This window comes from Thalassophryne amazonica, chromosome 5 (genome assembly GCF_902500255.1).
Source record: "Thalassophryne amazonica chromosome 5, fThaAma1.1, whole genome shotgun sequence".
Taxonomy (NCBI): Eukaryota; Metazoa; Chordata; class Actinopteri; order Batrachoidiformes; family Batrachoididae; genus Thalassophryne; species Thalassophryne amazonica.
In genome coordinates, this window is record NC_047107.1 from 125,360,163 (window position 1) to 125,462,215 (window position 102,053).

General features: G+C 40.0%; 2 protein-coding genes and 1 long non-coding RNA gene across 3 annotated transcripts in view; all 3 read left to right on the forward strand.

The window, feature by feature from the left end:
* The first annotated feature begins 29,949 nt into the window (after positions 1-29,949).
* Positions 29,950-88,608, forward strand: LOC117511279 (mothers against decapentaplegic homolog 2). The gene is made up of 11 exons (XM_034171290.1): positions 29,950-30,107; positions 32,920-33,327; positions 35,229-35,318; positions 35,554-35,747; positions 69,227-69,361; positions 72,038-72,112; positions 72,683-72,736; positions 76,397-76,609; positions 77,972-78,109; positions 85,033-85,177; positions 88,215-88,608. Exons 2-11 carry the CDS (start codon positions 33,092-33,094, stop codon positions 88,336-88,338), a joined length of 1,404 nt encoding a protein of 467 aa, XP_034027181.1. The 5' UTR covers positions 29,950-30,107; positions 32,920-33,091; the 3' UTR covers positions 88,339-88,608.
* A 7,289-nt stretch (positions 88,609-95,897) lies between these two features.
* Positions 95,898-102,053, forward strand: part of LOC117509897 — a 6,669-nt gene continuing 513 nt past the window's right edge. The window contains exons 1-2 of the long non-coding RNA XR_004560588.1: positions 95,898-95,907; positions 101,944-101,954. This is a non-coding gene — a long non-coding RNA (uncharacterized LOC117509897). The remainder of the gene's footprint in view (positions 95,908-101,943; positions 101,955-102,053) is intronic.
* Positions 97,997-101,918, forward strand: LOC117509896 (immediate early response 3-interacting protein 1). Its single transcript, XM_034169518.1, has 3 exons — positions 97,997-98,158; positions 101,511-101,612; positions 101,689-101,918. Exons 1-3 carry the CDS (start codon positions 98,068-98,070, stop codon positions 101,742-101,744), a joined length of 249 nt encoding a protein of 82 aa, XP_034025409.1. The 5' UTR covers positions 97,997-98,067; the 3' UTR covers positions 101,745-101,918.

Sequence of the window (102,053 nt, forward strand, 5' to 3'; positions counted from 1 at the left end):
GTGTCCACCTCAGTAGCAGGGTGTAGTGGCTGGGTTGAGGCATGCTGGGATATGTTTAACCTAATGTCTTCTATTTTCTTCTCAAAGTAATCCAGGAAATCTTGTGCTGTAAAAGGAGAGTGAACTACAGGTGGTTGTCCATGAATAAGTGTTGCCACCGTGTTGAACAAGAACTTTGAGTTGTGCTTGTTTTTGTTGATCAAATCAGAGTAGTAGGTCCGCTTTGTAGCCAATAATGCATGCTTATAGTCTAAGACAGCACCACGCCACGCAAGGTGGAATACTTCTAGTTTTGAACTACACCATTTCTGTTCTAAACCTCTAGCCTTATGCTTGAGGTCACATAAGTAATCATTGAACCAAGGTGACTGTGTTTTGGGGGAGCGCGGTTTTAACACAGGTGGTGCAATCATGTCGCGTGCAGTTTTGAGCACTGAATTTAAACTATCCACAAGACTGTCTACTGATTGGGTATTTGCCAGTTGTGAAGCTTAGACATCAGGCAGTCTAGCTTCGAGTTCAGTCTTAGTTGAGGAGTTGACGCATTGCCGTAGTGATATATAAGGTTGTTGTTCCACTAAACATGGCAGTGAAACTGTAAACTTAATAAGTGAGTGATCAGAGACCACTGATGTAAGAGGCATGATGTCAATATTCGTGACAACAATACCATGTGCGAGAACCAAATCCAGGGTATTTCCACTAATGTGCGTCGAGTCCCGACTGCATTGCCAAAATCCTAATGCATCCACAACTTCCAGAAATGATTTGCAGAGGGGATCAGAAGGCTTATTTATACGAACGTTAAAGTCACCAATGATCAGAATGTTATCTGCACTAGTTGACAAGTTAGAGATGAACGCACCAAATTCATCTAAGAATTCAGAATATGGGCCAGGAGGCCTATATACAGTGACAAGGTAATACGGCTGATTTATATCCCTCTGATCAGAACATTCCAATCAGAGGTTGCTGAAAACTGAAGGCATTCTTTCCCACTTCAATGCGGACACAAGGTACACGAAAACATAACATGTCATTCAAGCGCAGAGCATAACGGCTTTCAGATCTCTGAAGTAAACTGGATCAATAGGTCGGAACCAGACCAATAAGAGTTTTGTAAACCAGAGTTGTGTTCCATGTGTATAACGCCAAAAAGACAAAGAGGGCATGCCCGCTTTGGCGAGCAACTCACAGTGGTTGTTGCAGGTAATTATACACAAACGAACAGATGGTAATGAACGGCATATTCAATTTCTGCAGACATCTGATTTAGTCACATTTGCTTAAATAAAAGTTAGTTTTTAAAGTTTTTACTTGTTTTCCCTTAAAGATGGAGCAATAATGTCACTGTCAGTTACTGACAAGGTCGGGTAGGATTACTTTGAAATGTAATTCAAAAGTAATCAGATTACAAGTAATCCAAATATATGTACATACATACATGTAATCCACATGTATTCTTTCAAAGTAATCCTACCCAACCTTGGTTACTCACATCACAAAAACTCAGCAGAAAGCTACACAATGTTTCAACCCACATGCACAAAACTTAGAACAATGAACCATGATTGGAAGAAGTAATTTATTCAATAAATAAAGCCAAAGACAAAAAGTGAGAACATAGAAATAATAATACAAATAATCATAATAATGAATAGAAATTCTCTGGAAAACCTAATGAAAATACAGAGAACAATCAGAGCCCATGAAATTTTCAGGAAAACAAGCAAACAGTCACGAAACAATACAACAAACCAGGAAGACACTGAAGGAAAAAGAGAGTTTGTAAAGCTGCTGTGAGGTGAGGCAGATGTGACTGCTGCATAATAAGGATGACTTCAAGGGAGCTGGGAGAAATGAAGACTGGTGCAAAAACTGAGAAGTACAACCTTGAGCAACATCTATGCCCTCCCTTATTCACAGAGGTTAAAATAACAACTACATTAAAAGTTTTTTTGTTTTTTTTTAAGGAAAAGTGGCAACACACAGGGGAGGTGATGGTCTAGTGGTTAAGCTGTTGGGTTTGGGACCAGAGGATCCTCTGTTCAAATCCCAGCCTGACCGGAAAATCACTAAGGGCCCTTGGGCAAGGTCCTGAATCCCCTAGTTGCTCCTGGTGCGTAGTGAGTGCCTTGTGTGGCAGCACCCTGACATCGGGGTGAATGTGAGGCATTATTGTAAAGCACTTTGCAGATGGAGGAGCGCTATATAAATGCAGTCCATTTACCATTATTTATTTAAGATGGTTTCTTCTTTTTCTTTCAGCTGCTCCCGTTAGGGGTCGCCACAGCACTGTGAAAATGCTGAAGGTGGTTCTCCTTAAAAACTTAAAGTGTTGGTTTAAAAACATGAGCAAACTCATCTTCAAAATGAGTTTTAAATTTTGTGTCTCACACCGTTAAGTAAGACTAACACTAAAATTTTCATTTCTCCAAACCAATTCACAAATCCTGAGTTTGAAGGAAATAAGCTGCTAGGATTTAAATAATGCAGCTGTATTTTATTTAATCCACAAAAGCAGTGGTCCAGTCTGGTGTATTTGGACTAATGCTGCAGGGTTTCTGGTGGGTGTCAGTTGGTTTACAGTGGGAGGGGGAGATAAGTGTGGCGAGCTGATATCGCTCCACACAGCAGAGTCCTCACTGGGGTCTCTCTGTCAATCAAACTAATAAATGTGCTTCAGACCGGAGCTACTGGACTGGACTGATTAACACTGCACAATCAATTAGACAGCACAAGTCAAATCTTTGTCATTAATTTCCCAGTTATTCATCAATGAATAAATTCTGGAAATGATATTATTCTCCATGTATCATTGTCACTAGCAGAGACACCTGTTTGTGTGAAGAATAGTTACAAAACTGTCAGCGTTTTTCTTAAAAAAAAAAAAGAAAAGATAAGCACGCTGTTGAAATCAATGCAACAACACTGTGGTTTTAGGCTCTAAATAAAAGTTTAATTCTAAAGTTTAAGTATAATTAAAAGTGCTGTATGACTGTGCCAAAATGATCCAACTTCTGCTGTTTCCAAAGCGTTAACACACAATTTATTTTCATTTATATAGTGCCAAATCACAAGGTTGCCTCAAGGCGCTTCATACTGGTAAAGATCTAACCTTACTAAACCCCAGAGCAACAGTGGTAAGGAAAAACTTTGAGGAAGAAACCTCAAGCAGACCAGACTCAAAGGGGTGACCCTCTGCTTGGGCCATGATACAGACACAAATTACAAAAGAATTCACAAACAAACATACAGGAAATGTTGCCGGTGCACAGGACGGTTTCTGGAACAGATACCACACCCATCTCTGGATGGAGCCGCACCTCAAACAGAGAGAAAAGAAAAAAAGCAGAATCAAGCATCAGAAAAACAACAAATACGGTGTAATTTGTCAGCATTAAGCAACAAGAACAACAGAAGAAATACTAAGGTGATCACCAGCCACTAGCCCTAAGCTTCACTAAAAGACCCAGAATTTAGATAAAGTTGATGTTTAGATAAACATACTTATTGTTTTATTTTTCATTTTACTGTTTCACATTCTATATTGTGTACTTAGAATAATTCATGATGTTTTTAAAAAACACTCCAATATAGGTGGCGGTATTGAAGTGTGTGGAGTGGTGGCATTAATTATTCTCAGTCAATACAATACAAAAGGTGAAACAATAAAATAAAAAATTAAATAATCAAAACGTGCAATAAATATCTTAATACTATTATGAAACAAAACAAGTTTGATAGTTGTAACACAATCATTTTTTTTTTTCCATTTTTTAAACTGATTTTACAAAAAACACAGCTTGGTAACTACTCTTCACTTAGGTGAACACAGGTACATATTAAAGGATTCATTGTCAAAAAGTAATACATTGCAGTACCTTCCTCAATGTGCTGCTGTATTATTTGTGCGGTATTGATTGAAATCATGACATTAACGTTGCATTTCAGATCAAGTTTTTTCTTCTTCTTCATTTGTGGGAGTCCTCATACTTCCTTAACCAGCTCAGTTTCAATTTCAATATATTTTCATTTATATAGCACCAAATAATAACAGAGCTGCCTCAAGGAGCTTCACAGAGGTAAGATCTAACCTTACTAACCCTCAGAGCAACAGTGGTAAGGAAAAACTCCCTTTGAGGAAGAAACCTTCTGTTTTTTCTCTGTTTAAGGTGCAGCTCCATCCAGAGATGGGAGTTGTGTTTGTGTTGGCAACCCTCCTGTCCTGTGCACCAACAGTAATTCTTGTATATTCGTCCGTGACTTGTTTCTGTAATTTATGTTTGTATCATGGCCCAAGCAGAGGGTCACCCCTTTGAGTCTGGTCTGCTTGAGGTTTCTTCCTCAGAGGGAGGTTTTCCTTACCACTGTTGCTCTGGGGGTTGGTAAGGTTAGACCTTACCTGTGTGAAGCGCTTTTAGGCAACTCTGTTGTGATTTGGTGCGATATAAATGAGAATAAATTGAAATTGAATTGAAATTGAAATTGAAGCAGACCAGACTCAAAGGGGTGACCCTCTGCTTGGGCCATGCTACAGACATAAATTACAAAACAATACACAAAACAAATATATAGGAAATACTGTTGGTGCACAGGACAGGAGGGTCTCCAGCACAAATACCACACCCATCTCTGGATGGAGCTGCAACTTAAACAGAGAGGAAAAACAGAATCAGGCATCAGAAAGACAAGAAATACAGTATAATTTGTCAGCATTAAATGACAAGAAAAACAGGAAATACTAAGGTGATCGCCGGCCACTAGCCCTAAACTTCACTAAAAGAACCAGAATTTAGGTAAAGTTGAGGCTGCGGCTCGCTCCAATTACTAATAAAATTAATTTAAAAGGGTAAAAAGCATAGTAACATACTATACCAGTATGCTAACCATACAAAAGGGAAAATAAGTGCATCTTAAGTCTGGCTTGAAAGTCTCCACAGAATCTGACTGTTTTATTGACGCAGGGAGATCATTCCACAGAACAGGGGCACGATAAGAGAAAGCTGTATGACTCGCAGACTTCTTATTCACCCTAGGGACACAAAGTAGTCCTGCATCCTGAGAACACAAAGTCCGGGCCGGTACGTAGGTAGGGAGGTGCCAGTCCGTGAACAATTTTATAGACTAGTAGCAGAACCTTAAAATCTGATCTCACTGGGACAGGAAGCAGTGAAGAGATTCCAAAATGGGTGTAATGTGGTCAAACTTTCTGCTTCATGTCAAAAGTCTGGCTGCAGCATTTTGAACCAATTGGAGAGCCCTAATGCTGGACTGTGGTAAACCAGAAAATAGTAGAACATTGCAGTAGTCCAATCTTGAAGAGATAAAGGCACAGATCAGGGTCTCAGCATCAGCTATAGACAGGATGTGATGAATCTTCGCTATATTTCACAGGTGGAAGAAAGCAGTCCTCTTAATTTCTCTAATGTGGAGGTCAAAGGACAATGTAGGATCAAAAATTAGCCCAAGGTTCCTCACTTTGTCAATGTGATGTATGACACAAGCCGAAGCTAAGTGTTAACTGGTCAAATTGATGCCAAAGTCCCACTAGACCAAGAACCATCATTTCAGTCTTATCAGAGTTTAAATGTAGGAAGTTTCTAGACATTCAGCTTCTCACTGCTGCAAGGCAATCTTCTAAGGATTTTATGTGGATGAGATTACCAGCAGTTATCAGCATGTATAACTGAGTATCATCAGCATAGCAGTGAAAGGTAACCCCAAAATGCCACAATATGTGCCCAAGGGGTGCTATATAAAGGGAGAAAAGTGGGAGGCCTAATACAGACACCTGTGGAACCCCAAATTTCATGTCTCTAAGGTTAGAGGTAGTGTTACTGTACAAAACACAGTGAGAACAACTGGTCAGGAATGATGTCAACCATGCAAGGGCACTCCCAGTAATCCCAAAATGATTCTCCAGCCTATCAAGTAGAATATAATGAGCCACGGTATCAAATGCAGCACTGAGATCTAACAGCACCACAACCGTGGTGGTGTCTGAATCCATTGCAAGCAGAAGATCATTCACCACTTTAGTGAGAGCCATCTTTGTGGAATGATATTTTCTAAAAGTAGACTGCAGTGGCTCAAAGAGATTATTCTCAGTAAGATAGTCCACGAGCTGCCGTGACACCACTTTTTCCAGAATTTCAGAGCAAAATGATAGATTTGATATCGGCCGATAGTTTTTCAATACACTAGGGTCAAGATTAGGTTTCTTAAGTAATGGTTTAATCACTGCAGATTTGAAACATTTAGGAACAGATCCAGAAGTTAAAGAAAGATTAATAATTTCCAGCACAGTCGGCCCAAGAGTGGGCCACAGGTCCTTAAACAGTTTTCTGTATTTTTCTTTGCCATTTGTGGAAATAAAATTGTGCCATAAAGTGGGAACCAAGTCAGCGAATTGATCTTTTACCGGTTCAGTTCTAAGCTTGAAAGGTTCTGACTGAACAGGAGCATTTTGTAAAAGCTGCAGTTTATTTAGAGGCTTAAACCACAATGTTGATGATTCCAACATTGTACTGACATTATTTATTCAAAAAACTAACTACTCTTCATGTGGGCAAAAAAACAAAAAAAAAAACAAAACATGAGACTGTGCTGATTTTCAAATGTTTAAGTTCTTTGTGTTTTGGCTTCATTTGTTAAAGTCATGTTGACATGTCGCCACCTTGGACTTGGACTGCTTGTGCTCTCTGAGTGCACATGCAGCTGCTGAAGGGTCAAGAACTGTTTAAGACTGACGCACACACACACACACATATATACATATATATATATAGTAAGTCCCTTCAGCTGCTCCCTTGTTTGCACTTGAGGTCGCCACAGCAAATCCAAGGTGGATCTGCATGTTGAATTGGCACAGGTTTTATGCCGGATGCCCTTCCTAACGCAACTCCACATTACATGGAGAAATGTGGCAGGGGTGGGGTGGGATTTGAACCCAGAACCTTCTGCACTGAAACCAAGCGCCTTAACCACTTGGCCACCACCCCTGATATATATATATATATATATATATATATATATATATACACTCAACAAAAATATAAACGCAACACTCTTGGTTTTGCTCCCATTTTGTATGAGATGAACTCAAAGATCTAAAACTTTTTCCACATACACAATATCACCATTTCCCTCAAATATTGTTCACAAACCAGTCTAAATCTGTGATAGTGAGCACTTCTTTGCTGAGATAATCCATCCCACCTCACAGGTGTGCCATACCAAGATGCTGATTAGACACCATGATTAGTGCACAGGTGTGCCTTAGACTGCCCACAATAAAAGGCCACTCTGAAAGGTGCAGTTTTGTTTCATGGGTGGGGGGGGGGGGGGGGGGGGGGGGGGATACCAGTCAGTATGTGAGCATTTGCCCACTCAAGTCGGTTACGACGACGAACTGGAATCAGGTCGAGACCCCGATGAGGACGACGAGCATGCAGATGAGCTTCCCTGAGATGGTTTCTGACAGTTTGTGCAGAAATTCTTTGGTTATGCAAACCGATTGTTTCAGCAGCTGTCCGAGTGGCTGGTCTCAGACGATCTTGGAGGTGAACATGCTGGATGTGGAGGTCCTGGGCTGGTGTGGTTACACGTGGTCTGCGGTTGTGAGGCTGCTTGGATGTACTGCCAAATTCTCTGAAACGCCTTTAGAGACGGCTTATGGTAGAGACATGAACATTCAATACACGAGCAACAGCTCTGGTTGACATTCCTGCTGTCAGCATGTCAATTGCACACTCCCTCAAATCTTGCAACATCTGTGGCATTGTGCTGTGTGATAAAACTGCACCTTTCAGAGTGGCCTTTTATTGTGGGCAGTCTAAGGCACACCTGCGCACTAATCATGGTGTCTAATCAGCATCTTGATATGGCACACCTGTGAGGTGGGATGGATTATCTCAGCAAAGGAGAAGTGCTCACTATCACAGATTTAGACTGATTTGTGAACAATATTTGAGGGAAATGGTGATATTGTGTATGTGGAAAAAGTTTTAGATCTTTGAGTTCATCTCATACAAAATGGGAGCAAAACCAAAAGTGTTGCGTTAAAATTTTTGTTGAGTGTATATATATATATATATATATATATATATATATATATATATATATACACTCAACAAAAATATGTGTGTGTGTGTGTGTGTGTAGTGCATCCAGAAGTATTCACAGAGCTTCACTTTTTCCACATTTTGTTATGTTACAGCCTTATTCCAAAATGGATAAAATTCATTTTTCCCTCGAAAAATACTACTCAACACTTTGTTGATGCACCTTTGGCAGCAATTACAGCCTCAAGTCTTCTTGAATATGATGCCACAAGCTTGGCGCACCTATCTTTGGGCAGTTTGGTCCATTCCTCTTTGCAGCACCTCTCAAGCTCCATCAGGTTGGATGGGAGTGTTGGTGCTCAGCCATTTTCAGATCTCTCCAGAGATGATCAGTCAGATTCAGGTCTGGACTCTGGCTGGACCACTCAAGGACATTCACAGAGTTGTCCTGAAGCCACTCCTTTGATATCTTGGCTGTGTGTTTAGGGTCATTGTCCTGCTGAAAGATGAACCATTGCCCCAGTCTGAGGTCCAGAACGCTCTGGAGCAGGTTTTCATCCAGGATGTATCTGTACATTACTGCATTCATCTTTCCCTCAATCCTGACTAGTCTCCCAGTTCCTGCTGCTGAGAAACATCCCCACAGTATTGTTGGGGAAAGTGTAGTGACATGGACCCACAACAGGGGGTGCAAATGAACGGTCAATAGATGAGCCAAAAGGTAACAATTTAATGTTGTGAATGTGCACAACGACTATACAATCTCAGAATATGATAGCAGCCAATACACAAAGGTGACGTGTGGGCAGGCTCGAGGATAGAAGACGTCTGTCCTGAGAAGAGCCGGAACCACACGATTTCCGCTGCCACCGAACCTGGTGAATACTGGAGCCGCCAAGTCCCGAATTCCCAGGTGATCACCGTCCCCGACTGTCGGATCTGGTACTGCTGGTGAGGAGCACAAACAGTGAGATGTGGGTGTGTGCACACCCAGTAACAAAAACAGTCAGAAGGTGGAAAGTCACCTCCACCTCTAATCACACACACGTGCAGCTCCTGTCTAACCACTTATCTGGTTGGAGTGTGAAGCGAAGCCGTCGCTGATCACACCAAACGCCAATCCCACAGATAAGGAAACACTTACAGCAAAACAGCTGCAAAGAAGTTCAGACTATAAGTCAGTGTTTTCAGTTTAGCAGAGAATTACCTTCACAGGTAGATGATATCTCGGCAATGAGGTGGAGATGACGTCCGGGTTTTATGGAGTAGTATGATGAAGCGTAGATGGGTGACAGCTGTCATGAGATAATGAGTGACAGCTGTCACCCCCGGCTGTGTCCGTGGCGGCAGCGCCCTCTCGTGCCTGAAGCCCGCACTTCAGGCAGGGCGCCCTCTGGTGGTGGGCCAGCAGTACCTCCTCTTCTGGCGGCCCACACAACAAGTATGATGCTGCCACCACCATGCTTCACTGTAGGGATGGTGCCTGTTTCCTCCAAACATGACGCCTGGCATTCACGCCAAAGAGTTCAATCTTTGTCTCATCAGACCAGAGAATTTTGTTTCTCATGGTCTGAGAATCTTTCAGGTGCCTTTTGTCAAACTCCAGGTGGGCTGCCATGTGCCTTTTAATCAGGAGTGGCTTCTGTCTGGACACTTTACCATACAGGCATGATTGGTGGATTGCTGCAGAGATGGTTGTCCTTCTGGAAAGTTCTCCTCTCTCCACAGAGGAATGCTGGAGCTCTGACAGAGTGGCCATCGGGTTCTTGGTCACCTCCCTGACTAAAGCCCTTCTCCCCCGATCGTTCAGTTTAGACAGGTGGCCAGCTCTAAGAAGAGTCCTGGTGGATCAGAACATCTTCCATCTACAGATGATGGAGTCCACTGTGCTCATTGGGACCTTCAAAGCAGCAGAAATGATTCTGTTCCCTTCCCCAGAGTTGTGGGGTCTGAGGTCTACAGACAATTCCTTTGACTTCATGCTTGGTTTGTGCTCTGACTGTCAACTGTGAGACCTTATATGTAGACAGGTGTGTGTCTTTCCAAATCATCTCCACTCAACTGAATTTACCCCAGCTGGACTCCAATTAAGCTGTAGAAACATCTCAGGGACTATCAGTGGAAACAGGATGCACCTGAGCTCAATTTAGAGCTTCATGGCAAAGGCTGTGAATACTTATGTACATGTGATTCTTAGTTTTTAATTTTTAATAAATTTGCAAAAAAAAAAAAAAAAAAAAATCACAGTCATTATGGGGTTTTGTGTGTAGAAGTTTAAAGTTTAATGGAAAAAAACTAATTTCATCCAACATAACAAAATGTGGAAAAGGTGAAGCGCTGTGAATTCTTATATTATATTTTACAACATGTTTCTGTTGTTTCTGAGTTATGATCATGTAATGTAATTGAAACTTTTACAGTTTTCCCTGTACTGAAGACATGTCAAAATCCTTGTTTAATCATAAAAGTAATCACCAGAATCATGTTTAATGAATACGCTGCTAGTTGCTCCTCTTGAATACATAATGAAATGTAGTGCACGTGAGAGCTGACCTTCTTACACTTGACTGACTTGTGTTCATGACAGAACTGGGACTCTATAAATGAATAATCACAGTTTAAATGTGCTCCACTGCAGCCTTAGCAACAACAGAATAAAAATGCATTTGAATTAGACACAGCCACAGCAGTAATGAACTTAATTAATGTGTTTTAATCTCAGAAATAGCTAAGAAAAAAGGAGATTATATTAAGAAGAGCAAATCAATCAGATGATTATTTCTATATGTTCAGCTGTTCTTTCTTTTGATTTAGCTGTTCTTCCTGTATGTTTAGGTGTTGTTTGTATATGTTCTGCTGTTCTTTCTGTTTGTTCAGATGTTGTTTTTGTTTAGCTGTTCTGTCTTTCAGTTTAACTGTTTTTTTCTGTATGTTTAGATGTTGTTTCTATATGTTCAGCTGTTCTTTCTTCTGGTTTAGCTGTTCTTTCTGTTTGTTCAGATGTTGTTTGTATATGTTCAGCTGTTCTTTCTTTCAGTTCAGCTGTTCTTTCTGTATGTTTAGATGTTGTTTCTATATGTTCAGCTGTTCTTTCTGTTTGTTCAGATGTTGTTTCTATATGTTCAGCTGTTCTTTCTTTCAGTTCAGCTGTTCTTTCTTCTGGTTTAGCTGTTCTGTTTGTTCAGATGTTGTTTGTATATGTTCGGCTGTTCTTTCTTTCAGTTCAGCTGTTCTTTCTGTATGTTTAGATGTTGTTTCTATATGTTCAGCTGCTCTTTCTGTATGTTTATATGTTGTTTCTATATGTTCAGCTGCTCTTTCTTTCAGTTTAACTGTTCTTTCTGTATGTTTAGATGTTGTTTCTATATGTTCAGCTGTTCTTTCTTCCAGTTTAACTGTTCTTTCTGTTTGTTCAGATGTTGTTTCTGTTGTGAAAGTGTTGTGACACGGACCCACAACAGGGGGCGCAAATGAACGGCCAATAGATGAGCCAAAAAATAACAATTTAATGTTGTGAAATGTGCACAACGAATATACAGACAATCTCAGAATATAATTACAGTCAATCCACAAAGGTGACGTGTGGGCAGGCTCGAGGATAGAAGACGTCCGTCCTGAGAAGAGCCGGAACCACACGATTTCCGCCACCACAGAACCTGGTGAATACTGGAGCCGCCAAGTCCCGAATTCCCAGGTGATCACCATCCCCGACTGTCGGATCTGGTACTGCTGGCGAGAACAAAGACAGTCAAGTGTGGGTGTGTGTACACCCAGTAACAACAGCGGTGGGAATGCCACCTCCACCTCTCACTCAATAACTTGCAGAGTACTGAAGATTCCTCAGGGAAAAAGAGCGCCTTCTAGCGCTCTCTCAGCTTCTACTGACAGCGGTACCGGTACTCCTGCAAACACTCACAATATACAAACAATATTGTAAAACGGCTGAGAATATTACCTCCAATGAAGTATGATATCTCGGCAACGAGGTGGAGATGACGTCTGGTCGTTATGGAGTGAGATGATGTTGAGTAGATGGGTGACAGCTGTCAAGAGATAATGAGTGACAGCTGTCACCCCCGGCTGTGTTCGTGGCGGCAGCGCCCTCTCGTGCCTGAAGCCCGCACTTCAGGCAGGGCGCCCACTGGTGGTGGGCCAGCAGTACCTCCTCTTCTGGCGGCCACACACAACAGTTTCTATATGTTCAGCTGTTCTTTCTTTCGGTTCAGCTGTTCTTTCTGCATGTTTAGACGTTGTTTCTATATGTTCAGCTGTTCTTTCTTTCAGTTTGACTGTTCTTTCTGTTTGTTTAGATGTTTCTATATGTTAAGCTGTTCTTTCTGTATGTTTATATGTTGTTTCTATATGTTCAGCTGATCTTTCTTTCAGCTTAACTGTTCTTTCTCTTTGTTCAGATGTTGTTTCTTTATGTTCAGTTGTTCTTTCTTCCGGTTTACCTGTTCTTTCTGTATGTTCATGTGTTGTTTCTGTATGTTCAGCTGTTATTTCTGTATCTTCAGCTGCTCTTTCTTTCAGTTTAACTGTTCTTTCTGTATGTTCAGATGTTGTTTCTGTATGTTCAGCTGTTCTTTCTGGTTTGAATCATATTTGTCTAATAGATTACAATTTGTTCATGTAAATGGGGAATCTTCTTCACAGACTAAAGTTAATTATGGAGTTCCACAAGGTTCTGTGCTAGGACCAATTTTATTCACTTTATACATGCTTCCCTTAGGCAGTATTATTAGACGGTATTGCTTAAATTTTCATTGTTACGCAGATGATACCCAGCTTTATCTATCCATGAAGCCAGAGGACACACACCAATTAGCTAAACTGCAGGATTGTCTTACAGACATAAAGACATGGATGACCTCTAATTTCCTACTTTTAAACTCAGATAAAACTGAAGTTATTGTACTTGGCCCCACAAATCTTAGAAACATGGTGTCTAAACAGATCCTTACTCTGGATGGCATTACCCTGACCTCTAGTAATACTGTGAGAAATCTTGGAGTCATTTTTGATCAGGATATGTCATTCAAAGCGTATATTAAACAAATATGTAGGACTGCTTTTTTGCATTTACGCAATATCTCTAAAATCAGAAAGGTCTTGTCTCAGAGTGATGCTGAAAAACTAATTCATGCATTTATTTCCTCTAGGCTGGACTATTGTAATTCATTATTATCAGGTTGTCCTAAAAGTTCCCTAAAAAGCCTTCAGTTAATTCAAAATGCTGCAGCTAGAGTACTGACGGGGACTAGAAGGAGAGAGCATATCTCACCCATATTGGCCTCTCTTCATTGGCTTCCTGTTAATTCTAGAATAGAATTTAAAATTCTTCTTCTTACTTATAAGGTTTTGAATAATCAGGTCCCATCTTATCTTAGGGACCTCGTAGTACCATATCACCCCAATAGAGCGCTTCGCTCTCAGACTGCAGGCTTACTTGTAGTTCCTAGGGTTTGTAAGAGTAGAATGGGAGGCAGAGCCTTCAGCTTTCAGGCTCCTCTCCTGTGGAACCAGCTCCCAATTCAGATCAGGGAGACAGACACCCTCTCTACTTTTAAGATTAGGCTTAAAACTTTCCTTTTTGCTAAAGCTTATAGTTAGGGCTGGATCAGGTGACCCTGAACCATCCCTTAGTTATGCTGCTATAGACGTAGACTGCTGGGGGGTTCCCATGATGCACTGTTTCTTTCTCTTTTTGCTCTGTATGCACCACTCTGCATTTAATCATTAGTGATCGATCTCTGCTCCCCTCCACAGCATGTCTTTTTCCTGGTTCTCTCCCTCAGCCCCAACCAGTCCCAGCAGAAGACTGCCCCTCCCTGAGCCTGGTTCTGCTGGAGGTTTCTTCCTGTTAAAAGGGAGTTTTTCCTTCCCACTGTAGCCAAGTGCTTGCTCACAGGGGGTCGTTTTGACCGTTGGGGTTTTACATAATTATTGTATGGCCTTGCCTTACAATATAAAGCGCCTTGGGGCAACTGTTTGTTGTGATTTGGCGCTATATAAAAAAATTGATTGATTGATTGATTGTATGTTTATATGTTGTTTCTATATGTTCAGCTGTTCTTTCTTTCAGTTTAACTGTTCTTTCTGTTTGTTCAGATGTTGTTTCTGTATGTTCAGTTGTTCTTTCTTCCGGTTTACCTGTTCTTTCTGTATGATCAGATGTTGTTTCTGTATGTTCAGCTGTTCTTTCATTCAGTTTAACTGTTCTTTCTGTATGTTCAGATGTTGTTTCTGTATGTTCAACTCCTCTTTCGTTCAGTTTAACTGTTCTTTCTGTATGTTCAGATGTTGTTTCTGTATGTTCAGCTGTTCTTTAATTCAGTTTAACTGTTCTTTCTGTATGTTCAGATGTTGTTTCTGTATGTTCAGCTGTTCTTTAATTCAGTTTAACTGTTCTTTCTGTTTGTTCAGATGTTGTTTCTGTATGTTCAGTTGTTCTTTCTTCTAGTTTACCTGTTTTTTCTGTATGTTCAGCTGTCCTGACTTTCAGTTTAACTGTTCTTTTTGTTTGTTCAGATGTTTCTGTATGTTCAGCTGTTCTTTCTTTCAGTTTAACTGTTCTTTCTGTATGTTCAGATGTTGTTTTTGTATGTTCAGCTGTTCTTTCTGTATGTTTATATGTTGTTTCTATATGTTCAGCTGTTCTTTCTTTCAGTTTAACTGTTCTTTCTGTTTGTTCAGATGTTGTTTCTGTATGTTCAGTTGTTCTTTTTTCCTGTTTACCTGTTCTTTCTGTATGTTCAGATGTTGTTTCTATATGGTCAGCTGTTCTTTCTTTCAGTTTAACTGTTCTTTCTGTATGTTCAGATGTTGTTTTTGTATGTTCAGCTGTTCTTTCTGTATGTTTATATGTTGTTTCTATATGTTCAGCTGTTCTTTCTTTCAGTTTAACTGTTCTTTCTGTTTGTTCAGATGTTGTTTCTGTATGTTCAGTTGTTCTTTTTTCCTGTTTACCTGTTCTTTCTGTATGTTCAGATGTTGTTTCTATATGGTCAGCTGTTCTTTCTTTCAGTTTAACTGTTCTTTCTGTTTGTTCAGATGTTGTTTCTGTTTGTTCAGTTGTTCTTTCTTCCAGTTTACCTGTTCTTTCTGTATGATCAGATGTTGTTTCTGTATGTTCAGCTGTTCTTTCATTCAGTTTAACTGTTCTTTCTGTATGTTCAGATGTTGTTTCTGTATCTTCAGCTGCTCTTTCTTTCAGTTTAACTGTTCTTTCTGTTTGTTCAGATGTTGTTTCTGTATGTTCAGTTGTTCTTTCTTCCAGTTTACCTGTTCTTTCTGTATGTTCAGCTGTCCTGTCTTTCAGTTTAACTGTTCTTTTTGTTTGTTCAGATGTTTCTGTATGTTCAGCTGTTCTTTCAGTTTAACTGTTCTTTCTGTTTGTTCAGATGTTGTTTCTGTATGTTCAAGTGTTCTTTGTTTCAGTTTAACTGTTCTTTCTATAAGTTTAGATATTGATATTTGTGCAGCTGATCTTTCTGTTTGTGCAATTGTTCCTTCTGTTTGTTTAGTTGTTATTCAAGAAAAAACTGGGTGTTATTCATTCAATGTTCAGCCTATGAATCCATGTGGTTTTGTTACCGAACTTTAGGAAACAAGAACCTTTTCAATTGATCTGTTTTGTAATGAACATGTATCTGCATCTCTCCTGATATATCTTTTATATTTGCCTTCCAAAGCTTAACAAAATGTTATTTATTTTTTTAACCTCTGTCATTTATTGCACTTACCACTGTTGTTTTGTGGTATTATTTATGGGTGATTCTTAGACTACGGGCACTTATTATGTCCTTTGATCATATTGTATGAAAAACAGAAAAAAGGGCAAATTTCACACTTTTATAGTTATCTTTACAATGAAAGTGTGTTAAGAAATGTTGTTCTAGTAGTCTATGATGACTTTTTCACCTTTTTTCAGCATCATTATATGCAAATATTGCCATTTTGTGCTTGTCCCACACCCAGACTTTTGATCTTCAATGATAAAAATGAATGGTAAAAAAACGTTTTTTCTAATGTTTTAAAATATCTCTGAATAAAATATCAGTAAAATAATCAAAACATAATTGGGGTATTCAATGTCATACAACTGTTGTGATTTTTTTTAAACAAAATGTAGTTGTCCCACACTATTGTCGTAATTTCCACCACAACACTGTAATGTCCCTTTAAACAGTTTGTATGAAAGATTGTTTGGGTAGTTTCTATGGAGATAAACAGTGACATCAGAGCACATGTATATAGCGCCAAATCACAACAAACAGTTGCCCCAAGGCGCTTTATATTGTAAGGCAATGGTGTTGTGGAAATTACATTTACAAGGCCAATAGTGCCCGTAGTGTTGTGTGTTGGGGGGTGGCTGGATATTTTGGTGTTCTTTTCTTTTCTTTGCTCTTCAGGTGGCATGGAAACTGATTTGTCTGTGGAGAAGGTGCTGGCTGAAGAGTCCTTCACCCTCATCAACATCATGTGTAGCACCTGTGACTGGTGCTCACATGCAACCTTAAAGACTTTCAGCTGAAGCAGATAATTGGATGGCGTTCTGCATTTAAGTCATGTGTGATTCCAGCAGAACTGCCGGGAACTCGACCTTGTGATGTTCGTTTGTGAGACGCTGAGGACCGCACCTTGGTTTGACACATCGAGCCCGTGAAGCAAGGAAGGGTGAGGACACTTGCTGTCAGCACACATTAAAGGTAATTAAGTGTTTGATTAATTGTTGATAGTAACTTGGTGTTTTGTTACACAGTATACTTGAATTGTGATGAGAATTGTGCAGCTTGCTTCTCACTGCTGTGGCGTGCGGATAAGTGATCCTCCACCTGTTGTGAGAAGCTGCTCATTTGCATAAAGTTAAAAAAGATACAGACCTGAATGTGTTGCTCATAGCGTGTGTCTTTTGAAAGATATTGTTGTAACTGCTGACTTACCTCACCTCTTCTTTGCTTCGCAGAGAGTCGGTTTGTCGTGTCCACCTGGGGGGTGTTTGGCAGTGGTAGTGAGTCCAGGAGCGCTGGGCTTTGATCCTTGCGGGCGCTGGAGAGCGTGCCAACAGTCACTCCACCAGAGGGATGCTGTTTTTGTTTTTACACCTTTTAGGCACAGTGGGTGTAATAAATATATTGTTTTTGGAACCGCTTTTCTGGTTATTTGTAGCGCTGGGTTCCGTCTGACGCAGGTCCGCTCCTCAACCCACGTCGACACATAACACATAGTTAAAGAATCACCCTTATATGTCCCATTCCAGTTTAAATATTTTATAGCAGCCATTATGTATGGGCAGTTAGTCCCTGGTGGTCCTTGGAGGTACTGCAGGTGGAATAAGAAAGGCTTTTAAAAAATAAATAAAAATATATTTGTTGATTTATATATATATATATATATATATATATATATATATATATATATATATATATATATATATATATATATATATATATATATATATCAAAATCAAAGCTGCTTGAGCTGCTGCCCCCGCGACCCGACTCCGGATAAAGCGGAAGAAAATGGATGGATGGAATATATATATATATATCTATATATATATATATATATATATATATATATATATATATATCTAAATATATATATATATATATATATATATATATATATATATATATATATATATCTATATATATCTATATATATATCTATATATATATATATATATATATCTATATATATATATATATATATATATATATATATATATATATATATATATATATATATATATATATATATATATATATATATATATATATATATATATATATATATATATATATATATATATATATATGTGTGTGTGTGTGAGTGTATTAGTCCAAAGTGTGATTAAAAGAGAACAACTTTAGATTTCATAGAGGTTGTTTAGGTGCTGTCCATGTTGGAACACAGTGATGCATTTACTCACTCATTCATCTTCAACAGCTTATTCCAAGTAATGGTCATGGAGGGCTGGAGCCTATCACAACAGTCACAGGGCATAAGGGGACAATTTAAAGTTTCAAATGCACCTAACTTGCATGTGTTTAGATGTATGAAGAAGCAGAGCACTGGAAGGGAACCCACACAAACATGGGGAGAACAAACTCCACAGAGAAAGGCCACAGGTGGGAAACCCATGACGTTCTTGCTGGGAGGCAAGAGTGCTAACCACTAATCCACCGTGCTGCCTGTGAAGCATTTAAATTACTTAAATTGCTGTTACTTTTTTCACTTGTGGTTAGTGGTTGATGAAGCCATTTATTGTCAAAAAACTGTGTTTACTCTTTTTAAATCATATTGACAACAGAAACTAACCAAATGAGCCTGATCAAAAGTTTACATACCCTTGTTCTGAATAAGGTGTATTGCCCTCTTTAACATCGACAGCTTGGAGTCTTTTGTGGTCATTGTGGACGAGGCTCTCTGATGGTGAAGCTGCCACAGAATGTCTGGGACTTTATTTACATTAGTTATGTAGAAATACAAACAGTATGACACTCTGTGGTAAATTTGCATGGAGTAAGTAGACAGTCACTCAGTTTTTGAGAACTACAATAGTTATACAGCTTCATGATGAAGTGGTATAGAGGAGGATTTTCTTTGAAAGAAGACCTGAAAGTTTAGTTATAAATTGTCAGATGGTATCTGAGATGCAAGCCTAGATTTGATCTGTTTTGGTGAAAGAATATCCTTCTCTGCTCTACTCCACTATGAAGCTAAGAGTTGTGATGCAAAATTGATTTCTGGGCATATATATAAAACACATGTCCTATGACCCATAGGAGAGGCAGTATATATATCAATCAATTCAATCAATTTTATTTATATAGCGCCAAATCACAACAAACAGTTGCCCCAAGGCGCTTTATATTGTAAGGCAAGGCCATACAATAATTACGGAAAAACCCCAACGGTCAAAACGACCCCCTGTGAGCAAGCACTTGGCGACAGTGGGAAGGAAAAACTCCCTTTTAACAGGAAGAAACCTCCAGCAGAACCAGGCTCAGGGAGGGGCAGTCTTCTGCTGGGACTGGTTGGGGCTGAGGGAGAGAACCAGGAAAAAGACATGCTGTGGAGGGGAGCAGAGATCAATCACTAATGATTAAATGCAGAGTGGTGCATACAGAGCAAAAAGAGAAAGAAACACTCAGTGCATCATGGGAACCCCCCAGCAGTCTAAGTCTATAGCAGCATAACTAAGGGATGGTTCAGGGTCACCTGATCCAGCTCTAACTATAAGCTTTAGCAAAAAGGAAAGTTTTAAGCCTAATCTTAAAAGTAGAGAGGATGTCTGTCTCCCTGATCTGAATTGGGAGGTGGTTCCACAGGAGAGGAGCCTGAAAGCTGAAGGCTCTGCCTCCCATTCTACTCTTAAAAACCCTAGGAACTACAAGTAAGCCTGCAGTCTGAGAGCGAAGCGCTCTATTGGGGTGATATGGTACTATGAGGTCCCTAAGATAAGATGGGACCTGATTATTCAAAACCTTATAAGTAAGAAGAAGAATTTTAAATTCTATTCTAGAATTAACAGGAAGCCAATGAAGAGAGGCCAATATGGGTGAGATATGCTCTCTCCTTCTAGTCCCCGTCAGTACTCTAGCTGCAGCATTTTGAATTAACTGAAGGCTTTTTAGGGAACTTTTAGGACAACCTGATAATAATGAATTACAATAGTCCAGCCTAGAGGAAATAAATGCATGAATTAGTTTTTCAGCATCACTCTGAGACAAGACCTTTCTGATTTTAGAGATATTGCGTAAATGCAAAAAGCAGTCCTACATATTTGTTTAATATGCGCTTTGAATGACATATCCTGATCAAAAATGACTCCAAGATTTCTCACAGTATTACTAGAGGTCAGGGTAATGCCATCCAGAGTAAGGATCTGGTTAGACACCATGTTTCTAAGATTTGTGGGGCCAAGTACAATAACTTCAGTTTTATCTGAGTTTAAAAGCAGGAAATTAGAGGTCAACCATGTCTTTATGTCTGTAAGACAATACTGCAGTTTAGCTAATTGGTGTGTGTCCTCTGGCTTCATGGATAGATAAAGCTGGGTATCATCTGCGTAACAATGAAAATTTAAGCAATACCGTCTAATAATACTGCCTAAGGGAAGCATGTATAAAGTGAATAAAATTGGTCCTAGCACAGAACCTTGTGGAACTCCATAATAACTTTAGTCTGTGAAGAAGATTCCCCATTTACATGAACAAATTGTAATCTATTAGACAAATATGATTCAAACCACCGCAGCGCAGTGCCTTTAATACCTATGGCATGCTCTAATCTCTGTAATAAAATTTTATGGTCAACAGTATCAAAAGCAGCACTGAGGTCTAACAGAACAAGCACAGAGATGAGTCCACTGTCCGAGGCCATAAGAAGATCATTTGTAACCTTCACTAATGCTGTTTCTGTACTATGATGAATTCTAAAACCTGACTGAAACTCTTCAAATAGACCATTCCTCTGCAGATGATCAGTTAGCTGTTTTACAACTACCCTTTCAAGAATTTTTGAGAGAAAAGGAAGGTTGGAGATTGGCCTATAATTAGCTAAGATAGCTGGGTCAAGTGATGGCTTTTTAAGTAATGGTTTAATTACTGCCACCTTAAAAGCCTGTGGTACATAGCCAACTAACAAAGATAGATTGATCATATTTAAGATCGAAGCATTAAATAATGGTAGGGCTTCCTTGAGCAGCCTGGTAGGAATGGGGTCTAATAAACATGTTGATGGTTTGGATGAAGTAACTAATGAAAATAACTCAGACAGAACAATCGGAGAGAAAGAGTCTAACCAAATACCGGCATCACTGAAAGCAGGCAAAGAGAAAGATATGTCTTTGGGATGGTTATGAGTAATTTTTTCTCTAATAGTTAAAATTTTGTTAGCAAAGAAAGTCATGAAGTCATTACTAGTTAAAATTAATGGAATACTCAGCTCAATAGAGCTCTGACTCTTTGCCAGCCTGGCTACAGTGCTGAAAAGAAACCTGGGGTTGTTCTTATTTTCTTCAATTAGTGATGAGTAGAAAGATGTCCTAGCTTTACGGAGGGCTTTTTTATAGAGCAACAGACTCTTTTTCCAGGCTAAGTGAAGATCTTCTAAATTAGTGAGACGCCATTTCCTCTCCAACTTACGGGTTATCTGCTTTAAGCTACGAGTTTGTGAGTTATACCACGGAGTCAGGCACTTCTGATTTAAAGCTCTCTTTTTCAGAGGAGCTACAGCATCCAAAGTTGTCTTCAATGAGGATGTAAAACTATTGACGAGATACTCTATCTCACTTACAGAGTTTAGGTAGCTACTCTGCACTGTGTTGGTATATGGCATTAGAGAACATAAAGAAGGAATCATATCCTTAAACCTAGTTACAGCGCTTTCTGAAAGACTTCTAGTGTAATGAAACTTATTCCCCACTGCTGGGTAGTCCATCAGAGTAAATGTAAATGTTATTAAGAAATGATCAGACAGAAGGGAGTTTTCAGGGAATACTGTTAAGTCTTCTATTTCCATACCATAAGTCAAAACAAGATCTAAGATATGATTAAAGTGGTGGGTGGACTCATTTACTTTTTGAGCAAAGCCAATAGAGTCTAATAATAGATTAAATGCAGTGTTGAGGCTGTCATTCTCAGCATCTGTGTGAATGTTAAAATCGCCCACTATAATTATCTTATCTAAGCTAAGCACTAAGTCAGACAAAAGGTCTGAAAATTCACAGAGAAACTCACAGTAACGACCAGGTGGACGATAGATAATAACAAATAAAACTGTTTTTTGGGACTTCCAATTTGGATGGACAAGACTAAGAGTCAAGCTTTCAAATGAATTAAAGCTCTGTCTGGATTTTTGATTAATTAATAAGCTGGAATGGATGATTGCTGCTAATCCTCCGCCCCGGCCCGTGCTACGAGCATTCTGACAGTTAGTGTGACTCGGGGGTGTTGACTCATTTAAACTAACATATTCATCCTGCTGTAACCAGGTTTCTGTAAGGCAGAATAAATCAATATGTTGATCAATTATTATATCATTTACCAACAGGGACTTAGAAGAGAGAGACCTAATGTTTAATAGACCACATTTAACTGTTTTAGTCTGTGGTGCAGTTGAAGGTGCTATATTATTTTTTCTTTTTGAATTTTTATGCTTAAATAGATTTTTGCTGGTTATTGGTAGTCTGGGAGCAGGCACCGTCTCTGCGGGGATGGGGTAATGAGGAGATGGCAGGGGGAGAGAAGCTGCAGAGAGGTGTGTAAGACTACAACTCTGCTTCCTGGTCCCAACCCTGGATAGTCACGGTTTGGAGGATTTAAGAAAATTGGCCAGATTTCTAGAAATGAGAGCTGCTCCATCCAAAGTGGGATGGATGCCGTCTCTCCTAACAAGACCAGGTTTTCCCCAGAAGCTTTGCCAATTATCTATGAAGCCCACCTCATTTTTTGGACACCACTCAGACAGCCAGCAATTCAAGGAGAACATGCGGCTAAACATGTCACTCCTGGTCTGATTGGGGAGGGGCCCAGAGAAAACCACAGAGTCCGACATTGTTTTTGCAAAGTTACACACCGATTTAATGTTAATTTTAGTGACCTCCGATTGGCGTAACCGGGTGTCATTACTGCCGACGTGAATTACAATCTTGCCAAATTTACGCTTAGCCTTAGCCAGCAGTTTCAAATTTCCTTCAATGTCGCCTGCTCTGGCCCCCGGAAGACAATTGACTATGGTTGCTGGTGTCGCTAACTTCACATTTCTCAAAACAGAGTCGCCAATAACCAGAGTTTGATCCTCGGCGGGTGTGTCGTCGAGTGGGGAAAAACGGTTAGAGATGTGAACGGGTTGGCGGTGTACACGGGGCTTCTGTTTAGGGCTACGCTTCCTCCTCACAGTCACCCAGTCGGCCTGCTTTCCCGGCTGCTCGGGATCTGCCAGGGGGTAACTAACGGCGGCTAAGCTACCTTGGTCCGCACCGACTACAGGGGCCTGGCTAGCTGTAGAATTTTCCACGGTGCGGAGCCGAGTCTCCAAGTCGCCCAGCCTGGCCTCCAAAGCTACGAATAAGCTACACTTATTACAAGTACCGTTACTGCTAAAGGAGGCCGAGGAATAACTAAACATTTCACACCCAGAGCAGAAAAGTGCGGGAGAGACAGGAGAAGCCGCCATGCTAAATCGGCTAAGAGCTAGTAGCTACGCTAAGCTAGCGGATTCCTAAAAACACACAAAGTGAATAATGTGTAAATAATTTAGAGGTGATTCAGCAGAAGGAGTGCTTTAGTTAAGGCACGTAAAGATTACACTGGGAAACAAATCGTAATCTAGATAACTAGATCAATCTAACTGCGCAGATTAAACAGCTAACAGATACAGAAAAACACCGCTGTGCTCCGGAACAGGAAGTGATACAATACCGCAGTGAGAGCCAACCACCAGTAGAGGCAAGCAAGAGCAAGAGCAAATAGAGTCACATGCATCATGTGAATATCACTCTCAGTTGAATTGGATACTGAGGCATACAGTTGGATAAAGTGATTGGCAAATCTTTCATGACTTTGCTTTGGGTTGGTTATTAGTTATCCAGTGGGAGAACATATCTCATGGATAACTCTTTCAGCTTGCGCACCTTTTAACTGTCTTGAAAGTAGCTTGTCAGCCTTATCACATAAGTTGCTGAATGTGGTTAATAATCTGGTCTCCGAGAATTTTATTGTATTCCATTTTTATTTTTAAAATTGAATCGAGGGTTTCTGGTTATTTAGATTGCTGGTATGTGTATTCTAATGTGGATAGCTCTGACTCAATGGCAGACAGATGCATTAACCTTGCTCTCTTTCTTGAAGATTGGAAAAAAATTACATTGCCCCTCATTACAGCTTTAAAAGTTCCCCACAGTACTGAGTCTGAAACTGTGTTATTATCATTGGGAAGTAAAAATTGAAAATCTTTGCATTCATACATTTGCAGAAAGATTTATCTGACATAAGTGAAGGGTTAAAGTTCCAGTTGTAGCGTTGCATAGGCTGACCTAAATTAATATTAACAGTGAGTGGAGCATGATCTGAAACTAATATGCTGTGATAGGGTGAACTAATAATGTTTGAAATTAGGTTAGAATTAATTAGGAAATAATCCAATCTGGAGAAACTACCATGAACAGCAGAAAAGAAAGAGTACTGTTTTTCTAAGGGGTGCTGGTGCCTCCAAAAAAATTGCAGTTATTGTACTCTGATACAAGATTAAAGACTCTGCAATAGAAGTTCGGGCAATCAAAGTTGGGAGCATAGATGTTTAATAGAGCTCATGGGAGGGAATTTATTGTACCAGTAACAAGCAGATACCATTTTTGTGGCGTTCATCCTTGATCCAAAATGCATAAGCATACCAAGCGGCAAATGTCAGCGCTCCCCAGTTTCTCTGTGAATGAAGCCATACAGACGCATGCATGCATACAGGCACACAAGCACACAGAGGCCACTTGGCTTTTAAGGGCCCTGTCCCACTGGCATTTAGGAGGATTTGCGTATGGATTGCGCACAAAATTGGCCCATATTTGCCAAACATCCGCAATATCCGTGTAACATGCCTGTATGAGTCGGCCGTCATCCGAACACATCCGTGATCATCCGCAGAGGCACGCATGTCTGCAGCCAGGATTTTTTAGCTGTTCAAAAATCTGAATGCGGATAACATCCGCCTCACATACTCCATATACTCAGTTCATACATAATACATACTTACTCTATGCACTGTATATCTGCCGTTAACTGCTGATATCCGCAACTGACAGGGATTTGCGGCTTGGAGGCAGACTGGGACAGTGTGTAAACCAGATATATTGCGTGCCCATCATGTCCACATCACAAACTAAAACAGGTTGTAGCATGCATACAATGCATACAAATTGGCCACAAATAAAGCATTTTTATTACATCTGCTTTGCAGCTGATTTGCGGACAATCTGTGAATGCATAACAAACACATCACGTAAACCCAAAGTACTATATGTGGCAGAAAGCGACATACCTGCCAGTCAGTGCCGGTCCGGCTGTGTAGATCCACAAAGACGTACCTGCTGCAATCCAGGACTTTTATTTAACACCAACAAAAGGAAGAGTTGCTGTTTATAGCCACAACTCAGGCTGAAGTCTGTTTTCTGTGACACTCAAAAAAAAAAAAAAAAAACACCGTCTCACACCCGGAGCAGCTTCCCCCCTCCTGCTCTGCATGAACAGTTAACCCTCGCATGACAAAATGAACATTAACTCTGTGATCAACTTGTCCAAGTCCAGCAAATGCTCCAGAGGCTGGTGTGAATAGTGATGCCGAAAGGAGCGAGTGCGTATGACCGTAATGCAGATGCCGTGCACGCGCAACACGTGTGCGATGCATTCATAATACACCCGTAATACTGCCGTGATAATCTCAATGTGTCGGATCAGTTTCCTCACTACATGCGTTATATAAACGTGACTGTTCATCATATATTCGCTATATATTATTAATATATCCGTAATTCATACTGGGACATATGTCATTTTTGGCCATTTTTGTTGTGGACAACAACGAACGCCCGCAATTTGTGTACTCAATTCATGCGCAACTGATCCTCTCCCCAGTGGGACAGGGCCCTAATATACAGATAAGAAAAAACGAACTATAATTAATGAAAATTTACATAACATGTTTACTGTCTGCAGTGTGTCTGTCACATTTTTAGTGTTTTCTGTCAGGTAAAGTTACATTGTGTTTCCCACTCTTTTGAAGCAACAATTCCCACTGTTTTAAGGCATGCGTCTGCATATAATGTGATACAAAGTTGAGGATCAGGATCCTTCTGACCACAGAAGCTACACTGATAAGTCCATGTATTTTTAAAGTACCCTCATGAATGAATGCAAACAACTACAGAACCATCAATCTACCACTAATCTAATATACTACTACTGGGGCAGTAATACCTAAGTTGGTGGTGCGAGCCTTCTTATGGCCGAAGGGTTGGTGGATCGAATCTGGCTCCCAACCAGTCAAAAACTTGCATATTGCTGTTGTCTCCTTGGGCAAGACACTTAACCCACCTTGTCTGTGCATGAATGAGGTGGTGGTCAGAGGGGCCGTAGGTGCAGAATGGCAGCCATGCTTCTGTCAGTTTGCCCCGGGGCAGCTGTGGCTACACTAGTAGCTCACCACCACCAATGTGTGTGAACAGTGTTGCTACAGTTACTTCATTAGTAGCTTTATACAGTTACTTTAGTAGGAGCTGCAAACAACTTGCAACTAATAAGTAAGGTAACTAGTAATCTCACTTGGTTACTCTTAAGATTGAGTACTCAACAATGTAACTATTAGGTACTTTGCTGATTAGTTATGTTGCTGAGCACTCAATCTTATTAATTACAACCCCAATTCCAATGAAGTTGGGACATTGTGTGAAATGTAAATAAAAACAGAATACAATGATTTGCAAATCCTCTTCAACCTATACCTTCGGGGATTGCCGCTGCAACAGGCACCAGAGACCTTGCGACCACAGCTACGAGCGGCCGCATCGACAGTGGAGGTGGAGAACATGGTCCACTCGGACTCCATGTCTCCAACCTCCCCCAGGATCTGGGAGAAGCTCTCCCGGAAGTGGGAGTTGAAGACCTCGCTGACAGAGGGTTCCGCCAGTCATTCCCAGCAGACCCTCACGATACGTTTGGGCCTGCCGGGTCTGACCGGCTTCCTCCCCTCTCAGCAGATCCAACTCACCACTAGGTGGTGATCGGTCGACAGCTCTGCCCCTCTCTTCGCTCGAGTGTCCGCGACATGTGGCCGAAGGTCAGATGATGCGACTACAAAGTCGATCATCGACCTCCGGCTCACGGTGTCCTGGTGCCACGTGCACTTATGGACACCCTTGTGCTCGAACATGGTGTTCGTGATGGACAAACTGTGACTAGCACAGACGTCCAACAACTGAACACCACTCGGGTTCAGATCGGGGAGGCCGTGCTTCCCGATCACCCACCTCCAGGTTTCACTGTCGCTGCCCACGTGGGCGTTGAAATCCCCCAGGAGAACAATGGAGTCCCCAGTCGGAGCGCTATCTAGTACCCCTCCCAGGGACTCCAGGAAGGTTGGGTACTCTGCACTGCTGCTCGCCCCGTAGGCAGAGACAACGGTGAGAGACCTGTCCCCGACCTGAAGGGGTAGGGACGCGGCCCTCTCGTTCACCGGAGTGAACTGCAAACAACTTGCAACTAATAAGTAAGGTAACTAGTAATCTCACTTGGTTACTCTTATAATTGAGTACTCAACAACGTAACTATTAGGTACTTTGCTGATTAGTTACGTTGCTAAGCACTCAGTCTTATTAGTTACAACCCCAATTCCAATGAAGTTTGGACATTGTGTGAAATGTAAATAAAAACAGAATACAATGATTTGCAAATCCTGTTCAACCTATATTCAATGGAATACACCACAAAGACAAGATATTTAATGTTCAAACTAATAAACTTTATTGTTTTTGTGCAAATATTTGCTCATTTTGAAATGGAGGCCTGCAACACATTTCACAAAAACTGGGACAGTGGCAACAAAAGACTGGGAAAGTTGATGAATGCTCAAAGAACACCTGTTTGGAACATTCCACAGGTGAACAGGTTAACTGGAAACAGGTGAGTGTCATGATTGGGTATAAAAGGAGCATCTCCAAAAGGCTTAGCCATTCACAAGCAAAAATGGGGTGAGGATCACCACTTTGTGAACAACTGCGTGAAAAAATAGTCCAACAGTTTAAGAACAATGTTTCTCAATGTTCAGTTGCAAGGAATTTAGGGATTCCATCATCTACAGTCCATAATATAATCAGAAGATTCAGAGAATCTGGAGAACTTTCTACACGTAAGCGGCAAAGCTGAAAACCAACATTCAATGCTCATGACCTTCGATCCCTCATGCGGCACTGCATTAAAACCGACATCATTGTGTAAAGGATCTTCCATGTGGGCTCAGAAACACTTCAGAAAACCATTGTCAGTTAACACAGTTCGCCACTACATCTACAAGTGCAAGTTAAAACTCTACCATGCAAAGCGAAAGTCATACATCAACAACATCCAGAAACCCAACTGCCTTCTCTGGGCCTGAGCTCATTTGAAATGGACAGGTGCAAAGTGGAAAAGTGTGCTGTGGTCTGATGAGTTCACATTTCAAATTGTTTTTGGAAATCATGGACGTTGTGTCCTCCAGACAAAAGAGGAAGAAGACCATTCAGATTGTTACCAGTGCAAAGTTCAAAAGCCAGCATCTGTGATGGTATGGGGGTGTGTTAGTGCCTATGACATGGACAACTTACACATCTGTGATGGCACCATCAATGCTGAAAGGTACATCCAGGTTTTGGAGCAACACATACTGCCATCCAAGCAACGTCTTTTTCAAGGACGTCCCTGCTTATTTCAGCAAGACAATGCCAAGCCACATTCTGCACGTGTTAAATCAGCGTGACTTCGTAGTAAAAGAGTGTGGGTACTAGAATGACCTGCCTGCAGTCCAGACCTGTCGCCCATTGAAAATGTGTGGCGCATTATTAAGGGCAAAATACGACAACGGAGACCCCAGACTGTTGAACTGAAGTCGTACATCAAGCAAGAATGGGAAAGAATTCCACCTACAAAGCTTCAACAGTTAGTGTCCTCAGTTCCCAAACGCTTATTGAGTGTTGTTAGAAGGAAAGGTGATGTAACACAGTGGTAAACATACCACTGTCCCAGCTTTTTTGAAATGTTTTTGCAGGCATCCATTTCAAAATGAGCAAATATTTGCACTAAAACAAAAAAGTTTATCAGTTTGAACATTAAATATCTTGTCTTTGTGGTGTATTCAATTGAATATAGGTTGAATATAAGAGGATTTGCAAATCATTGTATGTTTTTATTTACATTTTACACAAGGTCCCAACTTCATTGGAATTGGGGATGTACGAGTACATTCAGCAGGTGTAGCTACTTATGAAGTAACTGTAGATAGTAACTAATAAAGTAAATGTTTAAAGTTACTTTGGCAACACTGTGTGTGAATGAATAATGCAACTTGTAAAGTGCTTTGGGTGTCTTGAAAAGCGCTCTATAAATCTAAGCGCTCCATAAATTTACCGGGTGTCCCCCCCAAAAAATGCAACATTTTATCAGCAAAGAAAATGGTCAAAGTATATGTCTAGGAAATAAATTTATGGCTGGATAGAAAGCTGAAAGGTTCAAGTTTTTCATACTAATGTCAATATTGGCTCTGCATTTTTTCAGTCTAGCATAAAGTTGCTGCAACTGTTTGACACTCGGTCTGGTGCCAAAACTCAATAATTTTTGTTGGCTGTAGTTTGGTTAATCTTGGCATTTTCCTGAGTCTTGCTTGGCATCAACATAAACCTCAGGGTCTCAGCAAGTAGAAAAGAAACATAAGTGATTAAGTTTGTAGCATTTAAGGGTCAAACCAAGTGTTTTAAATGTTGTATATTTTTTTTGGGACACCCTATAGACAATATTATTGTCTAAAAGCACCATTAACAAGTTACTTCACATTTTATGGTACTGAGCTCACCGAATACAGTTTTAGGAGGGAATTACCAATTTTACTGGAATACATTTTTTTAAACAGGCCTACTGACCTTGTTAATTTTTTTTTTTTTTTTTCAATAATCCTTTTAACAAACCAAGAAATTGGCAGGTATTTTCTCACAGGATGCTTAAAATCTTAGGACAAAATTCACACGTCCTTCATATGATAAGGCGTGGCTAACTTAAAATTCCCCCAATCATCTCTTTTAGTAGGCGGGTTTAAGAAGTTGTATTTAGCCAGCAGGTTTGTCGTGTTGTTTCCGGTCAACCTAACGGGGCTAACAAGTAGCTTCCGAGCCTTGTCAACATTCGCTGCAGCAAAATAACAGTTCCGCTGCTTATTTGTTTAAGAGCATCTGTTTATGCAAACGTGGAGTTCTGGAGCGTAGGACTGGAGTAACTCTTGAAAGGCTTTTAAAAGGTTAACAGTTTTTTTCATCTCACTTTGGAGAATGTTGTTTTGTGTGGGACATGTAGCTCAGGTCCGTTAGCTAGCGGGAGCCAAGGCTCAGTTTGGAGGAGTTAGTCCAGGTTGCTAACTCATTTTTATCTCTTGTCGTATTTGGCCCCAATGTCTAATCACACGATTTAAATTCAGGCATAACATTCAAGTTGATGTGGTGTTTGTCATAGTGATATGTATATTACATGTTGATTTGACGATCTTGCAGACTGGTGCGCTCCGGATCACAACAAAAGGATTCATGGCAGCTAGCTTAGGTGAGCTAACGTTAGCTGACAGTGCTAACGACATGAGCGCCTCCGTTCTGCTGTTTGTCATGCAGCTGAGCATGAACATGTCAACTCACAGTGAAACCGAAGTTAACCTGTGTCAGTCATAAGTGTTCTTTAAGTTTTCGTACGACCAGAAAAGTTCTGATTTGACTTCAGCAGCTGGCCTCCTCAAATCTCTTGGACACATTCACAACATCCACAGCTCATATAAGCCACAAAGAAAAAAGTTCTCTGTAATTTGATAAACAGGTAATGACTAACTTCTAGAGAACAGACTTGTTCACTCTTATATTTTTTACTTACATGTGTGTGTGTGTGTGTTTACAAACAAGTTTATGATTAATACATACACAGTAAAATCAGCAGTGTTGTCACTGGTCACTTCCACTCTAACCAGAGTAGGACCGTATGTACACTGGCAGTGTTAATTTAACAGTGTTAGTTTTGCACTGGTGATTTTACTGTGTACGTGTATAGTTATAGTCATAAACTTGTTTGTACAGATTTTAACACAAAGGCCAAGTTATATTTGGATGCTTTTAAATTTTCTTAACTAGGCTTGTCCCAAGAACTATTTTTGTTGGATGAAATACTTAGTAATGATATTATGACATTATAAAAGTTTTATGCAACTTGTTTTTTCAAATATTTTGACATTGTAATTGAAATGTGGGGAAAAATATTGAAATATCCTAAATAAATACAGTATAAATAATAAAAAAAAACCTAGACTATCAGACTGTTTACAAAGTTGCGCCCAAAATGGCTTTAAATAGTCGATATACCGGTTTGTCGTGTCATAATTACATAACTAGCAAAATGTGAACCTATATTTTATGGGGAGCCCATTTACATTCATTCCCACACCAGTGCTGTGGTGGGTGGCTTTGAAACAAACTTTGTTTGGACTACTTCTTCCAAAATTTGAGGCCTGAATTATCCAGCAGTCAACAAAAACACCTGTTAGCATGCAGTAACATGCCAACCTCACTTCACTTGCTTCACTGTGTGTGTGGTGCATCTGAGCACAGCCCACAATGAAACTGACCAGGCAGTGGAATCAGCATGGCCAAAAGTTGCAGCAAAATACCCCCCCCTCCCCCCCTTAAGTTTAGACATTCTAGTGATAGGTTGGCTGATTACGTCCTGTGCCATGGCAGTGAAAACCATGCTGTTTACGCTGGCATCATGGTTGTATAACTACAACAGACTCACCACCACTATGGAGCCAGAGAGTGGGAAAGCCCCTGCTCCCTCCCAAACTACCTTCAACTGTATGAAAATCCTAGACTGTGGATTTGTTCTTTGCAATCTTGGAAGATGAACCACAAAAGAGGGTTTTTTTTTTTTTTTTTTTTTTTTTTTTGTGCTCCAGAAACTGGTTCAAAATTATGTTTCACCTACCTAGCCACATTACAAGTCACTTTCTCTGAAATGGGTTGAGGCGTAATCTCTCTGAAATGCACAGTCTTAAAATTTCAACAATTTGTCCAATATGGTCCAGTTTCTGCAGTTGTGCATGGTCACTTCCAAAATGCCTTGATGGCTTTGTGTACAGATAGACGTCTTGTACCGTATCAGAATTCTAATGTGGCTCAGATCCACTTCCTGAAGTGTATCGACTCGGGTATTGCATGTAAATATGTTTGTATGTTGGACAGTGCTGGAGCAGCAGACTTTTTTCAGTTGCCAGGTGCTGTTGGTTTTGGTATAATAGTATTGACTGTCTGGTTGTGACGGGCAGCATGGTGGCCAAGCATTTAGTGTGCTTGCTTCTCAAGTAGAAGGTTCTGGTTCAAGACCACCCTTGCCCATTGAGTTGTGGCAGGAAGGGTGTAAAACTTCTGCCAAATCAAAAGCAGATCATATCTGATCTGCTGTGACAACCCTGAGTGGAGGAATGGAGAAGCCGAAAGAACTTACTTGCTGTCTGGATGTGGAGCTTCTAACAGTTGTTAGCTTTCCATGACATAATATAGATGTAGATGCTACTTCAATTCAAGGAAAGTAACTAAAAACTCAGGTTAAAGGCGGTGTCTCATGTTCTTTATAATGGAAAACTTTAAGATTTAAGGCAGGTTAGATGTAGTAGCTTAAGTGTGGGAGTGTTTGCAAGAGGAGGAGACACAGAGGAGGTAAGTGATTGAGTGTAGCTGCAGAGGGCTTGCGCACACACCACGAGAACAGGAGCGTGCATGTACAGAAACAGGACTGTGCACGCTGAAACTGAGGAGGAGTAAATTAAACAGTAAATTTGTTTTTGAATGCTGAACAATTTTCTGCATAATGTGATGGAGATGTGATTATAGCTATCTCTTTAATTTGAGTAAGCTTTACACCCCAAATGAGGCTAACTTCTCCATTTGGAGGGAACTAAAAGACAGTGGATAGATGATTGCATTTTTCACAGACATGTTGGATGGTGTATGAATCTTGACTGCCTAGCTGGGATCATCTTGACTCTGTTTTGTACTGATAAACTGTGTCTTTCTCCTAAGGTGTCCACTACTTTTGGCTATATCCTACTATCTCTGGCTTCCACCCTGTGCCTCCTTGGTTGGTAGACTGGCCCCACCAGAGCAACGGCCCAAACTGTAGCTCCAGGTCACCACCGCCTCTGTGTATGACTGTGCGCTGACTCCTGGAGGATCTCAGCTTGGCTAGCAGAAGATGTCCTCCATCTTGCCATTCACACCTCCTGTGGTGAAGAGGCTACTTGGTTGGAAGAAGTCGACCAGTGGTCCAGGTGGTGCGGGCGGCGCAGAACCAAACGGACAGGAAGAGAAGTGGTGCGAGAAGGCGGTAAAGAGCTTAGTAAAGAAGCTGAAGAAGACTGGGCAGCTAGATGAGCTAGAGAAAGCCATCACCACACAAAACTGCAACACAAAGTGTGTCACCATCCCCAGGTATACTGCTCCAACACTTCATAAACATTCAAGCTAAGGACAGAGAACCAGCAAGCGTCACACTTCTGCCTCATGTAGTCTTTCTAGCTATAAGTGCCATAAAAACTGGGGATGTCATTTAGAATACACAGTGGCACATACGTTGTTAAAGTAAAAACAATGAGTCCTTGTACAGTCCAGAAAATCTGTTCAGTTTTTAAAGATGTTTTGTATTGCAGTCAGGTGGTACTCATAGGGTGCGTGGATGTTCTTGTTATCAGCCAGCCAGCCTTGATGGTCCAGACTTGTATTCACTGGGAACACTGTGTTAACATGGTTGTTTAACACGGATGTGCCAGTAATACCACATCAGATGTTTGTGTCTCTAGATAACTGGTTGCTTATCTCGTGGGAATTGTTCTTGGCTGCACTTGTGTTTGTGGAGATAGTGGCCCAGTCAATGTGAATGAAATTATCTTCTTGTAGAAGTTGAGCTTAGGAAAGGATGTAACTCTTCATGTTCCACCCATCAGAGAAACTGGGCTATGAACTAAAAATGTTGTGAACATACACACACACATATATATATATATATATATATATATATATATATATATATATATATATATTCACGCAGTAAAACTTACCTAAGCAGTCATCATATAAACCGGATATTTGCACTCACTGGACAAAAGCAAAAGTCCTAATGCTTTTATGTGGTTTTCCATGTAATAAACACTGTATATAACAGATTTTGTATAACTGATTGTTGCTCACATCAGACAAAACGTCCCGTCTGACCACAATGCATTTCCATTAAAAGCTCCTCGCATGTGCCGGACCCTCTAAACATCCCCAGGTACGAAATGACGTTCATCACTGATACTCGCCGATTTGAGGAAAGCAGGCACTGTATTTCCGTGATTAAAAGACCGGGCACTTGTTTTTTTTTTCAAACTGCTCAGACCTGGTGCCTAAATGAGGAAGACCTTTATTCAGATCTGGTGATTATTAACAAAATGCAGCTTGCTGCCTTCACTGAAATATGGTGTTAATTTTCACACAAATCCCTGAGCTTGATGAACCAAAGACAACCGTTTTAGATCGGAGCCCTCTGTGGGACTACGAACCCAGGCACCTGCTAAACAACTGAGACTGTAAAGGCTGTGATTTGTCACTTGTATGTTTTCACTTCCTCTCCCGTCATAAAATTTTTGCAGTCCACACACTGTTTATATTTCGATCATGGATCAAATATTTTTGGCAGAAAAGTCTGCAAACATCACAACACTGAGTCGGAAAAAGATTCATATCATTAACCGGCTCTCTGACAAAATAAGTTCTGTTCCCTATCACGAAGTGCTTTTAATTGGTGATGAGATCCCACTTGATTCTATTAGATGTTTTCTTATTATATATTTTTTAATCACATCATGTGTAAAATTTCTTCTTGTCCTGCTATTCAGAAGAAACTGTATTCATCATTCTTCCTCATTTCATGCTTTTTGTTTTGTTTTCCATCCTGGTTCTTGAGTTTTTTGAGACTGACTGAAAGTGTTTCTGTCTCCATTTGTGCCGCTGTGTGTTCACTGTGTGTCTGTAGATAAGGTAGATGCCGTTGACATGAACAACTATACTGAGCCACTTTTATTTTCTCTGATCTAGTTGTACTGTTTTATGAGCTCACACTGCACTGGTAAATTCCATATTTCCCTCTTCTGACTCTGTCCAAAAAGGCTTCTCTTATTTGCAGTTTTCATCTTTCATTGCCTCACCTGCAAATGATTTTTTTCCCCCCCTATTAAATTCCAAAAACAAGAGACCTTTTAATGTTTGCACTATCCACACTGATATTTCTGAATGAGCCATGTCCTATGTTTATCATTTTTTTGTTTTTGTTTTGCTGTTTTCTCTGTGCACAGCAATTGCTCTGAAATATGGGGACTGAGTACACCAAATACGATAGAACAGTGGGATACATCAGGCCTATTCAGCTACCCTGACCAAACCAGGTGACTATCCTCTATTGTATGGTGTTGCATACAAGCTTGATGTGGGAGAATTGTCATAGATTTGGGGGTGACTGATGTCAAGAACACTTTATGCTTCTACTTCTTTCCACCAGTGAATTTGATCTCTCCCCTGGTTCGATAATGTTGTCTGTTAACCCAACATTTTCACATCACCTCCTTTGTTATGCGGTTTGTCCCTGTCTCACCACAACCTCCTGGTTTGCTGCCCAATTAGATCCCTGGATGGACGCCTGCAGGTCTCCCACAGAAAGGGGCTTCCTCATGTTATCTATTGCCGCTTGTGGCGATGGCCGGACCTTCACAGCCACCATGAACTGCGTGCTATTGAAACCTGCGAGTATGCCTTCCACCTCAAGAAGGATGAAGTCTGCATCAACCCCTACCACTACCAGAGGGTGGAGACTCCAGGTATAATGGTGTTGTCTGTTTAAATTTGTTTTTTTTTTTTTAAATCATAAATAGTCATGTCTTTTGTCAGTTAGGTTTGCAAAGTGTGTCCAACTAGATTGGGTCATTTCATCAAAAAATATTTACTAACAATGATGTATATCAGTTTATTTGAACCAGAGGAAGTAATTTGTGGTGCTGCAGTTCTCCCTGATGACACAAGCACAATATGAGTTTTCATAACAAGGTCCTGTGTTTATAGGACCAAAACTTTACTGTCGATTTTCAAAATAAGAAAACAATCTGCATTGTATTTTTAGTTTTAGCTTAAACTGTAGCTGCATCAAAATAATTGAGCAGCCAAATATGTATAAAGCTCTGGATTCATTCACATGTGCTGCGTGCAGGATGCAGGCAAAAAACAGAAATAATCTGTAGACGTGTAGTTTTTTCACATCATAATTAAACACCTGTTACTGGACTTCCTTTGGGAAGGAAGTCACACATCTGGTGTGTGTGTGTGTGTGTGTGTGTGTGTGTGTGTGTGTGTGTGTGTGTGTGTGTGTGTGTGTGTGTGTGTGTGTGTGTGTGTGTGGTGTGATTTATACCCAATCATGATACACACAATTAGTGTCCTCAGTTCCCAAACGCTTATTGAGTGTTGTTAGAAGGAAAGGTGATGTAACACAGTGGTAAACATACCACTGTCCCAGCTTTTTTGAAACGTGTTGCAGGCATCCATCTCAAAATTAGCAAATATTTGCACAAAAACAATAAAGTTTATCAGTTTGAACATTAAATATCTTGTCTTTGTGGTGTATTCAATTGAATATAGGTTGAAGAGGATTTGAAATTCATTGTATTCTGTTTTATTTACATTTTACATAGCACCCAACTTCATTGGAATTGGGGGGGGGGGGGGGGGGGGTGTATGTATGTATGTATATATATATATGTGTGTGGGTGTGTGTGTGTGTGTATGTATGTATGCATATATATATGTGTGTGTGTGTGTGTATAAAAAACCGTTTCAGTGATTGAAAAACATTACAAGTCCTTGTTGGGTTAAAAGTCACTTTATACTCTGTAGTTTTCCCAAATGCTTGCTGAGCTCTGTGACATATATCTGGATTGTACTAAAGGAACAGCTGATGGTAATATTCTTACATTTATAGATCCTAAAACATTCCACAGGAGGTGTGCCTTCAGGCAGGTGCTTTTGATATCTGTACTACACTCAACAAAAATATAAACGCAACACTTTTGGTTTTGCTCCCATTTTGTATGAGATGAACTCAAAGATCTAAAACTTTTTCCACATACACAATATCACCATTTCCCTCAAATATTGTTCACAAACCAGTCTAAATCTGTGATAGTGAGCACTTCTCCTTTGCTGAGATAATCCATCCCACCTCACAGGTGTGCCATATCAAGATGCTGATTAGACACCATGATTAGTGCACAGGTGTGCCTTAGACTGCCCACAATAAAAGGCCACTCTGAAAGGTGCAGTTTTGTTTTATTGGGGGGGATACCAGTCAGTATCTGGTGTGACCACCATTTGCCTCATGCAGTGCAACACATCTCCTTCGCATAGAGTTGATCAGGTTGTCAATTGTGGCCTGGGGAATGTTGGTCCACTCCTCTTCAATGGCTGTGCGAAGTTGCTGGATATTGGCAGGAACGGGTACAACGCTGTCGTACATGCCGGTCCAGAGCATCCCAAACATGCTCAATGGGTGACATGTCCGGTGAGTATGCCGGCCATGCAAGAACTGGGACATTTTCAGCTTCCAGAATTGTGTACAGATCCTTGCAACATGGGGCCGTGCATTATCCTGCTGCAACATGAGGTGATGTTCTTGGATGGCACAACAATGGGCCTCAGGATCTCGTCACGGTATGCCATCAATAAAATGCACCTGTGTTCTTCGTCCACAACAGACGCCTGCCCATACCATAACCCCACCGCCACCATGGGCCACTCAATCCACAACATTGACATCAGAAAACCGCTCACCCACACGACGCCACACGCTGTCTGCCATCTGCCCTGGACAGTGTGAACCGGGATTCATCCGTGAACAGAACACCTCTCCAACGTGCCAAACGCCAGCAAATGTGAGCATTTGCCCACTCAAGTCGGTTACACGATGAACTGGGAGTCAGGTCAAGACCCCGATGAGGATGACAAGCATGCAGATGAGCTTCCCTGAGACGGTTTCTGACAGTTTGTGCAGAAATTCTTTGGTTATGCAAACCAATTGTTTCAGCAGCTGTCCGAGTGGCTGGTCTCAGACGATCTTGGAGGTGAACATGCTGGATGTGGAGGTCCTGGGCTGGGGTGGTTACACGTGGTCTGCGGTTGTGAGGCTGGTTGGATGTACTGCCAAATTCTCTGAAACGCCTTGGAGATGGCTTATGGTAGAGAAATCAACATTCAATACACGAGCAACAGCTCTGGTTGACATTCCTGCTGTCAGCATGCCAATTGCACGCTCCCTCAAATCTTGCGACATCTGTGGCATTGTGCTGTGTGATAAAACTGCACCTTTCAGAGTGGCCTTTTATTGTGGGCAGTCTAAGGCACACCTGTGCACTAATCATGGTGTCTAATCAGCATCTTGATATGGCACACCTGTGAGGTGGATGGATTATCTCAGCAAAAGGAGAAGTGCTCACTATCACAGATTTAGACTGGTTTGTGAACAATATTTGAGGGAATGGTGATATTGTGTATGTGGAAAACGTTTTAGATCTTTGAGTTCATCTCATACAAAATGGGAGCAAAACCAAAAGTGTTGCATTTATATTTTTGTTGAGTATATTAAAGTGAGTGAGTAATCACTCTGCACTACTGTTGCAGCAGCTACATTTACAGTTTATATAATTATGTTGTTTACACTATCTGTGCTTTGAGCGCTTGCTGGTTTTTAGTATTTTAATCTCTTCTAATCACTTATCAAGAACTTATTGGCACCTTAATTTATGTTTTTTTTTTTTTCCTCTGTAGAGGAACAGGTGATTTCACTTTTGAAGGACAAAGGAATTCTAATAAACCCTAATGATATCGATAGTAGTCACCTTTTACCGCGGAGAGGTCAAAATCAACCTAAAGTCATATTATTGAGGCTTACAACAGGAAACAGAGATTGCAATTCTAAAACAAGCAAAGAATTTAAAAGGAACGAATGTATATATAAATGAATACTTGACCAAGAAAAATTCAGATTTAGCAAGACAGGCACGATTTTTAAGAAAACAAAACAAGATACAGGCTACATGGACATTTAACTGTAAAGTTTATATTAAATTAAATGGAACACCTGAAGAAGCTAAAACCTTATGGATTAAAGATGAACATGATCTTAGTAAATTTAACTGATGTAAGTTGTGAAGTAATACATAAAGAAATGTACTGGTTGATTGTGATGATGGAGGAAAATCTGTATATAATATAATGAACACGGTTAATAATCAGTTTATTTCTGCCAAGGAGCTCTGTTTGGAAACATTTAATTATAGTCATCCTGCCTCTCGCCATTTTGAACTTGAATCAGATCCAGATTCTTTTTTTAGTGACAATATCGAGCGACAATGTAATTATTTTACAGAAGAACAATTTATGATTATAAAATTAAAGATGGAGATTTTCAATAATACATTTTAATAGTAGAAGTCTTTCTCGAAATTTTTCAAGGATAATGATTGTTTAGATACATCTAGAAAAAGTTTTTCAGTGATCGCTATATCAGAAACATGGTTAACTGATGTCAATCAAGATCTTGTACAGTTGGAAGGTTATCAATGTTTCAGGTAAATCGACAGAAGAGAAGAGGCGGGGGTGTGGCATTATATGTAAGGTCTGATTACAACTGTAAATTAGTTCACAATATGTCATTCACAGTTGATAATATCATGGAATGTGTTACGGTTAAAATTACATCCATAAATTCAAAAAATACGGTTGTTAGTTGTTTATACAGAGCTCCCGGAGCAAATATTGATACTTTTGAAGAAGTAATTATGGGAATGTACAACAAAATAAATAAGAATTCACATTTATTTATCTGTGGTGATTTTAATATCGATTTTCTAAATCCTCACAATCATCCACAAACCACTTCATGTATAAATTCTTTATATTGTTTGGGAGTATTTCCGACCATCATTCATCCAGTAGAATAACTGTGAATTCAACAACCCTTATTGACAATATTTTAACTAAGGTCATATCTGGTAATCTCAGTGCGGGATTGCCTGGTAAATGATTAGTGATCACCTGCCAGTATTTACTGTTTTGCATCACATGATCGAGTGTTCAAAAGGATTGTAATAGATTGAGTAGAAATGTCACACCAATAACTGTTGATTAATTTAAGGGTGGATTTATTATGCCAGAATTGGAATGATTATGTTGATGATGTTGATGAATCTTATGATGGTTTTTATTTTCTATCATTTCTAAGTTATACGATAAACACTGTCCTCTTGTTAACAGATATACTACTAACGATACAGCAATAAACCATGATAACCAGGGTCTTCAGAGGGCATGTAAAAAGAAGAACTTACTGTATAAACAATTTATAAAACTCGAGATCAAAGGAAGCTGAAAGTAAATATAAAATATATAAAATAAATTAATTCATATTATGAGATTTAGTAAGAAAAGTATTATAGTGACTTGTTAAAAATCAGAATATATAAAAAATTACATGGAATATTTTAATGAAGTAATAAAAAAGAACAAAAATGGTAGAGATTATCCTTTTTTTCTTTCCAATAATACTGTGATAGAAGATAATGAGACCATTGCTGACCATTTAATGAATATTTTGTCAATGTAGGTAAAAATCTTGTCAGTAATATTGATTCATTGAGCGTTAATCTTTTGAAAAATAAGATAACATTTAATAAATCTGTGTCAATGTTTGTTGGTGGAACAAATGAAAAAGAAATAATTGATCTGGTGCAGAATTCTAAAAGTAAGAAATCAAAGGACTTCAATAATTTGGATATGGCTTTGTTGAAAAAAATCATTGATTGTATAGTAAACCTTTCACTTATATTTGTAATATATCATTAAGTTTTGGTAAATTCCCTTCACAGATGAAGATAGCCAAAGTAATACCTTTGTTTTAAAAACTGGTGACAAACACACTTTTTCAAAATTACAGACCTATCTCACTTTTACCCCAATTTTCTAAAATACTAGAAAAAAATTTTGTAAAAAGACTGGATAATTACTTACTAAAGCATGAGATACTCTGTGAAGAACAATATGGATTTAGAAAATCTAGGACTACTTCACATGCATTGATGGATTTCGTGGAAAATATAGCGACTGCAGTCGATAACAAGCATATACAGTAGGTATTTTTTTTGATTTACAGAAAGCGTTTGACCGCTGTCAATCATGAAATATTGCTAACTAAATTACAGAAAATATGGAATCAGAGGATTAGCATATGACTGGATAAAATAGTTATTACATGGTCGGTATCAGTATGTTCAATACAATAACATTGATTCCGAACTTCGGGAAATTACATGTGGGGTGCCCCAGGGTTCGGTGTTAGGTCCTTTATTTATTTTATATATAAATGATATATGTTATGTGTCACGGGTACTGAGGTGTGTTCTTTTTGCAGATGACACAACTGTATTTTGCTAGTGGTGATAATCTTGAACAGCTTCTGGACACGGTGGTAAACAAACTGGATAAATTTAAGGCTTGGTTTGATGCTAATAAATTGTCACTTCATCTTGGGAAAACCAAATGTATGATTTTTGGAAATAAACTTGTGCCTAAATGTAAAGTGTAACCATTAACAATAGGGAAATACAGATAGTAACTGAGAACAAATTTCTAGGTGTTATAATTGACATAACTCAGCTGGAAACTCATATAAATTATATAAAATTTTAAAATGTCAAAATCTATCGCTATCATGTACAGGGTCAAGGACATATTGTCCCAGGATGGGCTACTCAGATTATATCATTCTTTAATTGTACCATATATGACATATTGTATCGAACTCTGGGTTAACACTTACAAATCAAATACCATCATGTATTTCTTTTACAAAAACATGCCATCAGAATCATCTGTAATAAACCTTACTGGAGCCAACGCATTCTCTGTTGTATGACTTTAAATTACTGAAATTTAGAGATTTAGTGGATTATATCACCATACAACTTGTACAAGCTAATAACCAGGCCTTGCCACTTTATGTCCAGAGCCTGTTCAAGATCAGGAAATCATGAATACAGTTTACGAGGATGTATGGTTTTTAAGAACCTCCCGTACGTACTAATGTCAAGGGTTTTGGTGTTCATTAAAGGGGTGAAGATTTGGAACAAATGTCCTGTGAAATTAGTATGTACGTTCTTTAGTCTGTTTTAAGAAACATTATAAGAAATTAATAATTTCTGGATATATACATCTTAGGAAAAAAAAGCCCATACTGTTGTCTGGACATGCAGCAGCTCTGCACTCATCTGCAGGGGAAATGCAGCTGATTTTTAGGGTCTATTTGTTACTGGTGTCAGACATGCTGTCACAACGCCTGACAATTACTACTATTTCCAGACTGTTTCCAGACTGTCGGGTTATCTCTTTGAATTGGTTGCTCCAGTCGGCTTGATACCTTGCTCAAAATGACAAAAAAAAAAAACTGTTGAGCGCTTGAAGTGAGGAAGACATCCAGCACTAATTCTTTTATAGTAAAAGATTATAGAATTGAAACAAGAGGATTGTCAACTGTCATCTGTATATGGTAAATGTAAACCTGGAGATCAGCTACCCGTGGTTAAGTGTTTTAAGTTCAGGTAATAAAGTTGTTCCCATTAGTCATTGTTTGGATTTTATTTCAGCAGCCAGGTCAGTTGTTAGTGTTGTTTTTTGTTTGTTTGTTTTAAAACCAAACTAGATTTGATATAATAAAATTAACTCATCAGGTGATTGATGTACATTTTTCCTCTGAATTGTACTTGTCTAATTTATTATTAATCTGATGTCCATCTGTTTCTTTCCTTCATTCTAGTGCTGCCTCCTGTACTTGTGCCAAGACACTCAGAAATCCTGACGAACTCCCCCCTCTGGATGACTACCTCACTCCATACCTGAGAACACAAACTTTCCTGCAGGAATAGAACCTCCAAACACTATATACCAGGCAAGTCTCATCTTGTTCTTGATGAAGGGAGAAAATGTGGGTGATGATTAAACGCGCAATCTGCAGCTCTTTTCTATCCACTCCTCTCAGTGCTGAGTCTGATAAGAGACATGATCAGTTTTTTCCTCTCTCTACAGTTAGTCATATTTAACCACTGTTAGCAGTCCAGCTCTGGGTCTGTAAAATCCTTTTTCCACAAACTGAAAAGGAAATGCATGTGTAAATAAACTGCAACAGAGCTCTAAAATATTCCAATGCTTTTCTGAGTGGTGTTGATGTTAAGATTATTGACATGCCACATACACTGCCTGTGACATTATCTTTCTGCCCTGCGTCCACAGTAAATGCTAGTCAGAGTTGATATTTAGCAGTATATGACAGGTGTAACTGTTTAGCATGAATCACAGCTTCAAGGTCAAATCACAGGACTTTATTTTCAGGTTTGCTCATACAGGCATAAAACAAAAGACTTGCAAAAATTAAAAGATCACATAAATTCACTTGAAGTCATTAAAAAAATGTCTCAAGGCTCCACAGTTTCCATTGCAGTTTGCATTTAGTCCAGTGGTGGGCACAGTTCAGCTAATCCGATAACAGATAATTATCAAAGCTAATGTTTTTGCTAGCAGATTAGCTTTTCAGATGTTTTAAAAACATCATTGTTCCATAACTTTTTGCTGGTAAAGTAAGCAAAGTTTAACAGTCAAAAACGTTTGTAAACCCTAAAATCAAACATTTAAGTCTTGTCTGTTGTGTAGTGATGGGATGATGATACCTCAAGGAGTGTATTGACACACTACACAAACTGTGTCGGCACTGTATTGACACTGTGTTGGTCGCTCAGTAGTGACCCCTGCAGTAGTTCTAAAATCATTGCAGGTAAATAAAATGAAAAGATGGGAAAGCTAAGTGAAATCGTTAATCGCCAGTCCCCTATTTAAAATATGATCTCATCATTGCATAATTTCATGTGCTCAATTTGTGTGTCGAGTTAAGCTGTTCATGAGAAGAGTTTAAAATTTAATTAAAACCTGTTTGTGTAAATGCTAAACTAATTGGTTTGTAAAATATAGCAAATTTGTCTGTAATAAATTCAGAGTTAAAATTTGTAACTTGGAATCTATGGAAATTTGTTAACTTAAGTGTTAAAACATGCAAAATAAAAGACTTACAAATACATTCATTTATGCATTTTTATTGAGGAACAAAGGTTTCTGAGAACAAAGGTTCCAGTTCCCCTGCCTTAGAAAAAAATCTTCATCTGTACCCTCTTTCACAGGGTACAGATGAAGATGGTGAGCATAAACATTTCACTGCGAGTTGATAAAGGGTGGATATGTTTTCTGGTTATTCTTCCAGTATTGTAAAGGAGTACAAACATATCTAATTGGAAAAATAACAGTAAACAAAGATTTACCTTATCAAATTATTCCAGACTGGGGAAACCGTCTTTGAACGATCCATGAAGTCAGTGGAACAAGGTGGGGCAAGCAAAAATCCAACAGCAAAACTCCATCCAACAAATCCGCAACATGTCGATACAGTTTGTTTCCTTATAAACACAATTTGGCGCGGCGCAGTCACACGACACAGTTCCTGTTTCGGTCACATGATTTTTTTTTTCCTTAAAGTGATACACGCACCAATACGGGGTTTCACTCTTGTGTGCTCGGCACAGTGCTGACGCACCAGTGTTGTTCATCCCATCACTACTGTTGTGTATTTGTGGCAGACTGGCTGCCTGTCGCTTGCTGATGACATAATCATTAAGCGCAGGAAGTGATTGGCTGCTCGACGCATGGAGCATTGTGAGTAGTGTAGTTCAGGTTCACTTTGAACGTTACACTGTTATCGTCCGCTTGACCACAAATAAAGAGTCTTTTAACATTATTTTATTTCTTTGTGGCTGATGGATAATTTAATCGGCACGACTCAGTTGGGGGGGGGTGCTCTCACCGACGCAGCTGTGTGTACAGAGGGACTTTTTGTCACCGTTTAGACACTGTTTTGGATATTAAAAAAAAGATGTTTTAGTTCTTCAATGAATCCCACTGAAACTAACAGGTAAGAATTTATATTTACTACATGTTTTTACTCTGCCAATCACTGCATTAAGGGATGTATTTCAGTTGGTTAAGTTGCAGGGTTTCAAACGTGTGAAAAAAGCAGCAGCTTTTAGTTTGTGTATATAATACTGAGATAAAACGTGACTTCTAATACGTGTGTTTACAGGTTTTGAAAGATGGTGACAGTGTTTGGGGTTTTATTTTTTATTCATTAATTTTTTTGTGCGTTCTTACGTGTTGTGATCCTTGATTTACCCAACAGTGAAAAGTGAAACTGTTTATCAGAAGTTCGACATAATAATACTAAAAGTTATGGTTATATGATTTTTTTTATCAGTTTAGGGTCATAAAAGGTAACTTTTCAGAAATGAGGACTTCTCTAAAATCAGCCAATTGACAAAGCTGAGCACTCAAAGGGTTGATGGTAAAAGTGTGACCCCCCCCCCCCCCAAAAAAAAGACACTGTAAGCATTTAATGTTGTATACACAGGATTTTGAATGACGTGCATTGTTTAGGTAGGTGAATTCACTTGGTTTACTTTTATTTTTCTTCAGAGAATGAGTGAACTGGAATATTTTAATTTTTTTCAAAGAAACTCCACCACCAGGCTACATCAGCGAGGATGGGGAGGCCAGCGATCAACAGATGAATCAAAGCATGGACACAGGTACTGCGGCTCGTGTTAGTTTTTAAGTCTGAGAGAATGACTGTGATGACATAAAATGACTTCAAAAATGCATTCTTGTCTCTGACAGCCAGACAGCTGTCACATTTCTGTGATTCAGCTTTCAGAATGTTAGTTATGAGTGCTATTTGTGACCTGACTCTTAAAACTTTAGAATTCAAAAAAAGGTGACAGTCTAGAAATCACCACAGACTGATTTCTTGAGTTTGTAGTAACACAAACCCAATAAATGGTTATTTTTCCTTACAAGTACATATCTGGTGTGTAGTTTGCTTGTGATTAGCTGTTTCTCAGCCTCTGTTTGTGCACGTGAGCCACTTTACTCTGTGTTGGCTATGTACTGTTTCATCTTCGTGAGCCATCAACAAGCAAGTTTCGGAGAGGAAAGATACTGTGGACAAATTTTGCATGTTTGTTTGTTTTTTTATTGAAATGATGAGTTTTTAAAGCAGCCACATGTATCAAAACTATAATTTACATCTGCTTTCATTTTAAATATATTTGTGTGAGAAGTAGTGATGACTTATTTATTTTTTACCTTCATATGTCAGGTTCTCCAGCAGAACTCTCTCCTAGTACTCTGTCGCCTGTTAATCACAGCATGGGTAAGCAATAGCAATTTCTAGACTGATTCATAATTCTGTGTCCATACATTTAGTTATGCAGTGTATGTTTCTGAGCCACAATGTGTGAAAAGACTGGGGTGGAAAAAAATTGATCTGAACCAACAAAAATGTTTTTTTGTGGATAAATAAACTTGAAAAAGTGCCAGAATGCATCTGAGATTTAAAATTTTTCTGGGGGAGAACCCCCATGGCCCACTTGCATCACTGTAATTCTTTGCTTGTTTTTGTGCCTAAAGTACCAGAGGTGGGAATAAAGCCTCGGTCCCACCGAATAATAAGACCTGAATAATGAGCCACACATGGGTGTGTAGTGATTATTCAAAGAATGACCCACCTTCTCATTATCACGTATCCACTAAGGGCCTCTCTGCACCCCACATGTGCCACATAGCAGCCTCTAGTGAGCCACGACCGACCGGTCATTAGTCTCGAATAGCTTGTATCAGCCACGCAGTGCCATGTAGCGCGACATTGGTGCACAAACGCAGGTTTGGTCTACCCTCCACCCCTCCCACACTTGTTTCCTCATGGAGCAGGAGGAAAAAACCCAGATGAAATGGTCTCCTGTCATTGCAGAAGCGATTAGAGGTGTTTTCAGCATCCAATGTTTGGCAGAAAAATGATTATAGTCTACTACAAATAATATTTTATATACAGTGTCCAGCACACAGAGCAGGTGGAATTGTGTGCGCAAGAGCTGCTCCAAAAATAGCCTCTCAGGTCCTGCGTAGCTGCAGGCGCTGGGGATAATGGTTTTTTATCAGCCGCGTAAGCCGACGCACATGCCTCTAAAATCCTCATAGTGTCATAGTGAATCATGCACAAAGTGCCCCACACTGTTGTAAGTAATGGTTTAATTACTGCCACTTAAAGCCTGTGGTACATAGCCAACTAACAAAGATAGATTGATCATATTTAAGATCGAAGCATTAAATAATGGTAGGGCTTCCTTGAGCAGCCTGGTAGGAATGGGGTCTAATAAACATGTTGATGGTTTGGATGAAGTAACTAATGAAAAAACTCAGACAGAACAATCGGAGAGAAAGAGTCTAACCAAATACCGGCATCACTGAAAGCAGGCAAAGAGAAAGATATGTCTTTGGGATGGTTATGAGTAATTTTTTCTCTAATAGTTAAAATTTTGTTAGCAAAGAAAGTCATGAAGTCATTACTAGTTAAAATTAATGGAATACTCAGCTCAATAGAGCTCTGACTCTTTGCCAGCCTGGCTACAGTGCTGAAAAGAAACCTGGGGTTGTTCTTATTTTCTTCAATTAGTGATGAGTAGAAAGATGTCCTAGCTTTACGGAGGGCTTTTTTATAGAGCAACAGACTCTTTTTCCAGGCTAAGTGAAGATCTTCTAAATTAGTGAGACGCCATTTCCTCTCCAACTTACGGGTTATCTGCTTTAAGCTACGAGTTTGTGAGTTATACCACGGAGTCAGGCACTTCTGATTTAAAGCTCTCTTTTCAGAGGAGCTACAGCATCCAAAGTTGTCTTCAATGAGGATGTAAAACTATTGAGATACTCTATCTCACTTACAGAGTTTAGGTAGCTACTCTGCACTGTGTTGGTATATGGCATTAGAGAACATAAGAAGGAATCATATCCTTAAACCTAGTTACAGCGCTTTCTGAAAGACTTCTAGTGTAATGAAACTTATTCCCCACTGCTGGGTAGTCCATCAGAGTAAATGTAAATGTTATTAAGAAATGATCAGACAGAAGGGAGTTTTCAGGGAATACTGTTAAGTCTTCTATTTCCATACCATAAGTCAAAACAAGATCTAAGATATGATTAAAGTGGTGGGTGGACTCATTTACTTTTTGAGCAAAGCCAATAGAGTCTAATAATAGATTAAATGCAGTGTTGAGGCTGTCATTCTCAGCATCTGTGTGAATGTTAAAATCGCCCACTATAATTATCTTATCTAAGCTAAGCACTAAGTCAGACAAAAGGTCTGAAAATTCACAGAGAAACTCACAGTAACGACCAGGTGGACGATAGATAATAACAATAAAACTGTTTTTTGGGACTTCCAATTTGGATGGACAAGACTAAGAGTCAAGCTTTCAAATGAATTAAAGCTCTGTCTGGATTTTTGATTAATTAATAAGCTGGAATGGATGATTGCTGCTAATCCTCCGCCCCGGCCCGTGCTACGAGCATTCTGACAGTTAGTGTGACTCGGGGGTGTTGACTCATTTAAACTAACATATTCATCCTGCTGTAACCAGGTTTCTGTAAGGCAGAATAAATCAATATGTTGATCAATTATTTATCATTTACCAACAGGGACTTAGAAGAGAGAGACCTAATGTTTAATAGACCACATTTAACTGTTTTAGTCTGTGGTGCAGTTGAAGGTGCTATATTATTTTTCTTTTTGAATTTTTATGCTTAAATAGATTTTTGCTGGTTATTGGTAGTCTGGGAGCAGGCACCGTCTCTGCGGGGATGGGGTAATGAGGAGATGGCAGGGGGAGAGAAGCTGCAGAGAGGTGTGTAAGACTACAACTCTGCTTCCTGGTCCCAACCCTGGATAGTCACGGTTTGGAGGATTTAAGAAAATTGGCCAGATTTCTAGAAATGAGAGCTGCTCCATCCAAAGTGGGATGGATGCCGTCTCTCCTAACAAGACCAGGTTTTCCCCAGAAGCTTTGCCAATTATCTATGAAGCCCACCTCATTTTTGGACACCACTCAGACAGCCAGCAATTCAAGGAGAACATGCGGCTAAACATGTCACTCCTGGTCTGATTGGGGAGGGGCCCAGAGAAAACCACAGAGTCCGACATTGTTTTGCAAAGTTACACACCGATTTAATGTTAATTTTAGTGACCTCCGATTGGCGTAACCGGGTGTCATTACTGCCGACGTGAATTACAATCTTGCCAAATTTACGCTTAGCCTTAGCCAGCAGTTTCAAATTTCCTTCAATGTCGCCTGCTCTGGCCCCCGGAAGACAATTGACTATGGTTGCTGGTGTCGCTAACTTCACATTTCTCAAAACAGAGTCGCCAATAACCAGAGTTTGATCCTCGGCGGGTGTGTCGTCGAGTGGGGAAAAACGGTTAGAGATGTGAACGGGTTGGCGGTGTACACGGGGCTTCTGTTTAGGGCTACGCTTCCTCCTCACAGTCACCCAGTCGGCCTGCTTTCCCGGCTGCTCGGGATCTGCCAGGGGGTAACTAACGGCGGCTAAGCTACCTTGGTCCGCACCGACTACAGGGGCCTGGCTAGCTGTAGAATTTTCCACGGTGCGGAGCCGAGTCTCCAAGTCGCCCAGCCTGGCCTCCAAAGCTACGAATAAGCTACACTTATTACAAGTACCGTTACTGCTAAAGGAGGCCGAGGAATAACTAAACATTTCACACCCAGAGCAGAAAAGTGCGGGAGAGACAGGAGAAGCCGCCATGCTAAATCGGCTAAGAGCTAGTAGCTACGCTAAGCTAGCGGATTCCAAAAACACACAAAGTGAATAATGTGTAAATAATTTAGAGGTGATTCAGCAGAAGGAGTGCTTTAGTTAAGGCACGTAAAGATTACACTGGGAAACAAATCGTAATCTAGATAACTAGATCAATCTAACTGCGCAGATTAAACAGCTAACAGATACAGAAAAACACCGCTGTGCTCCGGAACAGGAAGTGATACAATACCGCAGTGAGAGCCAACCACCAGTAGAGGCAAGCAAGAGCAAGAGCAAATAGAGTCACATGCATCATGTGAATATCACTCTCAGTTGAATTGGATACTGAGGCATACAGTTGGATAAAGTGATTGGCAAATCTTTCATGACTTTGCTTTGGGTTGGTTATTAGTTATCCAGTGGGAGAACATATCTCATGGAACTCTTTCAGCTTGCGCACCTTTTAACTGTCTTGAAAGTAGCTTGTCAGCCTTATCACATAAGTTGCTGAATGTGGTTAATAATCTGGTCTCCGAGAATTTTATTGTATTCCATTTTTATTTTAAAATTGAATTGAGGGTTTCTGGTTATTTAGATTGCTGGTATGTGTATTCTAATGTGGATAGCTCTGACTCAATGGCAGACAGATGCATTAACCTTGCTCTCTTTCTTGAAGATTGGAAAAAAATTACATTGCCCCTCATTACAGCTTTAAAAGTTCCCCACAGTACTGAGTCTGAAACTGTGTTATTATCATTGGGAAGTAAAAAATTGAAAATCTTTGCATTCATACATTTGCAGAAAGATTTATCTGACATAAGTGAAGGGTTAAAGTTCCAGTTGTAGCGTTGCATAGGCTGACCTAAATTAATATTAACAGTGAGTGGAGCATGATCTGAAACTAATATGCTGTGATAGGGTGAACTAATAATGTTTGAAATTAGGTTAGAATTAATTAGGAAATAATCCAATCTGGAGAAACTACCATGAACAGCAGAAAAGAAAGAGTACTGTTTTTCTGGGTGCTGGTGCCTCCAAAAAAATTGCAGTTATTGTACTCTGATACAAGATTAAAGACTCTGCAATAGAAGTTTGGGCAATCAAAGTTGGGAGCATAGATGTTTAATAGAGCTCATGGGAGGGAATTTATTGTACCAGTAACAAGCAGATACCATTTTTGTGGCGTTCATCCTTGATCCAAAATGCATAAGCATACCAAGCGGCAAATGTCAGCGCTCCCCAGTTTCTCTGTGAATGAAGCCATACAGACGCATGCATGCATACAGGCACACAAGCACACAGAGGCCACTTGGCTTTTAAGGGCCCTGTCCCACTGGCATTTAGGAGGATTTGCGTATGGATTGCGCACAAAATTGGCCCATATTTGCCAAACATCCGCAATATCCGTGTAACATGCCTGTATGAGTCGGCCGTCATCCGAACACATCCGTGATCATCCGCAGAGGCACGCATGTCTGCAGCCAGGATTTTTGAGCTGTTCAAAAATCTGAATGCGGATAACATCCGCCTCACATACTCCATATACTCAGTTCATACATAATACATACTTACTCTATGCACTGTATATCTGCCGTTAACCGCTGATATCCGCAACTGACAGGGATTTGCGGCTTGGCGGCAGACTGGGACAGTGTGTAAACCAGATATATTGCGTGCCCATCATGTCCACATCACAAACTAAAACAGGTTGTAGCATGCATACAATGCATACAAATTGGCCACAAATAAAGCATTTTTATTACATCTGCTTTGCAGCTGATTTGCGGACAATCTGTGAATGCATAACAAACACATCACGTAAACCCAAAGTACTATATGTGGCAGAAAGCGACATACCTGCCAGTCAGTGCCGGTCCGGCTGTGTAGATCCACAAAGACGTACCTGCTGCAATCCAGGACTTTTATTTAACACCAACAAAAGGAAGAGTTGCTGTTTATAGCCACAACTCACGCTGAAGTCTGTTTTCTGTGACACTCAAAAAAAAAAAAAAAAACACCGTCTCACACCGGAGCAGCTTCCCCCCTCCTGCTCTGCATGAACAGTTAACCCTCGCATGACAAAATGAACATTAACTCTGTGATCAACTTGTCCAAGTCCAGCAAATGCTCCAGAGGCTGGTGTGAATAGTGATGCCGAAAGGAGCGAGTGCGTATGACCGTAATGCAGATGCCGTGCACGCGCAACACGTGTGCGATGCATTCATAATACACCCGTAATACTGCCGTGATAATCTCAATGTGTCGGATCAGTTTCCTCACTACATGCGTTATAAACGTGACTGTTCATCATATATTCGCTATATATTATTAATATATCCGTAATTCATACTGGGACATATGTCATTTTTGGCCATTTTGTTGTGGACAACAACGAACGCCCGCAATTTGTGTACTCAATTCATGCGCAACTGATCCTCTCCCCAGTGGGACAGGGCCCTAATATACAGATAAGAAAAAACGAACTATAATTTAATGAAAATTTACATAACATGTTTACTGTCTGCAGTGTGTCTGTCACATTTTTAGTGTTTCTGTCAGGTAAAGTTACATTGTGTTTCCCACTCTTTTGAAGCAACAATTCCCACTGTTTTAAGGCATGCGTCTGCATATAATGTGATACAAAGTTGAGGATCAGGATCCTTCTGACCACAGAAGCTACACTGATAAGTCCATGTATTTTTAAAGTACCCTCATGAATGAATGCAAAAACTACAGAACCATCAATCTACACTAATCTAATATACTACTACTGGGGCCGTAATACCTAAGTTGGTGGTGCGAGCCTTCTTATGGCCGAAGGGTTGGTGGATCGATCTGGCTCCCAACCAGTCAAAAACTGCATATTGCTGTTGTCTCCTTGGGCAAGACACTTAACCCACCTTGTCTGTGCATGAATGAGGTGGTGGTCAGAGGGGCCGTAGGTGCAGAATGGCAGCCATGCTTCTGTCAGTTTGCCCCGGGGCAGCTGTGGCTACACTAGTAGCTCACCCCACCAATGTGTGTGAACAGTGTTGCTACAGTTACTTCATTAGTAGCTTTATACAGTTACTTTAGTAGGAGCTGCAAACAACTTGCAACTAATAAGTAAGGGTAACTAGTAATTCTCACTTGGTTACTCTTAAGATTGAGTACTCAACAAATGTAACTATTAGGTACTTTGCTGATTAGTTTATGTTGCTGAGCACTCAATCTTATTAATTACAACCCCACTTCCAATGAAGTTGGGACATTGTGTGAAATGTAAATAAAAACAGAATACAATGATTTGCAAATCCTCTTCAACCTATACCTTCGGGGATTGCCGCTGCAACAGGCACAGAGACCTTGCGACCACAGCTACGAGCGGGCCCCTCATCGACATGGAGGTGGAGAACATGGTCCACTCGGACTCCAATGTCTCCAACCTCCCCCAGGATCTGGGAGAAGCTCTCCCGGAAGTGGGAGTTGAAGACCTCGGCTGACAGAGGGTTCGCCAGTCATTTCCCAGCAGACCCTCACGATACGTTTGGGCCTGCCGGGTCTGACCGGCTTCCTCCCCTCTCAGCAGATCCAACTCACCACTAGGTGGTGATCGGTCGACAGCTCTGCCCCTCTCTTCGCTCGAGTGTCCGCGGACATGTGGCCGAAGGTCAGATGATGCGACTACAAAGTCGATCATCGACCTCCGGCTCACGGTGTCCTGGTGCCACGTGCACTTATGGACACCCTTGTGCTCGAACATGGTGTTCGTGATGGACAAACTGTGACTAGCACAGACGTCCAACAACTGAACACCACTCGGGTTCAGATCGGTGGAGGCCGTGCTTCCCGATCACCCACCTCCAGGTTTCACTGTCGCTGCCCACGTGGGCGTTGAAATCCCCCAGGAGAACAATGGAGTCCCCAGTCGGAGCGCTATCTAGTACCCCTCCCAGGGACTCCAGGTAAGGTTGGGTACTCTGCACTGCTGCTCGCCCCGTAGGCAGAGGACAACGGTGAGAGACCTGTCCCCGACCTGAAGGGGTAGGGACGCGGCCCTCTCGTTCACCGGAGTGAACTGCAAACAACTTGCAACTAATAAGTAAGGTAACTAGTAATCTCACTTGGTTACTCTTATAATTGAGTACTCAACAACGTAACTATTAGGTACTTTGCTGATTAGTTACGTTGCTAAGCACTCAGTCTTATTAGTTACAACCCCAGTTCCAATGAAGTTTGGACATTGTGTGAAATGTAAATAAAAACAGAATACAATGATTTGCAAATCCTGTTCAACCTATATTCAATGGAATACCCCACACAGACAAAGATATTTAATGTTCAAACTAATAAACTTTATTGTTTTGTGCAATATTTGCTCATTTGAAATGGAGGCCTGCAACACATTTCACAAAAACTGGGACAGTGGCAACAAAAGACTGGGAAAGTATGATGAATGCTCAAAGAACACCTGTTTGGAACATTCACAGGTGACAGGTTAACTGGAAACAGGTGAGTGTCATGATTGGGTATAAAAGGAGCATCTCCAAAAGGCTTAGCCATTCACAAGCAAAATGGGGTGAGGATCACCACTTTGTGAAACAACTGCGTGAAAAAATAGTCCAACAGTTTAAGAACAATGTTTCTCAATGTTCAGTTGCAAGGAATTTAGGGATTCCATCATCTACAGTCCATAATATAATTCAGAAGATTCAGAGAATCTGGAGAAACTTTCTACACGTAAGCGGCAAAGCTGAAAACCAACATCAATGCTCATGACCTTCGATCCTCATGCGGCACTGCATTAAAACCGACATCATTGTGTAAAGGATCTTCCATGTGGGCTCAGAAAACACTTCAGAAAACCATTGTCAGTTAACACGTTCGCCACTACATCTACAAGTGCAAGTTAAAACTCTACCATGCAAGCGAAGTCATACATCAACAACATCCAGAAACCCAACTGCCTTCTCTGGGCCTGAGCTCATTTGAAATGGACAGGTGCAAAGTGGAAAAGTGTGCTGTGGTCTGATGAGTTCACATTTCAAATTGTTTTGGAAATCATGGACGTTGTGTCCTCCAGACAAAAGAGGAAGAAGACCATTCAGATTGTTACCAGTGCAAAGTTCAAAAGCCAGCATCTGTGATGGTATGGGGGTGTGTTAGTGCCTATGACATGGACAACTTACACATCTGTGATGGCACCATCAATGCTGAAAGGTACATCCAGGTTTTGGAGCAACACATACTGCCATCCAAGCAACGTCTTTTTCAAGGACGTCCCTGCTTATTTCAGCAAGACAATGCCAAGCCACATCTGCACGTGTTAAATCAGCGTGACTTCGTAGTAAAAGAGTGTGGTACTAGAATGACCTGCCTGCCAGTCCGACCTGTCGCCCATTGAAAATGTGTGGCGCATTATTAAGGGCAAAATACGACAACGGAGACCCCAGACTGTTGAACTGAAGTCGTACATCAAGCAAGAATGGGAAAGAATTCCACCTACAAGCTTCAACAGTTAGTGTCCTCAGTTCCCAAACGCTTATTGAGTGTTGTTAGAAGGAAAGGTGATGTAACACAGTGGTAAACATACCACTGTCCCAGCTTTTTTGAAATGTTTTTTGCAGGCATCCATTTCAAAATGAGCAAATATTTGCACTAAAACAAAAAAGTTTATCAGTTTGAACATTAAATATCTTGTCTTTGTGGTGTATTCAATTGAATATAGGTTGAATATAAGAGGATTTGCAAATCATTGTATGTTTTTATTAACATTTTACACAAGGTCCCAACTTCATTGGAATTGGGGATGTACGAGTACATTCAGCAGGTGTAGCTACTTATGAAGTAACTGTAGATAGTAACTAATAAAGTAAATGTTTAAAGTTACTTTGGCAACACTGTGTGTGAATGAATAATGCACTTGTAAAGTGCTTTGGGTGTCTTGAAAAGCGCTCTATAAATCTAAGCGCTCCATAAATTTACCGGGTGTCCCCCCCAAAAAATGCAACATTTTATCAGCAAAGAAAATGGTCAAAGTATATGTCTAGGAAATAAATTTATGGCTGGATAGAAAGCTGAAAGGTTCAAGTTTTTCATACTAATGTCAATATTGGCTCTGCATTTTTTCAGTCTAGCATAAAGTTGCTGCAACTGTTTGACACTCGGTCTGGTGCCAAAACTCAATAATTTTTGTTGGCTGTAGTTTGGTTAATCTTGGCATTTTCCTGAGTCTTGCTTGGCATCAACATAAACCTCAGGGTTCTCAGCAAGTAGAAAAGAAACATAAGTGATTAAGTTTGTAGCATTTAAGGGTCAAACCAAGTGTTTTAATGTTGTATATTTTTTTTGGGACACCCTATAGACAATATTATTGTCTAAAAGCACCATTAACAAGTTACTTCACATTTTATGGTACTGAGCTCACCGAATACAGTTTTAGGAGGGAATTACCAATTTTACTGGAATACATTTTTTTAAACAAGGCCTACTGACCTTGTTAATTTTTTTTTTTTTTTTTCAATAATCCTTTTAACAAACCCAAGAAATTGGCAGGTATTTTCTCACAGGATGCTTAAAATCTTAGGACAAAATTCACACGTCCTTCATATGATAAGGCGTGGCTAACTTAAAATTCCCCCAATCATCTCTTTTAGTAGGCGGGTTTAAGAAGTTGTATTTAGCCAGCAGGTTTGTCGTGTTGTTTCCGGTCAACCTAACGGGGCTAACAGTAGCTTCCGAGCCTTGTCAACATTCGCTGCAGCAAAATAACAGTTCCGCTGCTTATTGTTTAAGAGCATCTGTTTATGCAAACGTGAGTTCTGGAGCGTAGGACTGGAGTAACTCTTGAAAGGCTTTTAAAAGGTTAACAGTTTTTTTCATCTCACTTTGGAGAATTGTGTTTTGTTGGACATGTAGCTCAGGTCCGTTAGCTAGCGGGAGCCAAGGCTCAGTTTGGAGGAGTTAGTCCAGGTTGCTAACTCATTTTTATCTCTTGTCGTATTTGGCCCCAATGTCTAATCACACGATTTAAATTCAGGCATAACATTCAAGTTGATGTGGTGTTTGTCATAGTGATATGTATATTACATGTTGATTTGACGATCTTGCAGACTGGTGCGCTCCGGATCACAACAAAAGGATTCATGGCAGCTAGCTTAGGTGAGCTAACGTTAGCTGACAGTGCTAACGACATGAGCGCCTCCGTTCTGCTGTTTGTCATGCAGCTGAGCATGAACATGTCAACTCACAGTGAAACCGAAGTTAACCTGTGTCAGTCATAAGTGTTCTTTAAGTTTTCGTACGACCAGAAAAGTTCTGATTTGACTTCAGCAGCTGGCCTCCTCAAATCTCTTGGGACACATTCACAACATCCACAGCTCATATAAGCCACAAAGAAAAAAGTTCTCTGTAATTTGATAAACAGGTAATGACTAACTTCTAGAGAACAGACTTGTTCACTCTTATATTTTTACTTACATGTGTGTGTGTGTGTGTTTACAAACAAGTTATGATTAATACATACACAGTAAATCAGCAGTGTTGTCACTGGTCACTTCCACTCTACCAGAGTAGGACCGTATGTACACTGCAGTTGTTAATTTAACAGTGTTAGTTTTGCACTGGTGATTTTACTGTGTACGTGTATAGTTATAGTCATAAACTTGTTTGTACAGATTTTAACACAAAGGCCAAGTTATATTTGGAGGCTTTTAAATTTTTCTTAACTAGGCTTGTCCCAAGAACTATTTTGGTTGGATGAAATACTTAGTAATGATATTATGACATTATAAAAGTTTTATGCAACTTGTTTTTTCAAATATTTTGACATTGTAATTGAAATGTGGGGAAAAATATTGAAATATCCTAAATAAATACAGTATAAATAATAAAAAACCTAGACTATCAGACTGTTTACAAAGTTGCGCCCAAAATGGCTTTAAATAGTCGATATACCGGTTTGTCGTGTCATAATTACATAACTAGCAAAATGTGAACCTATTTTATGGGGAGCCCATTTACATTCATTCCCACACCAGTGCTGTGGTGGTGGCTTGAAACAAACTTTGTTTGGACTACCTTCTTCCAAAATTTGAGGCCTGAATTATCCAGCAGTCAACAAAAACACCTGTTAGCATGCAGTAACATGCCAACCTCACTTCACTTGCTTCACTGTGTGTGTGGTGCATCTGAGCACAGCCCACAATGAAACTGACCAGGCAGTGGAATCAGCATGGCCAAAGTTGCAGCAAAATACCCCCCCCTCCCCCCCTTAAGTTTATACATTCTAGTGATAGGTTGGCTGATTACGTCCTGTGCCATGGCAGTGAAAACCATGCTGTTTACGCTGGCATCATGGTTGTATAACTACAACAGACTCACCACCACTATGGAGCCAGAGAGTGGGAAAGCCCCTGCTCCCTCCCAAACTACCTTCAAACTGTATGAAAATCCTAGACTGTGGATTTGTTCTTTGCAATCTTGGAAGATGAACCACAAAAGAGGGTTTTTTTTTTTTTTTTTTTTTTTTTTTTTTGTGCTCCAGAAACTGGTTCAAAATTATGTTTCACCTACCTAGCCACATTACAAGTCACTTTCTCTGAAATGGGTTGAGGCGTAATCTCTCTGAAATGCACAGTCTTAAAATTTCAACACTTTGTCCAATATGGTCCAGTTTCTGCAGTTGTGCATGGTCACTTCCAAAATGCCTTGATGGCTTTGTGTACAGATAGACGTCTTGTACCGTATCAGAATTCTAATGTGGCTCAGATCCACTTCCTGAAGTGTATCGACTCGGGTATTGCATGTAAATATGTTTGTATGTTGGACAGTGCTGGAGCAGCAGACTTTTTTCAGTTGCCAGGTGCTGTTGGTTTTGGTATAATAGTATTGACTGTCTGGTTGTGACGGGCAGCATGGTGGCCAAGCATTTAGTGTGCTTGCTTCTCAAGTAGAAGGTTCTGGTTCAAGACCAACCTTGCCCATTGAGTTGTGGCAGGAAGGGTGTAAAACTTCTGCCAAATCAAAAGCAGATCATATCTGATCTGCTGTGACACCCTGAGTGGAGGAATGGAGAAGCCGAAAGAACTTACTTGCTGTCTGGATGTGGAGCTTCTAACAGTTGTTAGCTTTCCATGACATAATATAGATGTAGATGCTACTTCAATTCAAGGAAAGTAACTAAAACTCAGGTTAAAGGCGGTGTCTCATGTTCTTTATAATGGAAAACTTTAAGATTTAAGGCAGGTTAGATGTAGTAGCTTAAGTGTGGGAGTGTTTGCAAGAGGAGGAGACACAGAGGAGGTAAGTGATTGAGTGTAGCTGCAGAGGGCTTGCGCACACACCACGAGAACAGGAGCGTGCATGTACAGAAACAGGACTGTGCACGCTGAAACTGAGGAGGAGTAAATTAAACAGTAATTTGTTTTTGAATGCTGAACAATTTTCTGCATAATGTGATGGAGATGTGATTATAGCTATCTCTTTAATTTGAGTAAGCTTTACACCCCAAATGAGGCTAACTTCTCCATTTGGAGGGAACTAAAAGACAGTGGATAGATGATTGCATTTTTCACAGACATGTTGGATGGTGTATGAATCTTGACTGCCTAGCTGGGATCATCTTGACTCTGTTTTGTACTGATAAACTGTGTCTTTCTCCTAAGTGTCCACTACTTTTGGCTATATCCTACTATCTCTGGCTTCCACCCTGTGCCTCCTTGGTTGGTAGACTGGCCCCACCAGAGCAACGGCCCAAACTGTAGCTCCAGGTCACCACCGCCTCTGTGTATGACTGTGCGCTGACTCCTGGAGGATCTCAGCTTGGCTAGCAGAAGATGTCCTCCATCTTGCCATTCACACCTCCTGTGGTGAAGAGGCTACTTGGTTGGAAGAAGTCGACCAGTGGTCCAGGTGGTGCGGGGCGGCGCAGAACCAAACGGACAGGAAGAGAAGTGGTGCGAGAAGGCGGTAAAGAGCTTAGTAAAGAAGCTGAAGAAGACTGGGCAGCTAGATGAGCTAGAGAAAGCCATCACCACACAAAACTGCAACACAAAGTGTGTCACCATCCCCAGGTATACTGCTCCAACACTTCATAAACATTCAAGCTAAGGACAGAGAACCAGCAAGCGTCACACTTCTGCCTCATGTAGTCTTTCTAGCTATAAGTGCCATAAAAACTGGGGATGTCATTTAGAATACACAGTGGCACATACGTTGTTAAAGTAAAAACAATGAGTCCTTGTACAGTCCAGAAAATCTGTTCAGTTTTTAAAGATGTTTTGTATTGCAGTCAGGTGGTACTCATAGGGTGCGTGGATGTTCTTGTTATCAGCCAGCCAGCCTTGATGGTCCAGACTTGTATTCACTGGGAACACTGTGTTAACATGGTTGTTTAACACGGATGTGCAGTAATACCACATCAGATGTTTGTGTCTCTAGATAACTGGTTGCTTATCTCGTGGGAATTGTTCTTGGCTGCACTTGTGTTTGTGGAGATAGTGGCCCAGTCAATGTGAATGAAATTATCTTCTTGTAGAAGTTGAGCTTAGGAAAGGATGTAACTCTTCATGTTCCACCCATCAGAGAAACTGGGCTATGAACTAAAAATGTTGTGAACATACACACACACATATATATATATATATATATATATATATATATATATTCACGCAGTAAAACTTACCTAAGCAGTCATCATATAAACCGGATATTTGCACTCACTGGACAAAAGCAAAAGTCCTAATGCTTTTATGTGGTTTCCATGTAATAAACACTGTATATAACAGATTTGTATAACTGATTGTTGCTCACATCAGACAAACGTCCCGTCTGACCACAATGCATTTCCATTAAAAGCTCCTCGCATGTGCCGGACCCTCTAAACATCCCCAGGTACGAAATGACGTTCATCACTGATACTCGCCGATTTGAGGAAAGCAGGCACTGTATTTCCGTGATTAAAAGACCGGGCACTTGTTTTTTTTTTCAAACTGCTCAGGACCTGGTGCCTAAATGAGGAAGACCTTTATTCAGATCTGGTGATTATTAACAAAATGCAGCTTGCTGCCTTCACTGAAATATGGTGTTAATTTTCACACAATCCCTGAGCTTGATGAACCAAAGACAACCGTTTTAGATCGGAGCCCTCTGTGGGACTACGAACCCAGGCACTGCTAAACAACTGAGACTGTAAAGGCTGTGATTTGTCACTTGTATGTTTTCACTTCCTCTCCCGTCATAAAATTTTTGCAGTCCACACACTGTTTATATTTCGATCATGGATCAAATATTTTTGGCAGAAAAGTCTGCAAACATCACAACACTGAGTCGGAAAAAGATTCATATCATTAACCGGCTCTCTGACAAAATAAGTTCTGTTCCCTATCACGAAGTGCTTTTAATTGGTGATGAGATCCCACTTGATTCTATTAGATGTTTTCTTATTATATATTTTTTAATCACATCATGTGTAAAATTTCTTCTTGTCCTGCTATTCAGAAGAAACTGTATTCATCATTCTTCCTCATTTCATGCTTTTTGTTTTGTTTTCCATCCTGGTTCTTGAGTTTTTTGAGACTGACTGAAAGTGTTTCTGTCTCCATTTGTGCCGCTGTGTGTTCACTGTGTGTCTGTAGATAAGGTAGATGCCGTTGACATGAACAACTATACTGAGCCACTTTTATTTTCTCTGATCTAGTTGTACTGTTTTATGAGCTCACACTGCACTGGTAAATTCCATATTTCCCTCTTCTGACTCTGTCCAAAAAGGCTTCTCTTATTTGCAGTTTTCATCTTTCATTGCCTCACCTGCAAATGATTTTTTTCCCCCCCTATTAAATTCCAAAAACAAGAGACCTTTTAATGTTTGCACTATCCACACTGATATTTCTGAATGAGCCATGTCCTATGTTTATCATTTTTTTGTTTTTGTTTTGCTGTTTTCTCTGTGCACAGCAATTGCTCTGAAATATGGGGACTGAGTACACCAAATACGATAGAACAGTGGGATACATCAGGCCTATTCAGCTACCCTGACCAACCAGGTGACTATCCTCTATTGTATGGTGTTGCATACAAGCTTGATGTGGGAGAATTGTCATAGATTTGGGGGTGACTGATGTCAAGAACACTTTATGCTTCTACTTCTTTCCACCAGTGAATTTGATCTCTCCCCTGGTTCGATAATGTTGTCTGTTAACCCAACATTTTCACATCACCTCCTTTGTTATGCGGTTTTGTCCCTGTCTCACCACAACCTCCTGGTTTGCTGCCCAATTAGATCCCTGGATGGACGCCTGCAGGTCTCCCACAGAAAGGGGCTTCCTCATGTTATCTATTGCCGCTTGTGGCGATGGCCGGACCTTCACAGCCACCATGAACTGCGTGCTATTGAAACCTGCGAGTATGCCTTCCACCTCAAGAAGGATGAAGTCTGCATCAACCCCTACCACTACCAGAGGGTGGAGACTCCAGGTATAATGGTGTTGTCTGTTTAAATTTGTTTTTTTTTTTTTTAAATCATAAATAGTCATGTCTTTTGTCAGTTAGGTTTGCAAAGTGTGTCCAACTAGATTGGGTCATTTCATCAAAAAATATTTACTAACAATGATGTATATCAGTTTATTTGAACCAGAGGAAGTAATTTGTGGTGCTGCAGTTCTCCCTGATGACACAAGCACAATATGAGTTTTCATAACAAGGTCCTGTGTTTATAGGACCAAAACTTTACTGTCGATTTTCAAAATAAGAAAACAATCTGCATTGTATTTTTAGTTTTAGCTTAAACTGTAGCTGCATCAAAATAATTGAGCAGCCAAATATGTATAAAGCTCTGGATTCATTCACATGTGCTGCGTGCAGGATGCAGGCAAAAAACAGAAATAATCTGTAGACGTGTAGTTTTTTTCACATCATAATTAAACACCTGTTACTGGACTTCCTTTGGGAAGGAAGTCACACATCTGGTGTGTGTGTGTGTGTGTGTGTGTGTGTGTGTGTGTGTGTGTGTGTGTGTGTGTGTGTGTGTGTGTGTGTGTGTGTGTGTGTGTGTGTGTGTGATTTATACCCAATCATGATACACACAATTAGTGTCCTCAGTTCCCAAACGCTTATTGAGTGTTGTTAGAAGGAAAGGTGATGTAACACAGTGGTAAACATACCACTGTCCCAGCTTTTTTGAAACGTGTTGCAGGCATCCATCTCAAAATTAGCAAATATTTGCACAAAAACAATAAAGTTTATCAGTTTGAACATTAAATATCTTGTCTTTGTGGTGTATTCAATTGAATATAGGTTGAAGAGGATTTGAAATTCATTGTATTCTGTTTTTATTTACATTTTACATAGCACCCAACTTCATTGGAATTGGGGGGGGGGGGGGGGGGGGTGTATGTATGTATGTATATATATATATGTGTGTGGGTGTGTGTGTGTGTGTATGTATGTATGCATATATATATGTGTGTGTGTGTGTATAAAAAACCGTTTCAGTGATTGAAAAACATTACAAGTCCTTGTTGGGTTAAAAGTCACTTTATACTCTGTAGTTTTCCCAAATGCTTGCTGAGCTCTGTGACATATATCTGGATTGTACTAAAGGAACAGCTGATGGTAATATTCTTACATTTATAGATCCTAAAACATTCCACAGGAGGTGTGCCTTCAGGCAGGTGCTTTTGATATCTGTACTACACTCAACAAAAATATAAACGCAACACTTTTGGTTTTGCTCCCATTTTGTATGAGATGAACTCAAAGATCTAAAACTTTTTCCACATACACAATATCACCATTTCCCTCAAATATTGTTCACAAACCAGTCTAAATCTGTGATAGTGAGCACTTCTCCTTTGCTGAGATAATCCATCCCACCTCACAGGTGTGCCATATCAAGATGCTGATTAGACACCATGATTAGTGCACAGGTGTGCCTTAGACTGCCCACAATAAAAGGCCACTCTGAAAGGTGCAGTTTTGTTTTATTGGGGGGGATACCAGTCAGTATCTGGTGTGACCACCATTTGCCTCATGCAGTGCAACACATCTCCTTCGCATAGAGTTGATCAGGTTGTCAATTGTGGCCTGTGGAATGTTGGTCCACTCCTCTTCAATGGCTGTGCGAAGTTGCTGGATATTGGCAGGAACTGGTACACGCTGTCGTATATGCCGGTCCAGAGCATCCCAAACATGCTCAATGGGTGACATGTCCGGTGAGTATGCCGGCCATGCAAGAACTGGGACATTTTCAGCTTCCAAGAATTGTGTACAGATCCTTGCAACATGGGGCCGTGCATTATCCTGCTGCAACATGAGGTGATGTTCTTGGATGGCACAACAATGGGCCTCAGGATCTCGTCACGGTATGCCATCAATAAAATGCACCTGTGTTCTTCGTCCACAACAGACGCCTGCCCATACCATAACCCCACCGCCACCATGGGCCACTCAATCCACAACATTGACATCAGAAAACCGCTCACCCACACGACGCCACACGCTGTCTGCCATCTGCCCTGGACAGTGTGAACCGGGATTCATCCGTGAACAGAACACCTCTCCAACGTGCCAAACGCCAGCAAATGTGAGCATTTGCCCACTCAAGTCGGTTACACGATGAACTGGAGTCAGGTCAAGACCCCGATGAGGATGACAAGCATGCAGATGAGCTTCCCTGAGACGGTTTCTGACAGTTTGTGCAGAAATTCTTTGGTTATGCAAACCAATTGTTTCAGCAGCTGTCCGAGTGGCTGGTCTCAGACGATCTTGGAGGTGAACATGCTGGATGTGGAGGTCCTGGGCTGGGGTTGTTACACGTGGTCTGCGGTTGTGAGGCTGGTTGGATGTACTGCCAAATTCTCTGAAACGCCTTTGGAGATGGCTTATGGTAGAGAAATCAACATTCAATACACGAGCAACAGCTCTGGTTGACATTCCTGCTGTCAGCATGCCAATTGCACGCTCCCTCAAATCTTGCGACATCTGTGGCATTGTGCTGTGTGATAAAACTGCACCTTTCAGAGTGGCCTTTTATTGTGGGCAGTCTAAGGCACACCTGTGCACTAATCATGGTGTCTAATCAGCATCTTGATATGGCACACCTGTGAGGTGGGATGGATTATCTCAGCAAAAGGAGAAGTGCTCACTATCACAGATTTAGACTGGTTTGTGAACAATATTTGAGGGAAATGGTGATATTGTGTATGTGGAAAACGTTTTAGATCTTTGAGTTCATCTCATACAAAATGGGAGCAAAACCAAAAGTGTTGCATTTATATTTTTGTTGAGTATATTAAAGTGAGTGAGTAATCACTCTGCACTACTGTTGCAGCAGCTACATTTACAGTTTATATAATTATGTTGTTTACACTATCTGTGCTTTGAGCGCTTGCTGGTTTTTAGTATTTTAATCTCTTCTAATCACTTATCAAGAACTTATTGGCACCTTAATTTATGTTTTTTTTTTTTCCTCTGTAGAGGAACAGGTGATTTCACTTTTGAAGGACAAAGGAATTCTAATAAACCCTAATGATATCGATAGTAGTCACCTTTTACCGCGGAGAGGTCAAAATCAACCTAAAGTCATATTATTGAGGCTTACAAACAGGAAACAGAAGATTGCAATTCTAAAACAAGCAAAGAATTTAAAAGGAACGAATGTATATATAAATGAATACTTGACCAAGAAAAATTCAGATTTAGCAAGACAGGCACGATTTTTAAGAAAACAAAACAAGATACAGGCTACATGGACATTTAACTGTAAAGTTTATATTAAATTAAATGGAACACCTGAAGAAGCTAAAACCTTATGGATTAAAGATGAACATGATCTTAGTAAATTTAACTGATGTAAGTTGTGAAGTAATACATAAAGAAATGTACTGGTTGATTGTGATGATGGAGGAAAATCTGTATATAATATAATGAACACGGTTAATAATCAGTTTATTTCTGCCAAGGAGCTCTGTTTGGAAACATTTAATTATAGTCATCCTGCCTCTCGCCATTTTGAACTTGAATCAGATCCAGATTCTTTTTTTAGTGACAATATCGAGCGACAATGTAATTATTTTACAGAAGAACAATTTAATGATTATAAAATTAAAGATGGAGATTTTTCAATAATACATTTTAATAGTAGAAGTCTTTCTCGAAATTTTTCAAGGATAAATGATTGTTTAGATACATCTAGAAAAAGTTTTTCAGTGATCGCTATATCAGAAACATGGTTAACTGATGTCAATCAAGATCTTGTACAGTTGGAAGGTTATCAATTGTTTCAGGTAAATCGACAGAAGAGAAGAGGCGGGGGTGTGGCATTATATGTAAGGTCTGATTACAACTGTAAATTAGTTCACAATATGTCATTCACAGTTGATAATATCATGGAATGTGTTACGGTTAAAATTACATCCATAAATTCAAAAAATACGGTTGTTAGTTGTTTATACAGAGCTCCCGGAGCAAATATTGATACTTTTGAAGAAGTAATTATGGGAATGTACAACAAAATAAATAAGAATTCACATTTATTTATCTGTGGTGATTTTAATATCGATTTTCTAAATCCTCACAATCATCCACAAACCACTTCATTTATAAATTCTTTATATTGTTTGGGAGTATTTCCGACCATCATTCATCCAAGTAGAATAACTGTGAATTCAACAACCCTTATTGACAATATTTTAACTAATGTCATATCTGGTAATCTCAGTGCGGGATTGCTGGTAAATGATATTAGTGATCACCTGCCAGTATTTACTGTTTTTGCATCACATGATCGAGTGTTTCAAAAGGATTGTAATAGATTGAGTAGAAATGTCACACCAATAACTGTTGATAATTTAAGGGTGGATTTATTATGCCAGAATTGGAATGATTATGTTGATGATGTTGATGAATCTTATGATGGTTTTATTTCTATCATTTCTAAGTTATACGATAAACACTGTCCTCTTGTTAACAAGATATATACTAACCGATACAGCAATAAACCATGGATAACCAAGGGTCTTCAGAGGGCATGTAAAAAGAAGAACTTACTGTATAAACAATTTATAAAATCGAGATCAAAGGAAGCTGAAAGTAAATATAAAATATATAAAAATAAATTAATTCATATTATGAGATTTAGTAAGAAAAGATATTATAGTGACTTGTTAAAAATAAGAATAATATAAAAAATACATGGAATATTTTAAATGAAGTAATAAAAAAGAACAAAAATGGTAGAGATTATCCTTTTTTTCTTTCCAATAATACTGTGATAGAAGATAATGAGACCATTGCTGACCATTTTAATGAATATTTTGTCAATGTAGGTAAAAATCTTGTCAGTAATATTGATTCATTGAGCGTTAAATCTTTTGAAAATAAGATAACATTTAATAAATCTGTGTCAATGTTTGTTGGTGGAACAAATGAAAAAGAAATAATTGATCTGGTGCAGAATTCTAAAAGTAAGAAATCAAAGGACTTCAATAATTTGGATATGGCTTTGTTGAAAAAAATCATTGATTGTATAGTAAAACCTTTCACTTATATTTGTAATATATCATTAAGTTTTGGTAAATTCCCTTCACAGATGAAGATAGCCAAAGTAATACCTTTGTTTAAAACTGGTGACAAACACACTTTTTCAAATTACAGACCTATCTCACTTTTACCCCAATTTTCTAAAATACTAGAAAAAAATTTTGTAAAAAGACTGGATAATTACTTACTAAAGCATGAGATACTCTGTGAAGAACAATATGGATTTAGAAAATCTAGGACTACTTCACATGCATTGATGGATTTCGTGGAAAATATAGCGACTGCAGTCGATAACAAGCAATATACAGTAGGTATTTTTTTTGATTTACAGAAAGCGTTTGACGCTGTCAATCATGAAATATTGCTAACTAAATTACAGAAATATGGAATCAGAGGATTAGCATATGACTGGATAAATAGTTATTTACATGGTCGGTATCAGTATGTTCAATACAATAACATTGATTCCGAACTTCGGGAAATTACATGTGGGGTGCCCCAGGGTTCGGTGTTAGGTCCTTTATTTATTTTATATATAAATGATATATGTTATGTGTCACGGGTACTGAGGTGTGTTCTTTTTGCAGATGACACAACTGTATTTTGCAGTGGTGATAATCTTGAACAGCTTCTGGACACGGTGGTAAACAAACTGGATAAATTTAAGGCTTGGTTTGATGCTAATAAATTGTCACTTCATCTTGGGAAAACCAAATGTATGATTTTTGGAAATAAACTTGTGCCTAAATGTAAAAGTGTAACCATTAACAATATGGAAATACAGATAGTAACTGAGAACAAATTTCTAGGTGTTATAATTGACAATAAACTCAGCTGGAAACCTCATATAAATTATATAAAATTTAAAATGTCAAAATCTATCGCTATCATGTACAGGGTCAAGGACATATTGTCCCAGGATGGGCTACTCAGATTATATCATTCTTTAATTGTACCATATATGACATATTGTATCGAACTCTGGGGTAACACTTACAAATCAAATACCAATCATGTATTTCTTTTACAAAAACATGCCATCAGAATCATCTGTAATAAACCTTATCTTGAGCCAACGCATTCTCTGTTTATGACTTTAAATTTACTGAAATTTAGAGATTTAGTGGATTATATCACCATACAAACTTTGTACAAAGCTAATAACCAGGCCTTGCCACTTTATGTCCAGAGCCTGTTCAAGATCAGGAAATCTGAATACAGTTTACGAGGATGTATGGTTTTTAAGAAGCCTCCCGTACGTACTAATGTCAAGGGTTTTTGTGTTTCAGTTAAAGGGGTGAAGATTTGGAACAAATGTCCTGTGGAAATTAGATTATGTAGTTCTTTAGTCTGTTTTAAGAAACATTATAAGAAATTAATAATTTCTGGATATATACATCTTAGGAAAAAAAAGCCCATACTGTTGTCTGGACATGCAGCAGCTCTGCACTCATCTGCAGGGGAAATGCAGCTGATTTTTAGGGTCATATTTGTTACTGGTGTCAGACATGTGTCACAACGCCTGACAATTACTACTATTTCCAGACTGTTTCCAGACTGTCGGGTTATCTCTTTGAATTTGTTGCTCCAGTCGGCTTGATACCTTGCTCAAAATGACAAAAAAAAAAAAACTGTTGAGCGCTTGAGTGAGGAAGACATCCAGCACTAATTCTTTTATAGTAAAAGATTATAGAATTGAAACAAGAGGATTGTCAACTGTCATCTGTATATGGTAAATGTAAACTGGAGATCAGCTACCCGTGGTTAAGTGTTTTAAGTTCAGGTAATAAAGTTGTTCCCATTAGTCATTGTTTGGATTTTATTTCAGCAGCCAGGTCAGTTGTTAGTGTTGTTTTTTGTTTGTTTGTTTTAAAACCAAAACTAGATTTGATATAAATAAAATTTAACTCATCAGGTGATTGATGTACATTTTTCCTCTGAATTTGTACTTGTCTAATTTATTATTAATCTGATGTCCATCTGTTTCTTTCCTTCATTCTAGTGCTGCCTCCTGTACTTGTGCCAAGACACTCAGAAATCCTGACAGAACTCCCCCCTCTGGATGACTACACTCACTCCATACCTGAGAACACAAACTTTCCTGCAGGAATAGAACCTCCAAACAACTATATACCAGGCAAGTTCATCTTTGTTCTTGATGAAGGGAGAAAATGTGGGTGATGATTAAACGCGCAATCTGCAGCTCTTTTCTATCCACTCCTCTCAGTGCTGAGTCTGATAAGAGACATGATCAGTTTTTTTCCTCTCTCTACAGTTAGTCATATTTAACACTGTTAGCAGTCCAGCCTCTGGGTCTGTAAAATCCTTTTTCCACAAACTGAAAAGGAAATGCATGTGTAAATAAACTGCAACAGAGCTCTAAAATAATTCCAAATGCTTTTCTGAGTGGTGTTGATGTTAAGATTATTGACATGCCACATACACTGCCTGTGACATTATCTTTCTGCCCTGCGTCCACAGTAAATGCTAGTCAGAGTTGATATTTAGCAGTATATGACAGGTGTAACTGTTTAGCATGAATCACAGCTTCAAGGTCAAATCACAGGACTTTATTTTCAGGTTTGCTCATACAGGCATAAAACAAAAGACTTGCAAAAATTAAAAAGATCACATAAATTCACTTGAAGTCATTAAAAAAATGTCTCAAGGCTCCACAGTTTCCATTGCAGTTTGCATTTAGTCCAGTGGTGGGCACAGTTCAGCTAATCCGATAACAGATAATTATCAAAGCTAATGTTTTTGCTAGCAGATTAGCTTTTCAGATGTTTTAAAAACATCATTGTTCCATAACTTTTTGCTGGTAAAGTAAGCAAAGTTTAACAGTCAAAAACGTTTGTAAACCCTAAAATCAAACATTTAAGTCTTGTCTGTTGTGTAGTGATGGGATGATGATACCTCAAGGAGTGTATTGACACACTACACAAACTGTGTCGGCACTGTATTGACACTGTGTTGGTCGCTCAGTAGTGACCCCTGCAGTAGTTCTAAAATCATTGCAGGTAAATAAAATGAAAAGATGGGAAAGCTAAGTGAAATCGTTAATCGCCAGTCCCCTATTTAAAATATGATCTCATCATTGCATAATTTCATGTGCTCAATTTGTGTGTCGAGTTAAGCTGTTCATGAGAAGAGTTTAAAATTTAATTAAAACCTTGTTTGTGTAAATGCTAAACTAATTGGTTTGTAAAATATAGCAAATTTGTCTGTAATAAAATTCAGAGTTAAAATTTGTAACTTGGAATCTATGGAAATTTGTTAACTTAAGTGTTAAAACATGCAAAATAAAAGACTACAAATACATTCATTTATGCATTTTTATTGAGGAACAAAGGTTTCTGAGAACAAAGGTTCCAGTTCCCCTGCCTTAGAAAAAAATCTTCATCTGTACCCTCTTTCACAGGGTACAGATGAAGATGGTGAGCATAAACATTTCACTGCGAGTTGATAAAGGTGTGGATATGTTTTCTGGTTATTCTTCCAGTATTGTAAAGGAGTACAAACATATCTAATTGGAAAAATAACAGTAAACAAAGATTTACCTTATCAAAATTATTCCAGACTGGGGAAACGTCTTTGAACGATCCATGAAGTCAGTGGAACAAGGTGAGGGCAAGCAAAAATCCAACAGCAAAACTCCATCCAACAAATCCGCAACATGTCGATACAGTTTGTTTCCTTATAAACACAATTTGGCGCGGCGCAGTCAAACGACACAGTTCCTGTTTCGGTCACATGATTTTTTTTTTCCTTAAAGTGATACACGCACCAATACGGGGTTTCACTCTTGTGTGCTCGGCACAGTGCTGACGCACCAGTGTTGTTCATCCCATCACTACTGTTGTGTATTTGTGGCAGACTGGCTGCCTGTCGCTTGCTGATGACATAATCATTAAGCGCAGGAAGTGATTGGCTGCTCGACGCATGGAGCATTGTGAGTAGTGTAGTTCAGGTTCACTTTGAACGTTACACTGTTATCGTCCGCTTGACACAAATAAAAGAGTCATTTTAACATTATTTTATTTCTTTGTGGCTGATGGGATAATTTAATCGGCACGACTCAGTTGGGGGGGGGTGCTCTCACGACGCAGCTGTGTGTACAGAGGGACTTTTTGTCACCGTTTAGACACTGTTTTGGATATTAAAAAAAAGATGTTTTAGTTCTTCAAATGAATCCCACTGAAACTAACAGGTAAGAATTTATATTTACTACATGTATTTTACTCTGCCAATCACTGCATTAATGGATGTATTTCAGTTGGTTAAGTTGCAGGGTTCAAAACGTGTGAAAAAAGCAGCAGCTTTTTAGTTTGTGTATATAATACTGAGATAAAACGTGACTTCTAATACTGTGTGTTACAGGTTTTGAAAGATGGTGACAGTGTTTGGGGTTTTATTTTTTATTCATTAATTTTTTGTGCGTTCTTACGTGTTTGTGATCCTTGAATTTACCCAACAGTGAAAAGTGAAACTGGTTTATCAGAAGTCGACATAATTAATACTAAAAGTTATTGGTTATATGAATTTTTTTTATCAGTTTAGGGTCATAAAAGGTAACTTTTCAGAAATGAGGACTTCTCTAAAATCAGCCAATTGACAAAGCTGAGCACTCAAAGGGTTGATGGTAAAAGTGTGACCCCCCCCCCCCCCAAAAAAAAGACACTGTAAGCATTTAATGTTGTATACACAGGATTTTGAATGACGTGCATTGTTTAGGTAGGTGAATTCACTTGGTTTACTTTTATTTTTCTTCAGAGAATGAGTGAACTGGAATATTTTAATTCTTTTTCAATAGAAACTCCACCACCAGGCTACATCAGCGAGGATGGGGAGGCCAGCGATCAACAGATGAATCAAAGCATGGACACAGGTACTGCGGCTCGTGTTAGTTTTTAAGTCTGAGAGAATGACTGTGATGACATAAAATGACTTCAAAAATGCATTCTTGTCTCTGACAGCCAGACAGCTGTCACATTTCTGTGATTCAGCTTTCAGAATGTTAGTTATGAGTGCTATTTGTGACCTGACTCTTAAAACTTTAGAATTCAAAAAAAGGTGACAGTCTAGAAATCACCACAGACTGATTTCTTGAGTTTGTAGTAACACAAACCCAATAAATGGTTATTTTTCCTTACAAGTACATATCTGGTGTGTAGTTTGCTTGTGATTAGCTGTTTCTCAGCCTCTGTTTGTGCACGTGAGCCACTTTACTCTGTGTTGGCTATGTACTGTTTCATCTTCGTGAGCCATCAACAAGCAAGTTTCGGAGAGGAAAGATACTGTGGACAAATTTTGCATGTTTGTTTGTTTTTTTTATTGAAATGATGAGTTTTTAAAGCAGCCACATGTATCAAAACTATAATTTACATCTGCTTTCATTTTAAATATATTTGTGTGAGAAGTAGTGATGACTTATTTATTTTTTACCTTCATATGTCAGGTTCTCCAGCAGAACTCTCTCCTAGTACTCTGTCGCCTGTTAATCACAGCATGGGTAAGCAATAGCAATTTCTAGACTGATTCATAATTCTGTGTCCATACATTTAGTTATGCAGTGTATGTTTCTGAGCCACAATGTGTGAAAAGACTGGGGTGGAAAAAAATTGATCTGAACCAACAAAAAATGTTTTTTTGTGGATAAATAAACTTGAAAAAGTGCCAGAATGCATCTGAGATTTAAAATTTTTCTGGGGGAGAACCCCCATGGCCCACTTGCATCACTGTAATTCTTTGCTTGTTTTTGTGCCTAAAGTACCAGAGGTGGGAATAAAGCCTCGGTCCCACCGAATAATAAGACCTGAATAATGAGCCACACATGGGTGTGTAGTGATTATTCAAAGAATGACCCACCTTCTCATTTATCACGTATCCACTACTAAGGGGCCTCTCTGCACCCCACATGTGCCACATAGCAGCCTCTAGTGAGCCACGACCGACCGGTCATTAGTCTCGAATAGCTTGTATCAGCCACGCAGTGCCATGTAGCGCGACATTGGTGCACAAACGCAGGTTTGGTCCTACCCTCCACCCCTCCCACACTTGTTTCCTCATGGAGCAGGAGGAAAAAACCCAGATGAAATGGTCTCCTGTCATTGCAGAAGCGATTAGAGGTGTTTTCAGCATCCAATGTTTGGCAGAAAAATGATTATAGTCTACTACAAAATAATTATTTTATATACAGTGTCCAGCACACAGAGCAGGTGGAATTGTGTGCGCAAGAGCTGCTCCAAAAATAGCCTCTCAGGTCCTGCGTAGCTGCCAGGCGCTGGGATAATGGTTTTTTATCAGCCGCGTAAGCACGACGCACATGCCTCTAAAATCCTCATTAGTCGTCATAGTGAATCATGCACAAAGTGCCCCACACTGTTGTTGCTAAATTTTGAACATCTTGAAATTAGCGCCACACTCAGAGAGGAGCCTTGTTAACTGAAGATAATGCCTCTCAGAGCCACTATTCTCCCAAGATAGTTGAATAAATCCTCTTGTAGCAAAAAAAAAAACACATGCTGCATGGCTCATTATTCATCCTTCATTATTTGGTGGAACCGGGGCTTAAGTCACTGTCAAGTCATCAATCTGCAAGTCCCAAGTCAAGTCTGAGGTCATCCTGCAAACAATTGGTGGTCATTATGATTTGAGACTTGACTTGGGACTTGCTGATTCATGACTTGAGTGACTTGATGGTGACTTACTCCCACCTCTGTGAAGTACAATCAGAGAGGCGATGTCTATCAAAAAACAAACAGCGAAACCCTTAAATAAACGTCAGTCAACAAGGGACAAAATAAGCCTTTTGTCTTTTAAACTACATTGGACCATTCATATCTTATTTATTTATTCTTTTAGTCCATGGGCAAAGCAGGTTTTAGCGACACTTGCAATCCAGCCTCAGTATACCATGACCTACACAAACAATTTTGATGGCCTTCCCAAAATTGTTGGTACTCTTCTGTTAAAGAAAGGAAAAACCCACAGTGGTCACTGAAAGAATGTGAAACTGGCAAAAGTAATGATTAACAAAAAATGTACTGAAAATTAACTAATGAAAATCAGACATTGCTTTTGAATTGTGATTCGACAGAATCATTTTACAAAAACAAACTAATGAAAGTGGCCTGGACAAACATGATGGTACTTACTTACAGAAGTAAGTAAGTAAAGTAAGTAAGCTTTATTTATAAAGCGCCTTTCACAGACCAGGGTTACAAAGCGCTGCACATGGTATACAAAAATAATCTAAAAATAACATACGAAAACAATAAAATACAATATTAGGCTAAAAAGCTAACTTAAAGAAATGCGTCTTTAGTTGCCTTCTAAAAGTATCTATACAATCCAGAGAACGAAGGGCACAGGGAAGCTCATTCCAGAGGCTAGGCGCCACTGCTTTAAAAGATCTGTCCCCGCGAGTTTTAAAACGGGTCCGAGGAACCATCAACAGGTTCTGATTGGACGACCTGAGGCTCCTGGAGGAAGCATAAGGCTGGATCAGGTCCCTGATGTACTCCGGTGCCTGTCCATGCAGAGCTCTAAAAGTCAATACCAGGATTTTGTAATGAATCCTGTAGGAGACAGGCAGCCAATGCAAAGTATTAACAATAGGAGTAATATGGTCCCTCCTGCGGGTGCGGGTAAGCAGGCGCGCAGCAGAATTTTGCACAATCTGCAGGCGGGCCAACTCCTTCTTATTCAGACAGGTGAAAAGACTGTTACAATAATCCAAACGCGATGAGACGAACGCATGCACAATCATCTCAAGCTCTTTTAAAGTCACCATCTTACGGAGCGTAGAGATGTTCCGAATTTGGAAAAAACAGTTCTTAACCAGGTAATTTGTGTGCTGCTCCAGAGACATCCCTCCATCCAAAATGACACCCAGGTTACGCAGGCTGTTTTTGACCAGGCAGCTTAGGCTACCGAGATGCTGCTTAATTCCAGGTACAGCACGATCTGGTGCTACAATCAGAGTCTCAGTCTTATTGGAATTTAACTGCAGACTCTTCTCAGTGAGCCATTCCATAATTTTGGCCAAACAATTTGTGAGAGAGCAGAGTTTCTGTGGCTCAGTTGTCTTAAAAGAGCAGTACAGCTGCAGATCATCAGCATACAAATGATAGGACACATCACTGAACTGCTGGATCAGCTTGCTGAGAGGAAGGCGATACAACGAGAACAAAACAGGTCCCAAGACCGATCCCTGCGGCACACCCCACAGAAGATCTGCAGATTCCGACACTGCATTGCCCACCATCACACTAAAAGTTCTACCAGTCAGGTAAGAGGTAAACCACTCTAAAACACAACCTGACATTCCAACCAAATCCCGCAATCTGTTTATCAGAATGCCATGGTCAACGGTATCAAACGCCGAAGACAGATCAAGCAGAATCAGCACAGAACATTTGCCAGTGTCAGCTGCCATCATCATGTCACTAGACACCTTCAACAGGGCTGTTTCAGTAGAATGAAACTCACGGTACCCAGATTGAAAAGTGTCATGGATGTCATTAGCCTGCAAAAACGATCTCAATTGAGCACAGACTACGTTTTCCAAGACTTTGGCCAAGAAAGGGGTTTTAGATATTGGCCTAAAGTTCTTAAGTTCTGTAGAATCCAATCCAGCTTTCTTTAACTGTGGTTCCACAATGGCATGTTTAAAATAACAGGGAAACACACCACTCGACAAAGATATATTAAACATTTTAGCAATGTAGGGCCCGATGGCGTCAAATACATTCACAAACAGTTTAAACGGAAGAACATCCAAAATATAGAAGTCTCATTGAGAGTTACAGAAATCACTGTGATTACCTCAAAAGGTTGTGCATGTCATTTTTGTCCAGGCCAGTTTCAGTAGTGTTTTTTTATTATTATTTATTAATGATTCTGTTGAATCACAATCCACAAGGAATGTATGATTTTCATTAGTTAATTTTCAGTTCCTCATCAAGTAACTTTTGTCTGTTGCATCACCAGTCACAGTTTCATGGTAGTTGAACACAGAAGGGCTTTGTCACAGTAAAATGGATCAAGTCTAGACTTCACTTTCCCACGTGCCTCCTGGCAAACTGCAGCTGACGTTGTGCATCTTCTTTTTAAAGAAACTCTTAAATTTTCTTTTTGCATTGTGCATGCTGGTTTATCTTTTCTGCAGATCTGCAGCCGGTGACCTACTCTGAGCCCGCCTTCTGGTGTTCTATAGCATATTACGAGCTGAACCAGCGTGTCGGCGAGACGTTTCACGCCTCCCAACCTTCGCTGACTGTGGATGGATTCACAGATCCTTCAAACTCTGAGCGTTTCTGCCTGGGCCTGCTATCTAATGTCAACAGAAATGCCACTGTGGAGATGACCCGGAGGCACATAGGTACAGAGCGGCTTCATTCCCACTGCACTAATGGTTTCTCTTCATGTGGAGCTGATTGTTGTTCTTCACAGTTGTATTTGTCAGTGTAAATTCATTGAAACGTGAGGGGAAATGTATCTGTCAACAACGGTTAGTGATATTTTCATTTATATAGCACCAAATCACAGCAGAATTGCTTCAAGGCGCTTCACAAGTAAGATTTAACCTTACCGACCCCCCAGTGCAACAGTGGTAAGGAAAAACTCCCTCTGAGGAAGAAACCTCAAGCAGACCAGACTCAAAGGGGTGACCCTCTGCTTGGGCCATGCTACAGACACAAATTACAAAATGAATATACAAGAAATGTTGCTGGTGCACAGGACAGTAGGGTTTCTGGAACAGACACCACACCCATCTCTGGATGGAGCTGCACCTCAAACAGAGAGAAAGAAAAAAAGCAGAATCAAGCATCAGAAAGACAAATACAGTATAATTTATCAGCAATAAGAAACAAGAAATATTAAGGTGATCGCCGGCCACTAGCCCTAAGCTTCACTAAAAACCCAGAATTTAGGTAAAGTTGAGGCTGCGGCACGCTCTGTTTCCTGATAAAATGAATTAAGAGTAAAAAGTGTAGAACTATACTATACCAGTTTGCTAGCCATATGAAAGGGAAAATAAGTGCATCTTAAGTCTGGACTTGAAAGTCTCCACAGAATCTGACTGTTTTATTGATGCAGAGAGATCATTCCACAGAACAGGGGCATGATAAGAGAAATCTCTATGACCTGCAAACTTCTTATTCACCCTAGTGACACAAAGTAGTCCTGCACCCTGAGAACGCAAAGCCCGGGCTGGTACATAGGGTTTAATTAGGTCAGTTAGGTAGGGAGGTGCCAGTCCATGAACAATTTTATAGACTAGTAGTAAAACCAGTGAAGAAGCCAGTGAAGAGATGGGTGTAATGTCAAACTTTCTGCTTTGTGTCAAAAGTCTGGCTGCAGGATTTTGAAACAATTGGAGAGCCCTAATGCTGGACTGCGGTAAATCAGAAAACAGAACATTGCAGTAGTCCAATCTAGAAGAGATAAATGCATGGATCAGGGTCTCAGCATCAGCCACAGACAGGATGGGGCGAATCTTCGCTATATTGGAAGAAAGCAGTTCTCATAATATTTCTAATGTGGAGGCCAAAGGACAATGTCGGATCAAAAATTACCCCAAAGTTCCTCACTTATCAAGCAGCAAACTGTTTCACATTAATCTTATCTTGATCAATTCATGAACTAATCTCTCTCTAGGTTTTGCAAATGTTTAGAGAAACCTGGACAATGCTGCATTTGTGTCTGATTTTTTTATTTTTTTGATGGTGTGGATTTACAGGAAGAGGAGTTAGACTGTACTACATTGGAGGGGAGGTATTTGCAGAGTGCCTGAGTGATAGCGCCATCTTTGTCCAGAGTCCAAATTGCAACCAGCGATACGGTTGGCATCCGGCAACAGTGTGCAAAATTCCTCCAGGTATGCTGCTGAAAACACACACTCATCTTCAACCGCTTAAGCCTGGTTTACATGACAGGATTTTAAAATTATCTGTAGGCTTCCAAAACTTGAGAGACCACACACATGAAGATAAAAAAAATCATAGATCTGACAGTGTTGGTCGTACAGTGTGTGGTGTTCAGCTACACGGTAACAACAACAACACCACCACCACGAACAGATTTCACACACCAACATTCCCAGCTCAGACAGGAAATCTCGCAAAATCTCTCAAGATTAAACGTGACTTCAGAGTAAACAAATGGAGATACTTTGTGGACTATTTAAAACAGAAGGGAAAAAAACAATACAAAAAGAAGAGGCGTTCTTTAAAGGAGTGGAGACAGCGCGACCACCAGACTTTCCGGTAAGCCATAACAGCTGTTTTGATTTTAGATTAGGCTCTGTGCGTCCGTCACCTCGTTTTCTGATTGGCTACACGTTACATTCAGCAGGCTGCGTGCTCGTTTGTGGTCAGAGGACACCACACGCTGCGATATTAGGCCAAGACAATCCAACATGTTGAATATCACCGATTTTGGCGTCCTTCTGAGCAGATCAGAGTGCTCTTAACACACCACACACGGCAGAAATATATGATAAGATTATGTTTAGCGTCATCACGATTGTCGAGGCATCTTTAAGATTGTCGGAAGGGGAAGATCGGGTCCGATATCGGCCTAATTATCCTGCCGTGTGAACCAGGCCTTAGTCCAATTAAGGGTCACGGGGGGGCTGGAGCCTATCCCAGCATTCATAGAGCGCGAGGCAGAGTACACCCAGGACAGGACGCCAGTCTGTCACAAGGCCACAAACAGACAAACGAACACTTTCACACCCACTCGCACACCTATGGACAATTTTAAAGATTCCATTACACCTAACCTGCATGTCTTTGGATGTGGGAGGAAACAGAGCACCCAGAGGAAACCCACACAAACAAAGGGAGAACATGTAAACTCCACATAGAAAGGCTGCAGGTGGGAATTGAGCCCATGACCTTCTTGCTGTGAGGCAACAGTTCTAACCACCAAGCCACCGTGCTGCCCCTGCTGAAAACAGTTAGTGAAAATTAAGCTTGGACTGAAATGTTGCACGGTCACCATGCGAGTTATGCAGCTGTTTCCATGGTAATCAAATTAGCTGACAACCTGCTGATGCAGGGGGGTTTATCATCAGAGTTGAAGAAAGCTGCACACACTTAAACCAAACTCACAATGGTTTTTACCTGAGGCCATCATATGGCCATCGGGTATTGTGAAGACCTGGCGCCTGTCCGTCTCTGTCTGTGCTCAGCATACATTTTGACTACATGGTGCGTTTCTGTCTGCATGATCCAGTACACAGGTGCCTCAGTGTTGGGGAAGGATAAGCAGACACCCACACTTCAACTGGCTGTATACCCAACACAACTGGTTTAACAGTCACTCAGTTTCAAGTTCCAAATTCAAGTTTATTGGGTTCAAGGAAAGAACTTTGCAACACAAAATAAAACAAAACTGATTTCTCAGCCAGTCAACCAATGCAACCGAAAGGGTGTAAGTAGTTGCAAAGCTTATATACAGTAGTGTTCAGAATAATAGTAGTGCTATGTGACTAAAAAGATTAATCCAGGTTTTGAGTATATTTCTTATTGTTACATGGGAAACAATGTACCAGTAGATTCAGTAGATTCTCACAAATCCAACAAGACCAAGCATTCATGATATGCACACTCTTAAGGCTATGAAATTGGGCTATTAGTAAAAAAAAAAAAAGTAGAAAAGGGGGTGTTCACAATAATAGTAGTGTGGCATTCACTCAGTAAGTTCATCAATTTTGTGGAACACACAGGTGTGAATCAGGTGTCCCCTATTTAAGGATGAAGCCAGCACCTGTTGAACATGCTTTTCTCTTTGAAAGCCTGAGGAAAATGGGACGTTCAAGACATTGTTCAGAAGAATAGAGTAGTTTGATTAAAAAGTTGATTGGAGAGGGGAAAATTTATACGCAGGTGCAAAAAATTATAGGCTGTTCATCTACAATGATCTCCAATGCTTTAAAATGGACAAAAGAACCAGAGACACGTGGAAGAAAACGGAAAACCACCATCAAAATGGATAGAAGAATAACCAGAATGGCAAAGGCTCACCCATTGTTCAGCTCCAGGATGATCAAAGACAGTCTGGAGTTACCTGTAAGTGCTGTGACAGTTAGAAGAACCTGTGTGAAGCTAATTTATTTGCAAGAATCCCCCGCAAAGTCCCTCTGTTAAATAAAAGACATGTGCAGAAGAGGTTACAATTTGCCAAAGAACACATCAACTGGCCTAAAGAGAAATGGAGGAATATTTTGTGGACTGATGAGAGTAAAATTCTTCTTTTTGGGTCCAAGGGCCGCAGACAGTTTGTGAGACGACCCCCAAACTCTGAATTCAAGCCACAGTTCATGGTGAAGACAGTGAAGCATGCATACCAGGTATCATGGATCAGTTTGGATATGTCAAAATACTTGAAGAGGTCATGTTGCCTTATGCTGAAGAGGACATGCTCCTGAAATGGGTGTTTCAACAAGACAATGACCCCAAGCACACTAGTAAACGAGCAAAATCTTGGTTCCAAACCAGCAAAATTAATGCCTCGCAGATGTGAAGAAATCATGAAAAACTGTGGTTATACAACTAAATACTAGTTTAGCAATTCACAGGATTGCTAAAAAAGTAGTTTGAACATAATAGTTTTGAGTTTGTAGCATCAACAGCAGATGCTACTATTATTGTGAACACCCGCTTTTCTACTTTTTTTTACTAATAGCCCAATTTCATAGCCTTAAGAGTGTGCATATCATGAATGCTTGGTCTTGTTGGATTTGTGAGAATCTACTGAATCTACTGGTACCTTGTTTCCCATGTAACAATAAGAAATATACTCAAAACCTGGATTAATCTTTTTAGTCACATAGCACTATTATTCTGAACACTACTGTAAGTCCAGTTCTGTTACTGCCACAGTCTTCAAATTTAAAAGGAACATTCTTGGGACACAGACCTTGGACAAGTTTGAAGATGGCTAACCATGACATATTTTAAGACATGTTTTCAGAGGTTGAAAACGCACATTCTGTGCGAATCTGCTCCGTTTTGTTTTTTGAGTGGCAGGTGTGACAGCCAATCAGAGTAGAGCTGTACAGTGACGTCAATGGCTGGTCTCTCCAAAACTGCTTTTTGTGTGTTTATATGCATGTTTCTCATATATTATGTAAAAAGTAGCGAGAAATAAACACTTCTAAAACTGAACATGCCGTTTTTGGAACCTAATACCTCTGAACTTATTTTGCGGGCGTTAGCATAGTGATGTCATGGGCTGGTAGTTGGCTGCAAAACTTTCGTTTCGTTTGTGTGTAAATATATCTTCTTTGTCATATATTATGTAAAAGTTGGGGAGAAATAAACACTTCTAGAACCAAAAACACTGTTTTTGGAACCTAATAACACCTCTGAACGTATTTCTTGGACATTAGCATGGTGACGTCACAGGCTGGTAGCCAACTTCCTATGGAGTTAAATTTGTGTCATTAATACTAGCAGATGCACAGAGGGCGATCTACAGATATTCCTTGATTTGCATAACTTCCGCTTTTGTCAAAAGCTCGTGTACACACACGCAAAGCCTCCTGCAGACGCTGTTAAAATGTAAATATTGTTTTTGATTGATTTAATAGAGGGGCTTCAGTGAACATGTATGAATTGTATGTAAGACAACAGGATCTTAATAATTAATTAAACAACTGCAAATGATACAGAACACAAGGCTCATATGGCCGAGGGTATTTTAGCATTGTTATATTTTATTTTGTGTTGCATATGTTATCAAAAAAGTTGTAATTTAATGCACCATTTAAAACAGCCCATGCTCATATGTTGTATGTGTACCCTGTTCCTTTTGTTATGGGCGCCTTCACACATATCACGATTGAGGCAGAACGGTGCACAGAGGAGTCAAATAGCACTCAAACGCCTCATACAGCAGTCATCACATTCACTGCACATGCACTCTATATTCGCGTGCCGCTCATGCCAGAATCCCTTTTGAATGGCGGGCAAGTTGAGGTCGCGCCATCTGATCATGTTTGGAGCATTTGAATGGCATGTCGTATGCAGGTCAGACATATCGTGCGATGGCCGAGCAGCTGCACAAAATGATTGGCCATGTTGAACTGTGACTGAATGACACGATTGAGGCAGCCTTCATGCCAGCAGGGCTGTAAAAACTCCGCGGATCCGCGGGATTCCACGGATTTCATCATGGGGAGGTGGGGTGGGGTGTTAGTGTTGTACTCTTTAATCGTGAACATCACTGAGTTTTTAAAATGCCTATCGCAAAGCGTTCTCTTTTTTACGACATCGTGTAAGTTTTATAAGTGCGCGGACACTGATCTGTGTGTTACAGATACAAATCAGTTGGAAAAAATGCCACTCAAAGCGTAGCTGTTATGACAGTTGTCATAAAGCAGGACTGGTTGGTTGCTGCGGCGACGCTGTGTGGCTACTTTGCGACGCTTAAGCTAAACTTAGCATGTGGATATTACAAACTTTTAGAGCTTTCAAGTTTTTAAAAGAAGATTTGTGCAGCATGTCTGTGCCACGGACCGACGTCGCACAGAGAGAAGATGGCGAGAAAGACTTTGAAAAAGTCTTATAAGGACAAGAATCCGTGGAATTGTCGTTGGCTTCATCAACACACCTGAAAGATAAAAGAAATGGGAAAAGTGAACTGTGCCCTCTCAGGAAACACGGTAAGAATTTTTTATCTCTGGAAAATAAACATTCTGCTGTTCAAACAGGATTTTAGACAAGATTATGTGACTTTTTTCACTAATCTAGACTTTCTTTCATTGTAAAAAAAGACATTGTGGCTTTGAATGGATTTAGGCTGCATGAATTTACACAAGAATATAAGTGACTTTTTACTATAAGGTATGTTATTGATAGTTTACCATCAATCAGTCAATTTTTATTTATATAGCGCCAAATCACAACAAACAAGGCGCTTTATATTGTAAGGCAAGGCCATACAATAATTACGTAAAAACCCCAGTGGTCAAAACGACCCCCTGTGAGCAAGCACTTGGCGACAGTGGGAAGGAAAAACTCCCTTTTAACAGGAAGAAGCCTCCAGCAGAACCAGGCTCAGGGAGGGGCAGTCTTCTGTTGGGGCTGAGGGAGAGAACCAGGAAAAAGACATGCTGTGGAGGGGAGCAGAGATCAATCACTAATGATTAAATGCAGAGTGGTGCATACAGAGCAAAAAGAGAAACACTCAGTGCATCATGGGAACCCCCCAGCAGTCTAAGTCTATAGCAGCATAACTAAGGGATGGTTCAGGGTCACCTGATCCAGCCCTAACTATAAGCTTTAGCAAAAAGGAAAGTTTTAAGCCTAATCTTAAAAGTAGAGAGGGTGTCTGTCTCCCTGATCCGAATTGGGAGCTGGTTCCACAGGAGAGGAGCCTGAAAGCTGAAGGCTCTGCCTCCCATTCTACTCTTACAAACCCTAGGAACTACAAGTAAGCCTGCAGTCTGAGAGCGAAGCGCTCTATTGGGGTGATATGGTACTATGAGGTCCCTAAGATAAGACGGGACCTGATTATTCAAAACCTTATAAGTAAGAAGAAGAATTTTAAATTCTATTCTAGAATTAACAGGAAGCCAATGAAGAGAGGCCAATATGGGTGAGATATGCTCTCTCCTTCTAGTCCCCGTCAGTACTCTAGCTGCAGCATTTTGAATTAATGATTACCATGATTTTCCAAATATTCTACAAGCTTTAGCTGTGGTTTTTGAAATGCTGTAACAGTATTTTCAGTCTTCATAAATTTCATGTAGTTTAATTGTTCTGAGTTAATGCATAATTTGGTTTGTAATTAAAAGGAAAATCATTCCAGGTCCTACTTCCACGTCATATTCTGTTATTTCAACATGATCATTGACAGGTCAAATAAAAGGTTGCCAGGAGATGCTGCAAAAGTATCATTAGATAAAAAATTTTTATCTGGGGCCCCACAGGGCCCTAGACCCCGGCTCCTGGGGAGCTGCACCCCCCCCCAGACCCCCTGCAAATTTTCCTCGGATTTCACAATTTTCACTTCACAGCCCTGCGCCAGTCGTCGAATGCCGTGCGAGTGACCATGCAACCCAACTCTCGGCTGGAGTCCAGGTGCCACCCACGAAATATCAACACCACTTGCGGGGCACTTAGAAAAGGTGGGGGCCATTTGCTCTGCCAGCACGAGAGTAGAGCGCAGGTGACCACTTTCGAGCTGGATGTGCGAATGGCCCCACATGTTCTAAATGCCTTACAAGTGCACTGTTACCAACCAACACGCGTCATGCAAGCCCCCCATGATGCAGTGTCCCTCGGCGCGCCGGCTAGACATGTGGGGCCAGCTGATGTGGACATAAGGGTGCATGGCTTCATTCATGTGAGTTGTTCCCCTCACAGCAGCGGTGCGATGTGGTGTCACCCTTTCCAGGTGGTCGTACTGTGTTCTTGACCGTGCACGAAACCATCGCCACAGTATCATTCATATCTGTCCTTCTGTGTGTCCCTTCCGACAGCAGGTGGCATGTTTCGTGGTTCCCCATTTCAGTTTTTTTTTTTTCTTCTCCTTCATGGTTTTTCGGCCAGTTCCTGCTTCTTTCACCCAACTTCACATTATGTGTGAAGGGGCCATAAAGGAAGTTAATACTCTGTGTTCAGTGAATCCTCAATAAATAGGCACTCCGTCTAAATCTAAGAGGTTTGGAGGCCCAACAGCAGGTCAAATATTGACCCAATATTTATATACAGTAGTTTTAAAGTGTGAGCTACATTACCTGGTCTTCTGTCTTTTTTTTTTTTTTTTTTTTTTTTTTAAATCTTCCAGGTTGTAATCTAAAAATCTTCAACAACCAGGAGTTTGCAGCGCTGCTTGCCCAATCAGTCAACCAGGGCTTTGAAGCAGTCTACCAACTGACCAGGATGTGCACTATCCGTATGAGCTTTGTCAAAGGCTGGGGAGCAGAGTACCGGTGAGTCCTGACATCTTAAATTGTTGCCCCAAGGTGCATCACAAAGGTAATGTCTAACCTTACCCACCTGCTGAGTGGGCACAGTGGAAAGAGCGGGAAGAAACTTCAAGCAGACCAAACTCTGGGGGGAGAGACCATCTGCTTTAGCCATACTACCTATAACAAAGTAAAAAGGTTTGTTAAACATGCAAGACAGACAAGATGGAGCTCAAGCAGCCAGTTACTCAAAGTCCAGTGGTCCTGTTAAACAACCAAACAGTAGAGATCATGGACTTGTGAGATAGAACATAAACTGAGCCCCATTCCCACCAGAGGACCACCCCACAGTCTCAAATTCTCCAGAGAAGGCACAGCTGTTCTATCAACACCACAGTTGAGAGTTGATATAAAATGATTGAGAATTTTAGGTGTATAAACCGCAGCTATTCTTATAATCATCAATTTTAAAATGATAAAAGTAACTCATTAATTTTCTGTACCCGCTTACTCCAGTCAAGAGTGGCCGGTGGCTGGAGTCTATCCCAGCAGTCGTGGGAAGGCAGGATACACCCTGGACAGGACACCAGTCTGTCACAGGGTGAGAAAAGTAAATGACAAACTAATATTATATGAATCATCATTTTTAATAAATTGTTGTGAATCTCTCTTCTCTCCATCCATAATGATTCTTGCTTAACTGACTGGCAGTTTTTGGCTCTCATGTTTGACAGTAACAGATTATATGCAACATTTTTGCCTTTTCATGTTTGATATTTCTTGGTTATCCTTTGTGTTATTGGTAGTTTGACCAAAACAGTTAGTCATCCCTGAGTCTGGTCTGTTTGAAGCTTCTTCCTGTAACAAGGAGGTGTGTGTGTGGGGGGGGGGGGCTCATGAAGCTCCTTGGGGGTGACATGTTGTGATTTGGCACCATACAAAAGATAAGATGAAGAAAAAGTGCAAGTGGATCACAACATAAATCATTTTCACACAGACATGACACACTGAACAGCCGAGGACCTAATTGTCAAATTGCGCTGGCTCAGTCTTCCCCAGTTGAGGATAAAAAGGCTGTAATCTCTACACCTTTCACAGCATCTTGTGTGTATGTCCTTGGTCTTCACTGGAACTTGGCCTAGATTACTAAACTTAAAATATTTCTGGGCCACTTCTTTCACTTACAGCTTCCACATTTCACCAAACACCCAGAATTGTTGAGCAGTGTTGCTGAAGTAACTTTGAAAAGTTACTTCATTAGTTACTTTATACAGTTAGAGTTTACAGTTACTTTATACAGTTACTTCATTAGCAGCTGCGGACAACTTGTTGGCAGCTGCTGAATGTAATTAATAAAGTAACTAATAATCTAACTTGGTTATTTTTAAGATTTAGTACTCAGAAAAGTAACTATTATTTTTCTGATTAGTTACTTTGCTGATTGCTCAATCTTAAGAGTAACCAAGTTAGATTATTAGTTACCTTATTAGTTACATTACTTATTAGTTGCAAGTTTTCGGCAGCTTCTAATAATATAAAGCTGCTAATGAAGTAACTGTATAAAGCAACTAAAAATGTTACTTGACAAGACTGTTGTTGAGACAAAACCTTCAGCTCTGGAAAAGTGTCTCATGAGCCAAAGTAACATTTCCATGGATTAAAGTTCTGTTGCTACGACGGATATCCATCAATTAGGCTGCCAAAAGGCAGGTTTTGTGTTGATGCCATCCTGAAGCAAAATCAAGGCTGGACGCAAAATGTAAAATTTACTACTGCTGGGGTGGGAGGAGGGTTTGAGTGTCTCTCAGCATCCAAGCAAAGAGCAGTTTTACAAACACATTGTTAAATTTTTCTTTCAAAGTCTGCTGAGAGTCTCAGTGTCCTCGCTGTGGTTAAACTAAAAACACAGCTGCAGACCTGCAATGCATTAACAACAAACACTAATGCTTTTTTCTTCCCAAAATACACTGAGGGCGACATAATGTAAAATGCACTCATAAAACCTTCTTACCTCTCAATCAGATTGTGTTTTCCACATGATTAGTCAAATTCTTGACTGTTCCTGAGACTGCAAACCAGGGGCGAATCTGGACAAAAAGAGTGGGGGGTGGGGGGATGTGCCCTCCACAACACCCCTTCATTAAAGGTCTGCTTGTGAAGACATTTTTCATACTGCTACTACTAATTATTATTTAAACAACTAAAATGTTCAAATTAGTATTACTCTGGACTAAATTTAATTGATGTGCCATATAAAACTAAGTGTAGTTAATTTAACTTTTTTGTATAACTAAAGTGGGATATGATCACAGGGATGTTTTTTTAATGTAATGTCTAAACTCAGGCATTACTGGGTCTGTTTGGGGTTCTAGCTTTAAAATCAGGTCAGTTAGGATGAGGGAAGCCAAAAAAATGATTATTATGGCTCTTGTGGTTAGTAATCTTATCAAACAGGTAGGTTGTGGTTTCAGTTTTGGTTAAAGGTGAAGAAAAGGTGAAAATATGCAAAAGGAAGTACAACACACATTAAGCAGAACAACAAAATTGAGGGGGATCGGGGTGAGAAAATAGTCATCACAGAAACATCCAGAATGGATCCCTGGATATTAAAAACCCTAACATTTTCAGGGGGCCTCCAGACCCCCTGCCAACAAAGGTCCACTTTCACCAAAAAGAAGCGCCCCCATTTCACATCCTGGTTACAGGCCTGAGATTTTAATTGGTGTTTATTTTCAGTAAAAGCTCTAGAAAAGCTGTCCTCTTAAAATATATTTAAATAATGTGTGTGTTAAAGTCTTTCTATAATATGGTGCTGCATTAGAAAAGAGCAGTAATGGTTAGTGAGTGAAATATAATCTATTCAACAGGAGAACAATTTGCTGTTTTCTTTACTGTCTCCAGCTGGTTTTACCTTAAACTCTAGGACCCGATTCTAAAAGGGTTCCTATAAAAAAGTAGATGAACAGTTTGATTTGGCTGTGAAAACAATCTCTACATTTCTGGAACTGTGGAATTAATTTTGGGTCTTTAGTTGTATTTATTTTTATTGTTTGTGTTCCAGGCGGCAGACTGTGACGAGCACTCCCTGCTGGATCGAGCTCCATTTGAATGGTCCCCTGCAGTGGCTGGACAAGGTTTTGACCCAGATGGGTTCTCCGTCTGCACGTTGCTCCAGTATGTCCTAAATGACTGAGAAAGCACCAAAAAAAAGACAAGTGCAGCCCATCACAAAGAAAGTTAAATTCTAAAGTTAAGCCCTTTTGATGGCAGTGGGGGAGAAAAGGAAAAAAAAAAAAAAAAAAAAAAAATCCCTCCAGAGTAAAAAAAAACAAACATTTTATAATATTTGTGGCCCAGGTCAACATCCCTCTTCATGTGCACTCGCGTGTGTGCACACAGAATCTGGCACTTTGTTCACCCATCTTCTCATGCACCTTGTTCTATTGCTTTTTCCCAAATCCTTTTTATATTAGATCTATTTGTGGTACAAATAAAATGTATATTGGTGTTTAGCCAGGGAGTAAGAAATACCAAAAAAAAATTATTGTGAATAGTTTTCTCATTGAAAATTAATTCACAACTTTAAATGCTAAAATTGTTTTAGCCTGCTCCAATCACTGTTCTGAGCCTACTTTTACTTTTCTCTGGGAGACTTTGCCCCATGTTGGTGGGGAAGTTGGTGAAGAAACGTTTACTGAGGGTAAAGGCCAAAGCATAGTGATCGAAAAGTAATAAACAGATTTCAGCCGTTGCCAGATGTTTGGTTACACCATCTGCGTCACTGGTTTTAGCTGACTTTTAGAGCCTGGAACATAAGCCTGCCAGATATTGGCTGGTCTTTGCAGGATGAACTGGGCAGGGACCAGAGAATATCAGCTTTTTTTTTGCTTAAAAAGTGTTCTCTTTTTGACACGTCACTGGGAGCGCCGGTGGCTCTCCAGGGTGAACCGTTAAGTCTCTTCAGGAGAAATTGAAGGTATCAATGAATTAATTGTTTTTTTGTTTTTAGCCTATATCCCATTTTTGTTTTTACTTTTTTGTATTCTCATGTATTTTTATATATAAAGACGCTTAAACTGTTCTCTCGTTGACTTTTTAATTAAATGTATTTCAAAGACCACAGCTGTTTTCTAAAGCTACCTTGCTGGTGTGGCTCGTTCCCGAAAAGATTCCGTTTGAACTCGTTTCCGATTTCAGCTTTGGGCTGATTTTAGAAGTTTTAATCCTTATCCCCCCCCCCCCCCCCCCCCCCCAATGTAGCCTTTGTTTGTCCTCCCCGCAAACATTGTGGTGCATTTAAAGTACATGGCAGATTATGTCTGAAGGTTTAATGACTCCAGAGGCTTGAGGAACACAGTAGCAACTGTTTAACGTCTCACTTTTATTTAAAAAAAACAAAAATTATAATCTGCTTTAAACCTTTTGGTGTTTAAATGAAGATATTTGACCTAAAAGGTTTTTTGAGGCATTGAAGCAGATGATGAGCAGAGGGCGAATGTGCCTGCACACTGGAACATTGTGTTAATGTGTGTATTGTATTCGTTCTGTCTTTATTAAAAAAAAAAAAAAAGTATGTACAAGATTTATTAGCTTGCACTCTGCCATTGTTGTCATTATGTGGCCGCTGCGGTGCAACACGTCCCCCCCCCTTTTTTTCTTTTCTCCCTGGAAAAGTTTTATCTTTTTGGCACTAGTGATTGTACTTTAAGTGCACCTAGTGAGTTGGGAGGGACTGAACCATATGTTTGGGTCCAGCATTACATAGTTGACCTGTTTGGCCTACGACATGACTTTTGGGGTGGGGGTGCATTGCAAAACAAATGTGGACCCGACATACATATACATAACAGTAGTACAGTATGTGTGTATTTAACAGTAAATCTTTTTGCAAATCAGTCAGTACAGTAGATGTGGCAATTGTTTTACCAGTAGAGGGCGGTATTGTTAGAGCAGTTCTTTTCTGACCATAAGCTTCTCAGGCGTGTGGCATATTATGCAGACTTCATAAAACACTAATAAAGATTTTTATTCTCATGATGGCTCAGCTGTATTTTGTCTGAATACAGTATCAGCTGCAGCTCGGCACACAGTGTTACTGTGAGACTGTTTTCCGATTACCTAAAGGACAAAACACAGGCCATATGGCCTTTGGGGGCAGATGAGACCTGGTACAGTACCCGTTGTGATGGCACAGTTGGGTTTTTGACCAGTTTGTGTTAAAGCATTCACTACAATAGGTCTGGTAGTTTGTGAGACTCCCATGTATTGGAAAAAAGATGTGCAGAAATGCTCAAGTATAAGGAAGCAGAAAGAAGCTTTGTTTCATTCTTCCCCGCGTTAATGTAAACAGAATTCTATTTATTTTTTGGAGATATTTTAATCCTGTGCATGTACACTAAGGAAGATTTAGTGCTATAAAACCAAAGATTTTAAGGTTAGACTTTGTGGGTGGGTGGGAAGATTCTTAGGAACATCAGAAGTTGCACTTTTCCCCATGTAGAACTGGACTTGGATCATTAACGGCATCTGGTGTAAAATGTCTGTCAAACCAGCTCTCTACTGGATTCACTGTAATGACCCAAAGCAACTGGGCTTGGCTTCATAAAGTATCCCTATATGTGGCTCCAGGGTCTTTAGAAAGGTCAAATTGGTTAGCTTCACATCCGTATAGTTGGTAAAAAGCAAATGGGGTCCATGTGTCCAAAACTAAAGATTCCCCAAAATAACTTAGCACAGGAAGAGGACTCCAGTTACCATGCGAGAGAACAAACAGCATCCCCAGAACTCAGACCAGCCAACTACCCTGTGTGCAAGACCAGACCTGCCCTGTGCATGCAAGATGACACACATGAAGGAAAGGGCAGACCAGTGAACTATGAGACCCCCAGGATCCCAGTGTCAGACCCAACACAGGAGTATCCCCCAAAAGACACGGGCACCAAGCACTCAACTGCAACATCTAGTAGTTTGTGTGACCACAAATGTTCAGCTGTACATGGAGCTTATGTCAACGGAGTAGAAATTAAGTGTGATACTTGGTGGCACAGGTACCCCAAAATAGGAAAGTGGAAGGCAACACTTATATACCCATGTTTTCTATGTGCACGGGCCTGAAGCCCAGCCCCCTAACATTCAAACCACTATCCTTCAGGCCCTATGAAGATTATATCCTACAACTAGCATAGAAGAGGTAGCTCAGTGGATAAGGAGCTGGCCTGCCAATGTGCAGACTTGGGTTAGAATCCTGCTCATGCAACCTGTCTGCCTCCTTGGAGAAGACTCTTAATCTCCATTGTTCAAGTCCACTCGGCTATGAATGTGTACTGGCCTTTGCTGGGGAAGTAACCTGCATTGGGCTGGTGTCCCATCCAAGGGTAGTTGTAGAGTCCTCTACTTTAATGCTACTGAATCTATAAGCACCAAATTGTACAGAACTTTCATCTGAAACTAGAGCTCTGATTTTGTACGTAATGTTTTTTTTTTTTTTTTTTAAATACCTCTTAGACACAGGGTGACGGGAAGTAAAATTAAATCACAAAGCATTTTTTAATTTCACAGAAGGTTCTGGATTGTAACTTTTCTTTACTCCATCAAAGACATTTTCTCTGTAAATCTGAAGTTGTGTAACAATGAACATATGGAATAAAAAGAATAAAGAAAATGTGCTTCAGCAGCCAGCAAAATGTTTTTTTTTTCTTCTGTGTACACAAAAGTATCTGTAAGGTTTTATAATTTATTCATTTGTGAATGCATCCTTTTACTATTAAACCAGGTTATAGATCTTTTCTGACATCTATTCATCTGTAAACAGGAAACATTATGTGAACATACACTCAACAAAAATATAAACGCAACACTTTTGGTTTTGCTCCCATTTTGTATGAGATGAACACAAAGATCTAAAACTTTTTCCACATACGCAATATCACCATTTCCCTCAAATATTGTTCACAAACCAGTCTAAATCTGTGATAGTGAGCACTTCTCCTTTGCTGAGATAATCCATCCCACCTCACAGGTGTGCCATACCAAGATGCTGATTAGACACCATGATTAGTGCACAGGTGTGCCTTAGACTGCCCACAATAAAAGGCCACTCTGAAAGGTGCAGTTTTATCACACAGCACAATGCCACAGATGTCGCAAGATTTGAGGGAGCGTGCAAATGGCATGTTGACAGCAGGAATGTCAACCATGGACGAAGAACACAGGTGCATTTTATTGATGGCATTTTGAATGCACAGAGATACCGTGACGAGATCCTGAGGCCCATTGTTGTGCCATACATCCAAGAACATCACCGCATCTTGCAGCAGGATAATGCACAGCCCCATGTTGCAAGGATCTGTACACAATTCTTGGAAGCTGAAAATGTCCCAGTTCTTGCATAGCCGGCATACTCACCGGACATGTCACCCATTGAGCATGTTTGGGATGCTCTGGACCGGTGTATACGACAGCGTGTACCAGTTCCTGCCAATATCCAGCAACTTCGCACAGCGATTGAAGAGGAGTGGACCAACATTCCACAGGCCACAATTGACAACCTGATCAACTCTATGTGAAGGAGATGTGTTGCACTGCATGAGGCAAATGGTGGTCACACCAGATACTGACTGGTATCCCCCCCCCAATAAAACAAAACTGCACCTTTCAGAGTGGCCTTTTATTGTGGGCAGTCTAAGGCACACCTGTGCACTAATCATGGTGATTAGACACCATGATTAGTGCACAGGTGTGATCTGGTGTTGCTTGCCTCTACTGGTGGTTGGCTCTCACTGCGGTATTGTATCACTTCCTGTTCCGGTGCACAGCGGTGTTTTGCTGTATCTGTTAGCTGTTTAATCTGCGCAGTTAGATTGATCTAGTTATCTAGATTACGATTTGTTTCCCAGTGTAATCTTCACGTGCCTTAACTAAAGCACTCCTTCTGCTGAATCACCTCTAAATTATTTACACATTATTCACTTTGCGTGTTTTTAGGAATCCGCTGGCTTAGCGCAGCTACTAGCTCTTAGCCGGTTTAGCATGGCGGCTTCTCCTGTCTCTCCCGCACTTTTCTGCTCTGGGTGTGAAATGTTTAGTTATTCCTCGGCCTCCTTTAGCAGTAATGGTACTTGTAATAAGTGTAGCTTATTCGTAGCTTTGGAGGCCAGGCTGGGTGCATTGGAGACTCGGCTCCGCACCGTGGAAAATTCTACAGCTAGCCAGGCCCCTGTAGTCGGTGCGGACCAAGGTAGCTTAGCCGCCGTTAGTTACCCCCTGGCAGATCCCGAGCAGCCGGGAAAGCAGGCCGACTGGGTGACTGTGAGGAGGAAGCGTAGTCCTAAACAGAAGCCCCGTGTACACCGCCAACCCGTTCACATTTCTAACCGTTTTTCCCCACTCGACGACACACCCGCCGAGGATCAAACTCTGGTTATTGGTGACTCTGTTTTGAGAAATGTGAAGTTAGCGACACCAGCAACTATAGTCAATTGTCTTCCGGGGGCCAGAGCAGGCGACATTGAAGGAAATTTGAAACTGCTGGCTAAGGCTAAGCGTAAATTTGGTAAGATTGTAATTCACGTCGGCAGTAATGACACCCGGTTACGCCAATCGGAGGTCACTAAAATTAACATTGAATCGGTGTGTAACTTTGCAAAAACAATGTCGGACTCTGTAGTTTTCTCTGGGCCCCTCCCCAATCGGACCGGGAGTGACATGTTTAGCCGCATGTTCTCCTTGAATTGCTGGCTGGCTGAGTGGTGTCCAAAAAATGAGGTGGGCTTCATAGATAATTGGCAAAGCTTCTGGGGAAAACCTGGTCTTGTTAGGAGAGACGGCATCCATCCCACTTTGGATGGAGCAGCTCTCATTTCTAGAAATCTGGCCAATTTTCTTAAATCCTCCAAACCGTGATTATCCAGGGTTGGGACCAGGAAGCAGAGTTGTAGTCTTACACACCTCTCTGCAGCTTCTCTCCCCCTGCCATCCCCTCATTACCCCATCCCCGTAGAGATGGTGCCTGCTCCCAGACCACCAATAACCAGCAAAAATCTATTTAAGCATAAAAATTCAAAAAGAAAAAATAATATAGCACCTTCAACTGCACCACAGACTAAAACAGTTAAATGTGGTCTATTAAACATTAGGTCTCTCTCTTCTAAGTCCCTATTGATATAATAATTGATCAACATATTGATTTATTCTGCCTTACAGAAACCTGGTTACAGCAGGATGAATATGTTAGTTTAAATGAGTCAACACCCCCGAGTCACACTAACTGTCAGAACGCTCGTAGCACGGGCCGAGGTGGAGGATTAGCAGCAATCTTCCATTCCAGCTTATTAATTAATCAAAAACCCAGACAGAGCTTTAATTCATTTGAAAGCTTGTCTCTTAGTCTTGTCCATCCAAATTGGAAGTCCCAAAAACCAGTTTTATTTGTTATTATCCATCGTCCACCTGGTCGTTACTGTGAGTTTCTCTGTGAATTTTCAGACCTTTTGTCTGACTTAGTACTTAGCTCAGATAAGATAATTATAGTGGGCGATTTTAACATCCACACAGATGCTGAGAATGACAGCCTCAACACTGCATTTAATCTATTATTAGACTCTATTGGCTTTGCTCAAAAAGTAAATGAGTCCACCCACCACTTTAATCATATCTTAGATCTTGTTCTGACTTATGGTATGGAAATAGAAGACTTAACAGTATTCCCTGAAAACTCCCTTCTGTCTGATCATTTCTTAATAACATTTACATTTACTCTGATGGACTACCCAGCAGTGGGGAATAAGTTTCATTACACTAGAAGTCTTTCAGAAAGCGCTGTAACTAGGTTTAAGGATATGATTCCTTCTTTATGTTCTCTAATGCCATATACCAACACAGTGCAGAGTAGCTACCTAAACTCTGTAAGTGAGATAGAGTATCTCGTTAATAGTTTTACATCCTCATTGAAGACAACTTTGGATGCTGTAGCTCCTCTGAAAAAGAGAGCTTTAAATCAGAAGTGCCTGACTCCGTGGTATAACTCACAAACTCGTAGCTTAAAGCAGATAACCCGTAAGTTGGAGAGGAAATGGCATCTCACTAATTTAGAAGATCTTCACTTAGCCTGGAAATAGAGTCTGTTGCTCTATAAAAAAGCCCTCCATAAAGCTAGGACATCTTTCTACTCATCACTAATTGAAGAAAATAAGAACAACCCCAGGTTTCTTTTCAGCACTGTAGCCAGGCTGACAAAGAGTCAGAGCTCTATTGAGCTGAGTATTCCATTAACTTTAACTAGTAATGACTTCATGACTTTCTTTGCTAACAAAATTTTAACTATTAGAGAAAAAAATTACTCATAACCATCCCAAAGATGTATCGTTATCTTTGGCTGCTTTCAGTGATGCCGGTATTTGGTTAGACTCTTTCTCTCCGATTGTTCTGTCTGAGTTATATTCATTAGTTACTTCATCCAAACCATCAACATGTTTATTAGACCCCATTCCTACCAGGCTGCTCAAGGAAGCCCTACCATTAATTAATGCTTCGATCTTAAATATGATCAATCTATCTTTATTAGTTGGCTATGTACCACAGGCTTTTAAGGTGGCAGTAATTAAACCATTACTTAAAAAGCCATCACTTGACCCAGCTATCTTAGCTAATTATAGGCCAATCTCCAACCTTCCTTTTCTCTCAAAAATTCTTGAAAGGGTAGTTGTAAAACAGCTAACTGATCATCTGCAGAGGAATGGTCTATTTGAAGAGTTTCAGTCAGGTTTTAGAATTCATCATAGTACAGAAACAGCATTAGTGAAGGTTACAAATGATCTTCTCATGGCCTCGGACAGTGGACTCATCTCTGTGCTTGTTCTGTTAGACCTCAGTGCTGCTTTTGATACTGTTGATCATAAAATTTTATTACAGAGATTAGAGCATGCCATAGGTATTAAAGGCACTGCGCTGCGGTGGTTTGAATCATATTTGTCTAATAGATTACAATTTGTTCATGTAAATGGGGAATCTTCTTCACAGACTAAAGTTAATTATGGAGTTCCACAAGGTTCTGTGCTAGGACCAATTTTATTCACTTTATACATGCTTCCCTTAGGCAGTATTATTAGACGGTATTGCTTAAATTTTCATTGTTATGCAGATGATACCCAGCTTTATCTATCCATGAAGCCAGAGGACACACACCAATTAGCTAAACTGCAGAATTGTCTTACAGACATAAAGACATGGATGACCTCTAATTTCCTGCTTTTAAACTCAGATAAAACTGAAGTTATTGTACTTGGCCCCACAAATCTTAGAAACATGGTGTCTAATCAGATCCTTACTCTGGATGGCATTACCCTGACCTCTAGTAATACTGTAAGAAATCTTGGAGTCATTTTTGATCAGGATATGTCATTCAAAGCGCATATTAAACAAATATGTAGGACTGCTTTTTTGCATTTACGCAATATCTTTAAAATTAGAAAGGTCTTGTCTCAGAGTGATGCTGAAAAACTAATTCATGCATTTATTTCCTCTAGGCTGAACTATTGTAATTCATTATTATCAGGTTGTCCTAAAAGTTCCCTAAAAAGCCTTCAGTTAATTCAAAATGCTGCAGCTAGAGTACTAACGGGGACTAGAAGGAGAGAGCATATCTCACCCATATTGGCCTCTCTTCATCGGCTTCCTGTTAATTCTAGAATAGAATTTAAATTCTTCTTCTTACTTATAAGGTTTTGAATAATCAGGTCCCATCTTATCTTAGGGACCTCGTAGTACCATATCACCCCAATAGAGCACTTCGCTCTCAGACTGCAGGCTTACTTGTAGTTCCTAGGGTTTGTAAGAGTAGAATGGGAGGCAGAGCCTTCAGCTTTCAGGCTCCTCTCCTGTGGAACCAGCTCCCAATTCAGATCAGGGAGACAGACACCCTCTCTACTTTTAAGATTAGGCTTAAAACTTTCCTTTTTGCTAAAGCTTATAGTTAGGGCTGGATCAGGTGACCCTGAACCATCCCTTAGTTATGCTGCTATAGACGTAGACTGCTGGGGGGTTCCCATGATGCACTGAGTGTTTCTTTCTCTTTTTGCTCTGTATGCTCCACTCTGCATTTAATCATTAGTGATTGATCTCTGCTCCCCTCCACAGCATGTCTTTTTCCTGGTTCTCTCCCTCAGCCCCAACCAGTCCCAGCAGAAGACTGCCCCTCCCTGAGCCTGGTTCTGCTGGAGGTTTCTTCCTGTTAAAAGGGAGTTTTTCCTTCCCACTGTCGCCAAGTGCTTGCTCACAGGGGGTCGTTTTGACCGTTGGGGTTTTTCTGTGATTATTGTATGGCTTTTGCCTTACAATATAAAGCACCTTGGGGCAACTGTTTGTTGTGATTTGGCGCTATATAAATAAAATTGATTTGATTTGATTTGATTTAATCAGCATCTTGATATGGCACACCTGTGAGGTGGGATGGATTATCTCAGCAAAGGAGAAGTGCTCACTATCACAGATTTAGACTGATTTGTGAACAATATTTGAGGGAAATGGTGATATTGTGTATGTGGAAAAAGTTTTAGATCTTTGAGTTCATCTCATACAAAATGGGAGCAAAACCAAAAGTGTTGCGTTTATATTTTTGTTGAGTATATAAAATGATAAATGTATTACTTATTTGAAGACTTTGGTACATAATTAGGACTCAACTGAAAGTGATTTTCAAAACAGCTGCGACTTCAATTATGTGATCCATCAGGTCTTTAAAAATTTACGCAGATTTAAAATCTGACATTCATACGTAAGATTTTTTTTTTTCGCTTAACATTAAACTTCAGGCTTTTGATCTGTGGCTTGAAAGGTGTTACTAAGTTTGTCCTTCTTCCGTCGCCGTAGCGGACGTCAGTCAGCCTAGCAAGCTAAGCTAAGATAGTTGCTGAGATAACATGTCTTTTACTTTGTATTCTCTCCTTCAGGCAGCGATTTTGTGTGTCAATGCTGTTGCTGTGTTACACGAAGAACGATTTCTAAATAAAAGTAAGTGACTGTGGTTGAGATACTTTTTTTCGGGTTTAAAGGACGTATTTTTTTTAGATAGCTGACGCTAACTAGCCAGCAGCTAACCATATGATGTTATGCTGTTTAAAGTTTCTCCACAAGAATTTTATCTGACAGCAGTTTTGTTTTTGTCATTTAAGGTAACAAGGTGTAACAACAAGTCAACACGACGTACAATTTGTTTTGATTTAATGCACTATTATATGAGACTGTAAAACCGGTGCAATAAAATGATAGTAAAAGGGTGCAAGCACGTATTTGTGGTCCTTAAGAAATATGAGTATAAACAGTGACAATCTAATACGAACTGTAATAAGAGTTAAAAAAAAAAAAAAACTAAAGATGCAATTTAAACTTTTTTAAAATTGTATTTTTATTTGGAATGGACAAGAAAAAGCATCATGGTTGGTAACTACATTGGTAAAAACTACAGACAAATGACATTCCAGTTTTGTATGTTTAGAGTCCAGAACATGTGCAGTACCAGCCATCAGGGCATAATATGCATATGTCGTGGACATGAGCGAGCGAAGATCAACATGTCACCATGTCATTTAGGTCCTTCAGACTTTATTTTGAGTAAATGCTTCAGGGGAGCATTAGCATGGCAAAAGCATTTCAGCTTCTGGTGGGGCTCCAGACCCCCCGCCTTTTTAAGCATTTTACTTTGTCTCTCACATGCCTGGAAAAGCTCCTCGCCATCTGACCATGTATTTGAAATGGAATAAACAAATTAACGTGTGAAATACCAAGTGTTCCAATACTTTTGAGGGCAATTGAGAAGCACTGAGGAGCAGCATCTTACATCTCATATATAGTGCAGCAGATAAGAGAATATTTAGAGTGGAATCCTGCAAATGGTGATACAAGCATCAAATTCAGCACAAATACTCCATAGACATTAACTCTGAAAAAACTGAATGGCCACTTGAATTTTCAATAGGCAGCCAGGTAGGGGTCAGTTGAAGAGTTACACCTTGGTCAAAATTAAAAAAGCCATATTCATTGGTGAACGGGAATGTAAGACAAATCACTGATTACCAAGGTGACATTCATTTTATGGGTTTTACTCGGGTGCTATGAAAAATATTATCGGTCCGTGAAAAATATCACAAGTGTTTTAGCCAATCATATTGGCGTATCGTTTATAAGTATATGATATTAGATATTTTAAGACACCATATGAGGAGAACTATACAGGGGCCTCAGGGTATATGGTTGTCTTCAGGGTGTATAAAGCCATATTCATTGGTGAGCAACTTGATCTTCTTCTTTGTCTTTCGGCTGTTCCCATTAGGGGTCGCCACAGCAGATCAATTGTTTCCATCTTACCCTGTCCTCTGTATCTTCCTCTGTCACACCAATCACCTGCAGCGTTTTCCTCCTCTTCTTCGTCGTCTTCGCCCAGCAGTAGCCCAATTTCCACCGGCACCCTGTTGGGCAATAGCACTGGTGGCGGACGTTGTTAACCCGGGCCGTGACCGATCCGGTATGGGAATTCGATTCTGAGTCTGCATAGTTCGGTTGGCTTGTTTTACGCCGGATGCCCTTCCTGACGCAACCCTCCTCATTTATCCGGGCTTGGGACCGGCACTCAGAATGTACTGGCTGCACACCCCATGTGGCTGAGTTAACTTGATAACTGATAATATTCTTCCAGCAATGCTCTCTCTAGTCCATAGAGCAGGATGTTGTCCACTGGAAGGACCAGATATTACCCCAAGCCTCCTCAGAAATCTCAGTCCCCGATTCTCTTTCCCATTTACCTTTAATGTACAAAGTGTTATTATTATTGGCATTGGAAAGAACTGTGTACAACTTTGAAATGGATTTAGTGGGGGTCACTTTAAACCAGTTTAAACATTTAATACTGAATGGGACATGGGACTTGTGGTTTGCACCTGAGATTCTGTATGAGTAGGTTATCTGTTCCATAACAAGGTGTTGGTAGAACAAAAAGATGATTTCTTGTGGCACTTTACAGAGGGTATCTGGGGAGGTGATACTGGATCTTGTTCTGATTGAGTGCTGATTATGTGTTGGTTTCAGAAAAGGGCTAAAAATAATAATTTGGAGCTTTACTATTAACAATTTTAGCAGTGTTTTTGTTTTGTTTTTGCATATTTATAACTATATTTATATATATATATATATATATATATATATATATATATATATACACATATTAATACCTCCAAGTATTCTCCATTAGTGCCCTTAGCCCATGATAACCTCCTTTATCTCTTTTTCTTTTTTCCTTCTCTCCTCTTTCCTTCCTTCTCTCCTCCCCTTCCTTTTTTCCTTTTTCTTCCTTACTCCCCTCTTTTCCTTTTTCTCCCTCTTCTTCTCCTCTTCCTTTTTCCTTCCTCCTTCTTCCTCCTTCCCTTCTCCCTCCTCCTCATCCCTCCTTCTGCCTTTTTCTTTCCTTTTCCCCTCTCCTCCTTTTTTCTCTTTCCTCTTACCTTCTGCCCCTTTTCTACTTTTTCCCCTTTCCTCCTTTCTTTCCGTCTTAAAAAAATCCAGTAAATCTTATATGACTGACATGTTTTTCATAATCACTGTTTTTGAGATGTATGCTTTTTTAATTAGACAAAAACAATTGATACATCTGGCACATAAAGTGCACAACACATAACTAATAATAATCAATGGCACCAAAAAAAATCTATATTTTTAAAGTATTTATAAATGTGTTTATAATACTAAATTAATATTATATTATAATTATTAAAAAATATTTACTGTGGATAAAATGATGATATGCAATTAAAATAAATAAATGACAGAAGTATTCTAAAGGAGTTGAAAATTAAGTATTACAAAAACTAAATGGAAAACGTGATACAGATCAGCATTTTCACAACAGTAAAATGGACCACATTTATACAGCGCATTTCCATCTGCATCAGAAACTCAAAGTGCTTTACAATAATGCCTCACATTCACACAGACATACACACTGAAGTCGTGGTGCTGCCATGCAAGGCGCTCAGTACACACCAGGAGCAACAGTATCTCTCTAAGTGTGAAATAATAAATCACATTAGTGGAACTGAATATTTGAGATGTTAAAATTAAACAAAATTTAATAGTTATTTCACATTAAAAATGCTCTGTATTTCTGTTGTGCTTTTCTATATGATACAGATGTTTAAAGAGCTTTACAATGATTAAATTGCAGCGTCTTCAAGTTTTTGTCAGCAATTATGGCCCTTAAACTCACTTTTACAACAAATCGGTGCAACATGATAAAAATTAAGTATAAATAGAAAAGCCAGAGTGCTTGGTTGTGCACCCTGACAAGATCCTCATGACGTTTGTGTCTGTGCAGTTGGTTGGGGAGTGGATCAGAGTGCTGGAGGTTTTGGTGATGAACCGGGTGTCAAAGTTCAGTTAATGAACCTTGTTCGCTCCGTGAGGACGGTAATGAGAGGTTAGTGTCTCTGGCTTTGTGCTGCTTCTCAGCCTCGTCGTCCTCACTGTTCTGATGGTCCCATTTCTCTTTGCAGTGCCGCTGATCGCTGTCAATTCCGTGTGCATCGTGCTGCTGCTGCTGTTTGGATGAAGACTGAACAGAACGCTCGACTGCCAGGAGGTTGTCTCCACCACCAGCTCAGGAAACCTTCATCCCAAATGCTTTCTCTCTTTTTTTCATTCATTTTCCTCAATTTATAAGGCCTGTTTTTTCTGTAACAGTAGAAATTCCTTTTAAAATGTACAATAAAATGATTAACTCACATTTGCTTTTTGCTCTTTTTAAACAGAACTGATTAAAGTAAAATATGAATTTTGTATAGTAACTATAGTGTCTGTGATTTATATGCTGCAGATGTGTAAATAAAGTAATTGTGATTGACAGTTTTAAAATGTCTGG

Excerpts from the sequence above, each read along its gene's own strand:
- LOC117509896 (XM_034169518.1), top strand. The coding sequence starts at position 98,068 with ATGTCTTTTACTTTGTATTCTCTCCTTCAGGCAGCGATTTTGTGTGTC. Across the intron at positions 98,159-101,510 it reads AGAACGATTTCTAAATAAAA|TTGGTTGGGGAGTGGATCAG; the intron begins GTAAGTGACTGT and ends GTGTCTGTGCAG. Across the intron at positions 101,613-101,688 it reads CGTGAGGACGGTAATGAGAG|TGCCGCTGATCGCTGTCAAT; the intron begins GTTAGTGTCTCT and ends TTCTCTTTGCAG.
- LOC117511279 (XM_034171290.1), top strand. The coding sequence starts at position 33,092 with ATGTCCTCCATCTTGCCATTCACACCTCCTGTGGTGAAGAGGCTACTT. Across the intron at positions 35,319-35,553 it reads AGCTACCCTGACCAAACCAG|ATCCCTGGATGGACGCCTGC; the intron begins GTGACTATCCTC and ends CTGCCCAATTAG. Across the intron at positions 85,178-88,214 it reads GGCTGGGGAGCAGAGTACCG|GCGGCAGACTGTGACGAGCA; the intron begins GTGAGTCCTGAC and ends TTTGTGTTCCAG.